Source organism: Lissotriton helveticus, chromosome 6 (assembly GCF_964261635.1).
Source record: "Lissotriton helveticus chromosome 6, aLisHel1.1, whole genome shotgun sequence".
In the NCBI taxonomy this organism is placed as follows: domain Eukaryota; kingdom Metazoa; phylum Chordata; class Amphibia; order Caudata; family Salamandridae; genus Lissotriton; species Lissotriton helveticus.
Window position 1 is genome coordinate 1,180,811,896 of NC_136067.1, and position 144,179 is coordinate 1,180,956,074.

At 47.1% G+C, this 144,179-nt stretch overlaps 1 protein-coding gene across 1 annotated transcript; it reads left to right on the plus strand.

Annotated features, from left to right (window-relative positions):
* The first annotated feature begins 2,534 nt into the window (after positions 1–2,534).
* On the plus strand, positions 2,535–86,494 carry RNF146 (ring finger protein 146). Its single transcript, XM_078648886.1, has 2 exons — positions 2,535–2,676; positions 84,784–86,494. Exon 2 carries the CDS (start codon positions 84,785–84,787, stop codon positions 85,838–85,840), a length of 1,056 nt encoding a protein of 351 aa, XP_078505012.1. The 5' UTR covers positions 2,535–2,676; position 84,784; the 3' UTR covers positions 85,841–86,494.
* The last annotated feature ends 57,685 nt before the right edge of the window (positions 86,495–144,179 follow it).

Consider the following 144,179-nt stretch of genomic DNA (forward strand, 5'->3'; position numbering starts at 1 on the left):
AAAAGTCTGTCCGCTTCTTGTAACGTCAGATAGATGACTGGACGAGTCCAAAACTTAACCAATATAGCCGCTGCGTAGTTGGACGTCGTGCGCTGCGTGCGCATACGTCGGGGTCAGAGTTAACACTGTGAGGTCACGCAGATTCTCCTCCTCACATCAACTCTGACACGCGAAGATGGAACGTTATTCGGGAACCCTCCTGCAGTGGCCAGCACACGCAGCAAAGTCAAATCATAACAATGCGCGTGTGAAGGCACGAGCGACACCAGCCATTACGAGTAAGTTTGGAATATAAAAAAAAAATACCAAAATTATGTGAGAGAAAACACATACACAGATCATCTCGCATTGATCTTCTCAACTATTCCACCGACCATATCTTTTCAAGCGTCTTCCGAAGTTTCTTATGCTCGGTACAGACAGATTCAAACCCTTCCAAACCATGTAGCATGGGTCGAAAATATGCGTGGTACCGGTACAAAAAGTCCTAAAAACATGTGTTGGCAATCTTCTTGTTCCAATGTTGGTAGTCTTCTTGTTCTGTAGATTCCTCTTCAAAATTAGTAAAGTCGATTGTAGTCCAATATCCAATCCAAATCACAGGGGAGTTGATGGTTAAGAGTGCTTGTCCCCAATCAAGCTTTTTCCCTCGTCGCCAGTGATAAAATGCTCAATTCTTTAGAATTTCAAGAGCAAGTTTATTTGATGCAACCATCAACAGGATCTGTACTTCAACTGAATCTCTTTCACATTGGAATGTTACATCTCATTCTATGATGTAATGCACTCCATATTCCACAGAGAAAATAGCAAATCACAACACCGGTGTTCGAGAATCAGTCAATCACCTGTTCACCTCCTCCTGACCCCGACACGTACTGTTTCTGTACCCTGCCCAGCCAGAGCCCAACTTGTGCCCTGGACTCGCCACGCCAGCCTGAGTCTCATAGTGAGAGCAGGTGGCACAGGCTGTGGCACTAGTGCACCATGGCTCGCTCTCTGTCTCTTGTAAAGAAGAGACAGCTAACGATCTCTGCTGTGACACGCAGGCAGCTCCTCTCAGTGGATCTTTCTCATACATGCCAACATTTTAGGACAGGGACGTGGGAGATTTAAAATAAAAAATCAGGAGACTGAAAATTCCCCATTGACTTCAATTGTAGAAAATGCAATTTCAGACGGGAGACAGCTAAAATAAAGCCATTTTTGGCTTGTAAAATCGGTAGTCTCCCGCCTGAATCGGTTCGATTGGCATGTATGCATTCTGACTATCAAGAGACTAGACCAGGTAAGTCAGATATTAATTTAATAATCAGCTGCTGAAATTCAAAAGTTTATTAAGAGAGTGGGGAGGGTGGCTCCAGCACAATATAGCGCCTTGCAAATGGGTACACTAAAGTTGTGTGTCTGTGCTGTAAATGCAGGCTATCTCCGAGTTTTGTCTGCACTAATAAAAACTGATAATTTAATTAAAGTGTTTAATTTCCTTGCTTGACAGTGGTTATGCAAGCAGCTGCCTTTATTTTCTCAACGCTGTGAGTCTTGCTAAGTCAGAGACCAGGCAGATGTAATATGCCTATTGCAAAGAAAGTCTACCAGCATATTCTATTGTAAAGAACTGTATTATTTGTGGATCGCTCAATGGGTTGCTGCTTTTGTCACAGAGAACCCTTTGATACTAGTGGTGCAGTCGCACCTGAAGCTGAGGTTGGGGTGAAGGGTGCTGATTATTTAAAAAATAAAGAATTGCCTTAAAATCACCTGCTGCCGAGTTCGACTTTCTTTTTGCTCAAATCAGTGTGATTTCTGTAATTTGTCTGTTTTCATGGACTTCATTGCATGATTTTGGCCACAAGAAAGTGTCGCTCTAACTGTCATGCATTTAATCGTTAAAAGGCTTTCGTAAATCCACTGCATCTTTGAAAATGTCACACGTAAGCAATCTGAAACATTAGCAACTATGCTCAAATAGGTGTAATTTCTGAAATGTATGTTTGCCTCGTCTTCACTGCTTGATTTTACTTGCGAGAAAGTGTCACTCCTAGTCATTGAAATGTCACTCATAAATAATTACTCTGAAATTATGAAAATGTCACTCATAGCAATCTGAAACCTTGACAGCTATGGACTCGTGTCGGGAAGATACCTAACACTATTTAACATCTGACTGCTAGAGCTGCCGATTTATGTGCTGGAAACCAAGGTTCGAGCCTCTGGGTCACGTCCACATCCTGTGATTCTGGGCAAATCACTTAATATCCCTGTGCCTACCAAAAGAAATAAGTGTGTCCCTGTGTAACGTGACCGGTGCTCATGTAACGCGCTCCAATACGTTCGGGTCGAGTTCGCGCTATATAAATCTGCCTCAACCAAAATATATATGACGGAAACATGGCGTCCACGTTGCTTTACTGTTATCGTGCCATTAAAAGCAATTTAGCGCTCTAGTTGAAATCCGAGAGCAGCAAGGAAAGCGAGGGGCGGTGTTGGACAGAGGATCGCAGGGATAGACCAATTCGCTTGTTACGTCACGTGATTACTGCTGCGTACGGGTTAGGTGATAGTGCGCCTGCGCAGTGTGTGGTAATAGCTATGGTTCCCTTGTTGTAATGTACTGGATACCGGAAGCAAATCGAAGGGAATCGGATTTTTAAGACTCTCTGTTGGAAGCTGGAGGTAAGTTCCACCTATAGGACTCAGTTTCCCGATTCTATAGGGACCAGACTATATGTTAGGAAAACCCACTCTGGACCGCTCAGCCCACGCCTTATGCCGAGGAGCTTCTCCAGGCCTGGGCACCAGTCCCATCGCATAACAATGGGAGAACAATGTCACTGCCTGTTGGAGGGGGTGCCACCAAGGCACGAATCTTAAAGCACATCTGTGTTCTTGTTTTCCCACCATAATAATTTTTTAGCGTTAAACATTAATCTTGCGTGCATAGCATCAAAGCGTCTTCGCTTGCATTATAAAGAGTTTGGGTAGATAGGGGCTGACTAACTCTCCCGCTGCGCCCCCAAAGGGTCCAGGATTGGACGAGGGGGGCGGGCGGTTAAAAAGTACAGTAGTGTAGTCATCATTTTTTCAGCCGGTAAGAGAAATTGAGAAAGCTCACTACAGAACGGGGGTCTCTGTTTTGACTGAGCAATCCGCCTATGCCATACCAATATATATTTTAATGACCAGTCGTTATTCTTCAAATACTCTGGATATGTTTAAAATATTGCGAAATGATGACTGAACTGTTGATCTTTTTAGCCCCGCCCATTATTGTGTCAATCAATCATAACATTTGTATAGCGCGCTACTCACCCGGAAGGGTCTCAAGGCGCTTTGGGGAGGGGTCCGCTACTGCTCGAACAGCCAGGTCTTGAGTTGTTTCCTGAAGGCGAGATGGTCCTGTGTAAGCCGGAGGTGGATGGGGAGGGAGCTCCATGTCTTGGCTGCCAGGTAGGAGAAGGATCTTCCTCCGGCGGTGGCTCTTCGGATGCGTGGTACGGCGGCGAGGGCGAGGCTCGTAGAACGTAGCTGGCGGGTGGGCGTGTAGAAGGTTAGGCGGTCGTTGAGGTACTTGGGGCCCAGGTAGTGGAGAGACTTGTGTGCGTGGGTAAGGAGCCTGAACCTGATCCTTTTGCTGACGGGAAGCCAGTGCAGGTCCCTCAGATGGCCGGAGATGTGGCTGCGTCGGGGGATGTCCAAGATGAGTCGGGCGGAGGCGTTCTGTATGCACTGGAGTCTTTTCTGTAGTTTGGCTGTGGTTCCCGCGTAGAGGGTGTTCCCGTAGTCCAGTCGGCTGGTGACGAGTGCCTGGGTGACTGTCTTCCTGGTTTCGGTCGGGATCCATTGGAAGATCTTTCGGAGCATACGCAGGGTGTTGAAGCACGATGAGGAGACGGCGACCTACGTGCCATTCATTCTCTTCCCATTGATATAGTTGAATGTGGCAGTGTGTTCACTATAGAGAACTGTATTACCCTGCAGGCCATTAAATCAAGTCTATGAATCCTATAAAACATAAAATAACACAATATGAGGTTTCTTTATAAAGTAATATAGCGATACCCCGCCACGCAAAAGACAGTTGATTTCTCACGCTCCCCCCGCCATCTGTAGAGACCTTTTTTAAATCTTTTGGCACGCACACCAAGGTCTTCCTAAACGGAACTCACAGTATTTTTAAGTTTTCGCACATACCTTTTTGAATTTTAACACTGCACAAACATTCACCCTTAGCCACACGCCAACAAAATAAGTGGCTTCTTTACTGGCCACCTAAAACAAGTGCCAAATTTGTAAGCGCCGCACATATAAAACTTCTGGTTGTCAAGATTAATGATTAAGATTCCACTTTAAACTTGATATATGATACTCTTTATTGTATTGTATATGGTTAATAACGACTGTTCACAAAAATACATTTATAAAATTCACGTTTCATCAAATCCAATTGGATAGGTTGGCGGTGCATAAACTTTTCAAATTAGAGTAAAAAAAAATTATAGTTTTGTCTTGAACTGTATAACTTCAGGATGTATTGATCTTTCTTTTCAGCTGGCCGTGAGAGTCCTTCATACACTTGCTCCTGACATTTTGATGTCTCCAAGGTGAAGAACTTCACTAATTTTCAACTCAACTGCGGGTCGTTGGCATTGAAACACGCAATCACTTTTTGCCGTTGTGTCCGAATCCTGCGGGTGTTAAATTCTGATTTAAATAGCCTGGCCATTTCTTGCTTTAGAGGCAAGCAGGTGCAGATCAGGAGGGTCATGTCCTTCGTTCCATTCCTGCATAGACGACAGTCAGTTGAAGCTTGCCCCCTCTGGCATGGTGGAAGGTGTAAGTTAGATAGCAGCTTCCCTAACTGATGTGTAAGAATTTATTTTTTGTGCGCCTTGCATACCCCAAACCGAAGTATGTTTGAGGGCTGAGTGTTTTATAGCCATTGATAGTCATCCATGCATGGCTCCGGATTGCAAATGCAGCTTTATCCTCAACTAGCAAAAGGGTCCTGATTGTCCTTCGTACTACTTTCTTAAAAAATATATGTGATATTGGTGTCTCCCAGGGCACGGAGAACCCAGTAGTTGCTAAACTACTTTCTAAATAATTCCAGGCGTTTCATTGTGAGCTAAACTGTATCTCGTTCCATGGTAGATGGTTTAGGGAGCTCTCGGGGGCATCCCTAATTTTATGCCAGCTCGTTGGGTAAGCCCCTTGTCTTGCAAGTTGTTGATTTGTGAGCGTAAATTCCGGTCTGATCTGAGCCGCCTACGCATAAGTAGGTATGTTAAAAAGGATGCTATAAGCTCTGATGATGCTATCGCGCTACTTGGTGTCCCGCCCCCTTAAAGCGACGCTTCCATACGAGTTGGTAGAATTTTTGCTTGAATGGCCTGAAGTAAGGGAGAGAGCCTGGCACCTGTCCGCTTAGATTCAGCTGTTTCAAAGATATTGCTAGGCCCAACCCTCTCCTTCTAATTGACTCAAGCTGAGTGGAAAATTAACAATAATTACGCCATGATATTTGTAATTGCGGTGGGTGCTGCTGGCTGCAGCACCTGCCGCAAGGATATATTAAAGCACTGTTTACATTTCTCTGCACTACGTGGCAGGCACCATGCGGTGCCTGCCACATATTGCAGGGAAATGTAGGAGGGCACCGTACTGCGGTGCCCCCCAAGTACACACACCGACTGCCCCTACACAAAGGGCCCCCAAAGTACATCCCTGCCAGCCTTTCCTTGGTGGTTGAACCACCATGGAAAGGCTGGCGGGGAGCCAGCTTCCTGATCTGGCGGACAGTCCCTGCTAGGCACCGCCACCATTCTGTGGATGCGGCGCGGTCCAACAGGCAATCATAACGATTGCCTCTATCGGACCCGTGGCGAACGGGCTTTCCGCCCGCCAGGCACACCGCTCGCCATCCTAATCTGGCGGGCGGTAATTGACCTTGGGATGGCGGTGAACCTGCAGCCTGCCAGTGGCGAGTTCACCGCCATCATAATCAGCCCCTATGTCATATGATCTTATGAATGAGGAACTCTACATCCATAGTTTTGCTTCTGAGGCCACCAATGCTACAGGAGCAGAGGCGGCAGGTGGATTGGGTGTGACTGATCGTTCTGTCCTGAGTAGTCATTTGTCATTGCGTGAGGTTGCTGATGGTGCTAAAGACCTGTTGATTAGCTTGAAATTCTGCTTGTCATGATGGTTGCTTGGAGTAAGCAGAGTTGTTGAAGTCCCTCTGTTCTCTAACCAGTGATTTACTACGTGCTCCTCTTAAGACTGAGTGGGTAGTGCCTATGATATTAATTTTTTGGTTCCTTTTGCCGAGCAGAGGAAGGGGGTATTTTGCTTTGCTGAATTTGGAGATATTTATCCCCCAGGACTTAAATGTATTGCTCTCCGTTAGTTTCTGATTGGCTAAGAGGGAGGATCGCCACGTAGCTTTGGTTATTTCTCTTCACGGAAGTGAGACCAGCCTGATAAACTCTAGTGCGAGCAGGTTAGATTATTTAATATCCCTCCATGCTGGGATTGTTGCCAGGAGACGAAGGATGTTACCTCTGTTTAGAATTTCACAATTCCCCTTTGATTCAAACTCTGGTGTAAGAAGAAGTGCACAGGGCTCTTGCTGGAGGCCTGGGGGGTTTCCCTCTTGGTGTTGTGTATCCACATTTAGAATCTGATTAGTCAATTGACGGTTTTGCACCATGTCGTCACCAGTTTGTTGCATAGATGCGGGACAATAGTTGTTGGCCTGTTGTGAATTAAGCCTATCCAACCGCCACATGGGGCCTTCTAAAGTCTCTATTCCCTGCTTTTGTCTTAATATAGAATCATATACATGTGGAAGGCCGGAGCTGCTTTTTTTTTTTAACCGCAGCCAAACTTTGGAATTCACTCCCCTCAGAGTTATGCTCCGAAACATCTTTACTTCAGTTTTAACAGTAGCTAAGTGTTAGAAATGGGATCCCTGGCTGGCCAAGGCTTGCGCCAAGGCCAGGCAGAAATCACCATTCCTAGCTAGGGTAAGGAAGTCACCCGCCAAGACAACCCCTGCTCACCCCCTTGGTAGCTTGGCACGAGCAGTCAGGCCTATCTCGGAGGTCATGTGTAAAGCATTTGCGCACGCACCCCCAGCACCAACCTCCCGGGCCCCCCACAAAAGGAACTCCACACAAGATATATATGAAAAATATACTTTGTATTGAAAAACATACTTAGGGATAAATACACAAGATACAATGTGCCAGGGGCAGGGTTTACAAGGGAATATATACAGGACAGGGCCATGGGACCACTGCCAGGAACATGCACATGATGGAACTGGCATTTAAGACACATAACCACTGGGAGCTTCCTAGAACTAGTACTAGAACACATAACAACCCGGAGCTAGCATTAGAACACATGACACCCTGGAACTTAATAGGACTAGCAGTAGAACTCACTCTAACCAGAAGCCATATACACGAGACCTAGGATATTTAGGAGGGAAGGCAGAACACAGCACTTAACGAAATAGAAGCACCCTCAGAGATGCAACACAGAGTAACTCACAAGAATCATATTCGAACCTCAGGCAATAACTTCCAACAGGCCAGCGGCCTTTCTGGGGCTAGGGCCCCCCAATGTCTCAGAGTCAGGACAGGCTGCAGGGAGCCAAGAATAAACCTACACGTGGCACCTGCCCACGAAGTGCTGGGCAGCTGAAGGGCATCGTAGGAGCCTCGCAGGCTCGGGGGACTACAGGCGCCATGGAGGAGCCTCCAGGGCTCGAGAACAAGGATGCTGGGTGGAGCCTCGCAGGCTCAGGAGGAATGCGCCAAATGGGGGGAGCCTCTCTGGGCTCGGCATAGCAAGGGACACGTGGGAGCCTCCTCGGGCTCGAGAACAACATGGTGGGCAGAGCCTTGCATGCTCGTAGGAACAGGGGTCAAAGGTGGAACCTCTCGGGGCTCAGGAACCAACTAGGCCATCTGGGAGTCTCTCGGGGCTCTGGGGTGATGGTAGAGCCTCTCAGGGCTCGAGGACCAAGGTGGAGCCTACTCGGCTCAGGATTCGCGGTGGACTCGAGACATGATGCGTGGGGCGAGCCTCGCAGGCTCGTCAGGACAGTGGTACCAGGGGGAGCCTCTCAGGCTCAGGAGGCAAGGTATGGCAGGCGGGATCCCCCTCGGGGGGACCTGGCATCACTGGTGGCCCCACGGGCCTCGGGGCACAACAAGAACTGCACCGGAGGGGAGGAGCGGCCACTGGCAATGTGGCCCGACGCCCCTCCTCTCCCTTTTCTCGCCGCAGCACTCACCGGTCTGGGTGCGCCGGACTCCTCTCGTGCTCCGGGCCCCCTCTCGCTCCTGGGGGCCCTGGGGGGAAGCGGCAGTTCTCCTGGGGGGGCGCGGAGTAGGCTCCCGTCGCCCCCTTCCTTCTCGACTCCCTCGCCAGCCGCGCCTCCAGCTCCTCGGGCCGCCGGCCAATCAGAGCGCGGCCCGGGGAGTCGTCAGCAGCCAAGCCCGGGCCGGCAGCCAATCCCAGCGCGGCCCGGGGGAGGGCTTCACGGAGGGGTCCCGGGCCGGCGAACCCGAGGGAAATGACGAGGGCCAGGCCCCCTCGAGGTCGAAGGGCAAAATAGCGAGGTAGGCACTCGCAGCGGCTGCAAAACCTACGTAGAACAGGGCGAATGCCGGGTGGGCACCGGCTTGTGTAAACAGCGCTCCCAGGCGCTAGGACGGACATACAGCGCTCCCAGCGCTATAGGGGGAATGGAGCGCTCCCAAGCGCTACAGGTCAAGAACCAGTGCTCCCAGCGCTAGGACAGGAATACAGCGCTCCCAGCGCTACTGCAGGCAAGGCGCTCCCAAGCGCTAGGGGTAAAGAAAGTAGCAAGGTCCATCAGAGTCCAGGACCTCAGGTGGAGCACAGCGCTCCTAGCAGGGAAAGTCCATAAGAGTCCAGGAGCAGGGCAGGGCCCAGGGAGGCAAGCCAACCCTGGGCTCAAGCAGCAACAGCCCCTGGTAGATTCAAGTTGGGAACAAGAACCTTTGAGAAGAGGTCACAGCCTCTTTTTTTATACAAGAACTTCCTTTGTCTAAAAGGTGCTGGGTGGGGGAGAAACCAGTCGCAGCTGGTTTTGGGAGTATCTTGTTTTCCCCAACCACCCCTTTCATTCATCAGGCAGGCCCGGTCATCAGACGCACCCCAGGGGGGTGGGGCCAGCATTGTGGGGGAAAGCCCAGCCCCATACAGGATACAGGCACAGCTCCTCCCTCACATCAGCATGCTAATCTCTCCATTCACCACCGGGGCAGACCCACACAGACTCTTGGAGCCAGGCTCCCCAGCCGGCTTCAGCCAATCACGCGCCACCACACCTACTGCACACACACACCCATGTCTAGAAGTGGCACTTCCCTTCTAGACACACACACGCCGCATACATCATCTTGCAGCATTTAAACACACGAGTCTACACATACCAGACTCGAGCCTGTACCCCCCACGCACCCGGAACTATCAGGGCTACATACATTCCCCATGCATTCCTATGGGAGGCAGGCCTCTCTCATCTACATGCACTCAGAGTGGGAATCACCATCCCCAGGTCACATATACAAGCAAAAACCTCAGGGGTGGACCTGCCAGAAGGGCCCAGTCCAACACGACCCCCTTCCAGCCAAAACGCAGGGTAGGCCAATCACCACCGTGATGGACTTCCCTGCTTTGGGCGACAAAACATGGACGCGGGCCCGCACTGCAGGGACACCCTCCAGTTCTACGCCACGTTGATCCACAGATACACACAGACTTAAAAAAAAAAAACAGGCCCAACTAGGCTACCCCACGGGCACTGCTTAGTTGTCCAAGGCTAGGACCAGGCCCTAGGCCACCCAGATACCGCTGGTCCCTGCCACGCCAGAGTGGGGGGTGGTAACCCCTGGCCCACGACAGCCATTCTCCACTCCATTTCTCCGTGTAGTTCCACTTTTACCACTTTCTCTTCCACCTAGGGTCCGCACCCTCAGGCTGACCAGAGGTCACGGGCAAGCTCGCCTCACCCTACCTCTACTTCTGAGGTTCCGTGCTCTCCCAGGAGAAACACCCTCCAGAACACCTTCTCTCACCAGTCTCGAGACTCTCTCCCTCCACTGGTCTACCACCTGGGACCTAATTCCACCGGATACCCAGGGGTCAGACTCCCTCTGACCCCCTTCCAGTTCCGCACCCTCCCATGTAGAACAGGGTCCCTCCACTTAAGGTGGGCCCCACCTGCTCTCAGGGCAGTACCACAACACTCAGCCAAGAACCCTAAAGATCCCTGCTAGGCCTGTACCACCCCTTCGGGGAAATACAGGGTCTCTTCACTTAAGATGAGCCCCACCTGTGTCCACAGGAGTACGCTTAGGAGACACACCGGCCAGGACACTGGCTACAGTCGCCCTGCCGTCCAGATCCGGAAACACCGACTACTGGCTCCCCAACCGCGGGCAGTACCCTACCGGCCAGATGCCTGGCGCACCAGGACTTCTACAAGAAAAAAATGAAATCTAAGGCTTTCTCTCCTCCTTCCGCAGGCAGGCCACCACTGCAGGTCAATACCCCATACAACTTACCCGGTTCCTCCTCTTCAGGCAGGAGTTCTCTCTTGCACTAGAATGAGCCGCGACAGCGTCAGCAGGGCTCCGAGTTCAGCTCTCCCCAAGGCAAGCCGCGACCCAGTCAGCAGGGCTTCCTTGTCCGGGATACAACTTAACCTTCACTTCAGCACGATGAGCCGCGACAATGTCAGCAGGGCTCCAAGTTCAGCTCTCCCCAAGGCAAGCCGCGACTCAGTCAGCAGGGCTCCCTTGTCCGGGATACAACCTAACATTCAATTCAGCACGATGAGCCGCGACAACGTCAGCAGGGCTCCAAGTTCAGCTCTCCCCAAGGCAAGCCGCGACCCAGTCAGCAGGGCTTCCTTGTCCGGGATACAACTCAACATTCATTCAGCAAGCTCCCCCATCTCAGAGAACTTACACTCCAGTATTCAGCACGCTCCCCATCCCAGAGAACGTACACCCATTCTTCAGCACAACTCAACTTTCATCCACACACCCTCCCCATGACTGGTAAGACAGTTTCTACCGCCCCTGATTCCTCAACCTGACCCACGTGGCACAGGTACCATTACTCTAGGGAAGGGACAGGGACCACACACATTGGACATAATTTCGCTGCCACCACTGGATCCCACCCTTCCGGTGAATCCAGACACACATTGCACTTAGGGGGATGATATAACCTCCCGAGCTAGGGACACCTAACTCACAGTGCACCAGAACCACATTTTTCACAGACACCGATACTTCTAGCAACTTAAACAATAATCCCTTTTTTCTGCGACCATCTAAACTGCAGAGTTTTGTGGAGGGGCCATCGCTGTGGTACTGCGCAAACACAAGTCCAAATCCCACCGCTAGCCAACAATGTTAGAAATGGGATCCCTGGCTGGCCAAGGCTTGCGCCAAGGCCAGGCAGAAATCACCATTCCTAGCTAGGGTAAGGAAGTCACCCGCCAAGACAACCCCTGCTCACCCCCTTGGTAGCTTGGCACGAGCAGTCAGGCCTATCTCGGAGGTCATGTGTAAAGCATTTGCGCACGCACCCCCAGCACCAACCTCCCGGGCCCCCCACAAAAGGAACTCCACACAAGATATATATGAAAAATATACTTTGTATTGAAAAACATACTTAGGGATAAATACACAAGATACAATGTGCCAGGGGCACGGGCAGGGTTTACAAGGGAATATATACAGGACAGGGCCATGGGACCACTGCCAGGAACATGCACATGATGGAACTGGCATTTAAGACACATAACCACTGGGAGCTTCCTAGAACTAGTACTAGAACACATAACAACCCGGAGCTAGCATTAGAACACATGACACCCTGGAACTTAATAGGACTAGCAGTAGAACTCACTCTAACCAGAAGCCATATACACGAGACCTAGGATATTTAGGAGGGAAGGCAGAACACAGCACTTAATGAAACAGAAGCACCCTCAGAGATGCAACACAGAGTAACTCACAAGAATCATATTCGAACCTCAGGCAATAACTTCCAACAGGCCAGCGGCCTTTTCTGGGGCTAGGGCCCCCCAATGTCTCAGAGTCAGGACAGGCTGCAGGGAGCCAAGAATAAACCTACACGTGGCAGCTGGCCACGAAGTGCTGGGCAGCTGAAGGGCATCGTAGGAGCCTCGCAGGCTCGGGGGACTACGGGCGCCATGGAGGAGCCTCCAGGGCTCGAGAACAAGGATGCTGGGTGGAGCCTCGCAGGCTCAGGAGGAATGCGCCAAATGGGGGGAGTCTCCCTGGGCTCGGCATAGCAAGGGACACGTGGGAGCCTCCTCGGGCTCGAGAACAACATGGTGGGCAGAGCCTTGCATGCTCGTAGGAACAGGGGTCAAAGGTGGAACCTCTCGGGGCTCAGGAACCAACTAGGCCATCTGGGAGCCTCTCGGGGCTCTGGGACGATGGTAGAGCCTCTCAGGGCTCGAGGACCAAGGTGGAGCCTACTCGGCTCAGGATTCGCGGTGGAGTCCCCCTCGGGGGACTCGAGACATGATGCGTGGGGCGAGCCTCGCAGGCTCGTCAGGACAGTGGTACCAGGGGGAGCCTCTCAGGCTCAGGAGGCAAGGTATGGCAGGCGGGATCCCCCTCGGGGGACCCGGCATCACTGGTGGCCCCACGGGCCTCGGGGCACAACAAGAACTGCACCGGAGGGGAGGAGCGGCCACCGGCAATGTGGCCGGACGCCCCATCTCTCCCTTTTCTCGCCGCAGCACTCACCGGTCTGGGTGCGCCGGACTCCTCTCGTGCTCCGGGGCCCCCTCTCGCTCCTGGGGGCCCTGGTGGGAAGCGGCAGTTCTCCTGGGGGGGCGCGGAGTAGGCTCCCGTCGCCCCCTTCCTTCTCGACTCCCTCGCCAGCCGTGCCTCCAGCTCCTCGGGCCGCCGGCCAATCAGAGCACGGCCCGGGGAGTCGTCAGCAGCCAAGCCTGGGCTGGCAGCCAATCCCAGCGCGGCCCGGGGGAGGGCTTCACGGAGGGGTCCCGGGCCGGCGAACCCGAGGGAAATGACGAGGGCCAGGCCCCCTCGAGGTCGAAGGGCAAAATAGCGAGGTAGGCACTCGCAGCGGCTGCAAAACCTACGTAGAACAGGGCGAATGCCGGGTGGGCACCGGCTTGGGTAAACAGCGCTCCCAGGCGCTAGGACGGACATACAGCGCTCCCAGCGCTATAGGGGGAATGGAGCGCTCCCAAGCGCTACAGGCCAAGAACCAGCGCTCCCAGCGCTAGGACAGGAATACAGCGCTCCCAGCGCTACAGCAGGCAAGGCGCTCCCAAGCGCTAGGGGTAAAGAAAGTAGCAAGGTCCATCAGAGTCCAGGACCTCAGGTGGAGCACAGCGCTCCTAGCAGGGAAAGTCCAGGAGCAGGGCAGGGCCCAGGGAGGCAAGCCAACCCTGGGCCCAAGCAGCAACAGCCCCTGGTAGATTCAAGTTGGGAACAAGAACCTTTGAGAAGAGGTCACAGCCTCTTTTTTTATACAAGAACTTCCTTTGTCTAAAAGGTGCTGGGTGGGGGAGAAACCAGTCGCAGCTGGTTTTGGGAGTATCTTGTTGTGAGAAGTTGGCCTGGTAGGGGATGTTTCCAATTCTGGAACCACCTACTACCTGACCAAACAATCCCTTATGGTGTCTGGTTGTAAGTCAACCTTATTAGACAAGCTATCCTAGGGGTAGCATGGACTAAGCAGCCTAAAGGCTTAACTTAAGAGGTCGTGTTAAGCGAGCTGTTTTACCACATACAATCCTGTAATACCAAATGAAAGGACACCACACAAGTATATATTATAAAAATATATGTGTTTATTACTAAAAACAATCCCCAGTATTCTTTATGAATAAAGGGGCACAAGCGTTAAATCAAAAGCACTGTTTAAACATACAAGTTGCACAATTTTGGATGAGGGCGGGTGGCCACTCAAACCATATACTAAACAAGTGGTATAAGAGAGGCCACTCGAACAGTGGTTAGGCCTAGGGCCTAGGGAATCGCTGGGAGCAGTCAGGACAAGCAATGCTGAAGTCGGGAATGGCCCTCGGGATTCGGGAGATGTGCGGAAAGCGCACGCATGCACCAATGTTAACCAATGGTGCGTAAAAGTCAAAGAGTTAAAGTTTAAGGACACTTCCGCTGAACCTAGAGGAACAAAACTTAACACACAGACCCTAGAGATGTGCACCAGTGTGGGAACACCGGCGGAGCAAAGTTACCTCACCCACAGGAAGTGGGTGCACAGGGTCGAAGTGGCGTCGGGTTTTGACACGCAGGCTCTTGGTGCTTGAAGCTGAAAGGGCTGCAGGCGGGTTAAAGATTAAGTGTCCGGTGGAGTCCAAGGGTGGACTCAAGTTGTAGAGTACCTGAAAGCAGAGGGGACAGAGTCTGGGTCACTCAGCAGTGACCAGGGTGGAACCAGGACGGAACCAGGCAATGTCGGGCGCAATCAGGTGGTCGTCGAGGAGCTTCTCTCCGCTGTCACGTGGGCTCTGGGGCATCTGCGATGTCCAGGAGCAGGTCACGATCTGTCCCACGCAGGCTCTCACCGTCGGTGCAGTCGGCTTCAAGCTTGGAGCAAACAAGCCTTGGTAAGAGCAATCCACGCGGGATCGGAAGATTGCTTCTCACTCGGACCAGGAGGGTCAGAGTCGTGGCTCCTTTTCAGGGGAGCTGGTGTGGATCTGGAGCAACCAGATTCACGAGTCTTCTTTAGTAGTTCGTCGGCACAGGGACCACTAGCCAGCTGGCAAGTGACCGGGCCAACGCGTTGAGCCAAATAGAGCCAAAGGGCCCCACGCAGCACTCGTCGAGTGTGGAGGGCTGAACTTCGGCTCAGGAGCAGCTCAGGGTGGGGGCTTCTCAAACCCCGGTGTACAGCTTCGAGGGTCACTCGTGGGCTGCACAGTCAGCGTCTCGTGGTCAATTCAAGATGGCGTGCCCCACGCTTCCGGTCGCCTCCACGGGTCTCAGCTTTGCAGGGACTGTGGATCGGGCTGTTAGAAGCTGGGCAGGCTTGATCTCGTCGATCTCAGTCGCTCGAGTTCCGGCGGGAACTGCAACCAAGTAGACGTCGAGGGCTGGATGGTGCCTGCTGCTGCAGGGTGGTCACTCCTTGACCACAAGGGAGATTCTTCGGGCTTCCACGATGAGATGGAGGGCGAAGGGTCCAGAGTTTCGTTTCTAATGTTTCTTCCAGGCAAATCTGAAGTGCATTGGCACTGCTCCCACTCTTATTCCAATCTGGGGGGCGTGATTACCTGCTAGGTCCCTCCCTATGGGTGGGACCCAGGAAGGGGGTGGATACACCCCTTTCCTTTGATCCAGGCCGCCCTGGCACGAGGGCTGGAGTGCCCCAGAACCGGTTTGGCCGGATTATGCAAGGGGCAGCCTTGTGCGCCCCAGGCAGTGTCTGGTTTCTTTCAAACCTCCCTGCTACAATCCACTATCTCCTGTCTGGAGGGTGGTGACACCCTCCTGTGACAGGAAACCCTTTGTCCAGGCCCCATCTGCTGAGTTTCGGTCAGCTACAGGGGTCCAGACATTTGTCTGTGGCAGAGGCATCCATTTTGTGGATCTTAAGGTCTTTGGAGAAATTAACCGCATTTAGTAAAGGAACATGTCTTACCCCTCTAGAGGGGTGGAATGCCATCCCCGTCGCCAGAACTGGCGAGGGGATGGTATTCCAAATCGTATGACACCTTACACGACATGTTTTGATAAAGCCAAACCAAAGTTGCTATATAACCGCGAGGATTATAAGGCACTTAATAGTATATGGTATGGCATTATCCTGAAACAGCTTAGGGAGTTGTTCCCGTCAGCTGCAGACAGGCTCAGCTCATGCTAGAGCTCCATCTCACATGAAACCACGCACTCTGCCTCCAGGATTGATGAGGCCTTCCATAGGAGTGGCTCACAGGTTAATATGTGTCCAGATATAGGTTTAGATATAGGTATACTATATCTAAGCAAGGGGTGATTACACCACCTTACCCCAGCTGAGTGATCAGCCAGTTGTGTCAATTTAAGAACCAGCCAGGGGTGGCAAAAGATATGCTGCAGCCCCTGGTAGGCCTTGGTGGCCCCTATGCCCTGGGCACCTATAGTGCATTATACAGGGGCTGACAAGGAGTCCATTTCCAATTGTGGTATGTACCTAGGGTACATGGAATCCATTTTACAGAGAGAGCAGATGGCCTGGGGCCCTGATTAGCAGGGAACCAGGTCAACTAAGTCAAAAAACCAGCTAAACACAGGCAAAAAATCTGGGGTAACCATAGTCAGGTAGCCACCTTCCTACATAACCCCCCCCCCCAAACGAAAGGAGATAAGGCTATCCTTGGCCAGGTAAGCCTATATTGCCTGAGTGGCCATATAAGGAAGTACCTGCACTAGCATGGGTACCCCCTGTCTCATGGTCCACTAAGCAGTCCCTCACCCTTTGGGTATTAGAGGGTCTCCACCATAGGGAATCACTACCTTGGGTGTGTTTATGCAAAGTTAAAGGCTGGTTTGGATATGGAGTATTGAAGTGAGGCTCTACTAATTTAGGGCTTGGCTTCCTCCAATTATCTTCCACCATGTGTGCCTTTCTTTCTTTAACTGAGTTGCACTGTGCTCTCAGGGTCAACCTCTGGCTACCTAAAGCTGGAGGCTGGGTCCCTCTGTTTGGCTTGCTGGAGGGACAGTTCAGGTTTGGGCCCTTTGGGTCCCAGGTTTGGCTGTGCCCAACAGAAGTCATCTGTGGGAGGTCCCTAACTGTATTTAAGGGGGCTCCCTCAGGAGTTTTTAAAGTTTTCACCTTACTAGGGCTACTAGTTTTGGTGCACCTAATCTTTTGATGGGGGTGCTTTATTTGACAGGGGGCCCTCTGGGTCTCACTGTCCTTCTTGTCCTCTGCAGCCCTGGGCTGAGTAAGGCAAGGTAGAGAGGGGCAGGTTACCTGCTCCAGACTGGGTTCCACCTGAGAAGGGTCCACCGCCATCAGAGGCTCTGTCAGGCCAGGCCTAACAACCTCTGGGGCAGTTCCTTCATCAGGGGTAAGATCAGTTCCCTGAGGAGGCTGATCCTGTCCTAAAGTCTGGTTAGGGGGAGATTTCTCTTCCTCCTCCATGCTCTCAGTTTGTGTGGAGTTATCCATCATTTCAGGTTTCACAACACACATATCAGTTTGAGTTTGGGCTGTGGCCATCACAGCCCCACCAACCTTTTCAGGAGGAGACTCAGTTTGGGTTTCTGCTGTTATCATAACAGCTTTGCTATTCTGTTCAGGAAGAGCTTTTGCTAAAGATGGGGCAGAGAGTTTCTCAGCCCTACCAACCTTTTCAGGAAGGACATCTTGAATTGGGGCTGTAGCCATTACAGCCCCACTAACCTTTCCATTGGAATTTACCATTCTAGAATGGATTTCCTGTTCAACCTCAGCCCAGGCTGAGATTTCCAAATCATTTCCAAGTAGGCAGTCTACAGGCAAGTTTGATGACACTGCCACCCTCTTTGGGCCAATGACACCTCCCCAGCTGAGACTTACTACTGCCATGGGATGATTTGTTTTGATGCCATCAATGTTTGTTACCTGGTATGTGGCACCAGGTAAAAGTTGCTTAGAGGGGACTATACAGTCAGCCACCATGGTGATGCTAGCCCCTGTGTCTCTAAAAGCTTCAACTTTCAAACCATTGATGATGGGTTCTTGTCTATATTTGCTCAAAGTATTTGGGCAATCAGAGAAGTTGGCAAACCCCCTGCCAGTCTCATAAACAAGATCATTTGGGGATGGGGACCTGGATAGGCCAGGGTCCTCCTGGGCTCCAAAAGTAAACCCACCCAGATTCCTGGGTGTGCTCCCACTTCCTGGGGGATTACTGCTGACAGTAACAGGAGGTGTTGGAGCTGGCTTTGGGGGTATATTCTCTTTATTGTTATTCTTGGGACAACAGTTGTCTGTTTTGTAATGCCCAACCTGTTTACAGGCATAACAATAAGGCTTTTTCTCAGTTGAAGAAGTGTCTTGGGACCCACCCCCATTCTTGGAGTTTTGGGGCCCTGGGGAAGTCTTTTCTTTATTTTTATCCCCACCCTTATCTTGAGGCTTGGTAGACTCCTTCTTCTGGTTACTGTCCTGATTCTTAGGCCTAATCCTGGTTCTGACCCATTTGTCTGCCTTCTTTCCCAATTCTTGGGGAGAGGTCAGATCAGAGTCCACCAGGTGCTGGTGTAAGAGCTGGTTCTGACAATTACTTAGGATCTGCTCCCTCATAATCAAATTATACAATCCTGTAAAGTCATGTACTTTGCTGCCATGTAGCCAACCCTCCAGAGCCTTAGTAGCACAATCTACAAAATCAGTCCAGTCTTGAGTCTGTGCTTTTTGGGTGTCTCTGAACAACAACCTGTATTGCTCAGTGGTTAGGCCAAACCCTTCAATAAGAGCACTCTTCAAGACAGTGTAATTTTTGGCATCCTCAGGTCTAACTGTGAGGAGCCTGTCCCTCCCTTTCTCAGAAAAGGAGTACCATAAAATTGCAGCCCACTGATCCTCAGGAACCTGCTGTACCATGCAGGCTCTCTCAAGAGCAGTCATCCATTTGTGGATGTCATCCCCTTCTTTAAAGGGGGGCACAATTTTTGTCAGGTTTCTATTGTCATAGCCCCTGTCTTTTTCTCTTGGAAAATTGCTGCCACCAGTGGCATCTAAGCCACTTAATTTCTGCTCTCTTGCCAAGGCAAGTTTAGCTTGAGCTAAGGTAAGTCTAGCTTGACTCAGGGCTACCTCCTCTCTCTCTATTTGGAGTTTGACAGCCCTCATTCTAGCCCTATGCTCAGCTTTCTGTGAAGCAGTCATGCCTCTCTCTGATTCTCTGGAGGCACTAGAAATATGAGAGTCCCCTGAGGGAGATCTCACTCTTCTGTTGCCTGGGAGAATAAGACTGTGGGATCTGGGGAGGTGCTGGCCCTCTCCATTTCCCAGTAGGTTCAAATTGGCCTGGCTAAGCCTGGCAACTGGAACCTGGCTACCCTGTTCCTGAACTTCTAAGTCCTCAACATCTGAGTCCTCATCTAAGTCATCATCATCCTCCTCTTCAGGGGGATCAGTGACAGGGGGGTTCCCTCCACTTCCTGTGTCTAGGGAAGCTGCCTTTGCCTTTTCTAAGTCATCCTGTTCTAGGATTTCTACCAGGATTAGGCAGGTGGGGCTTCTGCCCCTTTTTAACCCTCTTGCTTTGCACAAGGCAATCAAGTCTCTGCGGGTTAGTTTGTCATATCCAAAAGTTGCCTGGGTAGGGTCAACTGTCACAGGATTAGACCCTGAGGCTTTTCCTGTGTCAGACATGGTTACTAGTGAGGTGTAAGTGGTGCACTTACCTACACTAAGTGTTTTCCTACTGTACCTTGCTAGTTAGTTGTAGTCAGGGTGTGCTAATCCCTTCAACCTACAACTACTAAGTTCAGTAGAACTTAATATGCTAAGCTTTTGATTTTATATGTACCTAGAGGTACTTGATGTGATCTTTCAATTTGATACAAAGATTGCAATGGTAAAACAACAGCAAGCTCAAATCCGCACCGCTGCTCACCAATGTGAGAAGTTGGCCTGGTAGGGGATGTTTCCAATTCTGGAACCACCTACTACCTGACCAAACAATCCCTTATGGTGTCTGGTTGTAAGTCAACCTTATTAGACAAGCTATCCTAGGGGTAGCATGGACTAAGCAGCCTAAAGGCTTAACTTAAGAGGTCGTGTTAAGCGAGCTGTTTTACCACATACAATCCTGTAATACCAAATGAAAGGACACCACACAAGTATATATTATAAAAATATATGTGTTTATTACTAAAAACAATCCCCAGTATTCTTTATGAATAAAGGGGCACAAGCGTTAAATCAAAAGCACTGTTTAAACATACAAGTTGCACAATTTTGGATGAGGGCGGGTGGCCACTCAAACCATATACTAAACAAGTGGTATAAGAGAGGCCACTCGAACAGTGGTTAGGCCTAGGGCCTAGGGAATCGCTGGGAGCAGTCAGGACAAGCAATGCTGAAGTCGGGAATGGCCCTCGGGATTCGGGAGATGTGCGGAAAGCGCACGCATGCACCAATGTTAACCAATGGTGCGTAAAAGTCAAAGAGTTAAAGTTTAAGGACACTTCCGCTGAACCTAGAGGAACAAAACTTAACACACAGACCCTAGAGATGTGCACCAGTGTGGGAACACCGGCGGAGCAAAGTTACCTCACCCACAGGAAGTGGGTGCACAGGGTCGAAGTGGCGTCGGGTTTTGACACGCAGGCTCTTGGTGCTTGAAGCTGAAAGGGCTGCAGGCGGGTTAAAGATGAAGTGTCCGGTGGAGTCCAAGGGTGGACTCAAGTTGTAGAGTACCTGAAAGCAGAGGGGACAGAGTCTGGGTCACTCAGCAGTGACCAGGGTGGAACCAGGACGGAACCAGGCAATGTCGGGCGCAATCAGGTGGTCGTCGAGGAGCTTCTCTCCGCTGTCACGTGGGCTCTGGGGCATCTGCGACGTCCAGGAGCAGGTCACGATCTGTCCCACGCAGGCTCTCACCGTCGGTGCAGTCGGCTTCAAGCTTGGAGCAAACAAGCCTTGGTAAGAGCAATCCACGCGGGATCGGAAGATTGCTTCTCACTCGGACCAGGAGGGTCAGAGTCGTGGCTCCTTTTCAGGGGAGCTGGTGTGGATCTGGAGCAACCAGATTCACAAGTCTTCTTTAGTAGTTCGTCGGCACAGGGACCACTAGCCAGCTGGCAAGTGACCGGGCCAACGCGTTGAGCCAAATAGAGCCAAAGGGCCCCACGCAGCACTCGTCGAGTGTGGAGGGCTGAACTTCGGCTCAGGAGCAGCTCAGGGTGGGGGCTTCTCAAACCCCGGTGTACAGCTTCGAGGGTCACTCGTGGGCTGCACAGTCAGCATCTCGTGGTCAATTCAAGATGGCGTGCCCCACGCTTCCGGTCGCCTCCACGGGTCTCAGCTTTGCAGGGACTGTGGATCGGGCTGTTAGAAGCTGGGCAGGCTTGATCTCGTCGATCTCAGTCGCTCGAGTTCCGGCGGGAACTGCAACCAAGTAGACGTCGAGGGCTGGATGGTGCCTGCTGCTGCAGGGTGGTCACTCCTTGACCACAAGGGAGATTCTTCGGGCTTCCACGATGAGATGGAGGGCGAAGGGTCCAGAGTTTCGTTTCTAATGTTTCTTCCAGGCAAATCTGAAGTGCATTGGCACTGCTCCCACTCTTATTCCAATCTGGGGGGCGTGATTACCTGCTAGGTCCCTCCCTATGGGTGGGACCCAGGAAGGGGGTGGATACACCCCTTTCCTTTGATCCAGGCCGCCCTGGCACGAGGGCTGGAGTGCCCCAGAACCGGTTTGGCCGGATTATGCAAGGGGCAGCCTTGTGCGCCCCAGGCAGTGTCTGGTTTCTTTCAAACCTCCCTGCTACAATCCACTATCTCCTGTCTGGAGGGTGGTGACACCCTCCTGTGACAGGAAACCCTTTGTCCAGGCCCCATCTGCTGAGTTTCGGTCAGCTACAGGGGTCCAGACATTTGTCTGTGGCAGAGGCATCCATTTTGTGGATCTTAAGGTCTTTGGAGAAATTAACCGCATTTAGTAAAGGAACATGTCTTACCCCTCTAGAGGGGTGGAATGCCATCCCCGTCGCCAGAACTGGCGAGGGGATGGTATTCCAAATCGTATGACACCTTACACGACATGTTTTGATAAAGCCAAACCAAAGTTGCTATATAACCGCGAGGATTATAAGGCACTTAATAGTATATGGTATGGCATTATCCTGAAACAGCTTAGGGAGTTGTTCCCGTCAGCTGCAGACAGGCTCAGCTCATGCTAGAGCTCCATCTCACATGAAACCACGCACTCTGCCTCCAGGATTGATGAGGCCTTCCATAGGAGTGGCTCACAGGTTAATATGTGTCCAGATATAGGTTTAGATATAGGTATACTATATCTAAGCAAGGGGTGATTACACCACCTTACCCCAGCTGAGTGATCAGCCAGTTGTGTCAATTTAAGAACCAGCCAGGGGTGGCAAAAGATATGCTGCAGCCCCTGGTAGGCCTTGGTGGCCCCTATGCCCTGGGCACCTATAGTGCATTATACAGGGGCTGACAAGGAGTCCATTTCCAATTGTGGTATGTACCTAGGGTACATGGAATCCATTTTACAGAGAGAGCAGATGGCCTGGGGCCCTGATTAGCAGGGAACCAGGTCAACTAAGTCAAAAAACCAGCTAAACACAGGCAAAAAATCTGGGGTAACCATAGTCAGGTAGCCACCTTCCTACACTTGTTTTCCCCAACCACCCCTTTCATTCATCAGGCAGGCCCGGTCATCAGACGCACCCCAGGGGGGTGGAGCCAGCATTGGGGGGGAAAGCCCAGCCCCATACAGGATACAGGCACAGCTCCTCCCTCACATCAGCATGCTAATCTCTCCATTCACCACCGGGGCAGACCCACACAGACTCTTGGAGCCAGGCTCCCCAGCCGGCTTCAGCCAATCACGCGCCAGCACACCTACTGCACACACACACCCATGTCTAGAAGTGGCACTTCCCTTCTAGACATACACACGCCGCATACATCATCTTGCAGAATTTAAACACACGAGTCCACACATACCAGACTCGAGCCTGTACCCCCCACGCACCCGGAACTATCAGGGCTACATACATTCCCCATGCAATCCTATGGGAGGCAGGCCTCTCTCATCTACATGCACTCAGAGTGGGAATCACCATCCCCAGGTCACATATACAAGCAAAAACCTCAGGGGTGGACCTGCCAGAAGGGCCCAGTCCAACACTAAGCATTTTAACAGTAGCCAAGCATTTGAAATTAGTAGATCAGGAGCACTGGTTTGTTATTCTTACCTGCATTTTGAAACGGCGCCTAAAGACCTTGGGGTGATGGTGTCCTCTACGAGTGATGTTAACTTAACATCAAAGTGGTAAAATAAATTGTAACTTGTTCCCAGCTGAATTTTGGTTCTGAAAATTTTGGTCCTGTAAAGGTGACCAGCATGCAGAATTATGACATTCAAATTAAAATTTGACTAGTTCAGTACTCTACTTTTGGGAGACCAATGGGATAATTTTTATTGTAAAAAATCTCATTTTGCCTTTGATAACTTAATATTAGTAACACGTTTGTTACATATTGCTTCATACCAGACTTGTGCCATTCCTACATGTTGAAAACAGTAAATGTCACTATTATGGAATTTAATGCTTGGAAGGTTGAGTTTGCCTTGCTAGGATTTGAATATGTGAACTGTCAAGCACTCTATATAGCAGCAGAAACTTTGAACTCGCGGAATCACCTCAGCACTTATTTGGGGCAGTGTTGTCTTCATAGCATATGTAAATCAAAACACCCTTTCAAGGAAATAAATACACTTTATGCATATCAGCTCTCAATCTTTTCAGTTTCTTGCATGCGAGTAGGTAGTCCACTGCATTCTGCGGATCTTGCTTTGGTCCATGTTCCACGCATCTGGAGAGCGAGGGCCGTTCCTTTGGTTACCTGGCCGCAAAACTCTGGAACTCACTCCCTTTCCCTATGAGAGTAATGTCGAATCATTTGGCTTTTCGAAAAACCTTAAAAACCTGTTTTTTTCCCTGTAAGTAGCATATCTGCGGTTATTCACAAACTGGCTCTGGTCTTTGGGGTTTCTGTTAGCGCTGGGACGCCTCGTCGCTGGGGCAGCCATGCGCTCTATAAATCCGAAAAATAAATATAAATAAATAAAATAGTCAAACTTTGTTTTTCTTTGTAATATGGCACCTGTAGAGCTGGGATATAATGGGATAAATAGACCTACAAGTACAAAAATGCAAAGAAAAACCTGGAATGGATGTAATCTCATAGTGATGTTTAAGAGCAACTGTCCACTTGCTATTGTAAGGCCAGAATCAGCACAACAAGCACTTAATGTGTCGAGAGGGTTGTGAAAAGTTCTAGGTAACTACAAGTACAGTACAGAAAAACTTGGCATAATATGGTAACTTGGTAGACATGCTAGTGCAAACATTGTGAGTTAAATTAAGGGAGGGAGGATGTGGCCTAACTGCTAGGGCTGTAGACTTCAAATCTGGGGAACCATAGTTCGAGTCTCGGCAGCAACGCTTAACATCCTGTTATTCTGGGCAAATCACTTAATCTCCCTGTGCCTAAAAAAACGTATCTGTCCTTGTGTAATCATGTAAAGTGCTCTGATACCTTCGGGTCAAGTTCACGCTATATAAAACAAGAACACCACAAGGAACGAATAACCGTCTATAGGCAGCTAAGAATGTACAATTTGCAATAAACCCACGTGACAGTCAAAAGTCTGTGAAGTTCTTTGGGCTGATTATTAGCCAGGATGTTTTTAGTGTTAATAATGGCTCTGAAGTCAAGCATAATCTGGCTTGTAAGCCATTTTCCATTGTTAATGTGTGAAGATGTTGATGGCTGGCCCTACCTTTTTCACCAACGTGTTTTCTCTACAGGGGACACTCAGCAGTACACGCCACGTATAGCAATCCAGCCCTGCCAAGTACCATGTGTCAGGTGTTGGATTACTGCATTGCAGTGTGGTGGTCCGCATCACCACGCTGAAATTCAAAGGCACGCATAATAGGCAAAGCATCTGCCTGGGCTGTCAAGCCGTTCGTGCTAATGCTGACTGAGCTGGAGTGGCAGTGCGCCGTGTCGTGCATGCTCCTCTGAGTATGTTTGGGGGCTGGCTGTGCAGCTAGTTGTTACTAGATTCAATTCAACAACCGCGCAGCAAGGATTACCGCGGCACAGCATTGATTCAGTCTGACTGCTAACGTCAGAGGCAGTTCTGCCCAATGGCTACTACCGAGAAAGACCTCAGCCGACGCAGGAGTGACTCAGTACCTTTAATAGGTGTGGGACGTCTGCCACCTGCGGTGGCACGAGCGGGAGGCTGCAGTTTGATAAAGTTTATACAAGTTCTGCAGCTGCATCCATGGGGCCCGTCAATTCCCGCAACACAGGCTCGCCTTCGAAAAAGTAAGTGTGCCGGCTCAGCCCAGTATATCTAGTTGCTAACTTGCTCTGGCTGCTATAGTAAATTAAATGTGCTTCATTCAGTTTTCGTAGTATTAGCGCACTATGGTGTAACTCAAGTCATTTTGGGTGGTGTGTTCAACTAGCCACTGTGCAATTTGCCTGGTTTAAACTCAGTAGATGGCGCGCTGGACCACAAAGATCTCCCGAGCACCAGGCGAGCTTATTTTGTTTTGGAATGAATACAGCCTGCCTGGCTGTGATCTATCCGTGCCTCCACCTCACATGATAGCCGTTTAACAGCGCTCCAAGGATGTCATCACGAGGATGTTGAAGTAAATGCACCTGCGCTAATTTCACTGCTTCCTCAAACAGAGGCTGGGTAGCGGATCCCACATTAATCTCATCTCGCAGGCTTATAGGCTGAGAAGAGATCCGTACTGAGGCCTCTCACATTCTGTTAGCCAAGGTCCACGTTGGGATACTCCTCAGCATTATTTGAGTGATTGCTATGGAGGAGCCAGAGTCCCTGCTGGCGTAGGCTGGTTAAGGCAGTGGCAGGATTATTTTTCAGCCAGCCCACCCAGCAACAGGTGTCTGAGTCTGTGGGTGCGATGACCCTGCCTATGGTCCAGCCCGGGGCCCACAGAATTTTTGCTGTCGCCTTGCAACACAGTAGAACAACACGTGTTGGACTTCACGTGCTCTGAGTTCTGGAGAGCCAGGTGTTGCTCATCTTTAAAAGTCAAGGTAGGCACAGTCTCTCTACTCTATTAACAGCCACGCAGTGCCATTGGCTGTGACAGCTCCTCTCACGGTCTAGAATGCATCCTGACGGACTCGAGATTGTCAGGTTTTGTACTTGGTCTAGACGTTATGTACATATGGAGTTTAACAGAATAATGTTTATTTAATAATCCAAATGAATATCTGTTGTATCCAGTAGGTATTATATTTGGTATCTAACTGCACGTGTGCCTGCATATCTGCACAGAACTTTAGTACTGCATGTGAAAGACTTGTTTAATGTTTAATATCATGGTTTTAACAGTACAATCCTTGTGTGGACCCCCAGAGCAGGGCTAGGGGGTCAGGGTGTTTTTACCCTGCCACCTTCTTCTTTTTGATTTTTTTCCCCACTGTTTTCTTGGCACTCGTTTACTGAGTCACAAGATGGCTGCCAACACATTCTGGTTTGAAGTGTTGGCAGTCAATCTGAGTGAATCTCGTGCCCGGGAGGGTTCCCGAACCCACCTCTGTGCTCAGATATCGATATTTTTCTTTTTAAAATTTCTCAGGTACTATGATGGTGCTTCCCCGCTTTCTTTATATGCTTCAGAACACCCCCATGTGCTTTCCCAGGGCCTGGTTCCGTGAACTAGATGGCTTAGCCAGCAAGTTCTTGTGGGGAAGGGGTAGGTCCAGGCTGGCGCTCAGTACTTGCAGGATCCCCTCGTTTGACGGGGGTTTGGGGATGACTCACCTTTACTACTTAGCCACACGACTTCTATCCATACATGACTGGTTCAACGGGGGGTGGTCCGACCCAGCCTATAGGCTTGAACTAGGGGAGCTGGGCCTCGCCAGATTCCATCTCTTCTTCTGGAGATGACGGGCTCGGTGTTACTGGCCTGGCGGGCAGCATTGCGACACACCAACTGGACACACACACTGCCCCACTGTACACCCTTGTGGCACGGGACCTGGCTCAAGGAGGTGACCGGGCTTCGAAGCTTGGGACCTCATAGGCATTACGCAGCTTGGGGACGTTTGGGTGAGGGGTCACATGCGTTCCTTTGAAGATCACCGAACCAGGTACTCACTGCACCACTCACAATTTTTTCACTACCTCCAGCTGCGACATGCCTTACTCTCACATCAGGCACGCGGTTGCCAGATCATAGCCCACCTGAAGCCCAGATTATGTTTGGGGACTTGGGGAAAGTTGGCATTTACAGTACACTGATTAACAATACCCCGACTTCCTTGGACCGACTGCGGACGCAATGGGTGGACTGGGTGGGCCCCTTGGAGGAAGAAGACTGGCGTGATGCCCTTATGGCCCCCAGAACGGTCACTGCCTCCGCTAGGCTGCGCTTGGGCAGCTCTATTATCTGCATGCTGCATATCTCACCCCTGCACGCCTTTATCGCGCAGGGCTTAGTCCGTCCTCCGCTTGTTCCAGGCGTGGATATGACTCTGCTGACTTCCTCCACATGGTTTGGACATGTCCCCTTTTGGCGGGGTTTTGGCAGGGCATCGAAGAAGAACTCTCTGAGGTCCTGGGGTGGGAGGTTCCACACAACCCTAAACACACGCTCCTGGGCATCACTGATGGGCTGGACGGGTCACGTAACGAAAAACTGTTCTTTACTACAGCTATGGTGGTAGCTAAAAGAGACATTGCAGCATCTTGGAAATGCCCCGAACCCCCAGGTGGCCCACACGGATGGCCACGCTCACTGAGGCTGAAACAATCTTATTTAAGTGGTGCATGGAGAAAATACAGCTTGGTCAATTCTGCGTAAGTCCTTTACCCTCTGAAGAAGTGCTGTGCATGAAACGCGTCAGGGATGGACTCAATTATGTTGGGGCGGCTTGCTGTTTCTACACTGCAATCTCCACAGAATAAAACGGCAATACTTTACCTGTCTGCATGGGCTCCCTTACTCCAAACTTTGTGATATATATATATATATATATATATATATATATATATATATATATTCACTGAAAAAACCATAGGTTATAGACCATATATAGTTAGGAATTAGCATTTACAAAACCTTGAAAATTCACTGAAAAAACCATAGGTTATAGACCATATATAGTTAGGAATTAGCATTTAAAAAACCTTATTTTACTCACACAAAACCATTGAAATTCCATATATAGTTAGTTGCACTAACTATATATCGTGCACCCGCAATCCACTGCTGATCATGTCACATATTACATCATTCATGACATGGTCAGTGACATCACTGATGACATCACTGATGACATCTCAAATGACATCACTGATGACAACATCCAGTGACTGTATTTTTCTGTAAAGTTAAAATATGTCTTGAGTGGATGTATAAGTGTCTGGATGAAGGATTTAGTAGGTGCATGACTGACTGTATGAGTGAGTGATTAAATGTGTCTCACTGAATGCATGGGTTAGTGACTAAACTGTCTTAATTTGTGCATCATTATGTCTGTTGTTCTGTAAACTGCTGCATGTGTTGATCATTAGCTATACGAGAGGCTATATGTGTTATTAATTGGTTGCCCAAGTATTTCTATGGGAGATTGAGTTTGTGTGGGGGTGGCTGGAAGGTGTGAGACTCTATGCATAGATGTGTGAGCAGTTTATTCACTAGGTGTATGAGTTCAAGAGTGCATGTGGAAACAGCTACATGGGCAGTTGACTGTGTGCATGAGTGTATTGATGAGTGAATGGATATCTCAATGCTACATGTCATAGTAAGTACATATGTAAAACACAGTACATGTGAGAGTTGGCATATATAAATAACTGTGCATGAGAGCCACTGAATGAGTGAGTGGTTGTATCGATCATTGTGAACTTGTATCAGGGATTGTATAAGAGAGTAAATATGTGTTAGTATATGTTTCAATAAGTAAGGTGTGTTTAACTGTATAGTTGAAGAAATGGAGGTGAGATTGTTTCTTTGCATGACTGACTGGGTGTGTGAGTAACTCCATGGATGAGTGGCAGTGTGTGAGTGTCTGTATACACTGAGTGTATCTAAGGTTATATTAGAGTCTGAAGAGGTTTATCGTATTAGCACAAGAATGATGTCAAATGAGATGTCATCAGTGATGTCATTTGAGATGTCATCAGTGATGTCATCAGTGATGTCACTGACCATGTCATGAATGATGTAATATGTGACATGATCAGCAGTGGATTGCGGGTGCACGATATATAGTTAGTGCAACTAACTATATATGGAATTTCAATGGTTTTGTGTGAGTAAAATAAGGTTTTTTAAATGCTAATTCCTAACTATATATGGTCTATAACCTATGGTTTTTTCAGTGAATTTTCAAGGTTTTGTAAATGCTAATTCCTAACTATATATGGTCTATAACCTATGGTTTTTTCAGTGAATTTTCAAGGTTTTGTAAATGCTAATTCCTAACTATATATGGTCCATAACCTATGGTTTTTTCTGTGAATTTCATTGGTTTTTTAACAGCTAATATCTGTAGCTGTAAAATGTATTCTTCTTTAAATCCAAAAATATATTTTATATGTTTATGAATAATTTTTTTTTTAAATATTTTTTTTTCTTCGTTCCCGCTTCGCAAATCGGGAAGCTTCCCGTTAGCTGACCTTGATGCCGCGAAATAGACCGCGAGCCGGTAAACGTTTCTTTACCGCAAGTGCCGCGTTACAAAACAACATCGTGACGCCTCCCGTCCGCATGACGTTTCACGTTGTCGCGTGATACGTCATATGACGTACTACGTTAGCGAACTGGTACGCGAAGCGAGTCGCAAAGCGCAGGTTTCTGGAAGCAAACCGGGAGGCCCTGCAAAGCGCTTAACGTAAACACAGCAAGTCATGTGACTTGGTAATAACACTTTTCATTGGTTCATTTCACTTTTGGTTTCCTAATGATGTAAGACTAGGTCATATAATCTAAAATGAACACTTTTGATTGGTTGAGAACTCTTGTTTTTCCCAAATGATGAAAATCCCTCCTTCTTTCCTCACTCTGACTTTCATCATTGTGAGAGAAAGACCCTTTGTGATCACTGAGCAATGGCTTCTTTAGTAGCTTCAGCTGGTGCTTCCCCACCACCTCCACCACATCCAAGGAAGAGTGGACCACCTGCTCAAGTTATAATTCAACAAGAAGAAGAAGAAGAGGAACAGGAGGACGAGCACGAAGAGAGGCAGTTTTTGCCTGAGCAGCCCAGGACGTCTCACCGGAAAGAAAACTTCATTTGGCAATTTTTTAAAATTCCCAAAGGTCAGAAAAAAGTAAATGCAAGATACGTAACTTGCCTTATATGTCAAGATAGACTGTCCAGAGGGACCGACAAAAAATACAGTTTCGGAAACTACACAATGCATCGCCATATGACTAGGTGGCATCCTAACAACTACAGTGCTGCACAGTTTCGGAACGACCTAGATAATCTCCCTATTATGGCCAGAAGATCTGTTGTACCGGAAGTAACGGGACCAGAGGGCAGGGAGATGGTGCCAAATATACAAATGAGATTTGGTGAAGTAAAACACACCTGCGTATTTTGCGATGGATTCATTTCCTACGGAGAAAGAAGCATCACTCTGATCAACAGAGCTATTGACTATCATATGCAAGTTTGTCCGAAACGCCCAAAATAATAAATACTTCTTTTTTTTGTTTTGTTGCTCCTGTTGAGCCCTTTACAATGAATCGTTTTCATTGCCCCCTCCAAGAAAAACCCCAAAAAATATAAAACTGTTCCGAAAAATTCAAAAACAGTAAAAAAAATGTTCAGAAAAATAAAAAAAAAAGTTCTTTTCAGAACTACCTCCCCGTTATTAAAAAATTGGTACAATATTTGGAACTGTGCCAACCTCTATTTCTCTTAGTTCGCTTCCTAGTTCGCTCGCCGGTACGCGAACTGGAAGCGAACCAAAAACAGTAAGTATAAGGGAGGGAAACACACACTTATGTTAAAATAAAGACAGCTATAGGGGAGTAAACTAGAGATACTATTACCCGTAATCCACTGCTGATGATGTCACATATTACATCATTCATGACATGCTCAGTGACATCATCAGCAGAGGATTGCGGGTTTTTTGACAACATGCCTTATCCACGGTTTAATAACGCTGCCTTTTGCTTTATATAAGTTTTCAAATTGTATGAAATATATACCAATAGGTCGTTATGAACCTTTAGGTAGTGCTTTTCTTCATGAGGTCTGGTCGCTTCCATACACATACAGATGTTTCAAAGATGATCAAGAAGTTTATCTGAATGGAGAGGAATGCACTGAGACGCCAGATCATTCACTAATGTGTAGGCACATACAGTTACACGGTTCATGCAACAAACACCGACCAAATATGGCTTGCGTGTTGCAAGGCACGCCAGTTCCTGCTATCATCCCCACGTTCAAGTTGTTGGAAAATGGTAGTTATTTGATGCTCAATAATGAAGATTGTTCTGAGTTAATTAAAAGTATTCCTTTTATCGTAACAGTAAGTGAACGGGTTATTTGCTGCAGAAATGTTCTATTTCCTCCCACACATGAACATAGGGAGTTTTCAATCTGGCCACAAATACCAACCTTGGGACACGTTTCAACGGCATGGCAAGAATAAGAGCTCTTTTGTCTCAGAGAGAGGTGGCCTTGAGTTCGGCCCGTGAAACTTTCGTACTTCACATAGCGAACACCCGTACAGAGGTGCACACCCTTTTCAATTAAGATTTGCCTTTCAATTTCAGCAACATGTTTCCGACTATCTTTAACGCATCCTCCACAAAGTCCCTGACACACTTTTTTAAAGTTGTTACCAGTGGCCTCGTGACTTCATTTGAGAAAATCTTTGGAGTCATCCCTGCTTCCTTTCATTGTATTTTCTGCACTCTGGTTCGTAGATTGGCATTTTTACTTGCATTACCAGCGGACGCTCTTGTGCTTTTTTACATTTTTAAATATGGATGTCCCTCCTATGCAACCTCCGACCCTGCAGCTGCTGACACTGTTCCGCAATCGCATGCTAGAATATTATGGCACAATGCCGTTGGCGATATTAAGCACGGCATATGGATTATCTTTTCGATTCTCCTACTTCACCTGTGTCCAGCCTGTATTTCACTGCCTGACCTGTGATTTCGATTGGGCCATTGATTTGTGTCTCTGCGGACCGGTTTCTCCTGACGTCGACTTTAATCAGCTGATGACTCCTATCATTACTCACGAGTTGGTTTGTCCTGGCGAAAGGATTATGGCTGTGGCATTGATGCATGGACTACTTGGTCCCTGGAATTTACTGGCGGCAGCACAGTCTTTCTTGGAACAGAGCTTTCTTGAAAACCCACCGAGCTGTCCTCTGATGGTGATAGAGGATCCGGTGCTGGGAGAGCACGTATGTTCTTTTCCGCTTTTAAATTGGATGGCTGAACTGTTTTCGGATGAAGACGGTGACTTCCTATTGGAGGCTGTTGCAGCTTATTTTGCATACACAGTTATGTCATAGACCTTTTTCATGTTTGATATGCTGAGTACTAGCATTTCATTGACAATTCATTAACTTATTTGTCAAGTTTTTATTATTTACCTTGCCTATTGGCTTAAGACTCGATAAAGTACTTGGCTGTTTTATTTTTCTTTAGCATTAAATTTTCCTAGTTTTTAATGCTTTACCTTGCGGACCGTCCAAATATAAACTTGCAATCTGCTCTCATGAGATGGCACTTCTATTATCTTATTCAGTTCGTTTCCGGATCATGAGGAGGTGTCATCTAGGTCCTGGATATCTTTACACCGTGTTAAGTTAGCATGGGCTCATTACCGGTTTAAACGCCATTTTTCCTTTTTTGCAACTTCTGCACACGACACTTAGTTGTTGCTTTAGCTTTCCACCTAGTAGTTCATCGTGGTTTACATGAGAATAATATGTTATTGGTCTACTATCTGCTTTACTTGTTAAACTATATCTGTACAGCGAGTGCTAAAGTTTCAAGAACAACACGATACAGAATTGTTATGAGGTCTGATCTCCACGACTTCATACTCATAACATAAGTGCAACTTCTGCCAATTCTGGGCATGAGGCGGGTTTTATATTGCTTTGCCGAACACACATACACAACAGTTGATGCGGTTCACATGAAGAGAGAGCTGGTGTATGCTGATGTGATTCCTTCAAATCTAAGACACTAAAGTATGGGCACGCCCTAAACCAACACAAAGAGACCTTCTTAGCAAATAATATAATATGTGTATTAGGGAGGGTGAGATATAAGCAGCCGCGGGCCGTGGAGGGAGTTACGGTGAGGCAGGGAGGCGGGGAGGGGGAGAAGCAGGGTGGAGCCCTCTCTACCTTGCCCCTCCCCCTCCCCGCCTCCCTGCCCCACCGTAACTCCCTCCACGGCCCGCGGCTGCTTATAAGTGTTGCTAACTCTTATTCATTTACAGCATGTTAACATACTGTCACCATTCGCTTTTTATGTACTAGTAACTATGCTGGTAATTTTGCTACTGATAATATGTGTACTTGTATTCTCCACCCTGCTTCTCCCCCTCCCCGCCTCCCTGCCTCACCGTAACTCCCTCCACGGCCCGCGGCTGCTTATAAGTGTTGCTAACTCTTATTCATTTACAGCATGTTAACATACTATCACCATTCACTTTTTATGTACTAGTAACTATGCTGGTAATTTTGCTACTGATAATATGTGTACTTTTATTATCTAAGGTACTACGCCTGAGAAGACGGCATTAGTAAATAAACATTTCAAATACACATCTGTTCTTCTTAACTCCATTTTCTGGTTTCTAAGAAATCTATAACGACCGACTGTTCATGAGTTCCACGTATCCTGAGGTACTATAAGTTCATATTCTGGATTGTCTAAACATTGAGAGTTTGTTATATCCAATGTGACACTGTACCTAGCTTGCTAAGGAGTTTTTGATTACTAACGTGAGTTTTGGGACACCCTAATTCGCCGAGGTTCCAATCCTCTGTCCACAGTTCTGTGTGAGAACAGAAACCCTGCGACAGGGGCACCCCCGACCCTTGCTGGAGCTTCATCACACTTGCGATACAACTCCAGCAATGCATTCGCCGAGGTTCCAATCCTCTGTCCACAGTTCTGTGTGAGAACAGAAACCCTGCGACAGGGGCACCCCCGACCCTTGCTGGAGCTTCATCACACTTGCGATACAACTCCAGCAATGCGCCACCTTTACGGCACAGATACATCACGCATCTGTGCTGTTTTTGCCCCATGATGCGCCGCATTGTAAATGCAGCACACCATAGGTGACGGAACAGCGGCACAGAATGACTAACACATCCCTGGTGATGCGCCAGTCATCATAAATGTATCCCTATGCTTCTTATCTTGTTAGAGATGAACCGCCATATATATCATCAAAGTTTTTTGCATTTCCTAAATAGCGAACTTTAAGGAATAAATAGCGATTCTTTACCATTCCTAGTTTGCGATGAGCTATTTGCTAATTAGCCGAATGTAGCCCAATGAAGCCCAATGTAGCCCAATGTAGCCCAAAGATGGCCGCCAGACACACAAAAAAACAAATGTAGCCCAAATATCAGCCAGATGTAGCCCAACTATAGCCCAGAGACAGAATGACCAATCAGCTTCGCAAACCTCCGTTACGCGAAGCGGAGCGCTGTTACAGATATATATCTTTTTTTGAACGTTAATTTCTCAAAATCCACTGGAGCACATATATTGAGACCTAGCAAAGGCACATCGGGCTACCAGTCCCTACAATTTTGCCAAGTTTCGTGCAAATCCATTCAGCCGTTCGATTATTATTATTATTTTTTTTTTTGCCCCGCGGGGCCCTTTTAAAACCTCCACATCAAACCTAGGGGGTCAGCGAGGATCTACTATGCCCCCTTATAGTTATTTCCCCCTTTGTTTTGACCTCCTCTTGTCTCTCGATCCTACCGAGAGACAAGATGGCGGCCGCTACGGACTGTTTGGAATGTTGACAGACGCCGGAGAACCAATCAGCTTCGCTTCACAAAGCTCCGTTGCGCGAAAAGTCCGCGAACCAGTGCGCTGCCCGGTCCGCTGTTACAGATATATATCTTTTTTTAAACGTTAATTTCTCAAAATCCACTGGAGCACATATATTGAGACCTACAAAAGGCACATCGGGCTACCAGTCCCTACAATTTTGCCAAGTTTCGTGCAAATCCATTCAGCCGTTCGGGCTAAAAGTGAGGCCAACCGCCCTATGGAAAACTCAATGTTAAAAACACGTTTTGGGACCCCCCTTTTTTCTCGGCCCCCACTGGACGAACCCCCCCCAAATTTTCAAGGGCTGCTCAGAAACAAAATGTGCCATTTTCCTGAAAATTTCAGCCAATTCCGTCCACAAACGCCAAAGTTATTAGACATAGAATTTTCAAAAAACCCATAGAGAAAAAATCCTAACTATATATACCTACTGGCGACCGCCAGTAGGTAATATATATATATATATATATATATATATTTATTAATTACCTACTGGCGGTCGCCAGTAGGTATATATAGTTAGGATTTTTTCTCTATGGGATTTTTGAAAATTCTATGTCTAATAACTTTGGCGTTTGTGGACGGAATTGGCTGAAATTTTCAGGAAAATGGCACATTTTGTTTCTGAGTAGCCCTTGAAAATTTGGGGGGGGTTCGTCAAGGGGGGGCCGAGAAAAAAGGGGGGTCCCAAAACGTGTTTTTAACATTGAGTTTTCCATAGGGCGGTTGGCCTCACTTTTAGCCCAAACGGCTGAATGGATTTGCACGAAACTTGGCAAAATTGTAGGGACTGGTAGCCCGATGTGCCTTTTGTAGGTCTCAATATATTTGCTACAGTGGATTTTGAGAAATTAACGTTTAAAAAAAGATATATATGTGTAACAGCGGACCGGGCAGCGCTCCAGGACGCGTACTTTTCGCGCAACGGAGCTTTGTAAAGCGAAGCTGATTGGTTCTCCGGCGTCTGTAAACATTCCAAACAGTCCGTAGCGGCCGCCATCTTGTCTCTCGGTAGGATCGAGAGACAAGCGGAGGCCAAACCGAAGGGGCAAATGACCATAAGGGGGCATAGTAGATCCTCCCTGACCGTTTAGGTTTGATGTGGAGGTTTTAAAAGGGCCCCGCGGGGCAAAAAAAAATAAAAATAATAATAATCGAACAGCTGAATGGATTTGCACGAAACTTGGCAAAATTGTAGGGACTGGTAGCCCGATGTGCCTTTGCTAGATCTCAATATATGTGCTCCAGTGGATTTTGAGAAATTAACGTTCAAAAAAAGATATATATCTGTAACAGCGCACCGCTTCGCGTACTTTTCGCGTTACGGAGCTTTGCGAAGCGAAGCTGATTGGCTCTCCGGTGTCTGTAAACATTCCAAACAGTCCGTAGCGGCCGCCATCTTGTCTCTCGGTAGGATCGAACAGCTGAATGGATTTGTACGAAACTTGGCAAAATTGTAGGGACTGGTAGCCCGATGTGCCTTTGCTAGGTCTCAATATATGTGCTTCAGTGCATTTTGAGAAATTAACGTTCAAAAACAAGATATATATCTGTAACAGCGCTCCGCTTCGCGGAGATAAAATTATATGTGTATTACCTAGCTGTTGCTAACACCAGTTAGCGACGGCTAGTAGAAGATAGCGACCATCTTGGGCCCCACTTTGCATGTGAGTGATATTTATCACTAATGACATGCAAAGTGGGCATGCCAAGATGTTAGCGACTGGAAACAGTCGCTAACATCGCTATCTCCTATTATCAACTTTTGGAAATATTCGAGATAAGCGCGAATATCTCCAAAAGCTACCACCTGCCCTGAGCAGTTCTTAGCCATGTTATCCAATGGGAGGTGGATAACATGGCTAAGAGCATTAGCTCGGTAATGCATGAATATCGCTGAGTTTTCAGCGATATTAATGCATTGCGGTCGTTTTTTATCGTATTTGCGATAAACCTTGATAATAGCAAGGTTTATCTGCGATAATTTCTGACGGTAAAAAAATCGTTGCTAAGCATCGTTAGGGATAAATATCGCTTAACTTTGGTAATATGCCCCAACGTCTGTTAACGTTCGATTCGAAGGAAATCAGGAAGTGTTGAAAAACATTGTCTGCGCCATCTTGTCTGTTTTCAAATGCCACACTTTTGTCGTGCACGGCAGCCATTTTAGATGCCTTGACCAGACCCACTCTGTGCACGCTGTCGATCCTTAGCATGGCTCCCCACCCTCGCAAGCATCTCCCCCAGGCAGTGGTCACCCCCGCTCTCTGTCTTATGCATGGGTAATAAACCTCCCCCCATCTGCGCTGCTCTTCCCTGAGAATCACACCCTGTGCCCGCCCGACACCTCCCTTTCGCCCTATTCACTACCGCACCCTCTGACACTCCTTTTCCTCTGTGTCCGATTGTCCAGGCTGGTCCTAGGGTATCAGCTAGCCCTGCAGATGTAGTTTATGGCCACAGCTGTAAAGAATCACCCCTCTTCAAAGGAGTTATAGTAGATCAAGGCCCACACTCGATGAGATCCGTCACAGCAGAAGCGTTGCTATTATCTGAAAACCATCCTGTATTGTGATTGGGGAGGGGACCGAGCCTGAAGCGGAAGATTCCAGGGATGACTCTTTGTACATCAAAGTTTTTACAATTATGTGTCACATTAAAAATATATAGCACTCCGACAAAGTAGTAAGATTATAAAACTTTAATAATTTATAAATATATACAAGAAAACAAAAATAGTAATAACATATAAACATTTTTAGGGAAAAACAACGAAGTAGCGGTCGGCTGTGCGAATAGTCCCAACGCAGCACAACGTCCAGATTTCCGGCGTGGGGCGTCGCGGGGGGTGGGTCATCAGTAGCAAACTGTTGTGCGAATAGTTCCAAGGCAGCAGAACGCGCTGAAATCTAGATGACACGAAAGTGATGTCTAGTAAGTTGCCACCCAGCAAATAACGGCATGGGGCGTCGCGGGGGGTGGGTCATCAGTAGCAAACTGTTGCGCGAATAGTTCCAAGGCAGCAGAACGATGGCACCAAGGTGATGTCCAGTAAGTTGCCGCACTGGTTTTGGTATCCTACAATGCTGCTCCGAATAACGGCGTGGGGCGCCCCGGGGGAGGCGGCGTGAACGGGCCTCTCCAGGTGGAGTGTCATCTGTTGTAGTGGGGCGCCCCTTTACCGTTTCAGTTGCCATTCCTTCCGTTTTTGGTCCACTGTGTCAAAAGCCGCAATTCAGCTGAGTTGCGCCCACTCTTGCGGTGCAGCGATAGGCGGCTGTCACAGGACTCTCAAAATGGCGGCAGGCTGTTTCCTTTTTGGGCCTGGTCCACTGAAATGGCCCTGGGACACCTTGGAAATCGGACGCTTGTCTGCTAGGTCTTGGACCCCATTCTCGAAAGCGTCCCCTCCGCCTTGAGAATTCATCAAAAGTTTTGGGGGCTCCGACTCCTGCAGGCTTCTGGTGGGGAGCGGCTGCCATGATTGCTCGCGGAATGACCACGACTGAGCTACGAGATGGTGGTGCTCTCATGCTGACGCCAGCTTCAGTCTGAAACATCCAGAAACAAGGTGGGGCTTTCATCGTTTGGGAAAAAAAAAAAGTTTTCATCCAATGAAAAGTGTTGTTTTTAGGTCACATGATCAAGCCTTCCATCATTAGGAAACCAAAAGTAAAATGAACCAATGAAAAGTTTTATAAACAAGTCACATGACCTGTTATGCGGCATAGGGTATAAAATGCGGAGAAAATACGTTGGCACGTGAGGCGGCGTCAGTAGCGGACCGATGTGCGAATAGGCCGAAGGCAATACAGCGCGCCAAGATCCGGATGGCACCGAGGTGGTGTCATAGTTGAGAGTTCTGAGCAGCGGTTGTAACACTGTCTGAAGCTTATTTGCAGCTGCTGCAGCTTCACTACGCGCCAAGATCCGGATGGCACCGAGGTGGTGTCTAGTAAGGTGCACTGGTGTGGCCATCCTACAATGCTGAAAGTCGGCGTGGGGCGCCCCGTTGGCCTGTGAGTTTGCGTCAGTAGCGGACCGATGTGCGAATAGGCCGAAGGCAGCACAACGTGCCAAGATCCGGATGGCACCGAGGTGGTGTCTAGTAAGTTGCCGCACTGGTGTGGCCATCCAACAATGCTGAAAGTCGGCGTGGGGCGCCCCGTTGGCCTGTGAGTTTGCGTCAGTAGCGGACCGATGTGCGAATAGGCCGAAGGCAGCACAACGCGCCAAGATCCGGATGGCACCGAGGTGGTGTCTAGTAAGTTGCCGCACTGGTGTGGCCATCCTACAATGCTGAAAGTCGGCGTGGGGCGCCCCGTTGGCCTGTGAGATGGCGCCAGTAGCGGACCGATGTGTGAATGGGGCCGAAGGCAGCGCAACAATATTTTCGGAATAGAAGACACCACTAGGCGCTGAGATGCCAAGATCCGGATGGCACCGAGGTGGTGTGTAGCAAGTTGCCGCACTGGTGTGGCCATCCTACAATGCTGAAAGTCGGCGTGGGGCGCCCCGTTGGCCTGTGAGTTTGCGTCAGTAGCGGACCGATGTGCGAATAGGCCGAAGGCAGCACAACGCGCCAAGATCCGGATGGCACCGAGGTGGTGTCTAGCAAGTTGTGGCACTGGTGTGGCCATCGTACAATGGTAAAAGTCGGCGTGGGGCGCCCTGTTGGCCTGTGAGATGGTGTCAGTAGCGGACTGATGTGTGAATGGGGCCAAAGGCAGCGCAACAATATTTTCTACAATATTTTCGGAGTAGAAGACACCACAAGGCGCTGAGATGCCAAGATCCGGATGGCACCGAGGTGATGTCTAAGTTGCGGACCGATGTGCGAATGGAGCCAAAGGCAGCGCAACAATATTTTCTGAAGAGAATACACCACAAGGCGCTGAGATGCCAAGATCCGGATGGCACCGAGGTGATGTCTAAGTTGCGGACCGATGTGCGAATGGGGCCAAAGGTAGCGTAACAAGATTTTCTGTATGGAAGATACCACTAGGCGTTGAGATGCCAAGATTCGGATGGCACCGAGGTGATGTCTAGCAAGTTGTGCCACTGGTGTGGCCATCGTACAATGGTAAAAGTCGGCGTGGGGCGCCCTATTGGCCTGTGAGATGGTGTCAGTAGCGGACTGATGTGCGAATGGGGCCAAAGGCAGCGCAACAATATTTTCTGACTGACACCACAAGGCGCTGAGATGCCAAGATCCGGATGGCACCGAGGTGATGTCTAAGTTGCGGACTGATGTGCGAATGGGGCCAAAGGCAGCGCAACAATATTTTCTGTATGGAAGATACCACTAGGCGTTGAGATGCCAAGATTCGGATGGCACCGAGGTGATGTCCAGCAAGTTGCTGTACTGGTGTGGTCATCCTACAATGCTGAAACTCGGCGTGGGTCGCCCCATTAGCCTGTGAGATGGCGTCAGTAGCGGACCGATGTGCGAATAGGCCGAAGGCAGCACAACGCGCCAAGATCCGGATGTCACCGTGGTGGTTTCATAGTTGAGAGGCACTTCATCTGCAGTGGGGCGCCGAGATCCGGATGGCACCGAGGTGATGTCTAGCAAGTTGCTGTACTGGTGTGGTCATCCTACAATGCTGAAATGTAGTGGGGCGCCCCTTTACCGTTTCAGTTGCCATTCAGCTGAGTTTCGGCTGCTCTTGATGCTACAGCGACAGGCGGCTGCAAGAGGACTCTCAAAATGGCGGCCTGTTCTTTGGATTTGGGCCTGGTCCACTAAAATGGCCCTGGGACACCTTACAACTCGGACGCTCGATTTTTTTTTTCCTTTCCTGTACATGCAAAAAAAGGTAAATGCCCGGTACGTTACACGCTTCATCTGCCACGATGAACTCTCCAGAGGAACCGAAAAAAATATAGTTGTGGTAACTATACCATGCATCGTCATATGGAGAGGTGGCACCAATTAATTATAGTGCTGCATAAAAGAGAGATTTGGAGGAGAACCCCTGACCTGCTAGTACATTCATCAAAGTGGCGGCACTGAGAGCTTCAGAGGCAAGGGAAACGGTCCCAAATATTTAGAAGAACTTTGGAAAGATTAAAATGACATGTTTAGATTGTGGTAAATTAATTTCATGTGGACAGATGAGTGTTACTCTAATAAATACAGCATATGAACATCATCATAGTCGATGGTTGGTAGAGACATTTTGACTATATCCTGGACCTGCCCGTCCTCGCCCAAAATGGCGCCGGAATAAATGGGACTCGTAACTCCTTGTTGTGTACTGGTTGCAGAACCTTGAAATCACGAGATACGTATGCAGTTTTGAAGCACATGGCGGGCGGGGACGAGAATTGATTGAATATTTCGACATCCCTATTGATATTAAGTTCTGATGTGTTATTGATTACTGTACTGTTGAAAATTCGAATTAACGTCACCCATGGTACTTGCCCGCAAATGTATATCTAGATAATTTTATTGTAACTGGCCCTGTCGTATTTTAATTATAAAATGTACGTCCACCGATTCCGTAACTGTTAGACACCTTAGTTCTTGCAACCTAATGGCCCGCCCGTTACGTTCCTCTACAGTGTAAATGTCTATTCATCATATACGATTACAGTTTGCTCCGTGGCAGGCCCACGTGGTTATAGGCTCGTATTTGTATAATGAAATTTTCACAATAAAGGTTTTTAAAAGAAAACATGGTAGTAGTATATACATTGGTAAAGTTTTTAATAATAGTCACTGTTTTAGAATCATTAAAAGGCAAGTGAAATAAAGCAGACCAATTACATGAAGGGTAAAAGGTATAATACGAAGGAACGCAGTAAAGCTAAATGGTCAAGGGCTGTTGTGTTTTCTATTCCTGCAACATAAAGTGATCGATAAGAATCTCATATTCAGGCGTATCGGCGACTAAGACAGCAGGTCGACCCTCTTTTGCTCAACGGCTCCGTCATGGGACGAAGAAACGCTCTTTTTCTCGAAAAAAGAATATATTTTACTTGCAGGACAGTTGTAAAATTTCCGGGAAAGTACATTAGCCTGGAACATTATAACATATATTTAAGAAAAAATAATGTTCGGAAGTAATTAAAAGCGTAATTTTTAGGTGATATGACCAAGCCTTTCATCATTACAATAAGAAAAGTAAAATGAACCAATGAAAAGTTTTATTAACAAGTCACATGACTTGTTATGCTTACGTTACGCGCTGCGCGCCCCGGATGACTTCCGGATGCGCTAACGCGGCGCGTCATATGACGCATTACGCGACAACGCAGGTCCAGAATATAGTCAAAATGTCTCCACCAACCAGCGGTCGAAACACAACCCCTTTCAGCAGGCTAAATAGTTCTGTTAAATGACAACAGAAGGGACAGGCAACAAGAACCATCAGTCAAAGAGGGGAGGGCTAGTTCTTCTCTACCGGGTTACATTGGGGCGCTACCGGAACTGATCGAATTGGTAGTCTACAGTGTTTCTGGATGTTTCAGACTGAAGCTGGGGTTAGCATGAGAGCAGCACCATTTCGTAGCTCCGTTGTGGCCATTCCGCAACCAATCATGGCAGCCGCTCTTTATCGTTATTTTGGGCGGGGTGGGTGGCGGAGCCGAGCTGTTTTGCAGCCATCATTGTGTGGAGTTCAGTTCATCTCACTAGTTTTGTATTTGTCATGAGGGGTTGTTCCTAATGTTTCTATTTTAGCGAGGTCAAAAAGAGATCCCATTAGTGGCCTACTGATTTTACTCGATTCCTTTTCTTTTTTTTTTACACGATTTTTCGTTATCTGCAAAGACTAAACAGAGTATTGCGACTCTGTGTTTGTTTGTAAATAGAGAATGAACCAAAGAGAACTAATTCTAAAACAGTAAATACTTGGATAACAATCAATCAAATGGAGAGAGAAGCAGGCACGACGGATTACAACGGGGGCAAAGGCCTGCGTTAACTACCTTTCACTATCTGCAAAGAGAGAGTACTCCTAATAGAAATGAGGGGGGGGGGGCACCATTCAAAGCAGATCAGTGTGCATAAACACGAAAATGTTTTCACTTACCACGTACTTGACATTCGACAGCTTATGATATTTGCTATTAAAAAACCATTGAAATTCACTGAAAAAACCATAGGTTATAGACCATATATAGTTAGGAATTAGCATTTACAAAACCTTGAAAATTCACTGAAAAAACCATAGGTTATAGACCATATATAGTTAGGAATTAGCATTTAAAAAACCTTATTTTACTCACACAAAACCATTGAAATTCCATATATAGTTAGTTGCACTAACTATATATCGCGCACCCGCAATCCACTGCTGATCATGTCACATATTACATCATTCATGACATGGTCAGTGACATCACTGATGACATCACTGATGAGCTCTCAAATGACATCACTGATGACATCACTGATGACATCTCAAATGACATCACTGATGACATCTCAAATGACATCTCAAATGACATCACTGATGACATCACTGATGACATCTCATTTGACATTACTGATCACATCACTGATGACATCATTCATGTGATAATACGATGAACCTCTTCAGACTCTAATATAACCTTAGATACACTCAGTGTAAACAGACACTCACAGACTGTCACTCATCCATGGAGTTACTCACACACCTAGTCAGTCATGCAAAGAATCAATCACACCTCCATTTCCTCAACTATACAGTTATACACACCTTACTTATTCAAACATATACTAACACATATTTACTCTATTATACAATCCCTGATACAAGTTCACAGTGATCCATACAGCCACTCACACATTCACTGGCTCTTATGCACAGTTATTTATATATGTCAACTCTCACATGTACTGTGTTTTACATATGTACTTACTTTGACATGCAGCACTGAGATATCCATTCACTCACCAATACACTCATGCACACAGTCAACCGCCCATACAGCTGTTTCCACATGCACTTTTGAACCCATACATCTAGTGAATCAACTGCTCACACATCTATGCACAGTCATACACCTCCCAGCCACCCACACACACACTCAGTCTCCCATACAAATACTTGGGCAACCAATCAATAACCCATATAGTTACTCATATAGCTACTGATCAACACATGCAGCAGTTTACAGAACAACAGACATAATGATGCACAAATTAAGACAGTTTAGTCACTAACCCATGCACTCAGTGAGACACATTTAATCACTCACTCATACAGTCAGGCATGCACCTACTAAATCCTTCATCCAGACACTTATACATCCACTCATTCTTCAATATGTAAGACATATTTTAACTTTACAGAAACATAGTCACTGGATGTTGTCATCAGTGATGTCATCAGTGATGTCACTGACCATGTCATGAATGATGTAATATGTGACATGATCAGCAGTGGATTGCGGGTGCGCGATATATAGTTAGTGCAACTAACTATATATGGAATTTCAATGGTTTTGTGTGAGTAAAATAAGGTTTTTTAAATGCTAATTCCTAACTATATATGGTCTATAACCTATGGATTTTTCAGTGAATTTTCAAGGTTTTGTAAATGCTAATTCCTAACTATATATGGTCTATAACCTATGGTTTTTTCAGTGAATATATATATATATATATTACCTACTGGCGGTCGCCAGTAGGTATATATAGTTAGGATTTTTTCTCTATGGGATTTTTGAAAATTCTATGTCTAATAACTTTGCCGTTTGTGGACGGAATTGGCTGAAATTTTCAGGAAAATGGCACATTTTGTTTCTGAGCAGCCTTTGAAAATTTGGGGGGGGTTCGTCAAGGGGGGGCCGAGAAAAAAGGGGGGTCCCAAAACGCGTTTTTCCCATGTTAATTTCCATAGGGCGGTTGGCCTCACTTTTAGCCCGAACGGCTGAATGGATTTGCACGAAACTTGGCAAAATTGTAGGGACTGGTAGCCCGATGTGCCTTTTGTAGGTCTCAATATATGTGCTCCAGTGGATTTTGAGAAATTAACGTTTAAAAAAAGATATATATCTGTAACAGCGGACCGGGCAGCGGCCCAGGACGCGTACTTTTCGCGCAACGGAGCATTGTGAAGCGAAGCTGATTGGTTCTCTGGCGTCTGTCAACATTCCAAACAGTCCGTAGCGGCCGCCATCTTGTCTCTCGGTAGGATCGAGAGACAAGAGGAGGCCAAAGCGAAGGGGCAAATGACCATAAGGGGGCATAGTAGATCCTCGCTGACCCCCTAGGTTTGATGTGGAGGTTTTAAAAGGGCCCCGCCGGGCAAAAAAAATAAATAATAATAATAATCGAACGGCTGAATGGATTTGCACGAAACTTGGCAAAATTGTAGGGACTGGTAGCCCGATGTGCCTTTGCTAGGTCTCAATATATGTGCTTCAGTGGATTTTGAGAAATTAACGTTCAAAAAAAGATATATATCTGTAACAGCGCACCGCTTCGCGTACTTTTCGCGTTACGGAGCTTTGCGAAGCGAAGCTGATTGGCTCTCCGGTGTCTGTAAACATTCCAAACAGTACGTAGCGGCCGCCATCTTGTCTCTCGGTAGGATCGAGAGACAAGAGGAGGCCAAAGCGAAGGGGCAAATGACCATAAGGGGGCATAGTAGATCCTCGCTGACCCCCTAGGTTTGATGTGGAGGTTTTAAAAGGGCCCCGCGGGGCAAAAAAAAAAAATAATAATAATAATCGAACGGCTGAATGGATTTGCACGAAACTTGGTAAAATATTAGGGACTGGTAGCCCGATGTGCCTTTGCTATGTCTCAATATATGTGCTTCAGTGCATTTTGAGAAATTAACGTTCAAAAACAAGATATATATCTGTAACAGCGCTCCGCTTCGCGGAGATAAAATTATATCTGTATTACCTAGGTGTTGCTAACACCAGTTAGCGACGGCTAGTAGGAGATAGCGACCATCTTGGGTCCCACTTTGCATGTGAGTGATATTTATCACTAATGACATGCAAAGTGGGCATGCCAAGATGTTAGCGACTGGAAACAGTCGCTAACATCGCTATCTCCTATTATCAACTTTTGGAAATATTCGAGATAAGCGCGAATATCTCCAAAAAGTAACAGCTGCCCTGAGCAGTTCTTAGCCATGTTATCCAATGGGAGGTGGATAACATGGCTAAGAGCATTAGCTCGGTAATGCATGAATATCGCGGAGTTTTCAGCGATATTAATGCATTGCGCTCGTTTTTTATCGTATTTGCGATAAACCTTGATAATAGCAAGGTTTATCTGCGATAATTTCTGACGGTAAAAAAATCTTTGCAATGCATCGTTAGGGATAAATATCGCTTAACTTTGGTAATATGCCCCAACGTCTGTTAACGTTCGATTCGAAGGAAATCAGGAATTGTTGAAAAACATTGTGTGCGCCATCTTGTCTTTTTTCAAATGCCACACTTTTGTCGTGCACGGCAGCCATTTTAGATGCCTTGACCAGACCCACTCTGTGCACGCTGTCGATCCTTAGCATGGCTCCCCACCCTCGCAAGCATCTCACCCAGGCAGTGGTCACCCCCGCTCTCTGTCTTATGCATGGGTAATAAACCTCCCCCCATCTGCGCTGCTCTTCCCTGAGAATCACACCCTGTGCCCGCCCGACACCTCCCTTTCGCCCTATTCACTACCGCACCCTCTGACACTCCTTTTCCTCTGTGTCCGATTGTCCAGGCCGGTCCTAGGCTATCAGCTAGCCCTGCAGATGTAGTTTATGGCCACAGCTGTAAAGAATCACCCCTCTTCAAAGGAGTTATAGTAGATCAAGGCCCACACTCGATGAGATCCGTCACAGCAGAAGCGTTGCTATTATCTGAAAACCATCCTGTATTGTGATTGGGGAGGGGACCGAGCGTGAAGCGGAAGATTCCAGGGATGACTCTTTGTACATCAAAGTTTTTACAATTATGTGTCACATTAAAAATATATAGCACTCCGACAAAGTAGTAAGATTATAAAACTTTAATAATTTATAAATATATACAAGAAAACAAAAATAGTAATAACATATAAACATTTTTAGAGAAAAACAACGAAGTAGCGGTCGGCTGTGCGAATAGTCCCAACGCAGCACAACGTCCAGATTTCCGGCATGGGGCGTCGCGGGGGGTGGGTGATCAGTAGCAAACTGTTGTGCGAATAGTTCCAAGGCAGCAGAACGCGCCGAAATCTAGATGACACGAAAGTGATGTCTAGTAAGTTGCCACCCAGCAAATAACGGCGTGGGGCGTCGCGGGGGGTGGGTCATCAGTAGCAAACTGTTGTGCGAATAGTTCCAAGGCAGCAGAACGATGGCACCAAGGTGATGTCCAGTAAGTTGCCGCACTGGTTTTGGTATCCTACAATGCTGCTCCGAATAACGGCGTGGAGCGCCCCGGGGGAGGCGGCGTGAACGGGCCTCTCCAGGTGGAGTCTCATCTGTTTTAGTGGGGCGCCCCTTTACCGTTTCAGTTGCCATTCCGTCCGCTTTTGGTCCACTGTGTCAAAATCCACCATTCAGCTGAGTTGCGCCCACTCTTGCGGTGCAGCGATAGGCGGCTGCCACAGGACTCTCAAAATGGCGGCAGGCTCTTTCCTTTTTGGGCGTGGTCCACTGAAATGGCCCTGGGACACCTTGGAAATCGGACGCTTGTCTGCTAGGTCTTGGACCCCATTCTCGAAAGCGTCCCCTCCGCCTTGAGAATTCATCAAAAGTTTTGGGGGCCCGACTCCTGCAGGCTTCTGGTGGGGAGCGGCTGCCATGATTGCTCGCGGAATGACCACGACGGAGCTACGAGATGGTGGTGCTCTCATGGTGACGCCAGTTTAGTCTGAAACGTCCAGAAACAAGGTGGGGCTTTCATCGTTTGGGGGAAAAAAAAAGTTTTCATCCAATGAAAAGTGTTGTTTTTAGGTCATATGATCAAGCCTTCCATCATTAGGAAACCAAAAGTAAAATGAACCAATGAAAAGTTTTATAAACAAGTCACATGACCTGTTATGCGGCATAGGGTATAAAATGCGGAGAAAATACGTTGGCACGTGAGGCGGCGTCAGTAGCGGACCGATGTGCGAATAGGCCGAAGGCAATACAGCGCGCCAAGATCCGGATGGCACCGAGGTGGTGTCATAGTTGAGAGTTCTGAGCAGCGGTTGTAACACTGTCTGAAGCTTATTTGCAGCTGCTGCAGCTTCACTACGCGCCAAGATCCGGATGGCACCGAGGTGGTGTGTAGCAAGTTGCCGCACTGGTGTGGCCATCCTACAATGCTGAAAGTCGGCGTTGGGCGCCCCGTTGGCCTGTGAGTTTGCGTCAGTAGCGGACCGATGTGCGAATAGGCCGAAGGCAGCACAACGCGCCAAGATCCGGATGGCACTGAGGTGGTGTCTAGTAAGTTGTCGCACTTCTGTGGCCATCCTACAATGTTGAAAGTCGGCGTGGGGCGCCCCGTTGGCCTGTGAGATGGTGTCAGTAGCGGACTGATGTGTGAATGGGGCCAAAGGCAGCGCAACAATATTTTCTACTATATTTCCGGAGTAGAAGACACCACAAGGCGCTGAGATGCCAAGATCCGGATGGCACCGAGGTGGTGTGTAGCAAGTTGCCGCACTGGTGTGGCCATCCTACAATGCTGAAAGTCGGCGTGGGGCGCCCCGTTGGCCTGTGAGATGGCGTCAGTAGCGGACCGATGTGCGAATAGGCCGAAGGCAGCACAACAATATTTTCTGACTGACACCACAAGGCGCTGAGATGCCAAGATCCGGATGGCACCGAGGTGATGTCTAAGTTGCGGACTGATGTGCGAATGGGGCCAAAGGCAGCGTAACAATATTTTTTGTATGGAAGATACCACTAGGCGTTGAGATGCCAAGATTCGGATGGCACTGAGGTGATGTCTAGCAAGTTGGTGTGGTCATCCTACAATGCTGAAACTCGGCGTGGGTCGCCCCATTAGCCTGTGAGATGGCGTCAGTAGCGGACCGATGTGCGAATAGGCCGAAGGCAGCACAACGCGCCAAGATCCGGATGTCACCGTGGTGGTTTCATAGTTGAGAGGCACTTCATCTGCAGTGGGGCGCCGAGATCCGGATGGCACCGAGGTGATGTCTAGCAAGTTGCTGTACTGGTGTGGTTATTCTACAATGCTGAAAGTCGGCGTGGGGCGCCCCATTAGCCTGTGAGATGGCGTCAGTAGCGGACTGATGTGCGAATGGGGCCAAAGGCAGCGCAACAATATTTTCTGACGAGAAGACACCAAAAGGTGCTGACATTCCAAGATCCGGATGTCACCGTGGTGGTTTCATAGTTGAGAGGCACTTCATCTGCAGTGGGGCGCCGAGATCCGGATGGCACCGAGGTGATGTCTAGCAAGTTGCTGTACTTGTGTGGTCATACTACAATGCTGAAACTCGGCGTGGGTCGCCCCATTAGCCTGTGAGATGGCTGTTCTTTGGATTTGGGCCTGGTCCACCAAAATGGCCCTGGGACACCTTAGAACTCGGACGCTCGATTTTTTTTCCCTTTCCTGTACATGCAAAAAAAGGTAAATGCCCGGTACGTTACACGCTTCATCTGCCACGATGAACTCTCCAGAGGAACCGAAAAAAAATATAGTTGTGGTAACTATACCATGCATCGTCATATGGAGAGGTGGCACCAATTAATTATAGTGCTGCATAAAAGAGAGATTTGGAGGAGAACCCCTGACCTGCTAGTACATTCATCAAAGAAGTGGCACTGAGAGCTTCAGAGGCAAGGGAAACGGTCCCAAATTTTTAGAAGAACTTTGGAAAGATTAAAATGACATGTTTAGATTGTGGCAAATTAATTTCATGTGGACAGATGAGTGTTACTCTAATAAATACAGCATATGAACATCATCATAGTCGATGGTTGGTAGAGACATTTTGACTATATCCTGGACCTGCCCGTCCTCGCCCAAAATGGCGCCGGAATAAATGGGACTCGTAACTCCTTGTTGTGTACTGGTTGCAGAACCTTGAAATCACGAGATACGTATGCAGTTTTGAAGCACATGGCGGGCGGGGACGAGAATTGATTGAATATTTCGACATCCCTATTGATATTAAGTTCTGATGTGTTATTGATTACTGTACTATTGAAAGTTCGAATTAACGTCACCCATGGTACTTGCCCGCAAATGTATATCTAGATAATTTTATTGTAACTGGCCCTGTCGTATTTTAATTATAAAATGTACGTCCACCGATTCCGTAACTGTTAGACACCTTAGTTCTTGCAACCTAATGGCCCGCCCGTTACGTTCCTCTACAGTGTAAATGTCTACTCATCACATACGATTACAGTTTGCTCCGTGGCCGGCCCACGTGGTTATAGGCTCGTATTTGTATAATGAAATTTTCACAATAAAGGTTTTTAAAAGAAAACATGGTAGTAGTATATACATTGGTAAAGTTTGTAATAATAGTCACTGTTTTAGAATCATTAAAAGGCAAGTGAAATAAAGCAGACCAATTACATGAAGGGTAAAAGGTATAATACGAAGGAACGCAGTAAAGATAAATGGTCAAGGGCTGTTGTGTTTTCTATTCCTGCAACATAAAGTGATCGATAAGAATCTCATATTCAGGCGTATCGGCGACTAAGACAGCAGGTCGACCCTCTTTTGCTCAACGGCTCCATCATGGGACGAAGAAACGCTCTTTTTCTCGAAAAAAGAATATATTTTACTTGCAGGACAGTTGTAAAATTTCCGGGAAAGTACATTAGTCTGGAACATTATAACATATATTTAAGAAAAAATAATGTTCGGAAGTAATGAAAAGCGTAATTTTTAGGTCATATGACCAAGCCTTTCATCATTACAATAAGAAAAGTAAAATGAACCAATGAAAAGTTTTATTAACAAGTCACATGACTTGTTATGCTTACGTTACGCGCTGCGCGCCCCGGATGACTTCCGGATGCGCTAACGCGGCGCGTCATATGACGCATTACGCGACAACGCAGGTCCAGAATATAGTCAAAATGTCTCCACCAACCAGCGGTCGGAACACAACCCCTTTCAGCAGGCTAAATAGTTCTGTTAAATGACAACAGAAGGGACAGGCAACAAGAACCATCAGTCAAAGAGGGGAGGGCTAGTTCTTCTCTACCGGGTTACATTGGGGCGCTACCGGAACTGATCGAATTGGTAGTCTACAGTGTTTCTGGATGTTTCAGACTGAAGCTGGGGTTAGCATGAGAGCAGCATCATTTCGTAGCTCCGTCGTGGCCATTCCGCAACCAATCATGGCAGCCGCTCTTTATCGTTATTTTGGGCGGGGTGGGTGGCGGAGCCGAGCTGTTTTGCAGCCATCATTGTGTGGAGTTCAGTTCATCTCACTAGTTTTGTATTTGTCATGAGGGGTTGTTCCTAATGTTTCTATTTTAGCGAGGTCAAAAAGAGATCCCATTAGTGGCCTACTGATTTTGCTCGATTCCTTTTCTTTTTTTTACACGATTTTTCGTTATCTGCAAAGACTAAACAGAGTATTGCGACTCTGTGTTTGTTTGTAAATAGAGAATGAACCAAAGAGAACTAATTCTAAAACAGTAAATACTTGGATAACAATCAATCAAATGGAGAGAGAAGCAGGCACGACGGATTACAACGGGGGCAAAGGCCTGCGTTAACTACCTTTCACTATCTGCAAAGAGAGAGTACTCCTAATAGAAATGAGGGGGGGGGGGCACCATTCAAAGCAGATCAGTGTGCATAAACACGAAAATGTTTTCACTTACCACGTACTTGACATTCGACAGCTTATGATATTTGCTATTAAAAAACCATTGAAATTCACTGAAAAAACCATAGGTTATAGACCATATATAGTTAGGAATTAGCATTTACAAAACCTTGAAAATTCACTGAAAAAACCATAGGTTATAGACCATATATAGTTAGGAATTAGCATTTAAAAAACCTTATTTTACTCACACAAAACCATTGAAATTCCATATATAGTTAGTTGCACTAACTATATATTGCGCACCCGCAATCCACTGCTGATCATGTCACATATTACATCATTCATGACATGGTCAGTGACATCACTGATGACATCACTGATGACATCTCAAATGACATCACTGATGACATCACTGATGACATCTCATTTGACATCAATGACCACATCACTGATGATATTATTCATGTGACAATACAATGCATCTCTTCACATTTTAATATAACCTCTGTTTCACCCAGTGTTAAAAACAGAGTATAATTTTTGAAACCATTGACACACCAATACTAGTTACTACATACGTACTCACTGATTCCTACGTCTACACACACATTCACTCATTCACCCATACAATCATTCATACATACAATCACTCATGTTTACAACACAATCATATGCACTCATACACCTATACAGACACTCACACTCTGCCACTCATCCATGGAGTTACTCACACACCTAGTCAGTCCTGTAAAGAATCAATCACACTTCCATTTTCTACTCTATACAGTTAAACATAGAGCACCTTACGTTTTCAACCATATACTAACACATACTTACTCTCTTATACAATCATTGATACAAGTACACATTGATCTGTACAGAGTCACACACCTCCCATCCAGCCACACACACACTCAGTCTCCCATGCAAATACTTGGGCAATCAATCAATAACCCATATAGTTACTCATATAGCTACTGATCAACACATGCAGCAGTTTACAGAACAACAGACATAATGATGCACAAATTAAGACAGTTTAGTCACTAACCCATGCACTCAGTGAGACACATTTAATCACTCACTCATACATTCAGTCATGCACCTACTAAATCCTTCGTCCAGACACTTATACATCCACTCATTCTTCAATATGTAAGACATATTTTAACTTTACAGAAACATAGTCACTGGATGTTGTCATCAGTGATGTCATCAGTGATGTCATTTGAGATGTCATCAGTGATGTCATCAGTGATGTCACTGACCATGTCATGAATGATGTAATATGTGACATGATCAGCAGTGGATTGCGGGTGCGCAATATATAGTTAGTGCAACTAACTATATATGGAATTTCAATGGTTTTGTGTGAGTAAAATAAGGTTTTTTAAATGCTAATTCCTAACTATATATGGTCTATAACCTATGGTTTTTTCAGTGAATTTTCAAGGTTTTGTAAATGCTAATTCCTAACTATATATGGTCTATAACCTATGGTTTTTTCAGTGAATATATATATATATATATATATATATATATATATATATATATATATATATATATATATATATCCTTCCTTCCGGCAGTTGCCAGTAGGTATATATATTTAGGACCTAGTTACCATAGGAAATTCCGAACATTCTATTGGGAATAACTTTGGCACCGATTGAGGGATCTGCCTGTAATTTGCCTCGCTCTGCTCCTTCCCTGAAGTTTCGGGGGGATTCGTCAAGCGGGGGCCGAGAAAAAAGGGGGGTCCCAAAACGTGTTTTCCCCATGCTCATTTCCATAGGGACATTCTGACAAGGCTACAGCTCGAACGGCTGAACGGAATTACACCAGATTTGGCAAAATGGTAGGGACTGGTATGCAGCAGTGCCTTTTGTATGTTTGGTGTAAATCCCTCCAGTAGTTCTTGAGAAAATTGAATTTGAAATTGTTCAAATGGCATTTTCTATGGGACCTTTAGACACGGCTACAGCCCGAATGGCTGAACGGAATTACACCAAACTTGGCAAAATGGTAGGGACAGGTATGCAGTAGTGCCTTTTCTATATTTGATGAAAATCCCTCCAGTAGTTGTTGAGAATTTGAATTTGCAAATTATATATCTATATGCGCTCAACATTCTATTGGGAATAACTGTGGCGCCGATTGAGGAATCTGTGTGTAATTTTCCAGAATTTTGGCCAGCCCCGCTCTGCTCCTTCCCTGAAAGTTTCGGGGGGATTCGTCAAGCAGGGGCCGAAAGGGGGGGTCCCAAAATGTGTTTTCCCCATGTTAATTTCCATAGGGACCTTTAGACACGGCTACATCCCGAACGGCTGAATGGAATTACACCAAACTTGGCAAAATGGTAGGGCCTGGTATGCAGATGTGCCTTTGCTATGTTTGGTGAAAATCCCTCCAGTAGTTCTTGAGAAAATTGAATTTGAAATTTTTCAAATGGCATTTTCTATGGGACCTTTAGACATGGCTACAGCCCGAACGGCTGAACGGAATTACACCAAACTTGGCAAAATGGTAGGGACAGGTATGCAGTAGTGCCTTTTCTATATTTGGTGAAAATCCCTCCAGTAGTTGTTCAGAAAATTAAATTTGCTCAAATTATATATCTATATGCGCTCACGGTACGCGCACCATACGCGTACCGTACGCGAGCGAGTTTCTGATTGGCTGGCAGTCGACTGTCAACATTCCAAACTGTCCAAACCAGGAAGTGTTGGCCACCATCTTGTTTTTCAGGAGAACTGAGGCACAAGAGAGCCCAAAACAAGAGTGGAAAACACGAAAAGGGGGCAGGGTAGAGACCCCCCAACCCTCTAGCCCTTCTCAGGGGGTCCCAAAAGAACCCCCAAGGGCAAAAAAAAAAAAAAAATCGCGGGGTACGCGCACCGTACGGTACACGTACCGTGCGCGTACCCCACGATTTTTTAAAAAATTATAATTTTTTGCACTTGGTGGTCCTTCTGGGACCCCCTGAGAAGGGCTAGGGGGTCAGGGGGTCTCAACCCTGCCCCCTTTTAGTGTTTTCCACTCTTGTTTTGTGCTCTCTTGTGCCTCACTTCTCCTGAGAAACAAGATGGCTGCTCAGGTGGTCCCAGAAGGATAATAACATATATAAACGTTATCCGCTAATAGAATTAGCATTTACAAAACCTTTGAAATTTATTGAAAAAAAATATAGGTTTCAAGCCTTATATAGTTAGGAATTAGCATTTAAAAAACCTTGCAAATTCACTTAAAAAAACATAGGTTTCGGGCCTTCTATAGTTAGGAATTAGCATTTTAAAAAACCTTGCAAATTCACTTAAAAACCATAGGTTTCAGGCCTTATATAGTTAGGAATTAGCATTTTAAAAACCTTGCAAATTCACTTAAAAAAAACATAGGTTTCAGGCCTTATATAGTTAGGAATTAGCAATTTAAAAAAACATTGAAATTGCTCCTATATAGTTAGTTGTACTAACTATATTTCGCGCACCCGCAATCCACTGCTGATGATGTCACATATTACATCATTCATGACATGGTCGGTGACATCACTGATGACATCACTGATGACATCTCAAATGACATCACTGATGACATCTCATTTGACATCACTGATCACATCACTGATGATATCATTCATGTGATAGTACGATGCACCTCCTCACACTCTAATATAACCTTTGATCCACCCAGTGTTAAATACAGACTACCATTCTTGAAACCATTGACACACCAATACCAGTTACTACATACGCACTCACTGATTCCTAGGTCTACACACACATTCACTCATTCACCCATAGAATCACTCATACATACAGTCACTCATCAATACAACACTATCATATGCACTCATACACCTATACAGACACTCACACACTGCCACTCATCCATGGAGTTACTCACACACCTAGTCAGTCATGCAAAGAATCAATCACACTTCCATTTCCTCAACTATACAGTTATACACACACAACACCTTACTTATTCAAACATATACTAACACATACTAACTCTCTTATATAATCACTGATCCAAGTACACAATGATCCATACAGCCACTCACACATTCACTGGCTCTCATGTATAGTCATTTATATATGCCAACTCTCACATGAACTGTGTTTTACATATGTACTTACTTGGACATGTAGAACTGAGATATCCATTCACTCACCAACACACCCATGCACACAGTCAACCGCCCATATAGCTGTTTCCACATGCACTCTTGAACTCATACACCTAGTAAATCAACTGCTCACACATCTATGCACAGTCACACACCTCCCAGCCACCCACACACACACTCAGTCTTCCATTCAAATACTTGGGCAACCAATCAATAACCCATATAGCCACTCATATAGCTACTGATCAACACATGCAGCAGCTTACACAACAACAGACATACTGATGCACACATTCAGACAGTTTAGTCACTAACCCATGCATTTAGTAAGACACATTTAATCACTCACTCATACAGTCAGTCACGCACCTACTAAATCCTTTATCCAGACACTTATACATCCACTCATTCTTCAATATGTAAAACATATTTAAACTTTACAGAAACACACAGTCACTGGATGATGTCATCAGTGATGTCATCGGTGATGTCAAATGAGATGTCATCAGTGATGTCATTTGAGATGTCATCAGTGATGTCATCAGTGATGTCACTGACCATGTCATGAATAATGTAATATGTGACATCATCAGCAGTGGATTGCGGGTGTGCGAAATATAGTTAGTACAACTAACTATATAGGAGCAATTTCAATGGTTTTTTAAATGCTAATTCCTAACTATATAAGGCCTGAAACCTATGGTTTTTAAAGTGAATATCTATCTATCTCTCTCTATCTCTCTCTCTATCTCTCTCTCTATCTCTATCTCTATCTCTATCTCTCTCTCTCTCTCTCTCTCTCTCTCTCTCTCTATCTCTCTATCTCTCTCTATCTCTCTCTCTCTCTCTCTCTCTCTCTCTCTATCTCTCTATCTCTCTATCTCTCTATCTCTCTATCTCTCTATCTCTCTATCTCTCTATCTCTCTATCTCTCTATCTCTCTCTCTCTCTCTCTCTCTCTCTCTCTCTCTCTCTCTCTCTCTCTCTCTCTCTCTCTATCTCTCTATCTCTCTCTTTCTCGATTCCTTACCTTAGAATTACCCCCAGACGTCAGACTGGATCCGGAAAGTTTTCGTCAGCAGTACCCCGGCGCGTCGTGGTGCGGCTCCACGTGCGTCGTTGGCCCCGGGATGACGCCGCTGGAGCTATATAGATGCGCCCACGCTCGCTGACGTCAGTTCTTTCTTTTTCCGTGCCAGCAAGCGCAGATCTGGGAAGAGCAAGTGCCCCCAGTTACTTTTTGACTGAGTTTTACGAGGCCTTTTTGTCTCAATTCTTTTAAGTTGATCGTCTCCTGCTGCGGGGACTCTCACCTCATGATGTCGTTGACAGACCTGCACCGCATGTGTCTCTACTGCCTGGGGCGCGACCACGACTCCAAGTTGTGGCCCGACTGCCGGGCTGTGGCACCGAAGACTTTGAGGGAGCGGTCCCGAAAGTTGCTGGAAGTCCGGCAGTCACTACGCGCCGCTCAAGGTCCCAGTCCCGAGGGAGGTCAAGGGACCGCTCGCGGAGCCGTCGCCATAGTTCGTCTGGATCTAGTCTTCACACTCTGGGTCAGGTAAGTCGAAGCATTCCAAAAAGAAGTCGAAGAAGCGTTGTCGCTCCTCGACTTCCCCTCGCCCATCGCGTGACGCAGCTGAGGGTGCAGGTGGTGCCAACCCCGCGGCTCAAGCCGGAGCCTGCGACGTCGCAAACGGCCTACCAGCCTCTCCCAGGTTCGTCGGCGATGCCTGCTCAGGTGCAAGAGTTTATTGCTGCCATGGCCCGACTCTTTGACCGTCTGGCCCCGCCGGTGCGCCTTCGCACCCGGCAGGCCCGACTGGGGGTCCTGTTCTTCCATCGCCTTCGGCGCCGCCACCGGCCTCGGCCCGGCGTCGCAGGAACCCTTTGGATCCGGGCTCCGATTCCGAGCGACACCGGTTGACCTCATAACACCTCCACCGGTGTCGACCCCTCCTCCGCCACCACCTCCAATGTTGTCCGGTGCTACCGCCGACGTTGACCCTGGTTTCAGCCGTGACCCGGACACAGCGCCGGACACTGCGCCGGAACGGCGTCACTCGACGCCGATTTGGACCCCGATGGGGCCTTTTTACCCCATGTCCATCCTCCTCAATTTCAGCCTGTTTCACAGGCTTCGCAATAAGGGGAGGGCTGGGAGGGGTCTGAGGACCCTCTCACACAACAGTATGGTTATGATCCGGACTGGGCTGAGGAATTTGGGGATGCCACTGGCCTTGACACCTCACCTGACCTTGGCATTCTGTCTCCTTCCGTGGCTACGGAGGAGGCAGCAAGTTATGCAGTGGTGTTGCGTAGGGCGGCCGAGGCCCTCCACCTCGAACTCCCTACAGTGGCTGTCAGGACTAACCGCCTGACATAAGTGCTTCAGCCGGCGGCTACCTCAGCGGAGCCACTGCTGCCTTTCAATGAGGCACTTTCTGACGTTCTTTTGGGCCCTAGTCTAGGCCCAACACAGGGGCTCCTGTGGACAGGAACGTGGCCCGACACCATTGCCCAGCTCTGGGTGACCCGCCCCCCCCCTATTTCTCTCCCAACACCCCACTCTTGAGAGCTTGGTTATCCAAGCCTCTGCTTCCCAGAGCACGTTCCCTTCCGCCCCTCAGGATAGGGAATCCAAGAAGCTGGAGCAGCTTTGCAAGAAGCTGTTTTCATCTGCCAGCTTAGGGCTGCAGTTGGTGAACACTGCATGCCTCTTGGGCCGTTATTCCCACTCTGTGTGGGACACGGTTGCGTAGGTGCTGCCTAACTGTCCGGAGCAGGCCCAGACAGTACTCTCCCAAGCTATTGCAGCTGGGAGAGACGCAGCTAAGTTCACCATCTGCTGTGGGGTTGATACCACTGACTTGCTGGGCAGGGCGATTTCCACGACGATGGCACTTCAGCGCCACGCCTGGCTGAGGACAACTGGCTTCTCAGGCGATGTCCAGAACACTCTGATGGACATGCCCTTTGATGGCATTCGCCTCTTTGACAATAAGGCAGATTAGTGCGTTGGAGCGCTTTAAGGACTCCCGGGCTACGGCCAAGTCCTTAGGTCTGTCAGCCTCTCGCCCTCCTCTGCCTTCTGCTTTTCGCTCCTTTCGTGGCCACGGAAGGGGTGCCCCAACACGTTCGTTCCAGAGCCACAGGCTCGCGCAGCAACAATCTCAGCGCGTACATGGAAACCGTTGAGGCGGTTCTAGGGGCCAGCATCCACTGCAAAGCCTTCCTAGTGCAAACTTTCAGGCCCATCAAACGCCAGTGGGCGGCAAAATTCGCCATCATCTCCTCTACTGGCGCGACATCACATCGGACCATTGGGTGCTGCAAATTGTCCGAAGGGGCTACTCCCTCCCTTTCGAGACTACCCCTCCAGCTGTGCCACCTCAGTACCATCTCATGTTTGTGGACCATCCTGCGCTTCTTCAGCAGGAAGTCACGGCCTCTTGGCCAAGGGGGCCATCGAGCGTGTTCCTTGGGCCAGAAGTAGGGTGTGGTTGTTATTCCCACTACTTTCTGCTCCCCAAGAAAGACAAGGGCCTGCGTCCTATCTTGAACGTCAACCGCTTCCTCCGGAAGGAGAAGTTCAAGATGTTGACGCTAGCTCCGGTCTTATCTGCCCTCGACCCTGGAGACTGGATGATAGCGTTGGACCTGCAGGATGCATATTTCCACATCCCCGTCCTGCTGGCCCATTGGTGTTACCTGCGGTTCACGGTAGGCCATGAGCACTTTCAGTTTACCATGCTCCCCTTCGGCCTTACCAGCGCCCCTCTGGTGTTCACCAAAGTGATAGCGATGGTCGCAGCTCATCTGCGCAGATCAGGGGTTCCAGTCTTCCCCCTATCTCGATGACTGGTTGTTGAAGGCGGGCTCGCCCCAAGCAGTCGTGTTCCACCGCCAGACTACGGCCGACCTCCTGCATTTGTTGGGGTTTTGCATCAACGTGCCGAAGTCGCACCTGATTCCCTCTCAGAAGCTCCACTTCATCGGAACGGTTCTGGACTCTGCGCAGTTTCGGGTTTATCCTCCTGAGCAGCGAGTCCGGGATATTCAGGCTATGATTCCGATCTTTCAGCCTCTATCCCGGGTTTCTGTCAGAACGACCCTCCGGCTACTAGACCTGATGGCCTCCTTCATCCTGCTAGTGGAATATGCCAGAACGCATATGCGGTCTCTGCAGTGGGACCTGAAGTTCTAGTGGGTACTACATCAGGGCAACCTGTCCGATCACGTCCAGATCTCGGAGGGCACTGCACGACAATTCCAGTGGTGGCTCACGAATCTCGATTGGGTCAATGGCAGATCCCTCTCCCTTCCCCAACCAGAACACCCAGTTGTGACTGACGCGTCCCTTCTGAGATAGGGCCCCCACATGGGAGAGGTGGAGATCAGAGGCCTCTGGTCTCCAGCGGAGTTCCGGCTTCATATCAACCTTCTGGAGCTTCGGGCGACCCGACTTGCACTGAAGGAATTCCTTCCCTCTGTCATGGGGAGAGCAGTGCAGGTGTTCACAGACAACACCACCGCCATGTGGTACTGCAACATACAGGGCAGGTGGGGTTGTGGACCCTATGTCTGCGCCTATGGACATGGCTGGAACATCAGGCATTTCCCTGGTGGTTCAACACCTGGCAGGTTCTCTGAGCTCCAGGGCAGACAAACTCCGCTCCCGGTGCATGATGGATCACGAATGGCGTCTGAACTTGGACGTGGTGCAAGGTCTCTTTCAGCAGTGGGGAGCGCCATGGTTAGATCTATTCGCCACCGAAGAGAACGCGCAATGTCATCAGTTCTGCGCGTTGTAATTTCCAAGGCTGCACTCGGTAGGCGATGCTTTTCGTCACAAGTGGAGTTGCGGTTTACTATACGCCTTTCCACCTATACTACTTCTACCCAGAGTGCTAAAGAAGATCAGGCGCGACCGGGTCCAAGTCATTCTTGTGGCTTTGTCAGGACCCTAACATCAGCTCATGTACTTTGCAGCATTAAATCGGCCAAGGCATGCCAAGGAATCCATAGTGCCTATACTTGGTCTGATCGTGTGAAGCTCTGGAGAACCAAGATGGCCGCCCAAGCGCCCCAGTCGCTGTATGGGTTAGCAGTCTAGACACAGCTATAGTGAAGGCTAGGTTATGCGCGAGCGCCTTGCTAACTGCGCACTTCACCTTAGCCAACAGCCTGAGAAGACGTATCCAGAATCTCCGTTTAGAGTTAAGAGTCTCCTAGGATTTTTGTCGTTTTAGTTATCCATATCCAGGAAACCCTTCGCGTAGCATACTTGAAGAGGACTCGGCGCACAATCCAAGCGCGAGTCTGAGACGGCAGCATTGTGCTCAGAGACAGTGTCCGAGTCGAGTCACCGTCCTGCTGAGGAGAAGAGTCGGAGCCTTCAGTCAGCGCCGCGGGAAACTCCCGCCGCAAACAGCGGTCGTTCAGAGGAGCGGAACTACAGAAAAATAGAGCTAAGTGGAAATACATAGAATTAAACTAGTGGCAAGATTTAAAAAACTTACCAGAGCAGTAAATTGATCGTTGGCCGAGTCCAGGCTAAAAGATGTTACAATTAAAAAAGAAATATCAGCAGTCAATTGGGATTATCCACAGAATGTCAATGAGTTAAAAAGACAATGTATATATGTAGATACTCACCAGAGACTGTTTAATAATCGACTTATTTTGCAACCTGTAAGAGATAGAAACTGAGTCAGAAAGAGTGGTCGCAGATATTGGACAGCACAATAGGAACTACAAGAGATAACAGAACCCATATTAGAGAGCAGCTCTTCTAGTTAGTGAAATAAGTGCACTTACTTAAATTAGACTACTAAAGATCAGTGCAGGTGAATAAGATATGAAATACTAATTGTTGTTGTTGTTTAATTATTTAAATACAATAGTAACAACTAACCAGAGGAGGAAAATTAGTACCACTACTTAAGAACAGAAGAGGAGCAAACGTCCTGCATAGCCAGGGTGAGAAAGATACATATATCTGTAGAATAGATTTAGAAAGAGAACAGAGTTGGTTAGTTTTCTTAATGGTGCATTAATTTACAGGTTCCATTGAAAGAAAAAAGAACGTCTGCAAGTGGCTGACGGAAGGACCCAATTCTGGACCAGTCTCTTCTTTGTTTGTTATTTTATCCAATTCCCCCGTCCCCTAAGGTAATGACTCGGAGGTTCTGTTAAAAGACCTCCTAGCTTTGCCAAAGGGGATTTGGGACCTAGCATCTCTGTTCCCGTGCAAGAACCAGTAAGCCAAAAATTACTATCAAGCTTCGAGTTCTGACAGGCTCCGGACTGGGCTCGAAGAGTATGGTATCCTGAGCTACTCAGCATGGCGATCGATCCCCCGCTCCGACTGCCTCTTCGGGAGGATCTTCTGTCGCAGCAGCAGGGGAGGGTCCTCCACCCGAACCTGTCCAGCCTCCACCTCCTTGCGTGGAGATTGAGCGGCGGCAGTTGACGTCTTTTGACCTGCCTCCCGAAGTTTGTGATGTTATCTTGGCAGCCAGGCGTCCCTCCACTAAAACGGTATACGCCTGCAGGTGGAATACATTTGTGGCATGGTGCACAGCAAAGGCTGTGGATCCCCTTTCTGCCCCTCTTTCAGAGGTCCTTTTTATTTCCCCTTTCTTTGTCCCAGCAGGGCTCTGCTCTGGGCACTGTCAAGGGCTTTCTCTCGGTGATTTCAGCCTATTTACGGCTTCCAGATCAGCATTCCCTTTTCAAGTCCCCTGTTGTAAATAGATTCTTAAAAGACATTACTCACCTTTTCCCTACTGTTCCATTCATAATGCCTCAGTGGGACTTGAACCTGGTTCTGACCTATCTGATGTGTGCTCCCTTTGAGCCACTTCACAACTGTCCTCTTCGTCTTCTCACTTTAAAGACTGCTTTCCTGGTTGCCATCACCTCTGCCAGAAGAGTGAGTGAGCTCCAGGCTCCTTCTTCTAAACCTCCTTTTCTTTCAGTCCATCCGAACAAAGTTGTTCTAAGGACTCGTCCATCTTTTCTGCCAAAGGTTGTCACTGACTTTCACATCGAGCAGACCATCACTTTGCCCACCTTCTTTCCACCTCCGCATCTTCAAAAGAGGAATAAAATCTCCACCACCTGGACCCAAAACGTGCGCTCTCATTCTACCTCAATCGCACACAACTTTTCCGGATGGATGAACAGCTCTTTGTTGGTTACGTGGGCACCAAGAAAGGTCGGGCCGTGCACAAGCGGACCATCTCTCAATGGGTCGTTCTGTGCATTAAGGCTTGTTATTCTTTGGCTAAAAAGGAGCCTCCGGTGGGGCTACGCGTCCATTCTACCAGGACGACGGCAGCCACTACTGCTTTGGGACGGGGAGTCCCCCTGAATGAAATCTGTCAGGCAACTACTTGGGCCTTGCTGCACACGTGTACCAAGCATTACTGCCTGGACTGCCAAGTCCGGAGACTTCTTTGGCTGTTCTCCAGGACTTTCTGGTTTGCTCTTGGTTCGCAGACCCACCACCGGTGTAGGTATTGCTGGGGTATCTATTCTAAGGTAAGGAATCCATCACTACGTGTTTCTTTCAGATGCACAAGTTACCGCCCCACCCATCCTCTCCGTTCTGCTAACTGATTTCTATGGTTAAGGTCATCCCGTTCAGGGCCTAGTTTCATGGCACCAGTGGTCAGTTTCTTGCATGGCTCTGCGTTCCTGGCGCTGAAAGTCGTTTACAGAACTGACGTCAGGGAGCGTCTAAGTAGCTTCAGCTACGTCATCCCAACGACGCACGCGGAGCCGCACGACAACGCCTACTGACTATGGTAAGGAATCTATCACTACTAATGGTTCTTACAGATATATTGTTACCGAAGGTAAGTAACTTGTGCATATATGCAAAACAAAGAGCCCCTGTTTGGAAATGCACTAAAAATCAGATAATTATAGGTACACAAGCATTCTTCAGCTCTGATATTTATCCTTGCATTACAAGTTTCGCAGTGAAAGTCTCCCTGATCACAAGCAGTCCACAGTACTGGCACAGTTTAAAGAAGAGTCACTCTTCCCAGCATGTTAAGGGTCCGGACCACACATAGTTTTGGCACGCTTTGAAATTCTGGATAAGACACCACTCTAGAGTTGCATTTTGTTCTTAGAGAAATGTGAAAAGTTACCCCATCTGGAGTGAAAATCCTACCTGTAACATCAAAAGCCCGCACATCAGATACCCTTTGAAAGGATATGAGGCAAAGCAGTATTGCAAATTTAGCTATTAGTTGTTTCCTGGGCAAATACCTATTGGAAGGCCAGGAGGTGAATAAATGAAGGACTTTATTCACGGTGGGGGGGTCAAACGGCAGGCACACTCACCGGACAGCACGCTAGCACGCAGCTCCTGCCCCTGGGCTGGGAAACGCTGTAGGTCTCGCCGCCATCATCCATCCAGGAGCGGCTGGAGACTACAGCTCCCAGTGGGCTTTGCGTCTACTTCCTGTGCCCCGCTGTCTTCGCGCCCGGAGGCGCTACAAAGCACAGCCTGTCCCTCGGTGGAGCGGGGGTCAAACGGCAGGCACACTCACCGGACAGCACGCTAGCACGCAGCTCCTGCCCCTGGGCTGGGAAACGCTGTAGATCTCGCCGCCATCATCCATCCAGGAGCGGCTGGAGACTACAGCTCCCAGTGGGCTTTGCGTCTACTTCCTGTGCCCCGCTGTCTTCGCGCCCGGAGGCGCTACAAAGCACAGCCTGTCCCTCGGTGGAGCGGGGGTCAAACGGCAGGCACACTCACCGGACAGCACGCTAGCACGCAGCTCCTGCCCCTGGGCTGGGAAACGCTGTAGGTCTCGCCGCCATCATCCATCCAGGAGCGGCTGGAGACTACAGCTCCCAGTGGGCTTTGCGTCTACTTCCTGTGCCCCGCTGTCTTCACGCCCGGAGGCGCTACAAAGCACAGCCTGTCCCTCCGGGACGCGCGCGGGCGACGCCGGGCAGAGGGCGGCCCGTCTGTGGCCGTCCGTGGTCATCAGTGGTCGGGCGGGCCACCCCTCTAACATTTTAACTTTGTCAACCTGCCCGTGGTGAGTTTTTCCTACTTTCCTCTCCTGGTATGGCGTCTGCCAATATTGACGTTACACGGGATGACTTCCCTTTTCCTCCCGCTACTTTTGAGTCCTTACTCGAAAATGCATTGACCTTGGTCTCTAATGAAATAGCTGACACTGAACGAAGAATGTCTATGAGCTTTACTAATAATGTTACACAGCCTATATCATCGTCAAATAGCCCTGGTATTCCACTATCTCCAGCTGTTGTTATTACAAAACCGGCATTGGCATCAACACCCCCCCTGCCCCTATTGCCTGAAATTGTTCCCACTATTATAATCGCCTCCCAGGATGAAGCTACCATCCCGGGATCTTCGGAAACTGAAAATAAACAGGGAGGGGAAAAACGCAAAAGAGGCATCGCTAAGCCAGGTGCCAATAAAAGGAAGCAACCATTAATTAGTAAAAATCAGCCCACGCCCCAGAGTCTGTGGAACAAACAAAAATCGACTGGGGAACTAACTGTTACTGTGGATAAAGATTTAGTGGATGCAGATGATATCCCTACAGTAACTACCACTAATTCAAATGGGACCTCCAACACGATATGGACCCAAACAACATTAATGGGAGACAATTATCATCTCACGAAACAGAATGGGAATTTAATAGAAACTATAGTTGACACCATTTTTAATCGTCTACAGAAACAAATGATCAACCAGTTTAATAATGTTTTTAAAAGACTCGATAGACTAGATAACCTGGTTAAAAACGAAGAAGCAAAAAGAAAGGGGTCTGTTATCCTGGATCAAATCAGAGCTGACCGTCTCTTAAAAGAACTTGAATCGGTAAGCAACACACTGTCATCAAAGAAACAGGAAACTTCCTCCTTACTGAGTGGGAACACAAGTAACTCCGGAACATTACTACAGTCTACTGTACCATCCATGACTCTACCCCGACCTGCTAATGAAGGGAAGAACTTGGTAAAACCTAATTTACCCTTAAAATCTGTCCCAATACCTGCACCTAGAAAAACTGCCCCTCCTGTTATTCCTAATAAAAATACCACAAACGATAACGATTTGATCCATTCCACCAAAGCAATAAGATCAACTGCTGTTACCAACAAAGGTACTGGGGAGGCAGGGTCAAACAGGCCTTTTAAACATCAAGGGCCTGCACTACATCTACCACCGGACGCTTGTCCTTTTGTCGTGGTCCTTGCAGGAGTACCACCGTTGAGGGTGGATCAGGGGGAATCATGGGTGCAACTGAGAAATAAATGCATAGACTGGCTAACTAAACACAAAGGCGTCGGATATGATATCTCAAGTGAGATCCTATCGGCCCGCAGGGTGTCTTGGGTTGGCCCTTTACTCAAAGACAAGGAAGGTGACTGTATAGTTCTCAATTTTAAAAATCCTGCAACTCTAAGACACCTTCTCAGTAGAAATGGTAATTGTTCTGCTATCTCTACTGTTGCTACTATGTTACCTTTGAGCTATTTTTACAGACAATCGTTAATGCAATCTCGGCCACCCCTAATGCAGTTTCAACCCCCACCTATGCACTTTCAGCCACTTCCTATGCAATTTCAACCAGCTCCATTCCCACTCAATACGTTTAATAGATTTGCCCCTTTGTCAGATTTGGATATGTTAGACTGACCCACAACGTCTAAATCAGTTGAATTATCAGTGGCTCCTATTATTGAAACTTTGGAAGTCTCACAACCCATACAACGGACTGTAATTAGAGAAAAACCCTTGAACCAAAGATTAATGCACGAAGATTCTGATATATCTCTCGTGAGCTGGAACATAGCGGGTCTTAACTCTAAATTGAAAATTAAAGAATGGTCAGACTGGGTTAGTAACAACTGCGATATTTTGATGCTACAAGAGACTTGGTGCACTAACACACCCGTAATGGAGGGTTTTTGTTGCTATAATCTACAGGCTTCCTCCTCACTTATGGGTCGCCCCAGTGGGGGCTTATCCATCTGGACTAAAATAAAATCCGGGGTACAAACAAAACTGATCCCTACACCGGGAAAATGTTTTATGGTTATGAAGTACACTAAAAGGATGAAACTATGTATAATTAACTTTTATAATAATGATTTTGTTACCCGTCCCAATGATAATTTTATTTTATTGTTTAATTTTATTGATGAAATTATGGAGGGGCAGAAGTATGGTCCCTTTGATGGCATTTGCATTGGAGGGGATTTTAATGCTCATATGTATCGTGACAGCCCTGTATGTAGAAACGGTGAAGAGTTGAAAAACCATCTAGCCTCCCGTGATCTAGTAAATGCAATGGAAATTGCTGGTTCTAGTCTAAACAATATACTAACACCTACGTATATAGGTCAGGGCTGCTCCTCCACGATAGATTATATTTTTACTTGTCCAATATTGAGTGACATAATTTTTAAAGCAGAAGTCATCTGTTCCGCATATAGTGACCATTACCCGCTTAGAATATATATTGACAATCCACAGAACCCGAAGGCTGCAGTGAGAGTAGAGACTGGGGTACAAAATTTTTCATTATCTACTGATAGACTAAGATTAATATGGAAAGGGGTGGATAATAAAGATATCCTAGCTAGAGTCATCAAAAAACATCCCAAAACAGTAGAGACTTGTCTGTCGTACACTAGTCCAGGCAATGATGTGGTTGTTGCCTTTGGTAATCTCTGTGGGGCTATCAAAAGAGAGTCCTCTAAACGAGCTAGGCCTAATATAGATCATGGCCCACGCTGGTTCGACTCCTCTTGTTCCAAGGCTAATAGGGACCTGAGGGCGGCCTTAAAAATTCATCCCAGGGACGTCCAACTTGTGAGAGAATTAAGATCAAAATATAAATCCGCGCTATGCATTAGATCTGAGGCCTTAGTGATCAATCACTGGGAAACTCTCACACGTACTGCCACATTAAAAGATACAACAGGTTTCTGGAGAGAAGTCAAGTCCCTCAGATCTTTTAGCTCTAACATCCAACCAATTAATTGCAACATAACTGGTGAGGTGTGGGTAGAGCATTTTACTAAAATCTATGCTATATCAGCCTCTTCTTTAGATATTGTCTCTCTACCTAGTACAGCTGAACGACTGAGCTTTTTATTACCAGAGGTCGAGGATGCTATATTTGAGAGTGCTAGTCATAAAGCCCCCAGCCCGGATGGCCTTTCTATCGATCAGATTAAATCCGAAATCAATTTCTGGGCCCCCTTATTATGTAACCTATTTAATAATTTGACTGACAGCTCCATTCCTGAATCTTGGTCGAACAGTGTCATCGTACCGATTTTTAAAAAAGGTGACAGGGTGGATCCTGCCTGTTACCGCCCGATCTCACTGATCGATAACACACTAAAGGTCCTTGGAAGAGTAATTTTTAAAAGGATAAGGGATTGGGCTGAGGATAATAATGTTTTACACTACAGTCAATTGGGATTTAGAAGCCATGTGGGCACTGTTGAACAATGTCTTAATTTGAATTTGATCATGGCCAAATATACAATTGTCAAAAAGTCCCCGCTTTATTTAGGTTTCATGGATTTGAGTTCTGCTTTTGATTTTGTTAATCGTTCTAGGTTGTGGTCACTTTTGCTTGGTTATGGTTTGGATGAATCTTTGGTATATTTTCTTTCGTACTTACACAGAGATCTAAAGGCCAGAGTACGTATTAATAATGATGGCGAATTATCCGATGATATTTTAATTAGCAGAGGTGTTAGACAGGGCTGCGTACTCGCCCCACTGCTTTTTATCTTGTATATTAATGGGTTGAGCAGCACCCTGAGCAAGATTACTAAGGATGTTCCAATTATAAACGGTTCCCCCATTACTACCTTACTGTATGCGGATGACGCAGTACTAATGGGGCGTACCCCAAATGCTTTACGCATTTTAATTACTGGGTTTGTTGATTTTATGTCCGATTTGGGCCTAAATACCAATTTTAAAAAATCTTTTATCATGAATTTTGGACCAAAAAAATATAATATTACTTCAATTAAGTCAGGTGACAATATATTAAAATGCACTAGCACTTTCCCTTATTTAGGGTTGTTATTTTCTAACACAGGTTCATGGCAGCCACACGCTGCCTATGCGAGGAATAAAATTGGTAAGTCAATAAATTCAATTTTATCCCTCCGACAACCCAAATTGGCTGACGTTATTACCCCCCTGCTCAATATTTACCGTACCCAATGTCATCCTACTGGGACATATGGAGCAGAAGTGTGGGGATATTGCAATATTACGTCCCTCCAATCGGCAGAAAATAGATTCTGCAGGAAGGTGCTGGGGGGAGTTCCCTGTGCCCCCACATTTATCTGTCACAGCGAATTGAGGCTGCCATACATTGTTGATTTTATTAGATCTAGGCCCGCGCTTTTTTGGATAAAAATATGGACAAACCCAGCAGCATCCTTAACACGTAGTATAGTATCTGATTGTTTATTACATGAAAGATCCCACCAAATACCATGGTTAAATGCTGTTAAGAATAGCCTGTTAAGTGTGAGACATGGCTCCTTGTTCAGTTCCCCTAATACCATTGTCCCCACTCACAAGAACAGTGTAAAACTGGCATTATACGATTTATACAAGGAGGAACGAATGAGATCCGAATTTGTAAAACCGACTGTCATTAAATATTTGCCACTTACAGAACCAGGCAATGACAATTTAAATAGGCCTTGTAGATATCTGACAACCCCGAAAGGAAGATGGAACCGGAGCCTTTTGTTCAGGTTCCGAGACGGAAGCATTGTTAACTTGCTAAGCTTCCCCCTTGGCTATAACAAAAGCTTAGAAGAGCTGGATTGTCCCTGCTCCGTAGGTGGGAAACAAAGTCTGTTGCATTATTTCTTTTTCTGTGGTCACTATAAATTATACACCCGTCATTATTTAATGCCGATTCTCCGCAAACGCAACTTAAGGGACTTTAATCTGGCATTGAGGTTCCTACAAATGTTGTCAACAGATTAGACTATTTACACTGTAAGCTGCTTTATAAAAGTCTGTGTAAGATCAAGGGCAAGTATGGAAAAAGTATAATTTAATAATGGCATTGCACTTGAATGCACATCGCACTTTATCACTTGATATAATTTGCATATAGAAACATTACTTGCGTATTTTGGATCTGTATGATTATTCTCAGGTAAATGCACTTTGTACTTACATTTTTGATTATTTGAGTAGGGGAAAAAAATTGAAATTCATGGTAAAAATCATATTAATGGACCTATGTTATTTCTTACATGTATTATGCACTTTATGATATTTACGGTGTTTTAAATCCCATTGGAAATTTGTTTTTAACTTTACAGGTTTTTATGTGTGTTTTTAATGTGTTTCATTCTGTATGTACTTTTATGGATGTATCAAAACTCCGAATAAAGATCATTTGAATTGAATTGAATTGACTTTATTCCCGTCCCACAGCATGGACTATTTAGGTTCTGGGGGAAGAGAAAATCTAATACCCCTTAGGACTTTGCATACCCACGGGCGTTCCCCCTCCGGGCGGTCCTCTATGGGAAAGTGTCCCCCACGAGATTGCTGAACGAAAGGTGTTCATCGACCTGTATGCTAAGCCCTGTGAGGCCATGTGTGCTAAACAAATTCAAGATGTTTACAACCTCTGTCCCCACGGGATCCATTTGGGGTTGAAGACACCAGCATACCCATCTAGAACATGCCTATTTGTATTGTCTGGTAGTACCATCTGCCCACGCCTTGGCGAGGAGTGTGGCAGACTCCGCTGAAATTCCCGGGACTTTCCATCGTTCCTGGTAATCCTCCATGCCATTAGCCGGAGGGATCCCGCCAGTATCTGGGGATGTGGATTGCCCTGGAGATCTCTCAGGAGATCTGGATCCAGGGGTAGAAGGTTTAAAAATTCCCAGGGATGTTCCATCATCACTGGATACCAGGCTGGCGACCTCCAGACTGGAGTGATAACAACAAGATCCGCTCCCTGCCTGCGCACTTGGGCCGACAGTCGTGTTATCATCGCAAACGGAGGAAAGCATGGGCCCGTTCCAGGCCCCATACTGGAGAAAAGCTTCAGTCGCTACTGCCAAGGGGTCTGGTCTCCAGCTGCAAAACCTCTCCACCTGAAAGTCTAGGCGGGAGGCAAAGAGATCCATTGAAAATGGGCACCAATGTCCTGAAGCCGCTGGAAGACTAAGGGGCTCAGTTGCCACAGCCTGACATCTCTCCAGTGACCAGAGTGCCAACCCGCTATCTGGTTGGCTTGGCCAGGAAGGTGTTCCGCCGTCAGGGATATGTGATTGGACAAACAGTATTCCCACAGAGACTGGGCAAGCTCCGCCAGGGCTTTTGAGCAAGTACCCCCAAGATGATTGACATAACGGACCGCCGCTACATTCTCCATCTTCAGAAGGACTGTGCACTGGACCTTGTCCTTCGTCCAGCACCTGGCATCAGTCCTAGGCAGCTGATATGAAGGGCTTGTTCCTAGGAAAACCATTTTCCTCCGGTAGATAACGCGCCGCAGCCAGTGCCGCACCCGAGCCGCTGGCGTTGGATTCGATCACCAGGTCCGTTTGGGAGACAAAAATCGCACTGCCATTCTAGGCCTTCATATTGGAGATCCACCACTTGATTTCCTCCTTTGCTTCCGCCGACAGTGGGACCCGTTGGGAGTAGGATAAACCCTTCTGGAGGTGCATTATCTTTAGGCACTTGAATGGAATGGAAGAGCAGTTCCACTATGCGGGCCAGCTGTCGTAGATTGATCTGAGATTTGGTCAGAGTTCTCCTTAGCTCGATGAGGGTCACCTCTACAGATTTGATAAAGAAACCAAGAAACTGAATGGATTGATCCGGGATCAGAGTGGACGAAAAGGTCTATGGCCATCTGCAATTGGAGGGTGAGAGCATGAGGGCATTGATTCATAAGGAGAATATCATTGAGATAGACGATTAGTCGCACTCCTTGTGCCCATAGGAACTCTTGCCACGGGTCTCATCAGCTTGGTAAAACACCAAGGGACAGACTAGAGTCCGAAAGCTAGGGAGGTGAATTTAAATACTTGGTGTCAGAAAACGCCTGTGGAGTGCAAAAAATCGGCACGCTCAGGTAGGCATATTTTAAGTTTAAACAGACCATCCAATCCGTGAGGAGGTAAATGCCCTCCATTTTGAAGTGATGATATAGAAGCCACCCATTGAACTCCTTTAGGTTGATCACTGGACGCTAGCCTCCGTCCCTCTTCTCTACTTGGAAGAGATTGCGCAGGAACCCGTTTGGGGGGGGGGGGGTGTTGAAGGTCGGGGGGTCTGAAGGTGGGGATGATAGCAGATCTCTTGGAGAAAAGAGCTATCTATAGGTCGATCAGGGCCTGCTGATCCCTTGGGAAGATCAGGGGTCGTGGGTGTGGACGGGGACCCCATAGAACTCTGTGAAACCCTTGGGCTGTTTGAAGGACCCATGTGTCCGACAACAGGGATTCCCAGTTCTGCTAGAACAATGCCAAACGACCCCCAAGCTGGAAGTTTTTCATCCCTTGGGTTCTCACCTTGTGAATTGTTGTACTTGTTGTGGCCCCTATGGCCACCCCTGCCACCTCTGCAACTGGTGTTGTTTGGTCTGGTAGAAGTTCCCGAATTTACTGATTCTTGATATTGTACCCGGCGGGATTCTCCTCCTTGGCCGGCGGAGGCAAAAACACGGGGGTTAAATAATCTTTTTATGGAGGTGTGGGCCTTATCTAGGGAATTGAATGTATTAACAAACTTTTCCAGTCCTCAGATAAACGGGTCTCTAAAAAGGTTGCCTTGGGCGACCGTGCCTACATCTGAGGTGGAAAGATCCCCCAGTTTGGGGTCGATTTTGATGCGCAAGGATCTACGGCGCTCAGTAGTGATTGCGCAGTTGGTGTTCCCCAAGAAGATTATTGCCCACTGAGCCCAGCTAGACAAGGCTTAGGGGCAGATCAGTGTGCTGGAGCCCTTCGTGTCCTCCGCCATGTCCATTAATGATTTTGTCCAAAGGTCCTGCTATGTCCAGTAGCTTGTCTTGACAAGATCGCCAGGACCTGTTGATGCCATTCTTAGGGTCGCGGACGAATTTGGCAATGAAGGTGGCCATTTCTGCATCTGTTTCCGGGATTAGGGCCACCTTCCCCTCCAAAGACAGCTGCAGGCATTCTGCCTTGAGGCAGTTCCTCATCTCCTTATCCAGGGGGTTCCTAAGCCTGCTGGCCATGTAGGAGGAAACCTTGGGGGCTAGGAACCATTCCACGGATCGCGGATGCTGTGGGTCATTCGGATCTAGTAGGGCCGCTGCCATGACAGGATTTGGGTCTGCTGGTACTGAGTCGTGAAGGGGGAACTGGTTAGGCCTACAGGGTCTGGGCTGCGCTCCGTCACTGTCAGAAGTATTCAGGAGTCATCCCCGTCCCCTGGAGTACCTTGGGGGGTATGAGACTGGGGGGGTCCCGAAGAGCGCCCTGACCTGAAGGTTCTTGAATGGGCCGGGCATCCATAAACGCCTTCTTCAGGCGCTCAAAAGCGTCCAGATCTACCCCTGACCCCTCTGTGCGCTTACGTTTATCTGAGTTGGGCTTGGTGGGGTTCCCAGGAGGTAAAGCTGCTCGGGGCCCCGACATGTCTTCCCTCTGGTTGAGGGGTTTCTGGCATTGGGCTTGCAATGCCATGCGTCTCTTCTCCAGGGGGGCCACTGTGAGAAGTTGGCCTGGCATATGATGTCCACTATTCTAGTGGGCACCTTGCACCAGTCCAAACGACCCTTATTGATGGTAGGTTTAAGACAACCTTTATAGAAAGCTATCCTAGTGGTAGCTGTGGAGAGCAGCCTTCAGGCTAAGTCTTGAAAGAATGTAAAGCAGCTTGTTTTACCAGTCTATAATCTCTTGAATAATCAAATGAAAGTACACCACACAAGGTATATATCAAATATATATATATATGTGTTTATTCTAAACACAACCCCTCTAGTCTCTTAATGAGGCTAGAGGCAAAAGTACAATACAAGAACTTTAAATAGCACACAGTAAATAGCACAGTATACGTTTTGCCATAGGGGCCTCACAAACCATATACTAAAATAGTGGTATAAGAACCATGTGAGGGATAGAAGTGAGGCCTAGGTCCTCTAGAACCGCTGGGGCAACCAGGAACCACCCAAGGTAGGTTCGCAGGAGACTCACGGGGGACATGTGCAGTGTTTAAACACGGCCGCGAATCACCATTGACCTCTATGGAGAAAGTTTACGTTAGAATTTTAGAGTTTAAGGACACTTGGGAGTGGACTGCGGTGAAACCCCCTTAGACTAGGACACTTCGAGAGTCAAGACCCATGGGGGCACCGGAGTACTCGTGTTACCTCACCCAGGGAAGCCGGGTGCATAGGTGTCTTTTCGTGTCTGGTTTCGTCGTCGTTTCCAATGGAGAGCGGCAAAAAAGTGCTGCAGGCGGCTAGAAGAAAAGTGTCCGGGTGGATCCAAGGGTGGATCGGAGATCTGAAAAACCTGAAAGCAGAGGGGACAGAGTCGGGGTCACTAGCCAGTGACCAGGATGGCGACAGGAAGATGCCAGGGGGAGAGGTGTGGCGCAGCGACCAGGGCGACTGACGCTGGAATCTGGGGACCACGGTTCGATCCCCGGCTCCGGCGGCAGGGTAGCCCAGCACCATGTGACTCTGGGCAATAGCTCGCTTAATCTTCCCGACGGCCCCCAGCGCCTAGAGACCCTTACGGGTGATTGTGCGCTTTACAAATGTGGACTTTACTTTACTTTACTTTACCAGCCGATGTCGGGTGCTTTAAGGTGAAGTAGGTGAAGTTTGACTCTTCAACCACGAGGACCAGGAGGTGTCGATGAGGACCAGGAGCTGGATTCAAGCTGTCCCACGAAGGATGTAAAGTGCGGCAGCGTCGGAATCCAGATGGGACCCAACAAGCCTTGGCAACAGCAACCCACGCAAGATGACCAGATTGGCTTTGGTGCAGACCAACAAGGTCTGAGGGGCTCACCCTTTGGACGTTTGGAGCCACCAGGAAAGCTCAAGAAGCAAAGGATTGTCCTTCGTGGGGACCCACTAGCCAACAGACTAGAGATCGCGAAGGAGCCTCGAGCTGCGGTGAAGAAAAGCGGGCCCACGGAACACTCGTGGAGTGTAGGCCTCTCAGCTTCGGTGCAAAAGGTGCTCGGGGCAAGGGCAACAAATAGCCCAATGCACAACTTCGGGAAGTAGGTGCACTTGCAAACTCGCAGGATGTCCAAGCGTTCCGGTCCCACGTCTCTCATGATAGCTACAGGTCTCGGCTTTGCTGGGGACTCGTGTCATCCTCGGAGATCTCTGGAAGTCCGTGTCCTGTGTCGCAGATTCTTCGGGATCCGGCGGGAGCCTCGAAAATGCAGACCGGCAAGATGCTTCTTTGGTGCCTGTTTGAACAGGGAGGTCACTCCTTGACCTCAAGGGAGATTTCTACCGTCTTCCAGTTGATATGGAATGTCGAAGGTCCAAGATTTCGTCTTCAGAGTTTCGTCCAGGGTAATCTAAAGTCCTAGGGAATGGGATCCTATACTTATACTAAGTTTAGGGGATGGACTAACTCTTTGGCCCCACCTATGGGAGGACCTGGGGAGGGGGTGGTTACACCCCTTCACCTTTGTCCAGTTTCGCGCCAGAGCTGGGGCTGAGTGCCCCAGCAACCAGTTTGAACTGGGAGATGCATGGAGCACCTTGTGTGCCCCAGGCAGTGTCTGAAAAGCATTCACTGAATGCAACCCACCCTGCCCCAATACACTAAAGCCTGTCTGGGGAGGTGCTGGCACCTCCCTGGACAGGAAACCTATTGTCCAGGCTTCCCCTGCCGGAGTTTCGTCCAGCAGCAGGAGGTCAGACTCGTGTCTGTGGCAGCAGCATCCATTTTGTGATGCTGAGGCTCTTTTAAACATTTACCGGGTGTAACCGTGTGTACGTGTCTTCTCCCTCTAGAAGGGTGGAATTCTACCCCCGCCACCAGAACTGGCGGGGGGTAGGATTCCAAAGTGTTTGACACCAAACACGACATGTTTTGATAAAGCCAAACCAAAGTTAGCATTAACCGTGAGGATTATAATGCACTTAAGAGTATGTGGTATGGTCATATCACAGAACAGCTAAAAAGGAAGGGTTTCCGAAAGCTGCAGAGGGGCTCAGCTCATGCTAGGGCACCCTCTCACACACAACCAAGCACTCTGCCTTCAGGATTGTCAAGGCCTGCCATAGGAGTGACTTGTAGATTAATATGTGTCTGTTGTAAATGGTGGATATCAGTATACTATATCCCAGTAAGGGGTGCTTACACCACCTTACCCAGGTTGCAAGTGCAGACCTGTGGTGCCATTTTGGAAGGCTTCCCAGGGGTGGCATAATACATGCTTCAGCCCCTGGTAGGCCTCTGGGATACCTATACCCTGGGTACCTAAGGTACCATATACTAGGGACTCACAAGGTAACTCAATAACCAATCTGGTATGTACCTAAAGTACATGGAATCCATTTTAGAGAGAGAGCCTGGGGCCCTGAATAGCAGGATCCCAGTCCATCTAAGTCGAACACCAGGCAAAAAGTGGGGGGAACCATATAGTCAGTTTCCACCTTCCTACAGCCACCACCTGTGATACAGCCTTCATAATGCAGTCATACATTACCTCGCAAAAGTGATTGATTGGGAGGTAAGTAACTTCCTTCTATTCCATGTGCTCTTCACTCTCAAAGTTCTCCATTGGTATAGCTTGAGGCAGTGGGGCAAGCTGGCCAGGTGGAACCTAATGTATGTCCCTGTGACGGGTTTAACGGTCAAAAGGGTGTAATTGTGGGACTTTCTCCATTTATTTTCTAGGGAAGAACAGTAATCTGCCTGGGACTGTCCCACTAGCGTGTATTAATTATCTTACCCGAATACGGGTGTCTGTCTCCAGGCAGGCGCTCGCTTGCACACGTCAAGAATGCTATCTGTAGCAGGGCAGATGCTGCCTGTTAAAATAAAGTATCCTGTCGAGTAGTAGTAAGATAATTATTTATTGAAGAATCCAAGCATAGATATGCAGCACCAACTGTACAGCAGGGAAGTCAGATCTGGAATGCCAGATCTGACAAGAGACAGACATCACCACATTCTTATGACATAGCTAGGTTCCAGACTAACATGGCAACCTTTAACTTTGCTCAAGATTACAACACATCCCCCCTCAATAAAGAAACAAGAAAAGAATGGAAAACAAAATGATAAAAATTTAATAAAAAGGAAAGTGCAACAACCCTGTAAGTAGAAGAGAGAAAATTAATTTGTAATAAAGAAATATATATGATGCCAAGCAAAGGAACAATGTTAAAAGGCCTACACTATGATAAAACATAGTCCTTTAACTTAACAGGCAGATTTTTGCTTCTTTTTGGAGAAAAGCCCTCTTTGCAACTGACATTCACACAATATCGGGAATCTCCACAGGAGACAAAGGTGCAAAGTTGGGAACACGAGACGTATCATTAGAAGCACATAGCACACAGTTTTTTACAGCATCTTCAGTTATGTGGTCCATATTGGGCCACCAGTATCTTTCCCTCACCCTGGCTATGGTGAGACTTTTGCCCAAGTGTCCTTCATGGGCAATATTTATTTTCCTGTTCCTGAATTCCACAGGAATAATTAATCTATCACCTCGCATCAAATTTCCTCCATAAAATGACAGATCCTCCCTCACAGACCAATACGATTTCAACTCCTGGTCTAACGCTTTATAGTCGGGCCAACCTTGACTTGTCCACAGCCTGAGAGAAGAAAGAATGTCGTCTTTCTTCACACCATCCAACCATTCTTCTCCCGACAAGTTTGGCTCAGGCACCCAACAAACATTCTCTATGTCAGACTCACTCTGCTCACACTCAACTGGTAACCGTTAAAGACAGTCAGCAGACTTATTATTGCTACGAGGTATGTGTTGTACACGGACATTATATTCCTGTAGACCCTTACTCCAGCGCTTAAGTCTAGGCGTAATATGCTCACTATGACGGCAAGAAAAAATTTGAACCAAAGGACGATGATCTGTTTTGACCAGGTAAGGAATGTCCCAAAGATAACATCTAAAATGTTGGATGGACTAAAACACACTCAAAGCCTCTCTCTCAATGCATGAGTAATTTACTTCCGCATCTCTCAGTGCTCTAGAGGCAAAGGCAACAGTTCTCTCTTCACCATCAATAATTTGAGAAAGGACTGCTCCCAGCCCCCTGAGACTGGCAACGGTGGTTAAAACCGTCTTCCTGTTGGCATCAAAATGCCCTAAGGTTGGTAACTTCCCAATCTCAGTTATGATGTCAAGAAATGCTTTTTCACAATCCTCAGTCCATAAAAAATGTGTACCCTTCTTAAGTAACGCCCTGATAGGTTCAGTCACACTCGCAAATCCCTTCACAAACTTTGAATAAAACTCGGCCAGGCCTAGAAATGACCTGACTTGATCCTTATCTTTGGGCGCAGGAGCTTTCACAATACACTCTGCAAGTTCTAACTTGGGCTGAATTCCGCCACCAGAGATTACGTGTCCCAAATAAGTGACAGATCTCACCCCAAAGCGACATTTCTGCTTCTTCAGAGTGAGTCCTTTCACTTTCAACTTCTCTAAGAGAGACATCAGAGTGGCGTAGTGCCCACCTTCATTCTTCCCATATACCAAAATGTCGTCCTGAAAGAACATGATATTAGGTACCCCTTTCAGAACCAACTTCATCACCCTCTGGAAGCATGCCGAGGCTAAACCAAAAAGCATCCTTAGGAAACGGTAAGCCCCCAGAGGCGTCACAAAAGACGTTAGATGTCTCGAGTCCTCATGAAGAAGAATCTGGTGATATGCGGATGATAAGTCCAGTACACTAAAAATTTGCGCCCGCTTGAGCATACTAAGAGATTCTGAAATGTTCGGTAAAGGTTGGCGATCCACCCATATCCACTCATTAAGTCCCCTCAAATCCACACACATCCTAACACCAGCACCACCATCCTTCGGGGCCAAAACAATGGGGGCCAACCATTCTGACACTTCTATTTCTTCGATAATTCCCAGATTTAAAAGTCTTTTCAGCTCAGACTCCAACGGTGCCATCATCATGTTGGGCACCCTTCTGACTTTGTGTACACAGGGTACAGCCCTCTCCTTAAGAATGATTTGATGCTCAAATCCTTTAAGGCATCCCAAAGTATCTGTGAAAACTCCAGGAAAATTTTCAAAATACTAAGTCTTGACTTTTACAATCAAGATCCACCAACATGACCTGATCCTTGGGATCCTTTGCACTATCATGGAGTATGATACCCAAGTCACGTTGATGCCTCCACCCCAAAAGATTATCTCCTCTCAGCTACATAGACTTTGCCCATAGTTTCCCTACCTATGAATTGGATATTAGCTTCAACATAACCAAGTACATTGATCTTAGCACCACCATAGCTAACAGGGTTTATATCAGGTGGTAACAACATCATACTGTCCAAACCTACGTCTTCGTCCCATTGCTTATTACCCACCATTGTAAACGGTGACCCAGAATCAGCCAAGACTTCAAAGTCATAACCATCGACAGAGATACCACATTCAGGCATCACAATTTTCCCACCATCAACAACCTTTTCACTGTCGCCAACATTTGGAATGACGGTACGCACAGTCTCAGTTCCCTTCTCTGTATTGCGAGTTTTGATAGAAGACCTACAAACACTAGCATAGTGTCCTTTGACACCACACTTATTGCAAATAGACTCCTTGGCGAAGCAATGAGGGTAATTAGAGAAGTGTGAAAAACTTCCACACCTGAAACATTTTGGTTTGGGAAATTCTCCAGAAGTTTGTCATTAGTACTACCATTATAGAAGGAACGGTTTTCACGGTCTGCTGTGGTTGGTAAACTCTTGGAAGCAGAACGTAGTCGTACATCTTTTTCCAAAGTCTTATGTTTCTCAACAGGTGAGACTTTAGCAACATTGTCACAACTGTCATAAACTTCACTGTCAACCAGGACATGAACATCACTTTTCACTTCTTTTTTTTTTCTCTCCGCCTTTACTCATATCCTTTACCCAAGTAGAAGTATTCTCCATTCCTTCCACAATAGCAGCAGCTTCAACCAATGGTAGATTTTTTGATTAAGAGTTTTTCTTGGACCCGAGTGCTTTTGGTGCATCTCCCTAACTGATCCCTGACAAGAGAATCAGAGAGCTCACCAAACCCACAAGTCCTTGCTAAGGTCTTAAGAGATGAAACATAACTTCCAACACGTTCAGTGGGTCCTTGAGACCTAGTAAAAAATGTATGTCTCTCCAATACAACATTTATCCGAGGACCAAAGTATTTTTCTAACATAGTCATGGACATCTCAAATACATCGGTAGGTTCACCATCTCCACCACCAACAGGGATAAGGTCCATGCTTTCATAGATATTTCTTCCCTCTACACCCAGATTGTGTAGAAGAATAGCTTGTTTTCTGAATGCAGAAAACTTCTCTCCTCGAATTGTGACTATATAAGAGTCAAAGAGGCTTCTCTTCCAGGGAAGAATTGGATCACCTTCTTCTGATAAAAAAGGTGGTGGTTGTGACATACTTGATGTGGTAGCCATGGTTACGAAGACAATTAGAAAAAACAAAGTTGTGTAAGGAACAAGAAAAATATGAATACTGTTGTCAATGAGAGTAATATGGAGGAGAACAAAAGTCACCAAAGTCACTGTTGCAATATAGCACTGTCCAGTTACACCATAATATCCTTGTATGAATATTACAAGAATTGTGTTAAAACAGCATAAAAGCGAAAGCCACTGCTGTAATGTTAACTAAAGTCACTCCTGTAATGTAGCACTGTCCAGCTTCATCATTAATATCTTTGTGTGAAGAATTGTACTTAAAACGGCATAAAACAAAAGTCACTGCTGTAATGTAAAAATATAGTACTGCCCAGCCTCACCGTGAATATTGTTGCGTGGTATCTAAGTTGTATATATAAGTGCTGTACACGACCGTTCCATGCCGGTAAACTTCTCAATTACAGCAAAAATATAACCAAGGCAATCTAAAATGGCTGCATGCTGCGTAGTCACGGCATTAATGTGTGTCGGAATGCAGCGTGCGGTTCAGTGATGCATCCAACTTCGAGAGAACCCACGCTGCGTAGTCACAGTGTCACCTCAAACTGGAGTGCAGCGTGCGTTCCAGCTGATGAAGACAGCCACGGAAGCGCGATGAGGGCAAATGTCGACTCGATAAGCAACCGTTAACGGTGAGCCATGAAATGCCCTAGCGCTTGTTGAAAATTTGTCTTTTGGGTGTAAAACTCATAAGAAACTCAGTTTTTAGATAACGATCGTCGGTAGGCTTGACGGTTTTTCTCTTGATGATGTAAGTCCAGGTTGAGCGCAGGCAGTCTGGGACAATAACAGGGGAGTTGGTGCTGAAGGCGCATGTCCCCAATCAGGTTAAAATCACCTTGCCGCCAGTGTTAAAATAAAGTATCCTCTAGAGTAGTAGTAAGATAATTATTTATTGAAGAATCCAAGCATAGATATGCAGCACCAACTGTACAGCAGGGAAGTCAGATCTGACAAGAGACAGACATCACCACATTCTTATGACATAGCTAGATTCCAGACTAACATGGCAACCTTTAACTTTGCTCGCGATTACAACACTCCCTTAGCTAGCAACAGACAGACTCGAAGAGGCCAATGACCTCAGCAAACCTTCCCCGTGTCAGTTTCCTCCGCCATCCGCGCTTCACTAAAAACAGTGAACGAGACGCATAGCGGGGGGGTTGGGGGAGTAGAGACGCACGGAGCATGTTGACAGAAGAGCGCGAGTGCTCAGTTGAGAATGACCGCGTAGGAGATATGTGAGGCTCCCGCAGTCCCTGAAATAGAGAAAAGTTAGCAATTCACCAACAAAACAATCCAGTACGTGGTACAAGGCGTGGTTAAATCGCGAGTGTGAAATTCCTTAGTAAAACACCAGAAATATTGTACACTATGCACAATAAGGGAAACCGAGAGGACCTATCTGGTTGCTGCTTGAGTAGCGGAGAAAGAGGAAGGAGCGTCCGCGGGGACTGTTATACAAGCAGAGGCGTCCTGATTGGATAGACTGTTTTCTCTTTGATTCTCCCAATGTACCATTGGAAATGTAGTTTGTTCCCATGTCTTGTACTTTGATAAAAGGCTTCTGTGAATAAAAGCGGGGAAAGGAAAAGCCTAATCCTGGCCTCCGTGTCCTGCCATAGTATTCAATCTCCCCACCCCCCACTTCCAAGGCATTACATATCATTGGCCCAACATACCTCAGTAATCACCTTTGCATGCATAAATCTTCCAGATACATCCATACTCCGACTTGCAGATATCCCACACATATGGAAAACCAGATCAAGGGGTCGAGCCTACTCCTACATCACCCCTAAAGCGTGAAACAACCTGCTGTTACGCATAAGAGCCGCCTTCTCATTTCTCGAATTCCATAAGAAGCTGAAGACCTGGCTTTTGAAGTAGTTGCACTAGGCCAAAGGTTTGGCTAGACTCGCACTTGCTTGATCGCTATCGTAGGGTTAATCAGAGTAAGTATATGGTCTCGACCATTGTCTTCGTAGAAGGAAAATTCCTTGAAAACCAGATATTACACAAAAGCCTTGTTCAGATAGTCTTGAGGAGACCTATCACTTGACTGACTATAATGGCCAGTTCTCTACTGTCCGTACAGACATTGACTTGTCTTTTTCAGCTACACATTCTTCCTGTGATCCTCACTGTCCTCTACTAAGGTGGGCAGTGCTCTTCAGCTACACATTCTTCCTGTGATCCTCACTGTCCTCTACTAAGGTGGGCAGTGCTCCTTGCATAAAAGATATACACTGGATATGCCACTGGGTTGTCAGTTTATACTGAATCTAGGAGCTGTTGCTTGAATCCAAGTCAATATGCCCCAAACCTTTGGTAAAAGTACATTCCGAAAATGCATGTTTTTTTTCAGGCTTGCTACAACTCCATGACCGTCGGGGGAAATAGTGGGGGGGCGGGATTCACTCTTGTTTGCATATTGGGCTCCAGAAAACTCTGACCATGCAGGTACTGTAGCTGGGGGTCTTCTCTTTAACAAATTAGCTAGTGCAGCCTGTTTAATGGCACATGGACATTGCATCAGGCAGGGACATTCAGTCCTTCCGGTGTGTTTGTTTGTTAAACGGCTAGCAGCAGAGAGTTGACAATGGTGTGGTGACTTATCTGGAATTTTATTATCTGGATATGGCCTTCCAGGTCCTAAAGTGGCAAGCTTTTGCCCTTGGCCTGTATGACTGGTTTGAAAACCTTGTGAGGGGCCTAGATAAGGGTTCATTATTGCCCCTTAGATTAAAGCAACCCAGTCCAATTGAACACCTCCCCCTTGCTAATTCTACAAGCGCAATGACTTCAGAACCCATTTTTTATCAAAAGTATATCCTTTCAGATCACCATAAAGCAACAACAGTAGTATGCTACCAGCTGATTCAACCCATCATTCGCATAACCAAGGAAAAAGCTGTCTGCCCTTAAAGATGACTTCAAGGTCATCACAACTGCTTGAAACGCCTTTTTACAATTTTCACAACCCTTGCAATTGCCTCTGGCTGACTGCAAGGGAGCTAGAATGTATTCACTTTGGAACATATCAGATTGATAAAGCTGCTTTCTAAATTAAATATATAGCACTTACTGGGTCGTCTACTAGGAGATAATTGGTGCCTGTGCTGGCTTGTGCTTATTGAGAGCACTTCTGAGCTTTCTATTGGCAGTTCTATGGTAGCTTCACTTGACTGGAGTCTTAAGTCGACCTGAGACGTGTTATGGATACTTTGTTCTAGTCCACCAATTGCTGGCTGGAAGTGTCATGCTCAGTGACGAGTGAGTATGTGATTTCTGGTGCTGAGACTTCTGCAGACTATGCACTGATTGCTCACACACCCCTTATGATGGTAAAATGTCCTCTGGCAGTTACAGATTGCCTAGGTCTGGTGTTGCTTGTTGTGTGGCATCTTTAAGCTGTGTTGATGTATGGTAGATTTTGTCTTTCAGATGTTTGTGTATGATGTACTTTGGTTGCAATTGATGGGGCGATGTGGCACTCAATTACATGGCAACCATTGCATCTTGGATACTCTGTCTAATTGTGCTGTTGGATATATGTGGGTGTAATTGGCATGTGATTTGGATTTATTCTGTTGGGTTTATCTAGATGGTGTAAATGTAGCTAGAGGCGCAATAGTGCAGTGTACGTTTTTTTCACACAAGTGTGCAACGTGAATCCACGTGGTGACCTGAGCATAACCTGTGCAACGTTTCAAATGCCGAAGATCCTGCCGACTGCTTCAGATATAAGCCATATGAATAAAACTGTACTCTGTCCAAAGAAGCCATTACATTGGTTATTTATTTCATTCTAGAAGTTGTGCTTTTAACTTTTCGGCTAATATCCATTCCCGTATAACGCCCATTCTCACATACCGTCAAGTGAACAAGTCAATGCATTGTTGCGCCTTTGCTCAAACAATAGGCAGTGTTAATGAAAAAGTGTTCAGCATCCTTGCTGCATGCCCTTCGTGGGCGAGCTGAAGCTGTAAACTACTTTCAGTTTTGTGGTAATAAAATGCTGTTGCTTAGTGAATATGGGAGCCTGTATTGTTTATTGCCAAATCCTGTCGTGTAGGATAAATATATGCTAACATATTTTTGTTAAGAGCAACGCTGTTGGTCTTTGTGGAATGCGTATTGCTTATATGTGCATTTGTGTTTTTCAACAAAATGTGTTGTTTCCTGAGCAGCAATTGTGATCAGATCGGATCTTTGCTTTGTGTTTTTTTTTTTTAGCTCTTTTGCATGTGAAATGAACATTAAATTCATTGGCACTAATTACCTATTTTTTCCTTCTCGTTTTACATAGGATGTCTGGTTTTGGAGAAATTGATCATTCTGTTATGCTTCCCACGAGCAAGAAACTTGTTGAGCCATGTTCTAATGCAGCTGCTTCTCTGCCTGTTCCTGAATGTGCCATTTGCCTACAGTCGTGTGTGCACCCAGTCAGTTTACCATGCAAACATGTCTTTTGCTACCTGTGTGTGAAGGGAGCTTCCTGGCTTGGAAAGCGATGCGCCCTGTGCCGCCAAGAGATTCCCGAGGACTTCCTTGACAAACCAACCTTACTGTCTCCAGAGGAACTGAAAGCAGCAAGTAGAGGGAATGGAGAGCAAGCATGGTATTATGAGGGCAGGAATGGATGGTGGCAGTATGACGAGCGCACAAGCCGAGAGCTAGAAGACGCCTTTACAAAAGGCAAAAAGAACACAGAAATGTTGATTGCTGGGTTTTTGTATGTGGCAGATCTAGAAAACATGGTACAGTTCCGGCGCAATGAGCATGGCAGGCGACGCAAAATCAAGAGGGACATAATAGACATCCCAAAGAAGGGAGTTGCTGGTCTTCGTTTAGACTGTGATTCTGCATCTCTCAATTTACCAAGAGAAAGTTCGGCTGATGGAGCAGACAGTTCAGTTTCACAGGGAGCCATATCCGCACAGCCAGTGCAGGCTGCATCTACTGGTCGGACCTTGACATCCTTCGGGGGACAGCCTACAAGTCCAGTGACTCCACCTGCCGATGCAAGCACCTCCTTAGAGACCTCGTTTGAAAACTTGCAAATAAATTCTGAGGGACTACCCTCCCCGAATAATAGAGGTGAACCTGAAGAGGACAGAAATCTGTTTTCTGACAGGATACTGCCTTCTGATATTTCTCAGGAGGAAACTGAATCTGATGCTAGTAGTGATAGTGAGGATATATCAGCTCACCTTCAGCTGCACATGTCATCAACCCAACAGAGACTATTATCCTCAGATGCAAACCCAACAGTGCAAGATAGAGGTGGCACAAGTGGTGGGCAAGCAAGGGGCAGCGTAAGATCTAGAAGACCAGATGGCGAGTGCACAGTGACTGAGGTCTAAGTGTTGGACTTGCAGAAGGAAATCTTGTAAATTGCCTACACTTATTAGCATTGCACTCAACTAGCTGTGTTTTGTAAAGGGATAAGAGCATGCCCTTTGACTAAAATGATTCACCTGTTTCCAGCTATAAGGCAATTTAAATTTAAGACACTTGAAGTAGCTATTTCCTGCTTTCTTAATGTCTTTCATGTTTCGACCTACTTGGCACTCCCGTGACCCAAGTATTTTTTCTTAATGTATCCATCCCTGCATGTACACTGACCGCCTCATTATCTGACTGTTGAGTGTGTCTTAATTCATTCTGCATGGGTTGGTATATGAAAGGACCACTTAAAGCATATGGCAGTGTGCAGTATTTGGGAGCTGGGTAGATGATAACATTAATGAGTCATAGATGTGAGTTTGGAATAATGACGTGTTTAATAGGCAAGTGATACCCATTTTTATTAAATTCTACTGGCAGCAAACACTGTACTTATTTAAATGAAAATATGTGTTTTGCTGCAAATCTTTGTCTAACTCCTCTTCGTGGCCCTGTATTTCTTGCATATGTTTTGAAGTCGTAACCCTGTATGTTTTGTTTCAGGTGTTTCCTTAATAAGTCTTGGTTTAATACAAGATTTTTAACTTAATAAAGACTTCATTTTGTCAGGAGCAGTGTGGTATGTTTTTACTTTTGAGGTACGTCCATGATGTTAACTCTAAGCACTTAATGGACGTACACAGAGTTGAAGGTGACCACCCACTGTATAAAAATGGTAAGCATAAGCCAGCACATGGAGGTTTTCATGTATTTTTGAGGGGCACACTGAAAGACTTGCTGTTAACTTGGCTTTTTCAGGTGGTTTACCCCTAGACATTTTGCATTTTGGAATCCTGTTTTTGACCCTGTTTTTTGTTGTTTTTAGGACTTTGGGCACTTTTCCACTGCCATTCAGTGCTAAAGTGCTTATGCTCGCCAGGTAAATTATGTTATGCATTGGTGTTTCCCTTATTGGCATATTTGATTTACTGGTAAGTCCCTAGTACGGTGCGCTGAGTGTGCCCAGGGCCTGTAAATCAAATGCTGCTAGTGGGCCTGTAGCACTGATTGTGCCACCCACATGAGCAGCCTGTAAATGTAACTCAAACCTGCCACTGCAGTGGCTGAGCGTGGTTTGTAACTAAAATGTTGACCTGGCAAGTGCACCCACCTGCCAGGCCCTAACCTTACAGTTTTCCTACATTTAAGTCACTCCTAAGGTAGGCTCAAGGTACCCCTGTGTGCAGGATGCAATGTATGTAAAAGGTAGGACATGCCCTTATGTGTGTGGCACTATTTAAAGGCTATCTGTTCCATGGGATAGAATGGGAGTTTATTCATAACATTATAAATATAACTTCCTATTGGGATAAGATAGAAAGATGGAGTTAAGTATGCCTGAACTCAGAATATAAAAATTCATCTTTTAGTGAAGATGATTTTTATATTGTGTGTTTGAAAATACCACTTTTAGAAAGTGGGTGTTTTCTTGCTTAGCCATCCTGTGTGCCTCTGCTGGTTTGTGTAATGGCTGTCTGGCTTTTGAGTGACTGGTGTGGTGTCCTTTTGTAGTGTTTTGGCTGTGTTACTGTTGCTTATGTGCAATTGCTTTATACACTGCTTCTAAGATAAGCCTGACTGCTCGTGCCAAGCTACCAAGGGAGTGAGCAGCGGTTATTTTAGGAGTGTAACTTCCTTACCCTGACTAGGAAGAAGGGTCCCTACTTGGACAAAGGTACCTACCTCTGCCAACTAGAGACCCCATTGATAACCCTTGCCTTTTGTCAACCACCACACAGTTAGCAGCCCTACAAATCAAACACAGAGACTTGCAGTTTTTTTTTTTTGTTTTTTTTTTTGCAGGTTGCAGGTTGTGTATGTGTTTTTCTATATTTATCAGAGTAAGTATTTTTGTGTGCATAGCAGAATTTGACCTGTACATCTGACTGATTTATACCCTGAAAAACTATATTTATCCTGGCTCTCTGAACTGGGTAGTGGATAGATTCACGTTTCTGAGAACATAGCATAATTACCGGCCCAGAAAAAAGTGCAGAGATGTAAATAAAATCTCATTATTCTGTATGTTAATTTAATGAAATTTAAAGTCTGGCACTAAAGCTATTTTGTGCAGTGGGGAGTACTCCTCTTGACAGGCCAAGCAGAGACAGCAGTATTAGCTAGAGTTGTCTGAACTTAGTGCAAGTATCCCACATGACCTAGTGTGAATTCCCCAGTGTTTGTTTTGCTTTCAGTAAACCTAGTTCTTTTTCTCCTTCACTGTTGACTGATGATTTTTTTATTGCCCTGTTCCTCTTCTGCTTCTGCAGAGTGGATAGGTATGGCCTAATGCTAATTAGCCATACTTGCATGCATGTGCATATACATAAGTATACTTTTAATCATGTTGTATATGAACTTATGGAATCAGTGTCTCTTTTAATAGGACATGGATCGACAACAGTATGTCTGCTGCACTTTGTCTCTTTGCTGTACTAAATAAATACTAAATCCATTATTTGTAAAATGTGAACTACTCACCTCTATGGGTCTCAAGGCGTTGGGGCCGTTGTGGAAAATATGTGAGCTATTGCTCAGTCATATGGTTCTGAGCTGCCAACGGAGCTCGAACAGTGAGTCCTGTGCTCCGAAGTCCACTGCCCTGGCCGCTGCGCCACACCTCTTCACTTTGCCAACACGTTAGACGTGTATAGTCAGTTTTGCTAAGCCTTATTGACCCATTATTGGAATTTCATGAAGTGGATGATCACTGAATAATTCGGCATTTCCAGTGTAAAACGTTTTTAGAAGGGAGAGGAAGCTTTATTTTTGTTTCTGCCACAATAGGAGAATAGTTAGTACTTCTAAGAGAATTATAGTTCGATGTAAGCCATCACTCAAGATATTTTGATTTAAAAAAATGTTGTTGATAACTTAATAAGGTTTTGATTAAAAAAAAAAGGGCAACCAACGTCTGTATGTTATCCATCTTGAGTTTATAGCCAGGAGAATTAGTGATGGCCTTTACAATGGGAATGCTAGATTAGAATCCGTTGTAGCGATTAGCAAACATCGGCATATGCCATGAACTTAGATATATGATTCCTACAGAGCACTGGTGGTATTTTACTAAAAATAATTATTTTGAAAAGAAAAGGCTCCATATACAATGCATCTATAGGAGGGGAGAGAAGTCATCCTTGCCGAGTACCTCAAGATATTTTGAAAGGCTATGTGAAGGCATGTTATTTTACATTAAAAATCCTACGGAAGATCCTATCATTTCTTCCAATGGAGCTGAGGAAAACTGTGGTTGTTTCTCTTGTACTGTCTTGCATCGATTATTGCAATGCCCTTTATTTAGGGATTGACAAACAACAGCTGATTAAGCTGCAATCCCTTCAGAATACTGCTGCTCTGACATTACTCAACATACCTAAATTTAATCATATTTCGGGGGCCATTGGCTCCCTGTCAAGCTTCGTATTGAATTTAAGGCTCTGCCTCGTCCCCAAAACCTTGTATGGTGGTGGTCCTTTGGTGTACCGCAACTTTTTCCAATGGTATTGTCCAGGGCGTTAGCTACGGTCTACTAAACAGGACTTGGTTAAAATCCCGAAATGGAGGAAAGCCAGATGGGGTGGAGATGCTTTTCATACTTGGCTCCCAAACTCTGGAACAGTCTGCCTTTGGATATGAGATCTAAACCAGCCCTCTCCAAATTCCTTGGCCGTTTAAAAACCTTGTTCTTCCTGGTTTAGTAGTGGAGCTTGTACTTGTGGACTCATCCGTCTTTCTATGTTTATACAGCGCCAAGAAGCTTCGGCAATCGAGCGCTATATAAAACCCTTACTTACTTACTAAAGGCTCAGATGACAATCTGTTAATAGTTACTGTTGGACCTGGACCTTTCTGCAGGGTTATCCGCAAACCTTTTGCCTTCCTCCATTTTTATCTGACGTGTTTTTGTTGGCTTAATGACTGAGCGCTTTACCACTGCTACTGAATGCTAAAGTGCATGTGCTCTCTCCTTTAAACAGGATATGATTGGGTTGCAAATGTTTGGCATATATAATTTACCTGTAAGTCCCTTGTATAGTGGCATCCCATATACACAGAGCTTGTAAATTAAATGCTACTAGTAGGTCTGCAGCGCTGCTTGCGCCATCCACAGAAGTAGCCTTTCAAACCTGTCTCAGGTCTGCCGCTGCAGTGTCTACGTGTGAAGTTTACTGCAACATTGACGTTTAAAGTTACTTGCCAAGCCTGAAACTCCCTTTTTAGGTCGAGCGTAGCGAAGGGACCTCTAGTATACTTTAGTATACATATTTGGTTACTGAATATGTGGACACGAGTTGGACGCGCGCATTTTCCGTCTCGGATTTGTCCGTGTGAGCGCGCTTCTGATAGGCGCTTGCGCAGACGCACAAACAGCCCCTGCTTTCGCTTCAGCCGCTGGGCGCGAGTCGCAGTCCACGCTGATGTGCACGCTCACGCCGTGCCTACGACGCGCGCATTGCACTCTTTCACTTTACCTTGTTTTTTATTGAAAAAACAGTAGTGTTCCTAAGTAATATACTTTTTGTCCCCTTAACTTGCTTGAAAAATAAATAAAACCACTCTATACATTCAACCGCCGCACGTGAGCCGGAGGATAAAAATGCGCTCTCACTGTATTACCTGTAAATAGGCGGGAAGCAAACATTAGCGGAGAAGCTGCTCTTTAGAGAACCGTAGCATTTCCACTCACTTTGCGCTTCTTCCACGTCATTTGGCCTCATGTGCAGTCAGACTACTCTTCCCTTTTACCGAGAAGCACGTGGTTTAAATGTGAGGAAAAAATGGAAAGGGCAATTGCATCCCCCCTCCCCCCTTGTACGGGCAGTGCGTGCTGCATATAAACACGGTCAGCAACAGTGGTAACATCTCTTGTTTATTATTCCTTCCTCCGCATCGCTGGTTCGCTCTGCCTCTGTCTTGCTCGCTCCTCCACAGCGGCCCTTATTGTCACCTCAGCTTACACTCACCCCTCCTTTCTCCCCCTTTAATTCGGCCGCTTTGTTAGCAGCTTGTCATTAACTTTTGCATTGTGGGCGTATTATGATTATGTTCCTTAGGGAAGGGTAGTTCTGGTTCAAGGTACATTGGGAGCGCCCACGTTACTCTGGCCTCGTCTTAATTTGCCTCTGTAAATAATTCACATTTAGCACCTGGGGGATTGTAAATTACCTGTAAATGTGAAGCAATCTAATTTTAGTTTCTGCTTTGACGTTTCTGAATTTAAGTTTGTTTTCATTTATCTGAATAAACCTTTTACGGGCACAGTTGTAACTGTTCTCACTGTGGATACAATCACGTTTGCAAGCGCTGCTTCTAGTTCGAACATTTGTAGACAGCGCCTACACTGAGCATGTTATTGTGCTAGGGGCTTAATTTTAGCCGGGGTCTACCGGTGCGCACATTAGCGTTTAATTCCTGGCGCTTTCTCTGGGCATGTTGTAATACATATTACTTAAGGAATATGCTGTTCCTGTTTTTTAACACCCAAAAGTGCAAGTTATCTGTGTTCTGCTTATTATGTTATTCAGCCAAGGTGTCGGGGCCACGGCAACATTTGTGCTCTTGTGCTGCCCACACAGGAAGCACACCAGCCCCCTCACTGTAACAGGAGGCAGACCCAGCACCCCTCCCATACTTCTAACAAACAGCTCTACAGTAAACAGTCTGTGTACTGTTTCTTATCACTGCTATCTATCTCCGTTCCCTGGCTCCTCACCCGCCCCCTTTACCCCTCTCTAAACATTCCTTCCCATGGCGTTTGGATCTCGGGAGAGAGCAGTGGCGCACAGCTGCATTCCTCCCCTGTTGTTGCGGATTTTATCACTAAATAACACAGTGCGGTCGAGGTCACTTTCACTTTTGTGTCCGCGCTTCTTTGATTGGTGAATTTCATGCCCATCTGTGCTCCTCACCTTCGCGCATAATAAAGTGTAATTCATAAAGCACATTCGGTACCTGTCCCTGTGCAGTTCGCAATAACTGACTTACTTTAATAATTGGGTGGCAATAGTAATATCCAACACTCCAACATGTATCCCAGTGAGCTGAGCACGTTGTTATGACTACTTCCCTTTTGACAAACTGCGATACATACGGAGATAAAGGCACACTTCCACGTCTCTCTGGCCTTCTTTTAATTTGCCTCTGTAAATAATTAACATTTAGCACCTGGTGGATTGCGGGTTACCTGTAAATGTGAAGCGATGTCATTTTATTTTCTGTTTTCACGTTTCTGAATTTAAAAGTTGTTTTCATTTATCTAAACAAACCTTTAACGGGCACAGGTCAAACTGTTCAAACACATTGATACGATAATGTTTTAAGCGCTGCTTCTACTTGGAACCTTTGTAGGCAGCGCCTAGAATGAGCGCGTTCTTGGGCTGGGGGCTTAATTTCAGCAGGGGTCTACCGGTGGGACTGTTGGCACTTAATGATTAACACTTGCATTCTGTGTGTATTATGATACATATTTCTTATTTAGCCAATTCAATTCAAAATCTTTATTTCGGTACACTTTTACCATAAAAGATACATTAAAAAGCACATACATATTAGCTCAGAGCATTAAACTTGATTTGCATGATTAAACAATGACAAGCAGGGTGTATTACAATTAGCAAATATTCGGGGAGACAGTTTCGTGGGCGATCATCATTACATGTAAACCTTCTATAAATAATTAGGAATATAAAAAGGCATATATACAAATAAAAGGGATGTGACCCCGACATTCCTACATTTAATAATAATTAGTGTCGGTTGAATGAGTAAACAGTCTACCAGTTCATTTATAACCATAAAACATGGAGCAGCTTGCGTACTTTTTTTTTTTTTTTTTTTAAGCAACAAGAAATGTATACTAGGTTTTTCAGCATATGATTTAAACTAGAATTTTAGACCCAATTTAACTCTAATAAAATTAGTGGCTAACACAAATCTGCTGATGCCAAAAACAATAACATGGCTAGTATCCATTTTCAGCATCCTTCCTGCTTCTTTACATGATCTTACACCTATGGTTTGGCAGGGAGGTTTGATTCATCTTTTTCTGGGAGCCACATAAGCCTGGCAAAAAAACAATATATGTAATTCATCTTCCTTTACTTCACCATGGCATAGAGTGCATTGGTCGTTGATATTAGTATTAGACCACCTTGCTACACAAGCGTTTATCCGCAAGGTGCCATATCTATATTTCATGTAAAGTGTCTTGGCTAGCGGTGGTTCTACCTCATCTAAAAAGCATTCATAATATGCTGTGTCTTTAAATGTGAGGAAACTATTCGTTATTGATCCATACACTCTTCCATTCAATACGTTATGGTTTAGGTAGGCCCAGAATGATAATTTTAAAGTTTTCTTTGAGGTTGACGATAATATAGATGCATCGTCCCAAAATTTAGTCTTATTGATACTGTTGGACTGCTTTAGTAGAACTAAGATGTGTAGCTACCTCAGCAGTTAATACTCTTCTAGCTGCCATTGGTAGGGCCCATAACTATACCTTTTTATATTGTAGTATGCTACATTTAGTTTGTCTTGATGAAGACCCATGAAAAGGTGTTGCAAGGGGTCAAAACGCTTATGCTTCCCACTGATACCGTTTGCAAATAATTCTATGCATTGCAGCCTTCACATTGGGTGAAGTCTGTGCCCTTGCAAAAAATGTATTGTATAAGCCACAAAAGAGACTTTGGGCCCGATGTAGATAATCCCAGATTACCGATTGTTAAATACCGAATCATACCGATTCGGTATTTAAGAACTGGCAATCGGGATGTAGGTATATTTACCGAATTAATTACCGAATCGGTATGATTCGGTAATTAAGGAATCGGTATTTACCGAGTCTGTAATAGTCATTGATTCCTATGGGCCTTGAGGCCCATAGGAATCAATGTCAATTACCGAATGGGTAAATACCGATTCGGTAATTGGGGGAAACATTGAAGGGTGGCAGGGTGTCACTTTGACACCCGGTTGCACCCCTCAATTGTGCATGGGTGCACATGTTGCTGACATACATGCCCTTATGGCATGTATGTCTGCAACATGGCACAATTTTTAAAGCAAAAAAAATGCTTTTGGAAGGGTTTTCATTATTTACCACCAACTTCTAGTTGGTGGTAAATAACGAATTCTTAAACCCTTGTAGCACTGAAAACAGCGCTACCTACATCTAAAATTACAGAATCGGTAATTTTACCAATTCGGTATGTTACTGACTCGGTAAAATTACAGAATCAGTAAAATTACTGATTCTGTAATTTTACATGCCCTTACATCTCAATATCCACATACCGGTCGGAAACGGCCGAAAATCGGTATTTTCGTCCGTTTCCGACCGGTATTTGCCTACCTACATCGGGCCCTTTGTTTCTCTTTTTATTTAACTTTCTCCATGCACCTAATACTTGTTCACTTGCACTGTGCTGTCACTTGGAGCGCATTATATCATATTTTGGATAAACTATAGTTTTTGTGTAGTTGTGACAAATCTATATATATAGCTTATTTTGAATTTTATACAAGTGTTTACTCTATATAAATGTTTCCTTTTCATTTGGTGCAATTGGGGTGGTTACTGCTTGTTTTTTTATTTCAGCACTTCGTGGGAGACCATTTGCTTTCTTGCTCCCTCGTTTGTATACCGCTTCCCACTCACAACCACCAGTATTTTATTAGATTTTTATTAACATGCTTTCTTTGCATTTGTATAAATCTCTTGTTATAAACCTTTTTTTTTTTTTTAAAAACTCCAATAATTGTGGGGAGCTTTCGAGAAGCACAACACTGCTGATTTCACTGAGTGAGCTTGTGATCTTGTGCATGCTGTAGAATGCTAGTGTTCTCTTTTTTTCATTATTAATTTCTGTAGGGGGTGTTTACCAAACAACAGAGTAAATCATGGAAGCACCCTGCTTTACTCCTTTGTGAGGTCTCTGAAGCCTTGCATCGTCTTCAAGGCGCTGTGTAAATGCACACTGCATCTTCAAGAGTGTAGTGTGGTGCTATTACTAAACTCGTTCTTTCGTTGTCCACTTTTGAGTGATGTATAACATTTACACAATAGTACACTACACAAAGGGCACAAATGTAGTGTCTTCTGTGAGGATGACTCTGTTTGGTCTGGGCCCATGCAGGCTTTCAAGACCTGCAATTTGTGGGACTACCGCGTGTAATGAAAGGACCCATATCTACAAAAATATCTGTTAAGTTTCAGCATGTATTTTTCTATCTATCTATCTATCTATCGCCCTCACTCGATCTATCTATCGCCCTCACTCGATCTATCTATCGCCCTCACTCGATCTATCTATCGCCCTCACTCGATCTATCTATCGCCCTCACTCTATCCATCTATCGCCCTCACTCTATCCATCTATCTATCTATCTATCTATCGCCCTAACTCTATCTATCTATCGCCCTCACTCTATCTATCGTCCTCACTCTATCAATCGCCCTCACTCTATCTCTCTATCTATCTATTGCTATCTCTCTATCTATCTATCGCCCTCACTCTATCTATCTATCGCCCTCACTCTATCTATTGCCCTCACTCTATCTATCTGTCTGTCTGTCTGTCTGTCTGTCTATCTATCTATCGGCCTCACTCTATCTATCTATCGCCCTCACTCTATCTCTCTATCTATCGCTATCTCTCTATCTATCTATCGCCCTCACTCTATCTATCTATCGCCCTCACTCTATCTATCTATCGCCCTCACTCTATCTATCTATCGCCCTCTATCTATCTATCGCCCTCACTCTATCTATCGCCCTCACTCTATCTATCTTTTGCCCTCACTCTATCTATCGCCCTCACTATCTATTGCCCTCACTCTATCTATCTATCTATCTATCTGACTATCGGCCTCACTCTATCTATCTATTGCCCTCACTCTATCTCTCTATCTATCTATCGCTATCTCTCTATCTTATCTATCGCCCTCACTCTATCTATTTATCGCCCTCACTCTATCTATCTGTCTATCTATCTATCGCCCTCACTCTATCTATCTGTCTATCTATCTATCGCCCTCACTCTATCTATCTGTCTATCTATCGCACTCACTCTATCGCCATCACTCTATCTATCTATATATCTTTCTATCTATCTATCGCCCTCACTCTATCTATCTGTCTATCTATCGCACTCACTCTATCTATCGCCATCACTCTATCTATCTATCTATCGATCACCCTCACTCACTCTATCTATCTATCTATCGCCCTCACTCTATCTATCTATCACATCACCACAGCATCACTCAGCACCACCACAGCATCACTCAGGGGCACCACAACATCACTCAGGGGCACCACAACATCACTATGCGCTACCACAGCATCACTGAACGCCACAGCATCACTCGTCGCCACCACAACATCACTCAGCGCCACCACAGCATCAATCTGTGCAACCATTCAACAACAACTGGTTCAAATATGTTCTCTCATGTTTCAAGCTTTATTACAAATGTCACAAAAAGATGTTATTATTTCACTTCTGTTCTTGGATTTTCGTCACAATAAAATACACAACATAATCTTCACAAAAGTTATTTACAAAAGTTTAAGCTATTGCCATTATAAATTACAATACATTTTATTTAAGTATTCATTATTTAAAAAAATTAAAAGCCATTGTTATTTGTAATATCAATACATCTAAGTCACGTAAATACAACACATATTGCATTACAAATGCTACAGGTGTCACATTTGTGAAACTTAAAACTGTTGGCATTGTAAATGACAAAGCTATTAATTTCGCTATTTTCAAAAACCAACACATAAATAAAAAATGTGTCATTTACAATGCCAATAGCTCAAACTTTCCTAATGCGAGACCTATTGCATTGCAAATGCTTGTTACTAGATACAGGTCACCCCTTAAGGTAAGCGCAGGATAGGCCTATGGGCAGGGTGCTCTGTAGGTAAAAGATAGGACATGTGATTATATGGAGTGGTAGGTCGTGTTAGTGACAAACACCCTATTTTGTTTTTCACTATAGGGAGTGCTGCTCCTGTCATAGGGCATATGGCATTGGGAATTCTCTGAAATGTTTTTCAGTGTTAATTTCTGATATGGAGTAGCGTTGCCATGTTTGGTATAGTGGTGATAACTCCTGATTATTGGTGTAGGTGGATTTTTCATTACTATTGAAGAAATGCCACCTTTTAAACGTGGCTATTTCACTGTGCATATGACTCTTGTGGTTTGTGCCTGACTTCAATCCATATCTAGGGCAGAGTGACTGCTAGGCTTTGTGCATACTTTCAAGATCGCCATTACGCAGGAAGAGTTGGGTGTAACAGGGTTGCATCTAAATTCATCTGCATACTGATTGGTCTTCCTGGTCTGGGAGAAAGGAAGGTGGGGTGCACCTAAATATGTATAGTATGTGTCCTACCCTCACACTAAGGGCTCGCTTACCCCCAGCTGATGTCTGGAGCTAGGGCAGTGGTTAAATGGGGTTGATGTACAGTCAAAAGGCTCTTTTGAAGTTACCTCCACATCAAAGACCTGTTGAGTAGAAGTACAGGGGCTCTGACCCCCTAATTGTAGATTCTGTGTGGGACTTTTAACCAGACGCTGCTGGCTCTACAAGTTGCACCTTGCCAGAAGGAACCATTATGCTGCCAGGAATAACTGCCATTGGACTCCCTTGTTTGTTGTGCTGAGCTGTGGCCTGCTCTGCTACAAGAAGGCCTACCTCTGTGATACAAGGACCTTGTGTGCTGGCTTGTTACCTACAATCCTGCTTTGGTCCCCCCAGTTTTCTCCAGGGGCTTGTGGGCTTTCCTCCCCTCCCCGGTACTTGTGAGGGTTCTTCAGGGCCCAGGAATGCTCCTATACCCTTTCCAGTGTGCGTTTGGGACTTCAGGGCCAAGCATGCACCGGGCGCTTTTCCTTTGGTGCCCCAGGGTCTCTGGTACACTTGTCGTTCCCCTGCACTGCATCTCCGGCGAGGGAAGATCCCAGGGAGGACCGCCTTTAAGGCTGAGCGCCATGCAGCAGCCCAACTTACCCATATGAGCCACTGAGCAGCACGACTCTCCTGCTACAAGCACAGGCCTCGGTGCGATGCAGTCAACCTTCAGATCGGCCTCTAAACCAGGAGGCTCCCACTGAGTTTTGTGTTACTTCGCCCCTCCCCCAACAAGCTTCAGAGTCTATGGTGGCGTGTGGTGTCCTGGCATCACGGAGGCACTGTGTGGGTGTCTGCCCTAAAGGTCCTAAGCCGTCTACGCTGCTTCGCAAGTAGTGCCAGTCACTGTGAGAAGAGCGACTTGCATGTTCCCAGAGAGGCGAGTTCTGTTGGCCATATTCTTGCCGAACTGTAACTCCTCTAGTGGGAGAGCTTGCAGCGTCCACAGCTGCCTCTGGTTGTTCCACGTGCGGTGGACCTAGCAATGTTTTCCTGCTGACGGGGGTAGTGTGTGTGCACTCTCTCCACCCCTGTTTCAACACATACCTTGGGGGCACTGGATCTTATTGGCAGAACTGGGTGGGACCTCGAAGTAGGCCCCTGCTTCGTTGGTTCAGATGACGACCTGAATTACCGTCACTCACATAGTAGGTGTGTAAGAGTTTCTGTAAGCTACGTTTTGGTACTTGTTGCCCTATACACTTTACTGGAAGCACAGAAGAGCTGTAACTATTGTGTTGGTGTGAGTTGGAGATTTCTGTGCTTCCTTCAACACCTGATCTGCATTGTAGGCTCCAGAGTGCTCACCACGGGTACGGAGGGGCTTATGAGGCATAGTATTGATGATTCAGGCTTTTTACTCATTACCTACTGCCTTACATATTTGAAATGTTATGGTATGTTGTTTTCTTTACCTTGCACTGTTCAAGACAACAAATACAATTTAAGATAACCGCATGGTCCATGATGTTTGCAACCTAGACACCTTTCTTTTAATGCACTCATTGTGATGTTATGACCATTGCCTAGATGGCAAAGTACTCACAGTTTTATGATGTTTTGGTCTGTGGTTTGTGTATAATATATATTTTTATATAATCTTGTGTGGAGTTTCTCTTATAATGTATTTATTGTGTTACTGGTGGGAGTGCGTTGTGCAAACGCTTTACACATTGCCTCTGGGATAATACTGACTTCTCTGTAGGCCTGGGCGGTGAACTCCGCTCCGTTCACGGAATTTGCAGAGTTTTCTACACTCTGCGCTTCGCGTAGTGCAGAAAACTCTGCTTTGCATAGTGCAGTGGAGTTTATTCCTTCGCAAGCTGCCGCTCGGATAGAATTTCTACCGGAGCAGCGCGAACGGCAGTTTGCACTGCCTTTTGCCACTTGCAGAACTCCGCTGACTTTTTTTGTAACTTTGCGGAGTTCCGCATAGCAAACTCCACGAGCTACGCCCAGGCTTGCTCCTCTGCCAAGCTACCAAGGGGTTGAGCAAGGGTTATCTTGGGTGGGTAACTCCCTTACCCCGACTAGAGTGGTCTGTTCTGCCTGGCTTAGGTGTATACCCTAGCCAACCAGAAACCCCATTTCTAACATTGGTGATCAGCGGTGAGGATAGGATTTGCGTTTGCGCAGTACCACAGTGACTCATGGTTGCACTACAAACTATGCACTTGAACCATTATTCCCCCCCCCTCCTTTCTTCTCTCACTTTGGTAATGTTTATTGCTTACCCCAACCTCATTCTGTAGCACCTGGGAATCTTGTTATTGCACTTGGGTTTTTTGCCTTGCCAAAATGGGGTCTACCTTTTGACATTTGTATCCTGGTGTGTTACACTGAGGATGAGTTAGAGAGGCTCTGCAGGGAGTTGGCATGGGCTCCGAGTGAGGAATCCAGCATAGTAGACCTTCAGATTACCCTGGTTGGTTGTGAAATGTCACAATGAGCAAAAGCATCAACCGAGAACCAGGAGGTTGTGGTTTTAGGGAAGAGCCTGAGGAGGATTCTAAGACTAGTTTGAACTCTTGAGCGGGTGAGTTCACCATCTGCACCCCTAGAGGGCAGCCGCCCTGAAGAGTTTGAGGAGGAGGGAGAAAATGGCCTGGCAAAAACCCCAGTAGACGTAGAGGACCTCATAGATGGGGAGTCATTTTCTGGGGGGGGGGGGGGGGGTCCCTTTCTGGATCTAGTGCCATGAGCAGTGTCACTTCCCATTCCCTGTCCTCCCGAGGAGCTCAAAGATAGATGAGAGTAGATGGACATGAGGTTGTTGCTCACGCAGCTGGCTGTAGAAAACAGAGGATGAGGTTGGAAAGGAGGAGACAATGGCAAAGGCTGAGATGTCCTTCGCCAGGGAAAGGTTTGCTCAAGCGTAGTTTGAGAGTTTTGGACTCTGGATTCACCTGCGCTGCAGGTGCAGTTCAGTGGTGGTAGCAATTGTGACTCTAGTGTCAGGAACACCACACACACAACCACAGCTCCAATACCTACCTTCAGGGAAGGGGGGGGGGGCATGTATGTCAGTGGTTGCAGTAGTATGAGGAAGCTCTGGTAATGCACAGGGTCCCTTAGGAGTATTAGGGAACTGGCTTAGGAAGTTATATTCCTGAGCTTGGGAGGCCCTAATGGCCCTAGAAGGAAGTGACAGGCAGGGGTATGAAAGAAACACTAATGGGGTATGGCTTCACCCCTGATGATTATAGGTTGAGGTTCAGGGGCAGCAGGAAGCTGTCTCACTAGTCTTGAGGGCATTTGTGGAGGATTGTTTCAAAGCACTAGATAGATGGGTGAATGGTAGCTCAGCAAAGCTTTTTGAGAGCACGTGTTCCATTGTTTTCCAGGGCTACGCGGACACCTGTTGGAGTGTAAGAACTTGCAAAGGAGGCAGACCTTTAGGTGAGTGGCAGAGGGTCTGGAAATAGATTTGGGAGTGATCCAAAAAGGAGTGGCTCAGGTTTCGTTCTCCCAACCGAATGAGTCGAGGGAGGTCCACAGTATCCCAAAGAGATCCCAGTGTAGTGGGATGGGTAGAGGGACCCATGCCCCTTCTCGGGGTAGGAGGATAGGTGGGGTGGGTGTAGGAGAGTAGGATCTGCTTCTTATAGTTACCCCCACTTGTTGCTAATGTTTCACTGTTTTTGACTTAGTTTGGCTGGGATCCTGCTATTCAGGACCCCAGCCTAGCTGCTTTCTTCCTCAACTGATTGCTGTACTTGAGGTACACTGCAGATTGGATTCTGGGGGTACCCTAATAAGTCCCTAGTATATGGTAAACTATGTACCTAGGGCATAGGTACCCCAGAGGCCTACCAGGGGCTGCAGCATATATTATGCTACCCCTGAAAGGCCACTCAAATTGATACAACAGGGCTGCTACTGCAACCTGTGTAAGGTGGTGCATGCACCCCTTACTTAGATATAGGTTCACTATATCTACCTTATCACTGCTCATATAAACCTATCAGTCACCCCCTATGGCAGGCCATATCAATCCTGAAATCAGGGTGCTGGGTTTTATGTGCGATGGTGCCCATGCATGAGCAGGGCTCCTCTTCAGCCTTCGGAATCTCTCCTCCGGGGTTGGTCTGTGATGCAACCATACCATATACTCTTAAGTGCATTATAACCTCGCGGTAAATGCTAACTTTAAAACAGCTGCACAGAAACATGTCGTGTTTGGTGTCAAACACCTTGGAATCATACTTCCCCGCCAGTTACTGGCGGGGGAGGTATGATTCCACCCTCCTAGAGGGAGAAATATGACAACACCGGTACACCCGGTACCAGCTTTCTCGACCCCAGTATCACAGGATGGATGCTGCCATCCACAGACACGGGATTACCCTCCTGCTGCTAGACGAAACTCCGGCAGGGGAGGCTGGACAATAGGTTTCCTGTCACAGGTTGATGTAACCACCTCACAGACAGGCTTTAGTGTATTGGGGCTTGCTGGGTGAACTCCAAGAGTGCTTTGATGTCTGTACTGGGGGCACATTTGGTGTCTATGTGCATAGTCCAGCTCAAAACGGTTGCAGGGGCTATCAGCCCCTGCTCTGGCGCGAAAATGGACAAAGGACTTGAGTGTAGCCACCCCTCTGTTCTGACCCTCCCAAAGGTGGGTCCCCAGAGTTTGTCCCACCCCTTCCTTGGGTATAAAGTAGGAACCCCTGACTGCAGGACTTTAAATTTACCTGGACGAAACTCTGCTACAGAAACCAAGTACTTTGACGATCTACACTGCGCTAGATGACTGAAGAATCTCCCTTGGAGTAAAGGCGTTACTCCCCTGCTAAGCAGGCACCAAAGACTCTTCTGACCGGTTTCCAACTCTGAAGATCCTGCAACACAGAAGGAGGGTTTCCAAGTGTCCCCGAGGATGCAATTCTGAGCCCCGTATCCCTCGTGGGGACCTTGCAACCCAAACCCCCGGGCACTGTGTCCATTTGCAGAAGTATCTGCTTTCCTGCGACCCCCGGAAGCTGAGCTTTGGGCTACTTGTAGTCCAGACCCCGAGCAGTGATTCCACCTTAGATTACCGGCCTACACTCCCAAGAGTGTTCCATGGGCTGGTGTTTTGTGATTCCTCTCGAGGCCCTTTTTTGATCCCTGGTCTGTCGATCTGTGGGTCCCTGAGAAGGGAACTTTGACTTTCAACAGGCTTTCCTGGTTACTCCAGACGTGCTCTGACTCCATCGCTTGGTGAGTTCCCAGGACCTTGCTGGTCCTCACCAAAGCAGCTTTTCTCTGACCGCGTGGGTTGCAGTTGCCAAGGCTTGTTGGTATTCAATCCAGACACTGACCCCCCCAGCACTTGCCATCCTTCGTGGGACAACTCACCTGTGGACTTTGGTCATCTTCGATGTTTCCTGATACCCGTGGCTGCAGAGTCAAGCTTCACCTCTTCTCACCTGAACCACCCGACATCGGTGGGTATTCGCCTATCGTGCCCCTGATCACTGGCAAGTGACCCAGACTCTGTCCCCTCTGCTTTTGTGTACTTCGCAGCTCCAATCCAGGCTTGGATCACACCGGACACTTTTCCCCTTCATGGCAGCAGCACTTTGCAGCATGTCGCCCTTGAAAACGACGAACATTCCCAACACCATTTGACACCTATGCACCTGACTTCCCTGGGTTAGGTACTCCGGTGCTCACATGGGTACTGGCCTTAGAGCAAACCCTTTCAGACTTAGAAGGTTCTAAGTCCTCTCCTAAATGTCCTTATTCTTTAAAATTCCAACCGCGACTTTCCCATAGGATTGTTGGAGCTCAGGGCTGTGTTCTCACGCTGCACGCATCCCCCGTAGGTTCCCTGTGTCACTACCTTGGGTGGTTCCTTGGGGTCCCAGTGATTCTACGTGCTCTAGGCACTGTGTCTAGTCAAGTCGTGGTTGTTATACGACTTTCTTAGTATATGGTTCGGTCTCCCCCTGGAGCCCGCTGTGTGTTGTGCTATTTACTGTCGTTCTAGTACTGTAATATTGTGTGCCTTGTTCTCTAATCTCATAAAGAGGTTATTAGAGAGTGTTTAATAATAAATACATATATTTTATATATACCTTGTGTGCTTCTCCTGTCATTTGGTCATTCAGGAGGTTATAGACTGGTAAAACAAGCTGCTTTACATTCCTTAAGGTTGTCTTTAACCTAATCATCAATAAGGGTTGTTTGGACTGGTACAAGGTGCCCACTATAATTAGTGGTCAGCATATACCAGGCCAACTTCTCACTGTGAGCAGACACCCAAAACCTAGTCCCTAGATTTGGTTGGTTCCCAGAGGGAGCACCGGGGGGGGGGGGGGGGGGGGGGGGCTAGTCTGTACCGGGAGGCCACCTACTATGGGGACACTATAGTAGCATGAGAACTTGGGGGCGGGGAGGTGGAAGCTGTCTATCAAAAGTGTCCCGCCAGTTCTGGTGTCTGGCAGTACCACTCCGGAGTGGAGGGTGTGGAAGGCCAGAGGGCAGATGGAGGGGTGAGAGGTGTAGGCAGTCCCTAGTGAGAACCAGAGGAAGGACCTTGGTGACTCCACTTCTTATCTGGGGGGCTTCAGGCTCTGTTAGATGGGCAGGGGTCGGGAGGCCAGTGCCATCAGACTCTCCGGCAACACATGAGGAATGTGTTTCCCGGGGGTAGCAGTAGTCCCCATGAAGTCCTAGCTTGCCAGGCACAGGGTCTGCCCAAAAGTGCAGGCCCTCGGTTTGGGAGACCAGTTGCAGGGTAAAGCCCCTGAACTGGTGGGGGAATTGTGCAGGATGCCTGCCACAGGTTACATGACAGTTCTGGATTCTGGAGTGTGTCGAACGCCAGAAGGAGGGGTAGGGGGAGGAAAGCCTCACCCCTTACCCTGTACAGACATGGACTGGAGGGTCAGTTGCAGGGTGGAACCCTTGAGGTAGAGTGAAGCAAGGATGCAAGGCACCTGGGGCTACCGCCCCCCCCACTCTGGGAGATACCAGAGGCCAGAAACCCCTGGGTTGACTGGGCCTTGCTCTGGCCACTGACGGCTAAGAATTCCCCCTGGATTATGTCAGTTTGTCCTGAGAGTATAGACCTAGGGATACAACTGAGTTCAGAGTGGCGTAGAACTGGAACATGCCCCTGCAGTTTCCGGCCAGGGTCCATGTTCTATCGCCCAAGAAGGGAAGCATATCACGGTATTGATTAATCTACCCTGGCATAAGAATGGAAGAGGGTTGTGTTGGGCAAGGCCCTTTTTGCAGGTTTATCACCAAACTATTTGTTGGCTGTAAGACTGGGCACTATCACTACTATTCAGTGCTAAAGTGCATGTGCTCTCTCCATGGTATGATTGGCTTGCACCTGTTTGGCATATTTGACTTACCTGTAAGTCCCTTGTACAATGGTATCCCATATACCCAGGGCCTGTCAATTAAATGCCACTAGTGGGCCTGCAACGCTGCTTGTGCCACCACAGAAGTAGCCTTTCAAACCTGTCTCAGGCCTGCTACTGCAGTGCCTGCTTGTACAGTTTACTGCCACATTCAGTTACTTGCCAAGTCTGAAACTTCCCTTTTACTACATATAGGTCACCCTTAAGGTAGGCCATAGGTATCCCCATAGGCAGGGTACTGTCTAGGTAAAATATAGGACATGTGCCTTTTTTGTGTGGCATGTCCTGGCAGTGACAAACCCCTTACTACAGTGAGTACTGCTCCTCACATAGGTTAGCACCGAGATTTTCCCGATAGGTTTTTCAGTGCCAAATGTTGATCTGAGAGGAGTAGTGTTGCCATGTTTGGAATAGTGATGATAAATCCTGCTTATTGGTGTAGGTGGATTTTTCATTACTATTGATAAAATGCCACTTTTTATAAGTGGGCATTGCACTGTGCTCATGACTCTGAAGCCTGACTCAAATCTATGCCTAGTGCAGACTGACAGCTAGGCTTTGTGCTTACTTTCCAGACAGCCGTCAAGCAGGAAGGGTTGGGGGTAACAGGGTTGCACCTGCATTTATCTGCATACTGAATATTCTTCTGTTGTGTAGTTACTACTGATCCATAGGATCTGCACATTGTATGGACAACCTAAACTAGAGCTTGGTGTCAAGACTCCTTCCGAACACCCCGCAGGATATGTCGGCCTTTGGCAAGCTAGTTCACAGTGCCACTGTAAACCCCCCATAAAGTTACCTGGGAGCAATTAGTTTCTAGCAACCACTGAATACGACAACCCTGACCCCTCCAGGATTGTGGAAACAGTACAGAACCGTTTGCTCAGTCACTCGTGCTTATTTATTCTCAGAGAAATATACAGAGAATACACAGTGGGATGTTTTCAATAATATTTATTGAACCAGCATTGTTCTTGCATAAAATGTGTTCTGCAATGATTAGTAGACAGAAGCAAATAAACATGATTACAAGCAGTAAAAGCGTAAAGAGTAGATTTAGTTCTTCCATGGTGCTAAACAATGTATATATGCAGGCATATAAACAAGGCAGTAATCTAGCGCACTCCTACGATGCAGACCCTACTCTGAGTGTACCTAGAGTGTCTGTAGGCGTAGAGCCATTAATCCCCCCCCCCCCCAGGGGACGATCCAGTCCCATTACTTGATGGGATAGAATGAAGGACCCTGTCTTCATCACAAATTGGACACCCCTCACGAGGTGTCAGACGTATGTGTGGTTCTTTCTCAGCATGCATGGACCCTCTGTCAGCAGAAGTACCTCCTCTACAAATCTATCAGGATGCTCATCTTTTATAATAGAAAGCAGCCTTGTGATGTACGCATAAATTAGTGATGTTATGGATATGCAGATAGTCCTCTCGCCCCGTGGCAAAAGATAGTGATGACATTTGTAGGTAGTTCGAAACAATACCTTCATGATGTTTAGGGCATTGTGATAATGTTGTGCGAAGTTAGATGTAAACACAAGTTTAGTTTCAGAGAAACTAATCCAATATTGTTGTGCGTGCAAATGTGTGCAAAAGGTCACAGCTGGAAATGCTTTGTGTGAGGACAATGTAAGAAATAAGCTGCTTCGCTACATGGGCCTAACTCCGGAATAGAACACTCACTTCTCATACCAAGGGTCGATATCTAAAGAGCAATCTAAAAAGCCAGCAGACCATTTTAAAAACATAAAAAAACTACTCTTAGTTATCTAAAAGTGGGCTTTCCAATAAAATATGTATTCAAAGTCATTATATTATTTGAGATACCAAGCACTCAGAAACCCATGGCGCATAGAAAAAGCTGTTTTGGTATATATTGTTTTAAAAAAAAGAGGCCAAATTGTTCCCACTCGGAAAAGGCAAAATGTTTGTGTTCCGAGTGGTAGACACAACATCACTGTTGCCCACATCCGCAGATGTTCCCAGAGGCGCACCTCTTAGCATGTTTATGTAGCAAAGGTGATACCACCCAGTACCCACAGCAGCAGCTGAGGGAAGTATTGTGTCTCACAAGTTGTCTGCAGAGCTTTTGTTCACGTCACTAGGAGCTGAAGCATCACAGGGTGGCTCGAAGGATGCATTAATAATCCATGGAATATGTTGGGGACAGCGATACGTACGGGGCTTTAAGGGGTTAATCAGTACTTCAATGTTGGGTGGCGCAACCAATTCTGATCTGAGACCTATCCAGGACGCATTCCTGGCTGCAAATCAGGCAGCGGAAGACCGGTCAGACCAGTCTGAATGACAAAAACCAGTGCTCATTTAGTTCTGGAAGCTGAGGTGTGCCGAAGTAGTGTATCATGCCCTCACGGCAAAGCAGCACTAGCACTGTTGTATCTATTCCGAGTTGAACTGGGCATCCATTGCAGAGCAGATTCAATAGAATCCGTATTCCCGCCACAAGTAGCAGGACAAGTGGGAGCCCTCCAAAGACACTTCCCAACACGGAGTGTATGAAAGATGGTATCATTCTGGATATCGTCTGAAAGGTGCTAACCAAACCAGAGCAGATACATTATAAAAAGTGCATTATTCCTTTCTTATCATACATGTTAAAGATACTATGAACCAGCTCCGCAAAATGCAGTGGGAAGTTACTGTGGATTAGTGTCTGTATCTCCGACGAGGACCTTGCAACGTAGAGATCAAACATCTCTTTGGCTGAATTTAAGGCAACATCTTCCTGGAAAAGCCTGGCTTTCAGTTTGCCCAGGGAATAAAATGTTGTGTTGGAAACATTTATCTAAGGCCATGGTGCTGCCTCCCTAACTGTGCGGGTAGGTGAAACAGTACTTGCATAGAACAAGTGACTATGGAATTAACAGTCACCAGATAAGCGATGCCCGGTTCCACAGCAACCTTCATCATTCAGCATCAAATAGTTCCCATGCGAGAGCAGCCTGAACACAGGATGAATCGCTGCAGCAGGGGAACCCTTCAAATAACAAGACATGTTCACTATTGAAGCATTGCAGGCTCCATGGAGAGAAAAGTCCTTGCAAACCAAATAACTGCTTAAGGTGTCCTCACTGTCCGAGCCATAAAAAAACTTCTGTATCCCCATTCCTGCATCTAAATCTTAACGGTAATTCCCAATGCTTGTACACATATCCTTCTGCTAGTGCTTCATGTCTGCCCACCTGTTAGTATTGGAGACAAAATTGGAATTGAAAGGTCGTGACCAGTAGGGTGATGTAACCATGGATTATCCAGTCAGTGGATGGTGTTTTAGCCACGGTGTAAAGTAATTGGTCTAACTTTTCAATGTTAAACATGGTATATTTCGCATCTCTACGTGCTATTGTCATCTGTCGTTCTGTTAGATCGTATGCTGAAAACTGATTTGTACTGTTGATGTAACGCCATGGTACGTGGCCAGAACGTAACATTTGTAACGTCCAGCTCAATATTACTACTGACCGTAAGTGTGACTGGCCATGTTGTGATATAGACATGACTTGTATTATTGACATGTCTTGTTATATTATGTCATTTACAGAAGACACTATGTGGCCCAGTGAATAAATTCTGGATGATAAAGTGATCATACCGTTGTCAACAACAGCCAAATCCTATTCTAGATGAACCCTATCAATCACGTGCAATCTTTCAATAGCTTTCTGTTGAGAAATCTTCCACAGCTCATTATTATTCCATACAAAAAGTGCTTTTGACATGTGTTTTGGTAACCTAGTAAAAAAATCCCTGCGATCCATGTCAATAGAAAGAAGGGACATGTTTTGTTTTACCTGGGAGAGTGTTGAGGTTTCTAAACCCTGCATAGACAGTTGGGAAATGAAGGAAAGAGTATATCAGCTTGGTGTTTGTTAGCATATTTTTCTTTGTAGGTGTAGGGTCAAGCCTATAGTAATACAGGGCTGGGTCCGATATTTCAAAACCTGGAAAATAAGCAAACTTCTGTGCAAAAGTCTTTGAATTTCCTTTTGCCAGTGTTCCCATTGGGTGTAATTGTAAACAGCGCATGTGATACTAGTTGTATGTAAAAAAAATGGTGACCATAATGCTGGTGAACAGCAAAATAAACAAGATAATGCTGGTAACATGTCCCCAAAATTACTTGTACCATCACACAATTCATCATCAGAAAATGCAACTGATTGCTCTAAATCTGAAAGCAAATTATGCAGTTTCAATGTCCTAATCATCAGAGAAATGACTAGAGGTGGTTATGTAATTTAAAGAAATTTTGATCAAATAAGGAATTTTCAAAAGTTCAGTAGGACGATATACATCATATGATACCCTGTCTCATGCATTTCCTTCTGGAACTGGAACCACTGTAATGTTCTGTTGCGGGGATTCTGCTCATGCACAGAACTATGCGCAGTAAATCAGGACCTCGGTGTATTGTGGTGTGCCAAAAACCTACCTCAGTGCCCAGAACCCCAATCCGACTAGCATCAGTGTCTCATTCGTTCTCCGTGCTACAGCGAAGCTGCCAATGATTAGACAACCCAGAACAAGCGACTTAGGAACCTTTCAGGAATAGTGGGAATCAAGAACGCTCTTTCGTTTTATTCTCATATAAATCCACAACGTGAGTAATCAGAGACACAGTATAGTTTAAAATGTTTATTTTAACTACGTACTCTAAGATGCAGTATCTTGCCAACATAAAAAAGTGCAATCAGCATTGTTACAATTCCATAAAATACAAAGGGAGAAATCATTTTATAATGATAGTGGAACCAGGTCTATAACGCCTTGTGTACCACCCTCAACCTGCAGCTGTGTGCGTGTTATATCTAGAGCGTGGGCTGATCAACCTGAACCAACAGCATACATTGTTATTTAACCTTGAACACTGTGTACAGACTTGAGGTCACAATGTAAGTCTAGAGATGTGAAAAACAGACCGTTCTCATGTGAAGGAAAGCAAGCTGTTTGTCTTCGTAAGAACAGAGGCATGTAGTGTTGTGTGCAAAAGCGGCAAAATGGCGTTTGAGCAACTAGCTCACTTATGCTAACATAGCAATGTGTGCAAGCAGAACAGTTTCCTCACTACAGTTCCCCAGGGACAAGTCTCTTAGTTCACGATGTGATGATGCATGTGGTTTAAGAACCAAGTTCATGAGCTGTACTGCAGAGCATTCTGGGAGAAAGTGTCCATTAAGAAATAGGAATAAGACAGTTACTATACCAATCCAAAGTATCAGGAAAAGTAATCCAATTGTAATCCAAAAATAGCATAAACTTGAAGCTTGAAAAGGAGAGGCGGTGTCAGCAGCTAAGGTTCACTCAGATCTGATGAGAAATCCTCATAAATACATGAAGTAGCCAGACACCATCTGGTCTATTCGTGGCAACTCAGCAGGTTTTGTAGAATTAGTAGATGACAATGTGTGGCATGTTGGCGTAGACGTCAACAATTTTTTTAATTGAAATTTTAGTACTTGGTGACTGTACAGTTGTAGTTGCGTCAACTGGGAGAAGCATTTAATTGTTCACAGCTTCTCTTAGGAAAGTGGAGTCTTCAGTTGTTATTAAAGTTTCCATGTGAACCTCCTGTAGGGTAGCTAGAGGAGTACGGGGGCTACCCAGGATCCCACGTAGCCCACTGTTGTGTATCGCTACATAGTGTGGTTTGATCAGATCAATTGAGATGAACCTTTTGTCTTGGCGACCAGCAAGGGGCAGAAGAAGGACAGTTCTGGTTCCTTCGACAGCTAGGACTGGTACAGGCGCTTTGTAAGATGGCCCAAATTCTTTCTTATCCACAATTTTCTCTCTGACCAGGTCCCCAATCTCCAGGACCCAGGCAGGTCTTGCCATTACCGTTTTCACTTCCCCAGTGGCGGTGTGTTGTACTTGGACATTGCTTTGTAAAGCTCGGTATTCTGTTGGGTCCTGTAAAACATCCAAACGATCATTGAGGTTTAATGGGGGTATCAGCTGCCACTATACAGACACTATCGAGGTTGGTACCCACATTTCTATCCTAAAAAGGAGCTCATAAGGTGTACGACCCCCCCAGGGATTTTCTTGGCATCATGTTAAGTGCTCTCTGGACCCCTTATAGGTGATTGACCCAAGTGCTGCCCGACCCTAATACCCTTGCTGTTAAGGATTGCTTTAAGTCACGATTTTCCTCTTGACTACCAAATTTGCCTCAGGATGATAGGGGGAGGAGTACCACGGCCACACCCAAACTTCCCATGGCTTCTATGTAAGTTTGAGAGCTAAATGCTGGGCCCTGTTTGAAATGTACTGTGGCAATTGCGTATGTGCAGATAAAGACTTGCAAATCCTTAATAACAGTTTGAGCGTCAGCCAAGCGCTGGGCCAAACCCACAGGAATGTATAGCATGAATCTACTGTCACTAAGATGTACTCGTAAGCTCTGTCAGAATTTAAGGGACCGCAGTGACACAAGTGTAGACACAAGTGAGAGGCTTGTCTGAGATCAATAACGGTATTTGCTGTTGACGTGCTGTGGTGGAGCCCTTCTTCTGCTGGCAGATGCCGCCTTTGTGGACAAAGTCCTTGGTCTACTTAGTAAGACCTAGCTACCAATAGCGCTGCTTTAGCAGTGGAACTGTACCAGTAATCCCTGCATGTGCTGAACTTAGACCCTCATGTGCAGCAAGTATCCATCCCAATCTTCAATCAGTGTTTGGTATTACGCGAACCCTCACTCCAGGAATCTGAGCATACGGAATGTTTTGTGCATCTAACTTGTAGGAGTACTTGAGTGGAAAGCCTTTCAGCAGGGCTGAGCTGTTGTGCATGGCATTGACAGCTTTCATAGTTGTTCAGTCTATCCTCGTACTAAAGTGAGTTATTTCAGCAATGGCAGCTGTTCATACTGTTGCCTTGGTGGCATTATCTGCCATTGAATTCCTTTCTACGTGAACACCAACACATTGATGATTCAATGTATAAATAACATGAGCCCGTGGCAGGCCTTCTTTCAGCTTTGGCACTTGTTCCCAAAGCATCTTGTGCTTTACTGTGGAACCTTTGGAATCCCTAAACCCATTCTGGCCCCAATAATGTAATTATTCGTTATATGACTGGACACAGTAAAATGAATCGCACACTATGAGTTTGGGGAATTTACGATCTGTATTTTGTAGTGCCAGTATCAGCGCTTTAGTTCCGGCAGCTGTGCCGTGTGTTTTTCCAGGAAGAAACTTTCCGGTCTGCATACGCCTTTTTACAATTGCGCATGCCACGGAATATTTGCTCTTTTGTACCTCCAGCTGGCTGGGCAGATCCATTGGTATAAATGATACATTCATATCGATCTAGAGGCATTATTTTATTTGACAGAGGATATTGTTGTTCGTACTGCAGGAATGCTTATGTTTGTTATGTAGAATCAACTCTGTAATCTACATCTGTTGCAGTGAGCAAGTTAGCCCATTGAATCCATCGTGGATGAAAAGCTTTAGCATTCGCGATGCTTGCCTTTTTAACGGCCTCTAGGCTTGGTACCGGGGTCACGACCATTACCTGTTTTCCCGCTGCTAGTACTTTCTCTCTCACTAGAGCGTTCTGTACTGCTTTGAGTATTTTTTCTTTTGGTGTAAACGCATATCAGCATTTGTGTACAAATGTAATTTGTAAGCTATTGGTACTGTATCACCTTTGGAAAGGCTGGAGATAAGACTCAGTTCACCCAGGCCTGGGCAGTCGGGGAGTGGTAGAAGAGCCAAACCATCCGACGGAACCCCTCCTCCACCCCAGCCTGACAAATAACTCCATCCATAAAGGCCTATGAGACGGTGGCTAATTCCTTTGTGAAATTGACACTCAAAAGGCCCAGGATGCCATCAAGCTCTGACGCCCAGGAAAGCGCAACGTCGAACTTCCATATAAAGTGACGTTCTACTGCCCGGCATGAATCCACATTGATCCAGGTGGACAAGGTGAGGTAAAGCCTGACTCAGCCGCTCAGCCAACACTTTTGCATAATTTTAGTGTCTGTGTTGATCAGGGAGATCCGGTGGTAGGTGGAACATTGATATCGCAGGAGGCCTTCTTTGGGCATTACAGCGATGCTGGCACAGTCCAACTCCAGCAGAAAGGACCCTTTCGGCAAAGTGGGCGTGTAGAGGTTCAAGAGGTGGAGACAAAGGATCTCACATAAGCGCTTGTAATATTTTATAGGATACCCATCCAGCATGGTTGTTCTCTCAGCCTGCAGCCCTGATACCTCGGCACTCACCTCCTCAAGCGTCCAGGATTGATTTGGCTCCTGGGCCAAGGCACTGGGTATGGTTGGTAGCTGTATGGTGTCTAGAAGGGGGTTAGCAACATCTGCCGGCGGCAGGGTACACTGTGAGTATAACCCTTTGTAAAAATCAGCAAAGGTTTAGGCGATTGTGGGAAGCTCCTCTCGGACACAGCCTCAGGAGTCTCGAATCACCAGGACCCCCGGTCAAAAATACTGCAGATGACCAGCCAGTATAATAACTTACCAGCTTTATCCCCAGAGCCATTTACCCTTTGGGTAAGGGCTCTCCAACACTGCCATGCCTCTTCCAAGGAAACCTGCCACAGTTTATTGTGGGCAGTGGGCAGGAAATGAGAATGCTCGGTTTATCACTGCGAAGTATCGCCTCCATATGCAAAATCTCGGAGTCTCAAGGTTGGTCAGGAGCGCCAGGCGAAGCGCTTCGGCCTTCCGAACATAGCCCTTAATGCGGTCTCTTAAGGATGGCTTGCTAGCAACCCACAGAGTCACTACTGATGACACAGAGCCAACATTCAGTTCGAAGAACGGATGTGATTCCTCTTCGACAAAGGTCTCGCACTCAGGATTCTGCAAGTACCATGCATTGAATCTCCAGGTCTGCTGCAAGACATTGGTTTGGGATCCCCATGATAACAACAACTGGGCGTGATCTGAAATGCCACACAGAAGTATGCGCACCGATTCAACAGAGAGATCTACAACCAGTAACCATATCAGGTCTATGTGGTACTCTGCGGCATGTGCAGCAGATTGATGGATATAAGTCCTCTTAGTGGGACACCAATAGCGCCAAACGTCGCAAAGGCCCAGAGACTCAGCCCTAGAGGACAAGTGAGCCACTCAGGAACACCTTGTTGGGTACGGGCGGGCGAGGCGTTCTGGACCTGGTCCGAAAGTACGTTAAAAATCTCTCCATTCCCTGCCCCTTCCCCCCCGACCACCGTAACGCCCTGTGGACGGTCAGGATAAAGGTTCTCAGCGACTGTAGAGAAGGCCGCAGCAGAGGTGGCGGAACATAACAGGAGGTAAAATGATAATGCCATGCTTCCAGTCGGCCTTTAACACTCACATAGTATTCCTGAGTATCAATATGATGTGCTTTTAACAGCTAGGGGAAATGATTAGTGTAGCAGTATGGTGACTCCCCTAGAGCCACTTGTAAAGCCTAAGTGAAACACCCTATCACGACCGAACCAACCCAAAAATGGGCAGTTTGTTCCCAAGAGATTGGTTTCCTGCAGGAGAATGACCACCGGCCTGTGGCGCTTAATGTATCTCAAAACCGCAGACCGCTTTATGCGATCCAGGAGGCCATTCACATTGCAGGAAAGAACTGTTAACATGGGGATGACCATGAGCAACCAAACCCAGACCCCACGCGGCAGGAGTGGACCGGGATCCCTGGGACCATTTTTGCTGTGCCGATACGAATTAGCCATTATTATACGCTGTGTTGTCACTGTAAACCTAGAAGAAAAGAGTACAGACAGTACAAAACATTCACAGAAGTAAACTAGACTCAAAATCCCAAATGAACTACCAACCTCCAACACCCCCCCTCTCCCCACACTTCACCCCAGGAAGCATCTGTCGCCCTAACAGTTCCCAACCACTAACTAATGAAGGAGTAGTAACCACTGTGGTCCATAGGCGCCCATAAAGCACAATCCAATGTCTGACAGCTCAATATACCATAGTGAAAGGAGATTTACCCCTGGCACCCACTAAAATGATGCTCAGAAGAAGTGAGGGCCATGCAGGCCAAGGGCCCCAACAGGAGATGGGAAAGAAACACCCTCAACACAGCCTTAACCCACCACCCCAACATAGACTACATAAAATATGGAAAGCACTGGGCTCGGAACTCTTCCTGGTATTTAGGCTGATCTGTAATCAATCTCTTAACAGAGAGCCAGTGCCGAGCTGCTGGAAACAAGCAATAGTAACTCCACTTCTGAAAAAAAGCCTCCCTTGACCCAGTTTGCCCAAAAAACTATAAACTTATATCCCTGCTACCCTACCCAGTGTAGATCATAGAGTGACTGGTTAGTAGGACACTCTCTCAGTTTTTGGATGCTAAAAACAAATGAGAGAATGTGCAATTTGGCTTCCGTCCACGACATGGGATAGAGACTGCCTTAGTGACCGCCCTGGACTATCTTCGAATGCGAGCGGATAGGGGACAATCAGCTATACTGATTCTGTTGGACCTGTCCGCCGCATTCGATACGGTCAACCATGAGGTCTTACTGACTAGGCTTGCTGGAGTCGGGGTAGAAGGTACGGCACTGAAGTGGTTTCAATTCTACCTGGCTAACAGATGACAGGCAGTAGCCCTCCGCCCCAACCAATCAGAATTTACCAATATCCAGCATGGTGTCCCTCAGGGGTCCGCAATTAGCCCTACTCTGTTTAATATTTATATGAGCCAACTGATGGCTGTCATTAAGTCACACAATATTAACCTAGTAAATTATGCAGATGACACACAGCTTATCCTGACTCTGGAAGGAAATCACTCTATATTACTGGAAGATTTACATGCGTGTATGCAGGACACTGCACAATGGTTGAAAAATAATTATTTACAATTTAATGGCGACAAGACGGAGATTTTATGTTTTGCAGCTGGGAAAGCCCCTCTTTCTCTTCCAAACAGGTTCTGGCCTATTCCTACGGCTGCACCGCCAACAACCCTCTGAGACGGTGCGAAACTTGGGAGTTAGTTTTGACAATAAGCTGAGTCTAGAAACAGTTGGGAGCTGTTTCTCCCTGATGAGTGCTTCGGAAGGTTCTTCCGCTGTTATCTACACGGGCCAGAGCACTGATAGTAAGGAGTCTCATTCTGAGCTGACTGGACTACTGCAACTCCCTGCTGCTGGAGTCCCCAAGATATCTGATTGGGAGACTCCATGGGGATCTAGATAATGGCGGCCAAGCTAGCTCTAATGAAACCAAGACATTCATCAGCCTCCCAGGCTCTCTTGGAGCTTCATTGGCTTCCAGTCCCACAGAGGATACAATTCAAGTCACTTAGTATTGTTTTTAAAGCCCTGTACAGATTTGGGCCTTTACCATTACAGAACACATCTGAATGGTATGTCCCCTCTCGTAGCCTTCGCTCCTCTTTAGCTAAACTGGTGAGTGCCCAGATTTAGAAAAATTAAATCTGGAGGAAGGGCTTTTTAATGTTGCAGCAGCACTGCTAAGGAATCAACTTCCAACCAATCTCAGACAGATGGAAAACTTGATGCAGTTCAGGAAGAAACTAAAGACTTGGCTCTTCCCTAGAGCATAACCCCAGCTCTTTCTCACCTTTAATGTAATACTACCTCTCTTACTGCACTCGGGCTCAGTAGGTTATAAGTATCTTAGCGCCAGGATACCCGTAGGGTCACAGTGTGCTTTATACGTTCTGTTAACATTAACATTAAAGTCTGGGAAAGGGCGTTCAGGTCAGACCAGAGAGCTGAGATGAAGAGTTCAGGTCCATCCCCCAAAACGGGTCAGAAAATCAAGGAAGTATTAAAGAGATTCTCCTCATTCCTCAATGTAGCCAGATCATTGGTAGAGGCATCTTGAGTTCAGGCCAGAGCCCTCCTCACCGACCACACATTCAATCTGGGGCCGCCAATAGCAGGAGTGCCCCCTCCTCTGCCGATAACAAGAAAGAGACAAGAGACCCAGTGCGCTCCTTTGTGGGTGCGCTTGAGTGGGGGCCCATCAGCAACCGTCCCTCCGTCAGCCACTCCCATGCCTGGTCCAGCGTGTCAAAAAGGTACAAGACTGGAAAAAGACCTTGAGGCGGGGGGTATATCAGCATGTAATCCAGCTATACCTGTAGTAGTGTAGTATGTAGTGCAGGTCCAAAGCTCAGAGCTTCTGCTGGACTTCAGCGAAGGAGCACCACTGCTGCTGCCATTGTGTAATCCAGAAATAGAGGAATTCTTCCATTGTCAAACCGTGAGTCAGGATGGGTGCGGGCCTCTTGTAGTATCCCATCATGGTCTTTAAAATTCAGCAGCCGCAGGACCACCGACAGCAGAGAAGCCTCGGGCGGGGGCCTTGGCACCAAGGTGTGGCGACTCCATTCAATAAAGAAAAAGGGGGACAGCTTGTTCTCAGGCATCCATGTTTTAAACCAATCCTCGAGCACCTTGGGCAGTCCCCCCATTGTCCACTGATTCTGCAAGCCAATGAGTCGAAGGTTATTACACAGAAATCGATTTTCGGCAACTTCTGCTTGCTCTGTCATGGAGGATGCCGAGGTGGACAACCTGGACATCTAGCTTTTGAGAGACGAGATTTCATCCTCAGCTAAGGAGACCTGTCGCTCGATCTCTGTAAGCAGATCTTGGTGCATCAAGGAGTGGTGAACTCGCAGCCCATCCACTTTGGATTCTATGGCTTCTCAAGAGTCCTGTATAGCTTTAAGGATCACTGCCAAATCCACCGCCCCTTGCCACACTGAGCCAGGCATCTGCCCAGACAAGTTCTCCTCATGCTCGTGGGTTGCGGTTGGTAGGAAAGTATACTGGTCCATTTTCATTTGGAAGGGGGTGGGGTTTGCTGTGGTTCCTTCCCCCGTCCCATCCTTCACAGCCAGGTATCTGCGGTGCAGGCAGAAAGCGAGCAAGAGCAGTTCCTGTGACTGGATCAAGGTTGAAGGTGTAGCAGGGACCTGTGACAACGCAGCCATCAGGCAGCTGGGCTCCAGAAGGCAAGTTTCAAAGGAGAAATGCAGAGGAGGAGGGTGAGGCACAGGAAGGATGGGGAATGACCGCCCACCATCCGCTAATAGTTGCAGGGTACAGTCAAGCACACGCACACAGCAGTAGTCTGTACCTCATCCACCAGGGGTGCCTCTACACTTCCTTAGCCGGCCCAGGTCACTGGCAGTCATCCCCCTGATCCGGCATTGCCCCCAGGCTAGGAGGCACCATCCCCCCTGGAGGCTACGTAGTCACTGGGGACCACCAAACTTTCCAGTCATGTGGGGCCCCAGGAGAATTTTTCAGGTTTCAGAGGCGGGGTAGAGGAGGCTCCAGCCATACGGAGCTAGATAGCCTGGCTCCCCTTGCCCCGACCCCCCCTGCAGAACTGTGAAGAGCAGAATGTCCCCACAACATCGGCATCCGGCCACTCCACCGCAGCACATGCAGGCTTGCTGGATCAACCCTCCACTTGAGAGGGACAAGGACAGGCCCAGTGGCAAAGTATGGCAGGCTAGCAACATTGCCCCCCCTCACCACGCCGTCAAGTCCCCCCATGCCCCCCCCGGGGGGCCCAACAACCACACACGGGGCCCAACCAGAGTCGAGGGAGGTGTAATGTCCTGCCCTGGGGGGGAGGTTTAGGCACAGCTGGGGCTAGCGATATTGCGCGGGGGCAGGAGCGCGCAAAGGACACACGGAGACCACGCTAGACTCTGGGTCGGAAGTGACAACCTCGAGCGGCTGCCCTTCTTTTATTTAGCCCCACAGGCCACGCCTGGCCTGCGGATATGGTGGGTATACATGTGTTGGCCACTAGACCGCCAACTACCACATCCCTATCCAACTCAGTTCTTTTTCTGCAAACAAACACAATGTTTTAAACATATCAACAGGTTCAATACATAGTCTCAGTACTTGTCTGAACCTCAGTCAGCGATGTCTGGACGGGTTCAGCAGGCATAGTCTCTCAGACGTTGGCTCGGGCGGGGGTTCGGCCTCAGGCTGTATCTTTGCGCACACCCGTGCTATCCAGGCCAGGGCCCTCGGAGCGAACCGCATGCTGAGGTGGGGGGATTGCCTCTGGGGTCTCACCGACTCCGCCTCTTCCTCCCAGCCTTCGGGCGTGGCGGTGTCCATGGAACTTGTTTGGTCACTTGAGGTCTCTCGGGGGTGTTGTGACGGGACCTCCTTGAACCATGAGATGTGCGGTTACCATGGTGCCGTGGTTGACCGTGACCATCCAGGTCCCTGGCTCGTAGTTCGTCCGGAACTTTTCTTCCTGACGTGGGTTTCGTAGGATGACTGTCGCTCCAGGGCCGATTGTTCTTGGGGTGGCGCGGCAGCGGATGCTCGCGTCCTGGTTGTGTTGTCTCCTTCTCTCTTGCACTTCTTCGGCCTCCAGCGGAGGTGACGACCACCCTGGGCAGGTAGGGAGTAGGTCTCGGCGGGGTCCATGGAGCATGAGGGCCCACGGACTCCGCAGGGTCGTACAGTGAGGTGTGCTTCGGTGTTCCCTTAGAAACTTGTGGAGTCCCTGTTCCGGGTCTGCTTGTTCCACGACCGCTATGCGGAACATCTTGTTCAAGGTGCGCATGAAGCGTTTGACGTCCCCGTTGGCCTGGGGCCACTGAGGGGTGACATGGCGGTGAGATATGCCTCGCTGCTTGAGGAACGAGGCAAACTCTGACCCTTGGAATGGCGGACCATTATCACTGCGTACTTCTTGGGGAAAACCAAACATGGCGAATATCTTCTCCAACACTGGTCCGACGTGGTTGAAAGCCGTGGACACGACGGGATCTACTACGGGGTACTTTGAGTATGTGTCTATGACCACAAGCGTGTGTCTCCCTCCTGGGAAACTCCCAAAGTCTATGCTCACTTTGGACCACGGGACGGTGCAGGCCTCTTCGGTGATGACTGAGATTGATTTCTCTGGGCCGCTTGTCAGCTGGCACGGTAAACAGCGTTGGACATACTCCTCCACCATGTCCTCTAGTTCCGGGAACCAGACTTTTTCTCGCATTCATGCTTTCATTTTGGTTACCCCTTGGTGTCCTCCGTGGGCTAATTGACACTGCCCGATGTTTGAGGCTCTGCGGGATCACCAGCCTGGACCCTCTCAGCAGGATGTCGCCGCCAGTGGCGCTGAGTTCGTGACGTATCCGCCACATCTTCGTTAGGGTGTCACGATCTTCCAGGGTCCACGAGTTGGCCTGGCGAAGGTAATTTGTCTACGACCCTTCTTGCACAGCCCGCAACGTCCTGGTGTAGACTGCGTCGGTGGCGGCAGCCTCTCTCACATCGTCTAGGGACATGCTCTGAGGGCATCCTGCAAGGGATATTAGATGGGCATATTGTTCGACATCATCGGCTTCTTCTTGCTTCTACGACCAAACGGGGTGTCTCGAAAGGAAGTCAGCCGGGTTCTTGGATCCAGGGCGATATACCACCTCCATTTCGTATGGTTGCAGCAGCTGAACGGCCCATCGCTCGATGCGCTGAGGTGGGTGAGGTGCCGTTCCTTTAAAAAGGGGAACAAGGGGCTGATGGTCGGTAACCATGGTGAATGGTTGTCCCTTGAGGTATAGATGAAAGTGGTTGCAGGCCCACTTGATGGCTAGAGCCTCTCGCTCAATCTGAGCGTACATTGTTTCCGTGGATGTGAAGGACTTGCTGGTGAACGCTAAGGTAGCCCAGTGGCCCGGTTCATGTTCTTGAGCCAATACTGCCCGAGTCCTACAGGGCTCGCATCGACCAGTACTTCCGTTCCCTTTGCGGGATCAAAGTAGGCCAGCGTGGCTTCTCCTAGGAGGGCATCCTTTATTCCTTGAAAAGCCTCCTCCTCCCTTGGACCCCAGTGCCAGGTTGCATCGGCTTTTGTAAGGGCTCGCAGTGGCTCTGCCCTGGTGGCCAGACCTGGTATAAACCTCTCGCAGTACGTGGCCATGCCCAGGAAGCTCCGTACTTATGTAGGTGTCATCGGTGCGGGGGCATCCTTGATCGACGTCAACTTCCTTGGGTCCACTTGAATGCCTTCTTGGTTGAATACGTAGCCAAAGAATTCAAGGGATGGTTGGAAAAACTGGCATTTGTCCTTATGTAGTGTTGCTCCATACTCGCTGAGGCCCTTTAGTGTGTTGCGGAGGTGTTTATGGTGATCAGCGACCGTTGCTGAGTGGATGAGAATATCGTCGCTCATGTTCAACACCCCGGGTAGGTCCGACAGCAGCTTTCGTATGGTGTTCTGGAATACCTCAGCTGCTGAGGATATCCCGAAGTTCAGGTGCTTGTATCTCCTCAGCCCTAGGTGGGTGCTGAACGAGGTGATGTACTGGCTCTCTTCAGATAGGGGCAGCTGGTGGTACCCGGCGTTCAAGTCAATTTTTGAGAACCACTTGGACCCATTAACATCTGCGATGATGTCGTCCGTTGTCGGTGTTATGTGGCGCTCTCTGCAGATAGCTTTATTTGGGAATCTCATATCAATGCAGAGGCGTATGGCTCCAGGCTGTTTCGGCTTTTCGGCGATAACCATCGGGGACACCCAGGGTGTGGGCCCGGATACTTTCTCGATGACTCCCTGCTCCTCGAGGGCCTCCAGCTCCTTCTCCACCGGTGGCCGTTGGTGGAATGGGACTCTTCTGTGCCGCAAGGCGACCGGGGCGACCGACTTGTCTATGTGAAGCTTGATTGGGTCACACTTGATACACCCCGGCCCTTGGAAGAGTTCGGGGAATTGGTTGAGTAACTCTTCTACTAGGTACGTCTGGATCCTGCTGGCGAACGAGATGAGTCTGAGATCTTCCGCAGTGTGACTGCTCAGGAGGGTGTCCGCCTCTCTGTCAATGACGTGGATGGTTGCCATTACTTCGAGATCTTCTGCTTTGATGGGTACTGATATCTTCCCTTTCAGTAGGAGGGGCGTGTAGGCTCCGTATGCGTAGATCCAGGTTTTTGATGGCACCACCGAAGGGCAAGGTCGCAGGCGTCGGTACTGTTGGAGCCCCATGACGTTCACCGTCGCTCCCGTGTCTATGACTGCTTTTACTTCTGTCCCACGACGTGAACCATGCATGTTGGTTGTGGTCGGCGGCGTTGTTTGAGTTCTCTTGCGAAGGATACCAGGTATAACTCTTCTTCCTCGTCCTCTGAGGATTCTTCTACCGTCGGCAGGTGTTTCATGGGCCTTCTAGGTGTGTGTTCAGGTGATGCGGCGTCTGTCACTGATAGTTGCCGAACGGCTCGCGTAGGGGGCTTATGCCCGCGGAAATCCCGGTTCCTGTTGCGCCTTCTGCAGACAGATGCAAAGTGATTGGGTATCCCACAGTTGGTGCAGGTCTTCCCCTGGGCTGGACAGTCTTTGGCGGCGTGTGGCTCATGGCCGCAGTATTCACATCTTGATTTAGAAGCATCTACCTTCGGTCTTCTGAGTGTGTCTCCTCTGGGTTTGGTCCGAATGGCATCGGCACGTTCCGTCTTGATGGACTCAGACTTCCCGTGGGGCTTGATTAGGGCTTGATCCATCTCGTTTTCCCTAGCCGCGGACAGGTCATGTGACCTTGCAACTATCAGCATGCCCTCAAGCGCGATTCTTGGTTTGCGCAGTATGAGTCCTCTTAAGGTCTGGTCGGGGCACCCCTGGATTCGTTGTGCTCTGATCTCTTTTGGCTGGTCCTTGTCAGTGCACGTGCTGGCAAGCTCCCGGAGTCGCACGTAGAACATGTCCATGGACTCTCCCTCCCTCTGGCGGGCTTGTCTGAGCTTGAAGAGTTCGAAATCAGGGTTTAGTTCCGGATCAAAATGGCCATTTAGTGCTGTCACTGCTGCGTCGTAGTCATCTGCCGCCCCTGTGTTTGGTAGATGCTTGAAAAGCTTGAAAATCTCGTCCCCCGCATAGTGTAACAGCAAAGACCTCTTTACTACGTTGTATGTCTCCCTGGTCGCGACAAAATAGTTGTTGAGGCGTTCAATCCATATCTTCCAACGGGGGGAGGCTGATGCGGGATCTTCCAACTCACTGAAGGGAGGTAGGACTCCTGACGCTGCGTGTTAGAATGGCGTGCGGGCTGGCGCTGCGGCTTGGTCGCCGTCCGCCTGTGGGTGCTACTGAAGGTGTTCAGGCCGATAGTGCGCCACGTTCTCTAGCGGGGGCCTAGAGAAGGGCCGTGCAGAATGGCTCACGTGGTGCTCTACACTGAGGCCAGTCTCTTCCTCTTGACCCTCTATAGGCCGGTTCCCCTGTGTTCAGCAGTGTCCCTTCACCTTCTCTGCTGCCTAGTGCATGGATGTCCCTCTCTTTCTCATTACTTTTGGTTTTTTCTTTCAGGATTCTTTGAGTTGACTGGCGTAGCTTCACAGTGCTTGTCTCAGTCGTGTCTGCTCTGCCAGTTGAGGCCTCAGGCAGCACGGCACCTTGGTTGGGTCCAGAGCTACGTTGTTCAGCAGGGGCGTGGCCTGCTCATCCAGCCCGGCCTGGGCTCCTCGTGGTGATGCGTCCTGTGATAATAACACATCAGTTTGGACAGCTCTGACTAGAACAAATTTCTCCCTGGGACCCTGCTCAACTTCCCAAGTTCTGTTATTAGAATTTGTGCTGGGGATTGGAGGGTGGTTTCCCCTGCCTCTATTTTGGCCAAAAGATCTCCTGTAAGCCTGTCTTCTTCCGAGGGTGTTAAGGACGTAGCAATAGTGATCTTGATTGCACCATATTGGCCATGTTGCTCTTAAGTTTCCAAATATCGTCAATTTTGTAGTGTCTGCTCCTTTTCACCTTCCATTGATTCCACCTCTTCTTCAGTCTCATTAGATCCTCACTCACCTTCACCATAACGCTTGGAGGTTAAATGGGTAGGTTCACAGTTATAAATAGGGATACTGGAATTATGTTATTCTGCATCTGTAGCATGTTCCTCGTAATTATCAAATTGCTGCACTTGCCACATAATCCATCATCTGCTACATAATTTGCAGATTTTAACAAATGAATGTTTCTAGCTGAAATGGATCAAAAGTTAGTAAAAACAATGACAAATCTGTTGTCGACCAGTGGCAGGCCTTTTGCAAAAGTGAATAGTTCACCTTTGAATTGCTGTATTTAGGTGTAAAACTGATACTATTGGGTTGAACTGTTTCCCTAGACAGTGTTAACATGGCTAGAAATGTTAACATAATGAAGCAATAAATCCATAAAATGTGCTTGTTATGTCGCATAGTTGCCCTTTTCATGTTTCATAATTTAACTTTGCTGCATTATTTGGTCCTCCCCAATGCATATATCCAATGACCCTGGTTAGAAGGCTGTTCTTGGGAAGTAGCCCTATCTATATAATAATCTCGACATCTCTCTACAATAGATGCTCCTATAAAGGATTGGAAGAACTTTGAAACATCGTGTGGAGGAACAAATGTATCTCACAGTCATTGTAATCTCCTTCTTATTCTGCACTTTCTACGGGATGGGAGTCTTACATCTAGGTGCAGTAGGCAGCTATAATAAGCTTTAGAGGATCTTGGGGTCCATTGGCCAAGGTTTCCTCTGGCAGGCTGAACCCTTAAGAGTTCTAGAAATAAAAGTTTGATTATTCCTTCTCCTCTTCCTCCTTGGGATCTTCCAACGGTTTACAAGGTCATCCTTGCTTTCGTGTCATGTCCGCCAATTGGTTGCATGAAATTGGATCTTAGGGATCACTCACCAATATTTCTGTTTCTTACTGGACAGAGTGGGAGCTGGGTTTATTCCACTAGTTTCATCACAGTTTCTTGCTTCATTGGAAATTGTATTGCCTAAATTTCAGCCTGCCGGAGTTGATAAAGGCCATTATGGCTGGTCTATTTACTTGGAAAAGATGAAGGACTTTCATTCCTACACCTTGGGACATATTTACTGAGAAGGCGTTAGCCTTTCTGGCTTAATGCTGCACTCCACCACTTCAGAAACGCAGGGCTGCACCATATTTACAACAATATGGTGCAGCCCTGCGTTTCCCCCTGCCCTGGTGCTAAACTTAGCAGCCTAGCTAAGTTTAGCAGGCACCCTTGCACCATAGTGCAAGGGTGCCTGCGTTGAGGGGAAGATTGCTCATGTGCAAGATGGTCTCCCTTCCTGCACATAAACACTCTTTAAATGATGTTTTGTAAATTGTATGTGTGCTGCTTAATGCAGGACACATAGAAGTTGCAAAAGGTCATTTCTTTTTTTTTAATTGTTTATGTGCAGGAAGGTACACATTCCTGCACACAATCAATGGCAATGTGCTGTTTCTATGTGTGCTGCACAACGCAGCACACATGGAAACAACAAAAACAAGAAGAAATAAAGCATTCCTCCTTGTTTCGCCTGTTTAATCCCTTCTCTGCTAGGCCTTCCCCCAAACCCCACCCCCCGTGCTAAGCCTTTTTTTTGGCTGTTTGAGGTAGTGCACGCTTAGGCCCCTGAACCGTTTTGCCCACATAAGGTATCCACAGCAAAGTTGGGTCCTTTTCTTCCAACATCATGTTGATTTTAAAGGTGCCCAGGATTTGTTGATTCCCCTGGAGGAGACCCAGAAATCAGCCAAAATACATACATATATATATATATATATTCACTGAAAAAACCATAGGTTTCACACCAGTTATAGTTAGGAATTAGCATTTAAAAAACCTATTAAATTCACTGAAAAAACCATAGGTTTTACACCAGTTATAGTTAGCTGGAAATTTTACTCGCATAAAACCATTGAAATTCCCACGTTATAGTTAGTTGGACTCACTATAACTTGCGCGTGCAATGCACTGCTGATGACGTCACATATTACATCACTCATGACATGGTCAGTGACATCACTCATGACATCACTGATGACACCATCCAGTGAATGTGTCTATTTTAAAAAAATAATTATGTATTATAATTGTATATGTAAAAGTTGATGGAAGAATAAATGTTTAAATAAGTGTTTACATGGACGTTTTTTTAAAATACATATATTAGAGAGTAATGTTTAAATATTTAAATATATGTATTAGTGTTTCACTTTGTGTATAAGTGGCTGCGTGGGTTGCTGAGTAGCTACATGTGTATGTATATGGGTTATTAGATGTTTGTTTTAATATCAGTATGAGTGTCTATATGGTTTGGTGAGGGTATTACTTAGCACATAGATGCATGAATGACTGACTCTTTGTATGTGTTTTCAAGACAGCATATGTGCAGGACTGTATGGGTGGATGAGTGTGTATATGTGTGTGTTAGTGAGTGAATGACTGTCTCACTAGTGTCTTTATCAGTAACTACATATGTTTTAATCTAATATATGTGAATATTGATGTATATAAGTGAGTATATGTGAGAGTGAGGGATTGTAAGAGTTCCTGTTTAAATAAGTATGTTTTTCTATAAGTGATTGTTTAACAGAGTAAATATGTGTATATTTTCTTAGAAGTAAGGTGGTAGTGTGTGTATACCTGTATATGCAAATAAATGGATGTTCAATAGTTTATTAGCATTAGTGAGTATGTGTGTGAGTAACTTTTGGATGACTGTCGTTGTGTAACAGGATATATAGGTGTATCACTATATATCATGACTGAGTATATGTATGAGTGACTACACAGAACTGTTGGTGAATGAGTGGATGTGTATATAGATGGTGGAATTACTGAATTGGTTGTTGTAACTGGTATGGGTTTCTCCATTTTTTTGAAAATTTTTGTTTCTATTTTTGAATATGTGTTTCAAAGGTTACATTACAGTGAAAGGAGGTCTGTCACTCTGTCACAAGGATGGTGTCATCAGTGATGTCATGAGTGATGTGATGTAATATGTGACGTCTTCAGCAGTGCATTGCACGCGCAAGTTATAGTGAGTCCAACTAACTATAACGTGGGAATTTCAATGGTTTTATGCGAGTAAAATTTCCAGCTAACTATAACTGGTGTAAAACCTATGGTTTTTTCAGTGAATTTAATAGGTTTTTTAAATGCTAATTCCTAACTATAACTGGTGTGAAACCTATGGTTTTTTCAGTGAATTTCATAGGTTTTTTAATAGCAAATCTCTATAGGTATGAAATGTAATATTTTTTATAATGAATTTTATATTGTATATTTATGTAATACTATTTTTTTATGTATATTTTTCCCCTTTTTTTTTATTTTTAACCCGGGGGCGCTCCCGGGGCGCGTTCCGGTGGACGCACAGGTAAGCGCAATATTACGGCGCGCCCTGGGGCGCGTACCGGGGAGCGTCCCGGGAGCGCTATTGCCGCGAACGAAAACAACATCGTGACGTATCGCGTACACGCGTGATGCGTCATATGACGCACAGCGTAAACGCAACCGAAAGCACGCGAGCGCATACGATCGCAAAACGTCCTGATGCGCTTACGCTACGCACCCGCGAGTGCGCCCAGGAGCGCGACTACGGGCGCGCCCCGGGGCGCGTAGCGTAAGCGCGTCGGGTGATGTGACCTGAAAATAACACTTTTTATTGGTTGGTAACAGTTTTTTTTATAAAGAATGAAATCCCCACCCATTTCCTTTCACTTCTTCTTTCACTTTTGTGACTGAAAGACCTGTCTGTTTTGCTCTTGGTTTTTTATTAGATATCTTCCATTATCATGGCTGCTAGACCATCCAGCAGTGAAGATGACTCCGAAGAATTCATCAATGAAGAGTCTCCTCAGCCAAAAATCAAAGAACATTTCATCTGGAAGTTTTTTTCCATACCTGCTGATCAAAAAAAGGTAAATGCTCCAAAAGTGGAGTGCAGGATCTGTCACACAGTCCTGTCACGGGTAACCCCAATAAAAAATATTCTTTTGGAAACAACACAATGCTTCGCCATGTGGAGAGAAGGCACCCCCAGAATTTTGCCAGGGAAAGTGTCAAAGCTCTGGCACAAGAGGTTCCCAGAGATGGGGCCTCTACATCAACTGGAGGACGAGCACCATCGGTGAGGGGGAGATCAGAAGAGCTGGTTCCGAACATTCAGCCTGCATTTAACAAAGGCATCCTTAAATGCAAAGACTGTGATCAGCTACTTTCCTGTGGGGAGCAAAGTGTTCTGCTCATGGTTCGAGCATTGGAGAACCATCGCTGCCGTTCCCAGCTCTAATTTTTTTTTTTTTTGCTCCTGTTGAGCACTTTCCATTCCCTGTTTTTGTTTTTGTTCTAAAAAAGAAAAAAGAAGAAAAAAAAAGTTCTTTTCAGAACTACCTCCAATTCTCATCAAAGAGCTATCAGCCTGATTCATGAAGCGAAATAACGCCCGCAATGGCTGCGAAAACGCAATTGCGGGTGCAAAACACGGAATCGGCATTCAAGTACGAAATAGCGAATTCGCAAAAAAATAATAGCGATTGGAATAGCGATTACGCTGTAATAGTCGCAGACTCCGGGAAGTCGAGCATTAGCGATACGGAAATAGCGACCAACCACGGAATCTGCGAAATGAATAGCGAAACGCAATATTGTCTCAATCGGCATTCATGAAAGAAATACATTAGCGAAAAAGCGCTAAATCGCACGTTTGCGCGGCGCAATTTAAGGACAACTCAAAGCAGGTGGTAACCATAAAAGCCATGATTAAGTAAAATTTGAAAAACTGTTGGCCAATCACCAACAGGTCCAGGCCTGACCAATCACACATAAGGACATTCAGCAGCAGCATTAGGCGTTCCACAATGCCTGGGATGTACATGGTGGTGAGGCGGCGAAGGCTACAGCGAGCAGCACGGAGGAGACGCATGAGGCAGGCAAGGATTTACCGGCAGCGGGTCACCTTGCTGGGCCAAACCAGAGAACAGATTTATGCAAAATACAGGCTGAATGGGGAAATGATCACCTGGCTGATACAAGAACTCGACCCTATCATGCAGCACCCAACAAGGCGAAACAATTCTGTGCCCACACATGTGCAGGTATTGTGCAGCCTGCACCTCCTGGCCTCCGGCAGTTTCCAGGGCATAGTAGCCGCTGCTGGGGGGATATCCCAGCCCACCATGTCACGCTGCCTCCACACTTTTGTTGACGCCATGCTCAGCCAGCTCCACCGGCACATCACATTTCCCACGAGCCAACAGGAATTGGACCTGACAAAACTACAATTTTATAATGTTGCCCATTTTCCCCATGTCCTCGGCTGCATAGACTGTACCCACGTCGCCATCTGCCCACCAGCTGGCACGGAGTATATGTACCGCAACAGGAAGTCCTACCACTCCATCAACATACAGATGGTCTGCAATGCCAAGACCATCATCACTGACATTGTGGCCCAGTACCCAGGGAGTACCCATGACTCCTTTATCTTCAGGCACAGCGGACTCCACACACGACTGATCAGGGGAGAGTTTGGGGAAGGACACCTACTTGGTAAGTACACTTTGTCGACAATGTCACATTGCTATGAAGTAACTGCGCTGCACAGGCAATCAACATCTGCTCCTCTCATTCAGGTGACAGTGGCTACGCCCTACGGGAATACCTCCTGACCCCTTACCTCAACCCTGCCACACCTCAGCAACGGCGCTACAATGTTGCGCACATCCGGACAAGGAACTGTATTGAAAGGACATTTGGCCTGCTCAAGAGCAGGTTCCGTATACTGCACAAGACAGGTGGGGCCATGTATTACAGTCCTGCAGCGTGCTGCCGCATTGTGGCTGTCTGTGCAATGCTTCATAACATTGCAACCAAGCGCCGGATACCAGTTGACATCTCAGGCAGTGAATCTGAGGGGGACGACCGGCCACCAGCACATGCGCACCATGCACGCGGGGAGAACCCAGCTGAAGGCCACAGACGTCGCAACCACATCACAGCTAACAATTTCTAGCCCACCCCCTTCCCCCACCCCACATATCACAATTGCATGCAAAATTTAATGATTACACAAGGCGAATGTGTGCAGCAAAATAAATGTATTTGTTTGATTCACAAGAAAAAAGGGTCATGGTAACAACTATTTACAAAATACAGTATTCCTGCATACTGCATGTGAAGGTTCATGGCAGGCTTAGCGTCAGCCTGCGCCTGTGTCCCTCACACAATGTCATTGGCGCCTCCGGCGCGTAATTCCCAGGCGCCTGTGAGGCTCTTCCTCATCCTGGGCAGCTGTACCAGGCGTAGCCCTGGTGCTGCGCCTAGGTGGGGGGACCTGCGTGGCAGAGTGGCTGCTCACACTGGAGGCACCCTCACTCGCATCGTCTCCCCCTACAATGGCCGGTAGCACAGGTGTATGCAGTGCGGTAACGGCGGTGGTCAAGTGCTCCAGCACCCGGGTAATGTCCTCGCAGCACTGGAACAGTTGGTGCTGCTGGGTCAAAGAGCGCCGCGCCAGCTGGGTGGTGGCATTCGCTGCCACATAATTTGAGCGACTATAGGTCGACAGCCGGCTCAACAGTTGGTGGTGGCGCCTGCTTGCAACACTGCGGTGTTTCACGAGCGCTGCAGTATTGTCCTCCATTGCCGCCGTCATGCGGTCCATGGCCGCCGTCATGCGGTCCATCCGCTCGCCGACTCCCGCCACATTGCGGCCAATCTTATGCAGCTGGAGCTGGATGGCTCCTTGCTGCTGCGACTGGCGCTGGTGTATTCGGAGCATGCGGCGCTCCACGCTCATGCAGGCATGGAGATGCCCATTGCCCCTCCTGCTGTGCGGCCGCTGTGTTGCGGATGTGGCTGGCCCAGATCTGGTTGGACGAGCTGCAGGTGGTGTAGCAGCTGGTGTTGCAGGTGCGGCAGGCACTGGAGGCACATTGGTGGGGTGACTGGCTCTGGCAGCCGGTGGGCCTGCAGATGTAGCAGCAGGTACGGTGGGGGCTCTGGTCTTGGCAGCCGGTGGGCCTGCAGATGTTGCAGCAGGTAAGGTGGGGGCTCTGGTCTTGGCAGCCGGTGGGCCTGCAGATGTTGCAGCAGGTAAGGTGGGGGCTCTGGTCTTGGCAGCCGGTGGGCCTGCAGATGTTGCAGCAGGTAAGGTGGGGGCTCTGGTCTTGGCAGCCGGTGGGCCTGCAGATGTAGCAGCAGGTAAGGTGGGGGCTCTGGTCTTGGCAGCCGGTGGGCCTGCAGATGTAGCAGCAGGTAAGGTGGGGGCTCTGGTCTTGGCAGCCGGTGGGCCTGCAGATGTTGCAGCAGGTACGGTGGGGGGCCTGGCTGCTGGTGTTTGCGCAGCGGCAGGGGCTGGTGGCTGGGTATCGGGTAGGGATTCCTCCTCCTGGGCCTCCTCATCAATCAGCAGCCTCTCGCTGTCACTGCTATCATCCGCACCTGTGAGGGTAAGTGGATACTCATTAGGTGCATGTGACTGTCAGACGTGCAGATGTTACATGCATGCTGGGTGTCATTCCCTGGATGGCTGTGGATTTGCGCACTTTGGAACCTTTCTGGCCGCATTGTGGTACTACTACATTGTGGACATACTACGTCTCCCACAATGCTTCAGGGCATTTCCTGATGCACAACATAGGCATGACTAAGGGCCAATGAGTGAGCCTATTTGGTCAGGGACGGTCATAGGGGACAGGGTCGCAGGCGCATGCCACATACCTTGGGTGTCTTGGGTGGGGCGGGAGGAGTCCAGAGGGGTCACGCCAACACACGCCTCCCTCTCCAAGGTGTCCTCTACCTGGTCCTCCAGGGGGGTGTTGGATGGGACAGTCGGTCCACCACCTCCAGTGCCTGATGCCTCACCAAGGCGCTCCGCCACCCTCTCCTTGGCACGCCCTCGGAGGTCGTACCAGCGCTTTTTCAGCTCCTCCAACGACCTGTCCGCAACGCCCACAGAGTTGACGCTGGAGGCAATCCCCACCCAGATCCTCCGCTTCTCCTGCTCTGGGACCCTCCTTGAGTTGGCACCAAAGAGCTGGTCGTGGTTGGCCACCACCCCTTCTATAAGGTTCTCCAGCTCCTGCTCGGAGAACTTTAGTTTGCGCTTGCGGCCAGCGCTGGTGCTGGGGCCAGGGAGAGGTTCGTCGGACATGGCGGTCGCTATTTCGGCCGGTTCGGGAGTCGCTAACGGAGGTTTAGCGGCAGCTTTCCGTCGTGAACACTCGAATGATAGCGTCACTGTGGTGTTTGGGGGTGGGATTTGGCTGCTTCCTGGTTGTGATGTCATCACTGTGCTCGGAATGCGTCTTCCCGTTTTCCAGATCCCGCGAGAATGCGACTCGCATTCCCGATCGCACGGAATTGCGAGTCGCAATCCCGTGCGATCGGGATTGCGAGTCGCAATCCCGATCGCAGGTAGCCGAAAATAGCGATTTTTCTGCGTTTTTTGTAGGTCGCTAACGGCTTTAGCGCCCGCGTGCGAGTCGCTATTTTTTCCCCGAAAAGTACATGAATGCCGTTTTGCGTTTCCTCAATAGCGAGTCGCTATTAATCGCTATTAGGGACACGCAAAACGGCCCGTACATGAATCAGGCTGATAGTTTGATAGTTGACCCTGACTTTGAACGCAGTGCAAATACGCAAAATACAAAGATGATTTATAGACAACTTTACTGCTCCTTCACCTATTTTGAGGGTGCTACAGCACCCCCTACACTCCTACTTACAGCGTCTATGCTTGTAGAAAAACTATTTCATAGAGGCTCACCTCATACATGTCAGGACTGCCACGAGGAACACACACACCTTATATCTGCTAGGGAACTAAATATGACCTATAAGGAGGGGGGGTGACCCACTCTGATCATATTCTGGATGGCAGGGATCTGGTTATTGATATGACAGTCGTAGCATATGAGGAAAGTGATCACGACCCACTGACTCTATTTGCTTCTAATCTCTTGTTATCTAAAGCTAATCCTGTACTTCAGAACTGCCAAGTTCGAGCAAAAAACGGAGAAGTATGAAGTACACTTTTGTGTGGTTCCTATATATAAGTACCTAAATATGCTTTTGGCAGACACAAGTATTAACTTCGGTTTGAATTTATTAAAATCGTTCATCTTGTCTTCTGTTTTGGTACTAGAAGCTGTAAGTTCAATGAGCCATCCGCTCCTTCCTACACTCGTCGCATAATCATCAAAGCAGGCCAATTACTCCCAACCTTCTATTGGTCCTAAAGAGCACAGAGAGGGCTTCCAGCCTTGAAGTGTATAAAACACCCAATAAAGCCACAAAGGATAATAGAATATGTCTGCAACAGATGGATATAAAGGATGTTCCTGAACTTAAAGATTCTCGTATTTTTAGGGCCCAATAGCACATGGCAGTGAGACCTCTGCTCCTCACTTGGAGAACCACATTCCTAATACAGAATGCTTACATCATTCATAAGTTTTTATAGTTCTCCTGTTGATATTCCATCAGAGCCTTTGGCTGTTTACGTTTTTTTGCATTCTTTGACGAACAGCCCTAGAGAAATCCATCCTCACTTTAATAAAAATCCAAACGGACCCTGAAGTGCCAGAAACACGGAAATGCGCTAGGCTAGATGAGATTCCAATTGATCTCTTTTCACCTGGCAGTAAGATCTAGAGTCCGTTTTAGGGCCATTATGCACCGGCGCCTATTCCTCAGTTGTGGTAGGTGCTTTGATGTTCCTGTCTACAACAAGTATTGGCTTTGCCAATAGGTCTCGCCTATGGAAGAGCTAGAGGCTGTCCCAATATGTTTAAGCCATGTTGCACGCCAGCATGGCTGCTGTTCAGCATGGCTAAACGTTAGTGGAGTGAAGTGTCATTAAGTGGAATAGAGTGGGGTGTTCTTGAGTGGGGTAGAGTGGCGTGAAGTGGTGTAGAGTAGAGTTGAGTGGCATGGAGTGGAGTGTCATGAAGTGCCATAAAGTGGGGTGATGTACAGTGCTGTTAAGTGTTGTGGAGGGAGTAGAGTGTCATAGAGTCGAAGGGTGTAGAGTTGAGTGGAGTAGGGTGTCAGAGTGGAGTAGAGTGTCGCAGAGTGGCACAGAATGTTGTGGTGTTGCGTAGAGTGTTGTACAGTAGATTGGCATTGAGTGGAGTAGTGTAGGAGAGTGGAATAGCATAGAGGGGTTTAAAATATTGTAGAGTCGAGTGGCGTAAAGTAGACTGGCATAGAGTGGCAGAGTGGCATGGAGTAGTGTGCTGTGGAATAGAGTGGAGCAAAGTGGCATAGAGGGTGTTGCATAGAGTGTCGTAGAGTGGATTGGAATTGTGTCATAGAGTGGAGTTGAGTGTTGGAGCATGGATTGGCATAGAATGTAGTAGGGTGTCAGAATGGAGCAGAGTTTAATGGAGTAGAGCGTCAGAGTGGAGTATCGTGGAGTGCAGTGTCATAGAGTAGAGTGTTGCAGAGTGGAGTGTCATGTCGTAGAGTGGCCTTGAGTGAAGTGGAGTAAAGCACAGCGGTGCAGAGTAGATTGGTGCAGAGCAGATTGGCGAAAAGTGCAGCGGCGTAGAGTGCAGAGACATAGAGTGCAGAGACTTAGAGTGCAGAGACACAGAGTGCAGAGACACAGAGTGCAGAGACACAGAGTGCAGTGACACAGAGTGCAGTGACATAGAGTGCAGTGACATAGAGCAGAGTGGCGCAGAGTGGAGTAGAGTGGCCTAGTGTGCAGTGGTGTAGAGTGGAATGTTTCAGAGCAGAGTGGAGGGGTGCAGGATAGAGTGCAGAGGTGTAGAGTGGTGTAAAGTGTAGTGGCATTGAGTGCAGTGGTGCAGAATAGATTAGAGTGAATTAGAGCGGCATGAAGTACAGCGGCAGAAAGTTCAGTAGAGTGTCGTACAGTACCCTGTCATAGAGTACAGTGACATAGAGTGCATTGACATAGAGTGTATTGACCTAGAGTGGTGCAGAGCAGAGTGGTACTGAGAGCAGTGGTGTAGAGTAGTGGTTCTTAACATGTGGTCCGGGGACCCCTGGGAGTCTTTGGAGCCTACTCATGGGGTCCGTGACTCCTTTAAGTATGAAATAATATTAACATATAAATAAAGTGTATGTAAATAAAAAAGCAAAATGTACAACAAACATTTAGAACATTCTGTAAACCATGTTGACTTTCGATCACGGTGGTCGGGCTGCACCGATCCTGCTTCATTTTTCAGCAGCCTTTGATCCTGTAAATCATGGGCTGCTGATGGAGAGGTTGAGAGGGATCAGAGTGACTCGAACAGCTTGGGAGATATTGAACAACTTTCTCTCAGATCGGGAGCAATCGGTCAGATTAGATGGGTTATTTTCACGATTATTCTCCCTTCCTTGTGGGGTGCCCCATAAGTCTTCTATCTGTCCTCTTCTATTTAACATCTATGTCACTCCTCTTGCCGAACTAATAGGATAATTTGGGTTTGCACTGACATCATATACCGATGTCAGACAAATTGTGGTGTCATTGACGACTACAGGATGGGGGCAAGATTTTGTTATGGTATGAAAGCAGTGGCCATTGGATGGCGAGGAAGTGTCTTAAATTGAACTCCACAAAGACTTAGGTGCTGGAGTTCGGAGCCCAGCCCTCCTTCTGGACCTCCGATTTGTGGCCATCTGAGCTTGGCTCACTTCCTTCACCTGTTACATGTGTCATGAAATTGGGAGTTCTAATAAATTACAAACGTTCTTACCTTGACCAGGCCAATACTGTGACATCGGCTGCTTTCTTCCTTCTAAAAATGATTAAGAAAAGCCTTGCTTTTATACCTAGCTATCTTCAGAAAACAGTTGTCACCACTCTTGTTCTCTCAAAGGTTGATTACTGCAACAGGCATTTTCTCAATGCTCTTCGGCAGGCTCTCAATAAGTTGCAAACCTTCCAGAACACTGCCGCCCTGGTGCTGTGCAAAATTCCCAAATACCATTCTGTTTCAAAATATATCACTAAACGTCATTGGCTCCCTGTCAGACAGAGGTTCACCTTCAAGGCTTTGTGCTCTTTGTTTAAAACACTGCACAGGATAGGCCCTGAATTGCTGAGGAGGAGTTTTACTTGGTACTCACCAAGTTGATCTTTGCACTCTGCCCTGGACAAATAGTTGGTAATACCCAGATTCAGATATGCGCATTGGGGAGGTAGAAGTTTTGTGCTCAGAGCATCTTAAGCATTGAATGCCCCTTCTTTACACATTAAATCATGCCTAATCTGTCTTTTAGGAAGGCATTGAAAACATGGGTTTTCTCTACATGCTAACCTCCCTCATTGACTTATTCCTGCATCTTTTCACTCAGCTAACACCAAGATGCCCATTTGGGCATGTGAGCGCACCATAAGAACATTTAACATTAACATTATATTTGATGAAATCTGATATTGGAGGGTAAAAATTAACTTAGTATCCTTAGGTTGATTTGTGGGATCAGTGCACGTTCATCAAATGGAATACAGTATAAGTGGACTCCAACCTTCCTCTTATAGTCAAAATTTGTGTTTTGTTATATTAGTCTGTAATCTAATTCTGTATTGTTTGTATATTGTTTTACAGTCTAAATTATAAAAAATGCTTAGGCTTTGGTTCCCGGCTTCCAATAATGAATGAGTGGGGGGGGGGGTCCCTGAGTTCCAAAAATGATGCAGTGGGGGTCCCCAGGTTCCAGTGATGATTGATTGGGAGTCCACGGAAGTCAAAAGGTTAAGATCCACTGGTATAGAGTACAGTGGTGCAGAGTAGAATAGAGTGATGTAGAGTGCAGTGACGTATAGTGCAATGGTGTAAAGTGACTTAGCTTGAAGTGGGGTAGAGTGCAGTGGTGTAGCATAGAATGTTGCAGAGTAGAATATAGTGGCATACAGTGCAGTGTAGTTGGCGTAGAGAGCATTGGTTTTGAGTAAATTAGTGCAGAGGGCATTGGCGTATTGAGCAGTGGTTTACAGTCGAGGTAAATGGAGTACAGTAGTGCAGAGTAGAGTAGCATGCCGTAGAGTGCAGTGGCGTCGAGTGTAGTGGTGCAGACTGGAGCATAATGGCGTAGATTGCAGTGATCTGGTGGCTCAGTGAACTAATGCATGGACTTCAAGGGCCTGTGTTCGACCTCATGGTCACAGGTTCAAATCTCGGCGGGTCAACTCAGCCTTTCATCCATCTGAGGTCGATAAAATGAGTACCATTGAGTTGGGTAACAATAAACATCTGTTATTCAGCACCAAGAGACCTATGGGTGAACGTTCGCTTTACAAATACACATGTTATGTTATAGAGTAAGTGTGCAGGGTAGAGTAGAGTTGGACCAGGTAGAGTGCTTAGCATACAGTAGTGGCATAGAGGGCACTGGCATAGAGTGCAGTGCTGCAGAGTAGAGTGGCATAGACTATGGTGGCGTAAGAGTGCATTGGTTTTGAGTAAAGTGATGTAGAGTGCATTGGCGTGGAAAGAAGTGGTTAAGAGTAGAGTGGCGTACCGCAGAGTGGTGCAGTGTAGAATGCAGTGGCTTATAGCTGCACAGCATAGAGTGCAGTGATATAGAGTGGTGCAGAGTAGAGGAGCATAGAGTGCAGTCGTGTAGAGTATATTGTTTCAGAGTAGAGAGGAGTGGTGCAGGGTAGCGTGCATTGGCATAGAGGAGTGGAATAGTGTAGAGTGGTGTGGCATAGAGTGGCATGGTGTAGAGTGCAGTGGTGTAAAGTGGAGTGCAGTGGCATAGAGTGCAGTGACTAAGAGGATATTGTCTCAGTGTAGAGTAAAATGGTATAGAGTGGAGGAGTGCAGGGTAGAGTGCAATGGTGTAGGGTAGAGTGCAGTGGTATAGAGTGGAGTGGTAACAAGTGTAGTGGCCAAGAGTGCAGTGGTGTATAGTAGAGTGGGGTAGAGTGCAGTGGTGCACAGTAGATTACAGTGGAATACATTGTAGTGGCATAGAATATTGCAGAATAGAGAGCAGTAGCATGGAGTGCAGTGGCAAAGAGTGCAGTGGCAAAGAGTGTAGTGTTGCAGAGTAGAGTGTCATAGAGCACAGTGGCGTAGAATGGAATAGATTAATTTTGTGTAAAGTGCAGTGGCATTAGTGGTGCAATGTAAAGTGACTTAGAGTTCAATAGTGTAGAGTAGAATGGCATTGAGTGCAGTGAATAGAGTGGCGTGGAGTGGCACAGGGTAGCTTGCAGTGGCGTAGAGTGGAATTACGCAGTGTGGAATAGCATACAGTAGTGGCATAGAGGGCACTGTCATAGAGTGCTGTTCTGCAGAGTAAAGTGGCATAGAGTATGGTGGCGTAAGAGTGCATTGGTTTTGAGTAAAGTGATGTAGAGTGCATTGGTGTGGAAAGAAGTGGTTGAGAGTAGAGTGGCGTAGAGCAGAGTGGTACAGTGTAGAATGCAGTGGCTTAGAGTTGCACAGCATAGAGTGCAGTGATGTAGAGTGGTGCAGAGTAGAGGAGCATAGAGTGCAGTGGTGTAGAGTATATTGTTTCAAAGTAGAGTGGAGTGGTGCAGGGTAGAGTGCATTGGCATAGAGGAGTAGCATAGTGTAGAGTGGTGTGGCATAGAGTGGCATGGTGTAGAGTGCAGTGGTGTAAAGTGGAGTACAGTGGCATAGAGTGCAGTGACTAAGAGGATATTGTCTCAGTGTAGAGTAAAATGGTATAGAGTGGAGACGTGCAGGGTAAATGTAAATGTAAATGTACAGGAATTTATATAGCGCAAATCACCAAGCGGTTTCTAAGCGCTTGCTTAGGGAACCCGTCCTGGTATTCCCCTGTGAGATAACCCCGGCAGGGTATCCGCAAGGTGAAAGCCAGGCATCCCGCTGCGAGGGGCCGTTGTGGAGATTAAGCAAGCTATTGCCCAGAGTCGCAGAGTGTGAACCCGTGAATCGAGTAGGCACCGGAGCGAGAATTGTCGAGTCCATGGACATTTTAGGACTCAAGACCCCGCCGAGCCGGGAATTGAACCCTGGTCCCGGGCTGACCTCTGCTTCCAGGTCTGCCTCCTCTAACCAGTGAGCCACACTTCTCCAGGGTAGAGTGCAGTGGTGTAGGGTAGAGTGCAGTGGTATAGAGTGGAGTGGTAACAAGTGTAGTGGCCAAGAGTGCAGTGGTGCATAGCAGAGTGGGGTAGAGTGCAGTGGTGCACAGTAGATTAGAGTGGAATACATTTTAGTGGCATAGAATATTGCAGAGTAGAGAGCAGTAGCATAGAGTGCAGTGGCGCAGAGTGCAGTGGCAAAGAGTGTAGTGTTGCAGAGTAGAGTGTCGTAGAGCACAGTGGTTGTTGGACTTGGCCCTTCTGGCAGGTTCACCCCTGAACTTTTTGCATTTGAACTCTGAAATAATTATAATGATTTCTGGTCTTTGTGCACTTTAGCACTGTGGCGCAGTGTAAAGTGCGTGCGCTCTCTGAGTGCGTGTGTGGGATTGGCCTGCCCTCCCATAGGAATGCATGGGGAATGTGTGTGTCCCTGGTAGTTCCTGATGTGTGGGGAGTGCAGATGCGAGTTTGGTATGTGCGGACTCGTGTGATTAAATGCTGCGCGATGATGTGTGCGGCATAAATGTGTCTAGTGTGGAAGTGCCACTTCTAGAAGTTGGACTGTCTGTGCAGTGAATGTGCTGGCTTGTGATTGGCTGGGGCTGGCTGGTGTGCCAGGCTCCTGGAGTCAGGATGGGCCTGCCCTGGTGGTGCATGGGAGATCTGCATGTTGATGGCTGGGGAGGAGTGCACCTGGGACCTGAATAGGGCTGGGCTTTCCCCCCACAATGCTGGCTCCACCCCCTGGGGTGTGTCTGATGTCCCTGACCCATCCTGTGAATAGAGAGAGGGGCTGAGCAAAAACAAAGTGCTCAGGAACCAGTTGTATCTGGTTCGCCCCTTGCCTGCACCTTTAGACAAAGGAATTGTGTGTATAAAAAAGAGGCTGTGACCTCTTGTAAAATGTTCTTGTTTCTGAATGGAATCTACCAGGGGCGTGCTGCAGCTGGGGCCCAGGGGAAGGCTTGCCTCCCTGGGCCCTGCCCAGCCCCTGGATCCCTGGATGCTGGAGGAATTGCCTTGCTGGGAGCTGCTGTGCTCCATCTTGATGCTCCAGGACTTCTTTGGACCCTTCTTGCTGTAGGGGTCATTTCCTGCTCTGGGGCCTGTGGTTTTAGCTGTGCCCCCTGCGCCTCGTGGTGCTTTATTTCCCATGTGTGGGCAGAGCGCTGTTGTTTTCCCTCAGGGGAAGCACTCTTGCCCTTGTCGTCGCCAGCGCAGGTGCCCACCCTGCATTCTGCCCCTTGATTCGCTTATTTAATTAATTACGGGTGCCACCCCGTTTATGGCGTCCTTAGCGGGTTCCCACCCCACTACTATGGTTGTTTTTAGCACCGAGGGTGCCCACCCCTCGGTGCTGCCCCCGAGATGCCGCCGCGGCCCGCCTGACTGTGGGCGGGGCCGCAGGACGGAAGTGACGCGTGCGGCCCGGAAGTGCTTTTTCCAGCAAAGAAGTCGGGAGCCCACCCCGCCTCCTCGACCCCCGAGAGAAGAAGCAGAGACCTCCCATGGCCCAGGGCTCCCGTGAGCTGTGGAGAGCCCCGGGGCCACCAGGATAGAAGGAGCTGCCGAGCCTCGCAGGCTCCTCTGAGCCCCGGTCCCGAGATGGGGGACCGGGTGAAGCAAGGGCGCTGTCGGGCGGAGCTCCCAGGAGTCGGGAGAGCTCCGCTACCGCCGCCCGAGGAAGAGCCAGCCTTCCCCCGCCGAGAGCCGGTAAGTTAAGACGGCAGGGGCGGGGGGAAGGCCGCACAAGTCTAAGGGGCTGCAGTGGCAGTGTCCGAGCAACCCCGTTTGGCAGTGGGCCGCTCCATCGGTTTCCTAATCAATTACCTCAGAGCCAGATAGCTCCACAGTTTGGCCCTACTATTTAAGAGCCAGAGGGCTCCAGTGCAGGGGGCATGTTTGATTTGAGCCTGCGGGCTCCAACGTCGGGCCACCCCCGTTTTCCTGTGCCCAGAGGGGTCCACGCTCATTGTTTACGGAGCCCGAGTGCTCCTAGGGGGTATGTTTGTTCCTTGAGCCAGATGGCTCCAACGCCCCCAAACCTATTCTAGAGCCTAGAGGCTCCCACGTTCTGTGCATCCTTTTGCAGAGCCTAGATGGCTCCCACGAGGCCCCATTATTTTCAAGAGCCTAGAGGGCTACTGTGGACACATTGTTTTAGAGCCTAGAGGGCTCCAACATTGGCGAAACTTGTTTCTAAGGGCTAGCGAGAGCCCCCTGATGCAGTTTTGTCCTCAGCTGCCTAGCACTTTGTGGGCAGCTCCTCCGTTTAGGTTTTGCTTTCTAGGGACTTGTTAGTTGGACTAGGAGTGAGACGCACTCCTTCATCCCTACCTTGGCCTTCCCCAGCTGCGCAGCACTTAGTGCCAGCTGCAGCGTTTAGGCCCTGTTCTTTCCCTGTCCTCAGCAGCCCAGCAAGTAGTGGGCAGCTGCTACGTTTAGGTTTTTGAAAAGGGGGTGGTGATGGGCAGAGCATCTGAGTTAAACGGAACACTCATACCCAGTCAAAAGATCATGGCTTGATCCATCACCGTTTTTTAGCTCACTGCACCATCCCAGTTCAGAACCTGGCTACATGCAAATTAGTCTGTCCCTGGCCCAGTGCATCATGGGAACAGGGCAGACCAAACTACCAAGCCAATTCTTTACTGGAAAGGAAACAAGCTTCCGGGGACCGGTTTCTGGCATTACAGCCGTCTTCGGCCCGGCTTGCTTGAATCCTGATGGTGCAGTGAGCAAGGGACTAACATCTGAGCATACCCTGCCACTCCTATAGTGGCCAAAACGATTCAGAAAGGGGGTGGTGATGGCGGCTGTAATGCCTGAAACAGGTCCCCGGAAGCTTGTTTCCTTTCCAGTAAAGAATTGGCTTGGTAGTTTGGTCTGCCCTGTTCCCATGATGCACTGGGCCAGGGTCAGACTAATTTGCATATAGCCAGGTTCTGAACTGGGATGGTGCAGTGAGCTAAAAAACGGTGATGGATCAAGCCCTGATCTTTTGACTGGGTATGAGTGTTCTGTTTAACTCAGATGCTCTGTCCATCACCACCCCCTTTCTGAATCGTTTTGGCCACTATAGGAGTGGCAGGGTATGCTCAGATGTGAGTCCCTTGCTCACTGCACCATCAGGATTCAAGCAAGCCGGGCCGAAGACGGCTGTAATGCCAGAAACCGGTCCCCGGAAGCTTGTTTCCTTTCCAGTAAAGAATTGGCTTGGTAGTTTGGTCTGCCCTGTTCCCATGATGCACTTGGCCAGGGTCAGACTAATTTGCATATAGCCAGGTTCTGAACTGGGATGGTGCAGTGAGCTAAAAAACGGTGATGGATCAAGCCCTGATCTTTTGACTGGGTATGAGTGTTCTGTTTAACTCAGATGCTCTGTCCATCACCACCCCCTTTCTGAATCGTTTTGGCCACTATAGGAGTGGCAGGGTATGCTCAGATGTGAGTCCCTTGCTCACTGCACCATCAGGATTCAAGCAAGCCGGGCCGAAGACGGCTGTAATGCCAGAAACCGGTCCCCGGAAGCTTGTTTCCTTTCCAGTAAAGAATTGGCTTGGTAGTTTGGTCTGCCCTGTTCCCATGATGCACTGGGCCAGGGTCAGACTAATTTGCATATAGCCAGGTTCTGAACTGGGATGGTGCAGTGAGCTAAAAAACGGTGATGGATCAAGCCCTGATCTTTTGACTGGGTATGAGTGTTCTTTTTAACTCAGATGCTCTGTCCATCACCACCCCCTTTCTGAATCGTTTTGGCCACTATAGGAGTGGCAGGGTATGCTCAGATGTGAGTCCCTTGCTCACTGCACCATCAGGATTCAAGCAAGCCGGGCCGAAGACGGCTGTAATGCCAGAAACCTGTCCCTGGAAGCTTGTTTCCTTTCCAGTAAAGAATTGGCTTGGTAGTTTGGTCTGCCCTGTTCCCATGATGCACTGGGCCAGGGTCAGACTAATTTGCATATAGCCAGGTTCTGAACTGGGATGGTGCAGTAAGCTAAAAAACGGTGATGGATCAAGCCCTGATCTTTTGACTGGGTATGAGTGTTCTGTTTAACTCAGATGCTCTGTCCATCACCACCCCCTTTCTGAATCGTTTTGGCCACTATAGGAGTGGCAGGGTATGCTCAGATGTGAGTCCCTTGCTCACTGCACCATCAGGATTCAAGCAAGCCGGGCCGAAGACGGCTGTAATGCCAGAAACCGGTCCCCGGAAGCTTGTTTCCTTTCCAGTAAAGAATTGGCTTGGTAGTTTGGTCTGCCCTGTTCCCATGATGCACTGGGCCAGGGTCAGACTAATTTGCATATAGCCAGGTTCTGAACTGGGATGGTGCAGTGAGCTAAAAAACGGTGATGGATCAAGCCCTGATCTTTTGACTGCGTATGAGTGTTCTGTTTAACTCAGATGCTCTGTCCATCACCACCCCCTTTCTGAATCATTTTGGCCACTATAGGAGTGGCAGGGTATGCTCAGATGTGAGTCCCTTGCTCACTGCACCATCAGGATTCAAGCAAGCCGGGCCGAAGACGGCTGTAATGCCAGAAACCGGTCCCCGGAAGCTTGTTTCCTTTCCAGTAAAGAATTGGCTTGGTAGTTTGGTCTGCCCTGTTCCCATGATGCACTGGGCCAGGGTCAGACTAATTTGCATATAGCCAGGTTCTGAACTGGGATGGTGCAGTGAGCTAAAAAATGGTGATGGATCAAGCCCTGATCTTTTGACTGGGTATGAGTGTTCTGTTTAACTCAGATGCTCTGTCCATCACCACCCCCTTTCTGAAACGTTTAGGTTTTTGGAGCAGTGGCGCAACCTTGACTTTGTTGTGAGTTATGTGCTTCTTAGGGTGCTAGGAAATGTACTGTGTGTTGTATGTTTTGCACACCCTGTGTTCTGGTACCTCTGAATGTGTTTTTATGCATCATGTACAAAGTTGCTTTCCTACACCGCTGAATGTGTTTTATGCATCATGTGTTTTACCTACACCGCTGAATGTGTTTTATGCGTCATGTATCTTCCTTACACCGCTGAATGTGTTTTATGCATCATGTGTTTTACCTACACCGCTGAATGTGTTTTATGCGTCATGTGTCTTCCTTACACCGCTGAATGTGTTTTATGCATCATGTGTTTTACCTACACCGCTGAATGTGTTTTATGCGTCATGTGTCTTCCTTACACCGCTGAATGTGTTTTATGCATCATGTGTTTTACCTACACCGCTGAATGTGTTTTATGCGTCATGTGTCTTCCCTACACCTCTGAATGTGTTTTTATGCATCATGTGTGAAGCTTCTGCTTGTACTAAGTTCTAAACGTGCTATTTCTTTACCAAGTGCTTATTCCTGACAGTGGTCCATGTAGCCCTGTCCTATATGTACATAATCCCCTGTAAATTCTGCCCGTGCCTATGGCACAATGTACATCCTGTGATTATGATTATGATGTTTTCTGATAATACAAAGGCTATTTTTATATAACCTTGTGTGGAGTTCCTTTTGTGGGGGGCCTGGGATGTTGTTGCTGGTGGGTGCGTGCGCAAATACTTAACTTACATTGCCCCGGGGATCAGCCTTACTGCTCGTGTCACGTTGCCA

Excerpts from the sequence above, each read along its gene's own strand:
- RNF146 (XM_078648886.1), top strand. The coding sequence starts at position 84,785 with ATGTCTGGTTTTGGAGAAATTGATCATTCTGTTATGCTTCCCACGAGC.